Source organism: Doryrhamphus excisus, linkage group LG8 (genome assembly GCF_037039965.1).
Source record: "Doryrhamphus excisus strain RoL-2023G ecotype Guam linkage group LG8, RoL_Dexc_Guam_v1.1, whole genome shotgun sequence".
Classification (NCBI taxonomy): Eukaryota; Metazoa; Chordata; class Actinopteri; order Syngnathiformes; family Syngnathidae; genus Doryrhamphus; species Doryrhamphus excisus.
This window is the reverse complement of record NC_136364.1, coordinates 9,913,140-10,039,221: the sequence shown is the minus strand read 5'-3', so window position 1 is coordinate 10,039,221 and position 126,082 is coordinate 9,913,140. Positions and strand designations below refer to the sequence as shown.

At 43.9% G+C, this 126,082-nt stretch overlaps 12 protein-coding genes and 9 non-coding genes across 30 annotated transcripts; 13 read left to right on the top strand and 8 right to left on the bottom strand.

Moving 5' to 3' along the window:
• Nucleotides 1-2,567: 2,567 nt before the first annotated feature.
• Nucleotides 2,568-19,685, top strand: dlc (deltaC). 2 transcript variants are annotated; one of them, XM_058079592.2, is made up of 10 exons: nucleotides 2,568-2,764; nucleotides 2,915-3,157; nucleotides 3,235-3,295; nucleotides 3,410-3,667; nucleotides 4,142-4,333; nucleotides 4,438-4,607; nucleotides 4,694-4,910; nucleotides 16,394-17,123; nucleotides 18,802-18,916; nucleotides 19,035-19,685. In XM_058079592.2, the coding sequence occupies exons 1-10, from the start codon at nucleotides 2,714-2,716 to the stop codon at nucleotides 19,038-19,040; spliced, it is 2,043 nt and encodes a 680-aa protein (XP_057935575.2). In that variant the 5' UTR covers nucleotides 2,568-2,713; the 3' UTR covers nucleotides 19,041-19,685. The 2 variants fall into 2 exon arrangements, with proteins under 2 accessions (XP_057935575.2, XP_057935574.2); XM_058079591.2 differs by having other exon boundaries at nucleotides 18,799-18,916; nucleotides 19,035-19,683.
• A 7,955-nt stretch (nucleotides 19,686-27,640) lies between these two features.
• Nucleotides 27,641-29,989, bottom strand: cox7a1 (cytochrome c oxidase subunit 7A1). 3 transcript variants are annotated; one of them, XM_078792575.1, is made up of 5 exons: nucleotides 29,971-29,989; nucleotides 28,550-28,606; nucleotides 28,167-28,253; nucleotides 27,994-28,078; nucleotides 27,641-27,865 (listed from the first exon to the last, which is right to left on the bottom strand). In XM_078792575.1, exons 2-5 carry the CDS (start codon nucleotides 28,562-28,564, stop codon nucleotides 27,807-27,809), a joined length of 246 nt encoding a protein of 81 aa, XP_078648701.1. In that variant the 5' UTR covers nucleotides 28,565-28,606; nucleotides 29,971-29,989; the 3' UTR covers nucleotides 27,641-27,806. The 3 variants fall into 3 exon arrangements, with proteins under 3 accessions (XP_078648701.1, XP_057935647.1, XP_078648702.1); XM_058079664.2 differs by lacking the exon at nucleotides 29,971-29,989 and having other exon boundaries at nucleotides 28,550-28,648; XM_078792576.1 differs by lacking the exon at nucleotides 29,971-29,989 and having other exon boundaries at nucleotides 27,994-28,075; nucleotides 28,550-28,648.
• A 968-nt stretch (nucleotides 29,990-30,957) lies between these two features.
• Nucleotides 30,958-33,141, top strand: rnaset2l (ribonuclease T2, like). Of its 2 annotated transcripts, XM_058079643.2 has the most exons (8): nucleotides 30,958-31,140; nucleotides 31,360-31,427; nucleotides 31,505-31,562; nucleotides 31,629-31,696; nucleotides 31,845-31,958; nucleotides 32,031-32,079; nucleotides 32,172-32,246; nucleotides 32,424-33,141. In XM_058079643.2, the coding sequence occupies exons 1-8, from the start codon at nucleotides 30,961-30,963 to the stop codon at nucleotides 32,601-32,603; spliced, it is 792 nt and encodes a 263-aa protein (XP_057935626.2). In that variant the 5' UTR covers nucleotides 30,958-30,960; the 3' UTR covers nucleotides 32,604-33,141. The 2 variants fall into 2 exon arrangements, with proteins under 2 accessions (XP_057935626.2, XP_078648933.1); XM_078792807.1 differs by having other exon boundaries at nucleotides 31,845-32,079.
• supt5h (SPT5 homolog, DSIF elongation factor subunit) lies at nucleotides 32,736-42,088 on the bottom strand. Of its 2 annotated transcripts, XM_058079580.2 has the most exons (30): nucleotides 41,966-42,088; nucleotides 41,689-41,787; nucleotides 40,883-41,036; nucleotides 40,724-40,792; nucleotides 39,536-39,547; nucleotides 39,386-39,455; nucleotides 39,241-39,309; nucleotides 38,877-38,942; nucleotides 38,761-38,791; nucleotides 38,607-38,675; nucleotides 38,273-38,524; nucleotides 37,596-37,685; nucleotides 37,446-37,516; nucleotides 37,237-37,342; nucleotides 37,027-37,117; nucleotides 36,809-36,945; nucleotides 36,582-36,737; nucleotides 36,348-36,494; nucleotides 36,132-36,278; nucleotides 35,923-36,048; nucleotides 35,723-35,807; nucleotides 35,509-35,616; nucleotides 35,333-35,435; nucleotides 35,131-35,237; nucleotides 34,956-35,061; nucleotides 34,708-34,866; nucleotides 34,456-34,624; nucleotides 34,156-34,353; nucleotides 33,156-33,251; nucleotides 32,736-33,062 (listed from the first exon to the last, which is right to left on the bottom strand). In XM_058079580.2, the coding sequence occupies exons 2-30, from the start codon at nucleotides 41,767-41,769 to the stop codon at nucleotides 32,922-32,924; spliced, it is 3,216 nt and encodes a 1,071-aa protein (XP_057935563.2). In that variant the 5' UTR covers nucleotides 41,770-41,787; nucleotides 41,966-42,088; the 3' UTR covers nucleotides 32,736-32,921. The 2 variants fall into 2 exon arrangements, with proteins under 2 accessions (XP_057935563.2, XP_057935564.2); XM_058079581.2 differs by lacking the exon at nucleotides 39,536-39,547.
• Nucleotides 42,089-42,469: 381 nt separating this feature from the next.
• On the top strand, nucleotides 42,470-43,231 carry triap1 (TP53 regulated inhibitor of apoptosis 1). Its single transcript, XM_058079665.2, has one exon. The coding sequence runs from the start codon at nucleotides 42,612-42,614 to the stop codon at nucleotides 42,834-42,836; it is 225 nt and encodes a 74-aa protein (XP_057935648.1). The 5' UTR covers nucleotides 42,470-42,611; the 3' UTR covers nucleotides 42,837-43,231.
• A 679-nt stretch (nucleotides 43,232-43,910) lies between these two features.
• Nucleotides 43,911-47,843, bottom strand: il15l (interleukin 15, like). 3 transcript variants are annotated; one of them, XM_058079660.2, is made up of 5 exons: nucleotides 47,478-47,843; nucleotides 47,357-47,411; nucleotides 47,209-47,253; nucleotides 46,659-46,787; nucleotides 43,911-45,465 (listed from the first exon to the last, which is right to left on the bottom strand). In XM_058079660.2, exons 1-5 carry the CDS (start codon nucleotides 47,489-47,491, stop codon nucleotides 45,358-45,360), a joined length of 351 nt encoding a protein of 116 aa, XP_057935643.2. In that variant the 5' UTR covers nucleotides 47,492-47,843; the 3' UTR covers nucleotides 43,911-45,357. The 3 variants fall into 3 exon arrangements, with proteins under 3 accessions (XP_057935643.2, XP_057935642.2, XP_057935644.2); XM_058079659.2 differs by having other exon boundaries at nucleotides 47,357-47,843; XM_058079661.2 differs by having other exon boundaries at nucleotides 46,659-46,750; nucleotides 47,357-47,843.
• A 2,931-nt stretch (nucleotides 47,844-50,774) lies between these two features.
• On the bottom strand, nucleotides 50,775-60,442 carry LOC131134365 (uncharacterized). 2 transcript variants are annotated; one of them, XM_078792803.1, is made up of 6 exons: nucleotides 60,151-60,442; nucleotides 59,930-60,067; nucleotides 59,709-59,834; nucleotides 57,704-59,498; nucleotides 57,298-57,535; nucleotides 50,775-55,527 (listed from the first exon to the last, which is right to left on the bottom strand). In XM_078792803.1, the coding sequence occupies exons 1-6, from the start codon at nucleotides 60,412-60,414 to the stop codon at nucleotides 52,557-52,559; spliced, it is 5,532 nt and encodes a 1,843-aa protein (XP_078648929.1). In that variant the 5' UTR covers nucleotides 60,415-60,442; the 3' UTR covers nucleotides 50,775-52,556. The 2 variants fall into 2 exon arrangements, with proteins under 2 accessions (XP_078648929.1, XP_057935562.2); XM_058079579.2 differs by having other exon boundaries at nucleotides 59,930-60,442.
• Nucleotides 60,443-61,107: 665 nt separating this feature from the next.
• On the bottom strand, nucleotides 61,108-109,040 carry plekhg2 (pleckstrin homology domain containing, family G (with RhoGef domain) member 2). The gene is made up of 18 exons (XM_078792990.1): nucleotides 108,891-109,040; nucleotides 101,719-101,802; nucleotides 100,392-100,619; nucleotides 91,634-91,717; nucleotides 84,942-85,453; nucleotides 79,791-79,891; nucleotides 72,747-72,813; nucleotides 71,347-71,393; nucleotides 67,421-67,571; nucleotides 65,442-65,573; nucleotides 63,454-63,636; nucleotides 63,289-63,381; nucleotides 63,096-63,182; nucleotides 62,873-62,906; nucleotides 61,617-61,709; nucleotides 61,417-61,518; nucleotides 61,287-61,346; nucleotides 61,108-61,130 (listed from the first exon to the last, which is right to left on the bottom strand). Exons 4-18 carry the CDS (start codon nucleotides 91,680-91,682, stop codon nucleotides 61,108-61,110), a joined length of 1,734 nt encoding a protein of 577 aa, XP_078649116.1. The 5' UTR covers nucleotides 91,683-91,717; nucleotides 100,392-100,619; nucleotides 101,719-101,802; nucleotides 108,891-109,040.
• trnar-ucu (transfer RNA arginine (anticodon UCU)) lies at nucleotides 93,828-93,920 on the top strand. The gene is made up of 2 exons: nucleotides 93,828-93,864; nucleotides 93,885-93,920. It is a non-coding gene; the product is annotated as a tRNA-Arg (tRNA).
• On the top strand, nucleotides 94,484-94,576 carry trnar-ucu (transfer RNA arginine (anticodon UCU)). Its single transcript has 2 exons — nucleotides 94,484-94,520; nucleotides 94,541-94,576. It is a non-coding gene; the product is annotated as a tRNA-Arg (tRNA).
• trnar-ucu (transfer RNA arginine (anticodon UCU)) lies at nucleotides 95,196-95,288 on the top strand. The gene is made up of 2 exons: nucleotides 95,196-95,232; nucleotides 95,253-95,288. It is a non-coding gene; the product is annotated as a tRNA-Arg (tRNA).
• On the top strand, nucleotides 95,602-95,694 carry trnar-ucu (transfer RNA arginine (anticodon UCU)). Its single transcript has 2 exons — nucleotides 95,602-95,638; nucleotides 95,659-95,694. It is a non-coding gene; the product is annotated as a tRNA-Arg (tRNA).
• On the top strand, nucleotides 96,176-96,268 carry trnar-ucu (transfer RNA arginine (anticodon UCU)). Its single transcript has 2 exons — nucleotides 96,176-96,212; nucleotides 96,233-96,268. It is a non-coding gene; the product is annotated as a tRNA-Arg (tRNA).
• trnar-ucu (transfer RNA arginine (anticodon UCU)) lies at nucleotides 96,840-96,932 on the top strand. The gene is made up of 2 exons: nucleotides 96,840-96,876; nucleotides 96,897-96,932. It is a non-coding gene; the product is annotated as a tRNA-Arg (tRNA).
• trnar-ucu (transfer RNA arginine (anticodon UCU)) lies at nucleotides 97,272-97,364 on the top strand. Its single transcript has 2 exons — nucleotides 97,272-97,308; nucleotides 97,329-97,364. It is a non-coding gene; the product is annotated as a tRNA-Arg (tRNA).
• On the top strand, nucleotides 98,004-98,096 carry trnar-ucu (transfer RNA arginine (anticodon UCU)). Its single transcript has 2 exons — nucleotides 98,004-98,040; nucleotides 98,061-98,096. It is a non-coding gene; the product is annotated as a tRNA-Arg (tRNA).
• Nucleotides 98,317-98,409, top strand: trnar-ucu (transfer RNA arginine (anticodon UCU)). Its single transcript has 2 exons — nucleotides 98,317-98,353; nucleotides 98,374-98,409. It is a non-coding gene; the product is annotated as a tRNA-Arg (tRNA).
• On the bottom strand, nucleotides 105,482-107,755 carry LOC131134848 (P2Y purinoceptor 14-like). Of its 2 annotated transcripts, XM_078792802.1 has the most exons (4): nucleotides 107,594-107,755; nucleotides 107,075-107,219; nucleotides 106,757-107,010; nucleotides 105,482-106,689 (listed from the first exon to the last, which is right to left on the bottom strand). In XM_078792802.1, the coding sequence occupies exons 2-4, from the start codon at nucleotides 107,210-107,212 to the stop codon at nucleotides 106,053-106,055; spliced, it is 1,029 nt and encodes a 342-aa protein (XP_078648928.1). In that variant the 5' UTR covers nucleotides 107,213-107,219; nucleotides 107,594-107,755; the 3' UTR covers nucleotides 105,482-106,052. The 2 variants fall into 2 exon arrangements, with proteins under 2 accessions (XP_078648928.1, XP_057936490.2); XM_058080507.2 differs by lacking the exon at nucleotides 107,594-107,755 and having other exon boundaries at nucleotides 107,075-107,586.
• Nucleotides 109,041-109,950: 910 nt separating the features above from the next.
• On the bottom strand, nucleotides 109,951-113,576 carry LOC131134393 (P2Y purinoceptor 14). The gene is made up of 2 exons (XM_078792800.1): nucleotides 112,862-113,576; nucleotides 109,951-111,199 (listed from the first exon to the last, which is right to left on the bottom strand). Exon 2 carries the CDS (start codon nucleotides 111,195-111,197, stop codon nucleotides 110,205-110,207), a length of 993 nt encoding a protein of 330 aa, XP_078648926.1. The 5' UTR covers nucleotides 111,198-111,199; nucleotides 112,862-113,576; the 3' UTR covers nucleotides 109,951-110,204.
• Nucleotides 113,577-113,928: 352 nt separating this feature from the next.
• On the top strand, nucleotides 113,929-119,284 carry shkbp1 (SH3KBP1 binding protein 1). The gene is made up of 17 exons (XM_078792798.1): nucleotides 113,929-114,114; nucleotides 114,564-114,617; nucleotides 115,222-115,267; nucleotides 115,348-115,480; nucleotides 115,548-115,628; nucleotides 115,705-115,869; nucleotides 115,939-116,029; nucleotides 116,113-116,303; nucleotides 116,368-116,483; nucleotides 116,558-116,645; nucleotides 116,722-116,838; nucleotides 116,916-117,086; nucleotides 117,162-117,317; nucleotides 117,377-117,473; nucleotides 117,539-117,723; nucleotides 117,815-117,917; nucleotides 117,991-119,284. The coding sequence occupies exons 1-17, from the start codon at nucleotides 114,059-114,061 to the stop codon at nucleotides 118,688-118,690; spliced, it is 2,550 nt and encodes an 849-aa protein (XP_078648924.1). The 5' UTR covers nucleotides 113,929-114,058; the 3' UTR covers nucleotides 118,691-119,284.
• On the bottom strand, nucleotides 118,184-125,846 carry LOC131134383 (estrogen-related receptor gamma-like). The gene is made up of 8 exons (XM_078792799.1): nucleotides 125,305-125,846; nucleotides 123,711-123,906; nucleotides 123,479-123,623; nucleotides 122,846-122,962; nucleotides 121,847-121,951; nucleotides 121,613-121,774; nucleotides 121,221-121,493; nucleotides 118,184-119,872 (listed from the first exon to the last, which is right to left on the bottom strand). Exons 1-8 carry the CDS (start codon nucleotides 125,346-125,348, stop codon nucleotides 119,634-119,636), a joined length of 1,281 nt encoding a protein of 426 aa, XP_078648925.1. The 5' UTR covers nucleotides 125,349-125,846; the 3' UTR covers nucleotides 118,184-119,633.
• Between the last annotated feature and the right edge of the window lie 236 nt (nucleotides 125,847-126,082).

Here is a 126,082-nt window from a genome sequence, read left to right as displayed (position 1 = left end):
TGTAAAGTTTAGTGTTGAAGCTTGTTAATTCCCCGCAAAACACAAGATTCTAGTTAACATAAATCGGATGCAAATTGTCTGGTGGATATTTCGTATGATGGCTGCATGCGTCTCTTCTTTCAATGTGTGTGTGTGTGTGTGTGCGTGCTAAAGGTTTAAAAATTGAGACGTTTTTCTGAGGAAGGTTCTGCATCACCTTTGACATGCTGATGACAATTTTCGTGACAACCAGCTCTCAAAAGATGTTTATTTGGTTCAAAGTCCATCACAGCTACTGAAGAACTCTGATGCCAATTCACTCTCACAGTGACAATGGCGAGTTCATTTGTCAAGCTCAGGGAAAAGATGGCCGACATTGTCTTGCATGTCTTTAATGTTTGCATTGAGAAATGAATGTGTTCACTATATGTTGCTCATCATTGTGCTTATGCACATGCTCTGTAAGGTTAGTGCTGGGGGTGGAGGGGCTGCTTTATGATGGCTACCATTTGCCCTCCTCCGATCTCAGCAGGGTTGAGCCACCACATGCTAACATGCTAAAGTAACACTTTACATTTTGTTTTTAAACCTTTAACTCATGACAAACATGACATACAAAACGGAACAGCAGGACGCCTGTCAGTTTTACAGGTATGCCCTTATCTCCCACCACCCCTTAAAAAAAAGTTTTAAGATTTTAACGACAAATTGTAAAAAAGTAACGATTGGGTTTTGAATGTGAATCATATTAACAGGTGTGTGTGTTGTTGCTGTATAATTCATATTTGAATGGATTGAGTGAGATGTTATGGTGGAGGAGTGGTTTGCATGTAGGCTAAGTCAGCAGATCGAATCTTTGTCTATACTAAAGTTATGAATGATTGTCTATATATGCCCTGTGATTGGCTGGCCACCAGCCCAGGGTGTACTGCGACAAAAAATAGCTGGAATAGGCGAACCTCGTGAGCATAAAGGCATAAGTAAGATAAAAATACTGTAACTGACATAAGAAGCAATTGTTGATTACAATGGGCGGACTGAGAAGTCTGTTGATTGACAGCGGGTGATGTGCCCACGGCACCTTTTGTCCGTGGGCCTCTCTGCGCACGCGCTTGCAAGTGCTAGTCCTCACGCCTCACATTTATGACCTCACACCTTGGCAGACTTTCCCACGCGCCCCGTTGCTTGTTCCACGCTCCCTCGGACACCTCAAAGCGGCACGCGGCCTCACACCTCAACAAAAGCTCGCGCCGTTTGGGCACGTGTGGGCCGCCGCACGCGCAGAGGGCGCGTGGCGTGCACGTCGTTCACGCGGTGGGGGGGCTGGGGGGTTGTTGGCACGATCAATAGGCAGATGGCGGGCGATCAATATGTGCATATGAGTATGTGCGTGGACGTTTCCTGGTGCGGCGTGCACGCGTACTCCAAGCTCTCTGGGGAGCTGGTCCATGACGTCACAAAGTGTATTGAACGCGAACATCCGAACCGAAAGTGCACTTCTGATCTGATTGTGATCTACTTTGTTCTTGATCTATCTCTCTAGAGCTATCTGTGGAGACCGTGTGTGCGTGCGTGTTGTGGTCATTGTGTCTGGCTAATACACAGACACACACACGCGCATATTAAAGAAGCGTGCCTTGTGTCGCGTGGGGAGTAAAGAGGAGGCACGCGCTGGCCTCATTAAGAATAACAATAGGGGGCGTAGCAGGCGGAGGCGCCAAAAAGGCAGAGGAAAACGTTTTAACATCTGCTGACGTCATGTGGTCGCTTTGACGTCACCAGAAGTTCACTTTTGATGCTGTCCATCCATAATCATGTTACTTTATTGATGCACTACACTGATGCTTCATTCTCTCTCTCACACATACTCCTCCCCGAGACGCTTTATGATGGGGGGGGGGGGGGGGGCAGTAAAAGGAACATTTGGTCCTCTTGTCACCTGACAGTTTGTTCCATTGCTGTGTAGTGTTGGGGGTGGGGGTGGGGGGCAATCAAAGCATCCCCCCTCCTCCCCCCAGGTACCACTCACACACACACTATTAAAAAATATCCCCACTCATCAAAGATCGTTAATTCATTCAGTGAGGCAGCATTTACACTTAGTGATATCCATTTAAATTGCTCTAATGTCAACTTTGATTTGGTTTACATGTAAAGTAACAATAATAGCAAACAGTTGTAATGATAGTAGCAATAATAATGTCATCAATAAGAAATGTTCACCTTTGTAAACTTATTGAGACGTACAATAATATGCATAATGCTGAGTTCACGTGTCAATACGGACAGTATGAACATAATGTGTTGTGAGTTAGTTAGAGCATATGATGATTTTTAACATGTATAAAGCTGACTGAGGGATGAAAATGTTTTTTGATGTAGTTTTTTTTGGACAAACTTCATCGTTTATTAGCATCAGAAACTTTTAAATGTCGATAGAATGGTGTGCCACGCATTATCATTAGCATACCTGCTCTTCAAGGTGGAAATTTCTTACAGCGTGGAGCCTTCCTCCGCCTCCCCACCCCCCTCCCTCCCCTTCCAGCTATAAAACAGGATGTTGAGCGAGGTTGCCCAGTCCAGAGTTCAACCATCGTGACGCTCTTCGCCTCAGGAGACGAACAACAAACACTTTCTCTCTCATCGGAAGCGCGCACGCACGGCACTTGACGCCCCCTTGCCGGTATCGTTTGGACTTAGGTTCTGTTGGGCATCGTTTCAGAGTGGACCCGCCATGACACGCTGCCTGCTGCCGTGTCTGCTGCTGCTGCTCACGACGCGCACGGTGAGTCCTCCGTGCGCCTTTACGCGCGGCATGCCAGCAACCCTTGACCGCTTTTTCCACCCAACCACCGGCTGGTCACGTCTTACCGGACGATGTGGTGAAGGTCATTAAATGTCAACATGTGTCCCCCCCTCCCAAACCTCCCAATAGGCGATGTCTTCCGGCGTGTTCGAGCTGAAGATCGACTCCTTCACCAGTCACCGGGCCGTGTGCCGCCATTCGTCCCGAGACTGTCACATCTTTTTCCGGGTGTGCCTCAAGCACTCACAGGACATCATCAGCCCGGAGCCTCCGTGCACGTACGGGACCGCGCTCACCGAGATCTTCGGCGCAGACCCTGAGTCCATCAGCCGGAGCGCGCCCATCAGGGTGCCCTTCCTCTTCAAGTGGCCGGTAGGTGACGGCAGCTAAGGTTGCTTTAGTGACACCCCTCCCGACTCCCCGCAGTCACTGACCTGTGCCCCCCCCAGGGAATATTCTCTCTGATCATCGAGGCTTGGAATGCTGAGTCTTCAGGACTCGACTCAACAGGTAAATCATTTGCAGTACTCAACTTCACCACCAGGTGGCATCACATAGTACTATATTATGTGTATTGGATGTCACATTATGGCTGCTAACTAAGTGTCCTCCACCTTCTCCCAGAGAACCAAAACAACCTGATCAGCCGCCTGGCGACGCGCCGCAAGCTGAGGGTGGGCGAGGAGTGGTCCCAGGACGTGCACTACGGCGAGCAGAGCGAGCTGCGTTACTCGTACCATGTGGTTTGCAACGAACACTACCATGGAGACGCTTGCTCCGCCTACTGCCGACCTCGCAATGACACCTTTGGACACTACACCTGCGACCAAGATGGCCTTCGCCACTGCCAGGATGGCTGGACGGGCGACTACTGCTCTGACCGTGAGTCTTCACCCTTTTTCTTCTTAGCCCCGCCCCCTGCCGGACTTCCCTCCATTTTTTGGTGTAACGTTCCTTCAAGGGGGAGTGGGGAGGGTCCTTGGTGTTTTTGTCCAGTGCCCATGAAATTGTTAAGTCAAGCAGTTGTCAACGCTGCTCGCAGCCTGGCTGCTTCCCTCGGTGTGTGTTGCTTTCTTTTGTTCTGAGTCCAACAATGCACCCCCCCCCTGGCGGGCCCCTGCAGGCCAGGTCGGCCCCGGCCCGCCCGCCTGAACAGGGACACGCGCTGGAGCTTAATGAGCGCTGCCTTGCGTGAAAAGAGACAGCATGTGTTGCTTTTGTTGGTGGCCCAGCTGCTTGGCTCGCTACTTAACAAGCACTAGTGTGTGTGTGTGTGTGTGTGAGGCCCATAGAAGGGGAGGGGCACGCTGTGTGCTTGAAGTGGACTCATGTTCTGTCTTCCTTGACTCCCATCAGCCATCTGTGCGGCGGGCTGCAGCAACGAGCACGGCTCCTGCGATGCCCCCGGCGAGTGCGCGTGTCATCAGGGCTGGCAGGGCGAGCGCTGCGACGAGTGTGCACGCCACCCGGGATGCCTGCACGGCACCTGCCAGCAGCCATGGCAGTGCAATTGCAAGGAGGGCTGGGGGGGCCTGTACTGTAACCAAGGTGAGTCCCTGTCATTCATCAATAACACGAAGCGTTCCTCAAGGCTCCGCCCTCGGACCGCTGTTCTTTTACTTTTGGTGAAAATTGCCATCTCCCCCCTGCAGACCTCAACTACTGCACCAACCACAAGCCGTGTCAGAACGAGGCAGCGTGCACCAACACGGGCCAGGGTAGCTACACGTGCACGTGCAAGCCTGGATTCTCCGGCAAAAACTGCGAGGTCCAAACCAACGAGTGCGACAGCAACCCCTGCAGGAACGGCGGCAGCTGTAGTGTAAGTCAGCTCTCTGTGAACATCCGCCTTGTCTTCTGTCTTGTCTTCGCCCACCAATGCCGGGAATGTTGTGGTCTCTCCTCCAGGATTTGGTCAACGGCTACTCGTGCGCGTGTCCTCAGGGTTTCCGTGGCAAGAACTGTGAGATCAGCGCCATGCAGTGCGTGGACGAGCCATGTTTTAACGGCGGGACGTGTGTGGAGAGCGCCGGCGGAGGTTACCGTTGTCACTGCCCACCCGGCTACACCGGCTCCAACTGCGAGATGAAGAACAACAAATGCAGCAGCAACCCCTGCGCTAACGGTAACTAGCAGTCGCCATCATTAGCGCTATGCTCAGCTAGCTGTGTGAGTCATCTGCATGTGAAAGGATGTTGTTGACAGAGAACGAACGGACGAAAACAATGACACAGACTGGCTGTCTGCATTCAAAACAAACTTTCAAAATAAGAGTGCCCACGCAGGAGCCAACACGTCTTATCTTTGCGAACGTCTTTGTTGTCGTGGTAAACACGTCTCCTGCTCTTACCTGACTGCCCGGGTTTGAGTTGTGGGCAAGAATGCGGCCTTGGCATTGTCTCCACTCCGATAAAGCCATCAGCGGCGAGCTCCTGCACGGCTCATTTGTGTTGCAAAATGTGCAATTGTGTGCCAAGAACCGCAGGACAAATTCTCTGAAGATGACTTTGCTAAAAAGACACAAGGAACGAGTCGGAAGCCATCTTGAATCTGATGCTCAGACAAGTGATGGCCCCGCTAGAAAAGTAGAAGCGCTGCTTCTGACAGTCATGGCAGCGTTATCACTAGTTCACATCCTCATTAGCGTGCTTATGGTCCATTTGTAAACACTCCCGGCCACGGTTTCCTCTTGCAACACCAGCAGGTCACCAAGGCCAAATATGGGCATGCTCCAAATAAGTGTTTATTCTGGCCTCGTACGTGTTAAACACGCTACTTGACAGTAAATGACTCTTCTCATAAACATAATGTGACTTCCTGAAAACATCCGCCGCTTGATTTCTTTTTCCATCTGCATACTCGCCCACGCACACTTCTCTGGAAGCCAAACAATCTCCGCCAAGTGGCCAACTTTGGTACAAGAAAAAATGATATGACTCAAATTACTTTTTAAGATGATTTAGTCAATTCAAGTAGAGATTAAATTAACGTGATGGTAAAAGATGGCGTATTAAATAAATTTTTTTTCCAAGATAATGAAATGAACATGTTTATAACATTAAACTAACGCGCTTGTAAATGATAACATTAAACCAAGGAGTATTAAAATAACATCTTTTTTCAAAAATAACAAAACAAAACATACATACAGACTGACATTGTAGTGTATTTAACGTGTTTATGAAAGATAACGTATTCAACTAACCTGATTTTAAAAGACGACGTTTTAAACTAACATGAGTATAACAGATTTAACGGGTTTATAAAAGCTAACCTATTAAACTAACGTGATTATAATATATTTAACAAGTTTATAAAAATAACATATCAAACTAATGGGATTGTAAGGTATTTAACGTGTTTATAAACTATAATGTATAAAACTAAGGCCATTATAACGTATTTAATGTGTTAAAATAACGTATTCAATGTATTAAAAGAACGTGACTATAAGGTATTTAACATGTATAAAAGAAAAAGTATTAAACTAACGTGATTTTAACATGCTTAATGTGTTTTTAAACTATAATGTATTAAACTAAGGTGAGCATAATGTATTTATGTTTATAAAAGATAACTAAACTCGCACGAGTATAACGGATTTAACGTGTTTATAAAAGATAACATTAAACTAACGTGACTGTAGCATAGGCTGCACGGAGGTTGAGTGGTTAGTGTGCAGGCCACGCAACATGCACGCATGTTCTCCCCGTGCATGCGTGGGTTTTCTCCGGGTACTCCGGTTTTCCCCCACATTCCAAAAACATGCTAGGTTAATTGGCGACTCCAAATTGTCCATAGGTATGAATGTGAGTGTGAATGGTTGTTTGTCTATATGTGCCCTGTGATTGGCTGGCCACCAGTCCAGGGTGTATCCTGTCTCTTGCCTGAAGACAGCTGGGATAGGCTCCAGCACCCCCACGACCCACGTGAGGATAAGCGGTAGAAAATGAATGAATGACTGTAACATATTTAACTTGTTTATATAACATTATTAAACTAACATGATTACAGCATAATGTATTTAACGTGTTTATAAAAGATAACGTATTAAACTAATGTGACAGTAACCTATTTCACATGTACTATATAAAAGATAATGTATTAAACGTGACGTAAAAGTGATTACAGTACAGCGTAGCGTTTGTTTTATAAAAGATAATGGTTTAAACTAGCGTGCTTCTAAAGAATGTATAAACTAACATTTTACAGTTGTCCCTCGCTACATCACAGGTTGAAACATCGCGCCCTCACTTAGGTTATATATATATTTAAGCAAATTTGACACATTCGTGGTCTAAATGAAATACAATGAAAATGAAATAAAATACAAATACAGTTTAATGCTATACGAAACATTGATGAACTGCCACCAGGTGTCACTAGTAACAGATCTGATCACCAACGACGAGTTTGAGTGATCTCACAACAGGCACAATGATAACCGAATAACAATAATAATCATAACAATAACACGGGCTACTGTTTTGGGCTGTTCTTACTCCAGCTGAAAACCAATCTGAATCCCCAACATCACTTCCTGTCCACACGTCCACATGACATTTACTGAAACACGTCTCATTTGGTTCTCAAATGGCTTATTTACACTTACCATGTGTACCGTATTGGGTAATGTGTGTAAAGATGACTATAGGGGTGTTGTTTCATGTCTTGAGGACTCTAATAATGTTAAAAACCATATGCAGAAGTTTGTAAACAGCTTTTTCTATGCTGTTAATTGCAAGTATTTGGTTTAAAAATAAGAAATCCTATTTAATGGAAATTCACTTATCAAGGTCGGGTCTGAAAACAAACGAGGGATTATTGTCTTAAAATATATTTTTTTAAGATGATGTATTAAATTAACCCATGTGATTTTAAAGGTAACATTAAATTAACATGAATGGTAAAACATGATGAATTAAACGTATTTTATAAAAGATAATGCATTTAACATGTTTATCATGGGTAATTAAATGAACACGCTTTTAAACCGTAAAAACATGCTTATAAAAGATGACGTATTAAACTAACAGGTTTTTTTTTAAGATGACATGTTTAACAAGATGTTTTAAAGATAACATTAAAATAACGTCATGGTAAAAGATGACCTATTCCGATTTTTTTCAAAGATCATATAATAAATTTAAATTTTAAATGATGTCGTATTAAACTGCAATGTTTTTTAAAGATAACGTATTAATGTTGTTTTTAAAGATGAAGTAGATGACGTATGAAACGTGTTCATAAAAGATGACGTACTAACCTAACATCTTTTTTTTAAGATATCGGATGAAATTATGTTTTTAAACGATTGTTGTATTAAACTAAAATGTCTTTAAAAGATAACTTATTAAACTAATGTAATTATAATAGATAACATGTAGGTATAACGTATACCGATATGCCGATATTGTCCAACTTTCAATTTCCGATATCAGCCAATACCAGTATGTGTAACATGGCATATGTTCTGTGGTGGACTGAACACATGTGTGTTGTATACAGCATTTTTAAAAATGATTCGGAAAAAATCCAATATCAACCAATATCGCATTTTTATCCTGAGATGTGTTTTTATAATTTTTTTAAATTTTATCTAAGAGAGCTGCTTTTTGTAATTTATTTTATTATTTTATTTATTTTTAATTGTCGGTAACGCTAATTATCAGACATGCCTAATAACTAATGAAACTTTGATGAAACACGTTTGAAGTAACGTATTGAAGTTTTTTAAAATTATAAAAATAGCATGTTTTGAAAAGATTATGTATTAAACCACCTTGGGAATGTACAGTGGAACCCGCTAAAGTCATGTCACCAACATGTCTGTCAATCAACTCATGAAGTGCCGGTCCACCGAGTTCTGATTATTAGTGATAAAAGTGCCCCAAACATGGCCAGCCACTTTTCCTGACAACAAATTTCCATGTAATTTCCATGTAAATGTGTTTTGGTATTGTTAATGTCCTCATTATCATGAAGCGGCTCGAAAAGACAACATGAGTACTGTCTCGTTACACAATAGTACAACACAGTGACTTCCTGTTCAGTGCGAAAGAAATGTATATATAGGAAATTTTTTACTCTCGTTGTAGTCACGACATACGGGAAATTCAGTGCAGCAGCTCTCTTAGATAAAAGTATCACACTTATCACACACTAAGACACACTTGCTAAAATATCATATCAATACACAAGAATCGAAACAAAAATATGCACAAAAGGACGAAAACCATGTGAAAAAACTGCGGTAGTTGCTAGAATTCTTTATTATCAGCCATGTTTCTGGGCAAAGTCACATTTCCATTTTCCATTTTGGCTATGCCGGCAACCTCGGGTGACAATATTAGCCAGTTCTACTCGATTAAAGTAATTTGTTTTTAAACGATAACGTGTTAAACTGACGGGTTTATAAAATATGGCTTATGAAACCACGGGTGTCCAACGTGATGCATGGCCCACTGTTGTTTTTTTCAACATATAAAAAATACAATTCAACAGCAAAACTTACAAAAACTGTAACAAAAGTGGAAATAAGAGCAGTCATTTTTAATAAATATGACAACAAAGTCATAATGTTTGCAAGAAAAAAAGTTGTTTTACGAGCAATTTTTGGAAAGTGCAGTTGGGAAAAGAAATGTTATTTTATAAAAACAAAAACAACATTTCAGAGGAATTATTGTTACGATAAAAATGCGAGAAAAAAAGTTTAAATGTTTGTAAAACTGAAAAACAACAGCCAAAATGGAAAAAACGATCAGTGGTGGAAAAGTTAATAGAAATAATACACTTTGTATCTTTAACGATATAAAACCTGGTAGCATGCGGAATCTACATAAGTTGGCGGATTTTAACGTATGTGGCCCTCGCTGGGAAACGTTCAGGCACCCCTGTATTAAGCTAACGTGTTTATAAAAGATAGCTAGCGTATTATATTTACAAAAGAAGTCGTATTCAAGTGTTTTGTCAGAAGAAGACGTACTTAAATGACGTGTTTATAACAGATAACATAATAAACTCACTTGTTTTTTATAAGATAACATATTTATAACCCAAGAAATATTAAACTTGTGTTATCAAAAGACGACATATTAAAGTAACATGTTTATAAAAGATAACGTATTAAACTAACGTGTTTTAAAACATGACATTTTAATCTAACGTGTCTATAAAAGATTTGCGTGGACTGAGACAATCTTTGGGAGAGAGATGTCAGGATATTGTTGTAAGCAGACCAATACTGTAAGTGATGGCGTAGTGGTTAGCATGTTGGCCAGGTTTGAATCTCAGTTGGAACATCCGTGTATAGAGTTTGCCTGGGTTTGCATACTGCGGCTTCCTCACACATTCCAAAAGTATGCATGTTAATTGGCTGATTGGAGATTCCCAATTGTGGACTATATATGTAAGTATATATTGCCAGCCAGTGTGGTTGTGCAAGTATACGTTGGTAAAACGTCACTCCCTCGCCATTAAGAGCCGTGCTGAACGCTGGCTTGACCGTGTGGTCTTTTAGCCCAACAATCAGCGCTCTCAACTCCCATTCCTTAGGTCCTGTATTGGAGCTGGCTAAAACAGGCAGTTTACATACGTACATGTGAGCTGCGATTGGCTGCCGACCAATCCAGGGTGTACCTCACCTCTTGCCCAACGTCAAATTGGATATGCATCATCTTAGCCATGACTCTACTGAGGTCTCGCTGTATCGAATATTGAAATTGAAAAGCTATGTCAACCCAGTGGTCCTCCCTAGCCAAGGTCACTTCTTTTTTAGATGCAAATGAACTGATGACTCCAGGCCCAAAGAAACTGCTCTCCTTTGTTGTGCCATACATATATAAGTATATGTATAAGGGTTGTTTGGGTCTCTCCAGTGTAGAGGTCATTGCAGTCAATGCACTCCAAGAATAAGACTGTTGAGTTTGCTTCTCAGGATTTAGTCTATGGGTGAACCAGCCTTGTGTGTGTTGGTAGGTTGGACAAACCAGCCACGTACGGAACCAATTTGATGATGCCCTTTTTCTACTGGTGGATTTGACATAGGCCCAGTTCGGATACCCACAGATAGAAAGAGCCTTCCTGACCAGTGTCTGTTCCTTCTGTTGTCGGTTGTGGGGGTCTTCTCTGTGCTGGATTCAAGGGTTCTGATAACCCCAAGCATGTGTTCTCATGGGTTTTGGAAGTCAAAGAGCAGATATCGGTCTACTGGGTAGGTTTTCTGTATACCCCAGTATTGAGGCTTGGTCTGTTCACACTTTGCAGTCCAAGAACAGCAATGCCTTGTGTTTGATGTCTTCATGAGTGGAACTGATGTGTCTGTCCACAGAGTTAATGTGTTCAGCAATCAAAGCTACCCGCAGGTTGTCATCATCATATCTAAACCAATGGAGTCCTGTGCTTTTCTTTCCGCTTCTTCCATGTAGTACATGTTAGCCACAATGGGGGAAGTCTCAGAACCTTACAGTTATACCTTTACACCTTCACCTGAATCGTCAGCTTCTATAGTGTCTCTTCCCCAAAGATTGTCTCATTCCTCGGAAAAGGGTGGCCATTAGGTTTTACCGCCAGAAAAGCGAACAACCTATGCAGGACGGTCAGTCACCAGCCACGCCAGGCAACAACAACAACAAAAAAAAACTCTATTGTGACAACCACCTGGGGACACACCCACCACAGCTATGTGTTTTTGTTTAAACATAACATTTTAAACATAACGTATTAGAAAAGATGACGTACTACGATAACATGTTTTTAAAGATAATGTATTAAATCAACATATATTTAAGTATGGTGCATTAAGCTAAGGTGTTTTTAACGGATTACATATTATGATGCTAATGGTTTTGATTTATAACTACTCACAAGAAGTTTGGAATATTTCAGATCAATTTTTAAATGTATCGTCTTTTTCTGGTGAATTTAATTTGAGCTTTTCAAATTCGGAATGCACATGTCCAACATGTTGAATACTTCATGCACTTAACGCAACAATATCACAGTCACATATCACAGTTCACGATTCCGCATGTCCAAAAGAGGTAGGAAGAAGTAGAGCTTATTCAATCCTAATCCGTCTTTGTTCCACATCAAGTTGCTAATACATTCTGAATAACACGGGATTGATGAAGTAATATTACAATGTGTTGAGTTAGTATAGTATTTCTTTGTGGTTAGCATAGTATTTCTTTGCGGTTAGCATAGTATTTCTCTGTGGTTCTTTTTCCTTATACTTAAACATCACAACATATACTTAAACAACTTAAACATCAAATACTTGTACTGTTTCTTGAAGTGGCTCATTTTAGTGCATGGTTTGAGTTATTTACTCAATCTGTTCCATAATTTGATTCCACATACTGATATGCTGAAGGAGAATAATAGAAAGCATGGATGGATTTTTGGTCCAGAACGACTTTTGGCTTATTCAGAATAGAAGTATTTCTTGCCACTTAATGCTGTCTATTTTTAATGTTATCACTCCTGGAAATGTAATTTCATTCACTCTATGTCCACACCGTCTATTATTATTTGTGTATAGGTTTCCTTTTCTGCTATTACCAAAGTATTAATCTAAAATTCTATCAATTTTAGGATAGATATTTAATCTGTGATGTTTTTTTTTGTTTTTATTAGCTCAAGCGTGCTTTCTCCAGAACAGAATAGTACTATCATCTGCAAATAATGCCAGCTTTAGGTCTTTTGTGGCTTTACAAATGTAATTTATGTTAAACCGTTGTGGCCCCAGTATTGACCCTTGGGGTACACTTCATATAAAACTAACATGACATATTTAACTGACTGCTTTTAAAAGATAACACATTAAAGTAACATGTTTTTAAAAGATAACGTATTAAATTAACATTCTTAACTATGGTGCATCAAACCAACGTGTTTTTATAATATAACATGTTAAACTAACATAAACAAACCAACATGTTTTTAACAAGTGATGTACGTGTTAAACTAATGTTTATAACATGGTAAACTATACTAACGTGTTTATTAAACTAATATGTCTTTGTGTTCAACTATCGTGTTTTTCAAAGATGATGCCTTGAACAAAGTGTATACAAAAGATGAAATATTAAAGTAACATATTTTTGAAAGATGGCAAATTAAAAAGTGCTTGTCAGCGATAACGGCACATTAAGCTAACTCACTTTTTATTAAATTGTTAATTTTGGTCATACTTTAGCCATAGTTTTAGTCATTTAGTAAGTCATTTAGTAATTGCATTTACCGTAATTGTTTTTCATTGGTTTAATCAATTAATTTCAAGTGTTCTTGAAAGCACCTGCAAAAAAGCTACCTGCAAAGCATCTCAATAAGAAAAAGTAAACCTGCTCTCAATAAGTGAATAATTTCACCCTAATCTTGGAGTTATATTATTTTACCCGAAAATGAAAAAAAAACATTTAAACATATTTTTTCAGTTGTTCATATTTAAAAAATATATATATTATTAACTAGGTTGAGTGGTTAGCACGCAGGCCACACAGCTAGGAGACCCGAGTTCGATTCCACCCTCGGCCATCTCTGTGTGTAGTCTGCATGTTCTCCCTATGCATGCGTGGGTTTTCTCTGGGTACTCCAGTTTCCGGTTAATTAGCGACTCCAAATTGTCCATAGGTATGAATGTGAGTGTGAATGGTTGTTTGTCTATATGTACCCTGTGATTGGCTGGCCACCAGTCCGGGGTGTACCCCGCCTCTAGCCCGAAGTCAGCTGAGATAGGCTCCAGCACCCACGCAACCCTTGTGAGGATAAGCGGTAGAAGATGAATGAATGAATATTATTGACTATTGTATAAAGTAATACATTGAGTTTGCATAACGCAACAGGCATTAATGCAACTCTGCTCTTTCTAAGCAATAAATAACAGCAGTAGACATAACATATGAAAATAATACCAGATTATTCGATAGATAGATTATGCAAATTATGCCAGTGCTAATGGCTCCACATGGTCAAAAATGACATATGTTTATACATTATGTCTATTCTTCGCTTTCTTCACTTTTATCGTCACTGAAGACATGATTGGTTACCAAGGTACGTTGTGGCAGCGTGATCAACAAGTTATTTCTCTAGGTAACCCAAAATGGAGCTGTAAAAACTAGCAAACTCCAGCATTTTGATAAAGAACGCGAGAAATTGAATTTAAGGAATAATTTATGGCAAAACACGAAAGTGGTGGTGATTGATCTCGCTGCCACATCGTGTCTTTGGTAACTGTCACATCGTCAGTGAAGGTAAAAGTAACTGTAAATGTTCATTTATCCCGTTTGTTTGTTATTTACATGCATTTTGGAATTGTTTATGCATGTGTAGCTATAATTGTGAAACTATAAAAACGCGTTTTGTGTTATTATTGAGAGTCAACCTCTGATGACATCATAGATGGGCGTCAGCTTCTTGTTTCCATGTGTTAGCATGTTGATACTTCCATGTGTTAGCGTGTTAATAATAGGATCCTAGCAAGGGCCCTTTATGATAAAAATACATTAAGAACACAGTTGGACTCACGCAGTGTATTAACAACACAACAATATGCACACAATATTGTATGCTAACTGCAGAATGCTCACAAAGCAAGTCAAAATTGTGACATAAATATTCAACGTTAACCAAAAACACGCAAACCGAGGTGTAAGCTATCCACTGTTTTCCGGATGTCCCCACCGCCTATAAAACCAAATTCTATAGGATTAGGAATTTCATTTTTGTTAGTTGTTGAGGAAACACTTACATGTTGACAAAGTGTTTATACAAGATGACGTATTACGACAAAGGTGCTTATAAAAAGACAACATATTAAACTAACGTGTTTATAAAAGGTGACGTATTATGTATATGCTCCAGTTCCAGCCTGCACTGGAACACCTCCATCTCCCCTTTCTCCCCTCCCCTGGTGCAAGTTCCTTTTTTGTAAAGTGTGGTTATTTTTGCCTATGTTGCAGAAGGTTGTTTTTTGTTTTTTTTGCCAATCTTCCCTCCCTTCTCCTCTTGTTCTCCCTTTTCATTGGCCAGTCATCCTGTCCCGTCTACCCCCCATCATATTCTATGGTGTTATTGTACATGTGCAGACATGTAATGGGATGACTTTCATTATTAGTGCAGATCGAACAACATGTATGAATTTGTCTTACTCAGCATGCAATTTGACTCTTGAGTAGACATTTTGTTGCATCTCTTTGATAGATATCTGTTTCTTAATAGTAGTTCACTATTGCACTAAATGAAAGAAAACTATGTATTAAAGTCACATGTTTATAAATTATACCATATTAAACTAATATGAATATGGTGCATGTATAAATATTTTTTATAATTAACTAATTTGGTTTTAAAAGATAATGTATTAAAGTTGTACAAAATAACACTGAGGTTCCCAAAAGGGAGTACCCCTAACGCCAGGGGTCCGCTAATACTAATAGGGGTTACGTGAATAAAAATGAAAAACAATTGGCTCCTAACACTCATAATTCCGATGCCGAAGTTGGTAATTGCTCTGTGTGCATCATATGAACAAATAAGCCAGTGATGATTATTTTGCACATTAAGAGTGTTCAATCTTGAAGGTTTTGTTTACATTGGTGTTCCAATCCTGGCACGAAATACCTGCCACTGTGAGCGCGGAAAATGAGCCTTTCTCGTTGGGTCTATGTCATTTTGTAGTTTGGATACTACTATATCGTGATTGTTAAACCTTCCCTTTTAATTTGGCATTCAATTAATGTGAGTAGACAAAAAAAGTGATGCTTAAAATCAAAACGGAGTTCAAATGAAATGATAACAGATATGTAGGATGATTACTTATCGATTTACCAGTGCTCATGTCAAACTTCAGTAAAATGCGACCATTTTTGAGCCAGAAGTACTATAAAATTAATTAACCACTTAATTATGTTCAGTGTTTCAAGTTAATGAAGATAAAATGTTTTTGAAATGTGGGTGTGAATGGTTGTTTGTCTATATGTGCCCTGTGATTGGCTGGCCACCAGTCCAGGGTGTAGGGGGTACGCCACTGTAAAAAGTTTAGGAACCACTGAGATAACGTCGTAAACTGACGTCTTTTTCAAAGATAACATATAACGTATAACCAGCGCTTTATGTCACCTTCTGCTTGACAGCATGGACTTTTGGTTTTGTTTTTCCGTACTTTTCATGTTGCTTCCAGTTGTGTGTTCTTATTTTGAGCTCGTATTTCCTGTTTGGTGTGAATCACAGCCTGAAAGATGCATGAAGTCGGGCCTGTTCCTCATGAGTCCTCAGAGCTACATTTTAGTTGGAGTGCAAAAGGTGCAAAACACTTTACGCTGATAGCAAATTATGATGATGCATGGACATCGGTGCTGGCCATATTGGTGTATGAATGGGAATGGATGGTGGTCAGAGAGGCCACGTTTTCATCAGACTACCCAAAAGCAGCTGTAGCTACAGATGTAGATGACCACCACTAGTAGGTGACTGAAGAGTTAATGACTAATGGTTCACGTCATTGTGCCTTGAAAAGTACTATATAAAATCAAATACATGATAATGTGTTGATAAAAGATGAAATATGAACTGTTTTAAAATATTAAAGTATTTTTTCCCGTGCAGGCGCGCAGTGTTTGGACGTGGGTCAGCGGGTCGTGTGCCGCTGTCGTCTGGGCTTCAGCGGTCCTCACTGCGAAACCAACGTGGACGACTGTGCGAGCAACCCTTGCCGCAACGCCGGCACCTGCGTGGACAGCATCAACGACTTCACGTGCACGTGCACGCTGGGCTTCAGCGGCAAGGACTGCTCCATGCGATCCAGCCCTTGCGACCACTTCCCCTGTGACAACGGCGGCAAGTGTTACGCCCACTTCTCGGGCCCCGTGTGCCAGTGCCTGCCGGGCTTCATGGGTGCACGCTGCGAGTACGCCGTCAAGACCACACCTGCCCCCGCCTCCCCTCCTCGGGACGGCAGCTTCCCCGCGGCGCTGGCCGCCGCCTGCATCTTTGGAGTGCTGACCCTGACTCTTCTGGCTTGCGGCGCCATTTTCATCTTGCGCCAACTCCGCCGGGGAAGGCAGCTGGCCGCGCTTTCCACGTCGGTCAAGAATGACCTGGAGACGGTCAACAACCGCAACGCCGTCATCGGTGGGGGCGGGGCCAGAAGTTTGGCAGGAGCGCTGCTGAGCGGCCTCAAAGAGAAGGAGACATTCCTCCTTCCCGGAGGACAAGTCAAAGTGTCCAACAAGGATGTCGCCCTGGTGGGCGGAGACGACGCGGCCGTCTTTAAAAACAAAATGGCCGACTTCAACTTAGCCAAGGATGAGCAACACAACAAAAACATGTTTGACCGGTATGGACCCCATTATTATTATTCATTAATTCATTCATTTTCTACCGCTTATCCTCTCGAGGGTACTGGAGCCTATCCCAGCTGTCTTCGAGTGAGAATATTATTATTATTATTATTATTATTGTTATTATTATTATATAGTAGTAGTAGGAGTTCTAGTAGGAGTTGTAGTAATTGTAGGAGTTGTAGTAGCAGTGGAAGTGTTGCCATTATGATGATAATGGTGCTGATGATATTTATTATTATTATTATTATTAGTAGTAGTAGTAGTATTAGTAGTAGTAGTAGTAGTAGTAGTAGTAGTAGTAGTAATAGTAATAGTAGCAATAGTCTTTTCGTCATGATGAGATTATTACTGTTATTATTAGTAGTATTATTGTCATCATTGTTATGATGAAGATCATTTGTATTAGTAGTATTGTCATTATCATGATGGTGACTATTATTAATAGTAGTAGTATTAGTGTTATTATTATTGACCATCATTGTTATGATGATAGTAGTCGTAGTAGTATCCTTCTCATGATGATAATTATTATTCGTGGTAGTAATAGCAGCATATGTGGTATTAGCATTGCCATTGTTATGATGATGGTTATTAGTAGTAGTAGTAGCAGAATTAATATTGTTAATATTGTCATCGTTGTTATGATGATATTAGTATTTTTATTGTATTATTATTAGTAGTAGTAGCAGCATTAGCATTGTTAATATTTAGTAGTATTATTAATAGTCAACATTATTATGATTGGGATTATTATTAGTATCAGAAGACTTCTATTATTAGTATGATGATAGTAATTATTAATATTATATATTTGAAAATAATAATTATTATAGTCATTCATAATATAATAATAATAACCACGATTACTAGTGGTAGAATTTGTATGATTTGTCATTATTGCTGTTATTATTATAATAAGTTGGTCATGGAGGAGTTTACCATGGACCAAACATCACAACGTAATCACATGTTAGCATTTGCATAAGCCATGTGTGCCACGTGTCTGAAATGGAGTAGGAAAAAGCGGAGATGCACGCATCCTACCGCTTCTCCATTTGTCAACAATCAATCATCTCGTAGTTTCTTCACTACACCGTGGTCCACGTGTACCAGTTGACCATTTTTTCTCAGTGAATGAAAAAGACGATGTTTTAAAGAACGTGGATATAGCTTGATCAGTGATATCATTTAAAAAGTCATTAGATCACAAATAAAGTCATATACTGTAAGTACAGTCGTGGTTACATTACAAATAAATACATAAAGAAGTGCTTACCTGCGATGTACTGGCGACCAATCCAGGATTGCCCCTAAGTTAGCTGGGATAGGCTCCGGCATATCTGCGACTGCAATACAGGATAAACACATAGTTGAGCAGTATGTACAGTCGTTAGACAATAAAGTAGTATACAGTCATAGATGAGAATGAAATGGGTAAGTAAAGTAAAACAATAAGAGAGTAAAAGTAATAATAATGAGAAGGTGAGAATATCAGTAATACAGAAGTATCAGAACTGGCATAAAGTAACAACAAGTAACGATTTAGAGCGAATGAGCAGATGTACTGTATGTGATGAACACATAGCACATAATATTCATGCTTCACACACTTGACAAGATGATAAAGATATGATTATTATTCTCTGTAATAACTCTGTGTCTCTCCAGTAGAAACAAGTGTGACTCGTCCGTCATCATTCCTCCTCTCAGTTTTGTCAAAGACGTCTGCTATCAGCCCATCTTCATCATTCCTGATCAGGTGGAGCAGTGTGTCTTTGCCACTGAGGTGAGGACGCATCACGCATCACGCACACGCACAAAGGCGTTGCGCGTTAAAGTCATGTGACATGTGACGGCGCTGTGTGTGCCGACTGAGGACTGAACGCTCTCTCTGTCCTCACCAGGTGTGACCTCCGGCCGAACAAGGTTAAAGACTCGCTGTCCAGGACAGATGGACTTTATTTAATATTTATTGCTGCTCCATGGAGTCAAACGAGTCGTCCCCCGCAAAGACACGAGCAGCACAGACTGAATGTTCTTGCGTTATTTGCACTATTTTTCATTGTTATTTCAACAATATAACGTGTGTGTTTTTATATGTCAACTTTCAACTGTGGATCCCACCAGCAAAGAGACCGGTGCCTTAGTCAAGCTCCTCAATCATCACCACCGCCTCAACTGCTTCCTGTGCCATTTCAAAGTAAGAGCAATCAATCCAGCCTGGCGGGAACAGGAAGCCAGGGGACCGTCGTGTCTCCAAAGTGCCTCTTTTCAGCAGCAACAATCCAACTTTAACAATCGAGCGTTAGCGCTAGCTAGCGCGAATGTCGACAACATTCCTGAGACTTGTGTTGACGCGTTGCCGTAGAAATCTTTTGTGTATGCCGCCTGCCTTCGTCTGTTCGATACCAAAAATACATGTGTGTTTGTCTGTTAATTTATTATTTAATTTGTACATAAACGTGTATTTATAAGAGATCAGTGTGTGTGTATATATATATATATATATATGTATATATATATATGTATATATATATATTCTATTTTCAACAAATATATTTTTCATAAATAAATGTCAAAATCAAAGTTGACCACTGTGTGTGTGTGTGTTACATGAATCTTGTTTTTTCTATGACAAATTTAGATAAAAACGTCATCAGTTAAAAAACATTTTTTTCACAATTTTAGAATGATAATTTTAAAAAATTGTCATCAGTCAACATTATCGTATGTGTGTGTGAAGAATCTACATGAACTTCCTTTAAAAGCTCATTTTGGGCCCTTTGTATAGAGTTGTGGACTCCTATAGCACAGCTACACACGATAACCAGCACAGAAAGCTTTCTAGATCGGCCAGAATCTGCACCTATTCCAACTGTATTACCCAGGATTTCCAAAAAGGTCTGTTTTTATTTCATTTGGCATGGTTTAACACGGGAATACAACTAACTACATTTATAGGTCAGGAAAGTGGAAAGGCATAGTAGGTCTCATTTAATGTGTTTTACAAGACAAGAACAAGTGTTTCTATTTACATGCATTTTCACTTCCCGTATCTTTCAAGTGATATGACCATTTTGGGTAAAAAAAAAAAAAAGTAATAAAAAAAATTAGGAAAAAAATAATTTTATATTTTTAGATGGTCATCAGCAAATTCAAATTAAAAAAAATTAATAGATAATTTAAAAAAATGGTCGCCATTACTGTGATTTAAATATGTGTGTTTGACATGAACTTCTCTTTATGAGAGCATGTGTTTCTATTTACGAGTTTCCGCCTATAAACACAAGCGGTCACTTCCTGCATCCTATAAGTCACATGACCATTTATTGGCTTCATTGATGCACACAAGTTACAGCGGAATACATCACATAATTCCAATCACAGTTCCATATTTTAATACATACAAGTGATAAAGTAATGGGACAATATGGTGATGGAATTATTATTATTTTTTCGTCATAAATAAGTTGACTCTTCTTCCTTATACTTTGCTTGTATTGTTCATCTTTGTGCATTAAGTTCCTTACATCAATCCACATTTGATTCCACATACTGACATGCTGTGAGGTTTTTATGTTGTCCTTTTAAGCCAAAAGGTCGTCAGCAAAAAAAATACAATGAAAAAAGTTTTAAAATGTCATCAGTAAATGTTATTTTAATTGACATAAACATCCAGTGTTTCTATTTATGACTAACTAGTAGTTCTACTTCATAAACACAAATGGCCACTTCCTGCAGCTCACAAGACACATGACCATTTTAGATTTAAAAAAAAGGTCCTAAAATGGTTCTGATTTCAAACCCCTTTTACTTTCTCTTTCTTGTTGCCATGACAACTGTAACTGATTGGCACAGCAGACCTGGGTTTTGTTCATGTTTTTTTGTTCATGTTTACTGTCACAGCGGTGCCGACATGCTAACGCGCTAACTAAGTGAGATAGCGAAACAGGGGCAGACAAAGTCCACATGGAGATGTGACGGGACAAAGAAGATGGACATCTGAGGCGTGAAGAGGAAGCGCACATGAAGAACACACACGCACCTGTCATCACTCCGTCACCCTCTGTAACCTTTGACCCCGCCCCCCTCTGTTTCCCAGCTTGTCTGGGATGATGAGGACCGCGTGTCTGTCCTACAAGAGGAGAAAGGACCAACATGAGAAGGACAACAAGTATGTCCCTCATCATCACAAACCCGCCCACACAACCAGCCACCAGTTCAGAGGTCGTCTGAAGAGGAAGTGCGCACAGGAGAGGTCAAAGGCTAAAGTGTCTTCTGGTCGTCTGCACCGCAACCACGACGACATCACGGCCGGTGGTGGTGTTGGCCACATGCCGCCGTCACTTCAACTGTGTGTGTGTGTGTGGTCACATGACCACATTGTAAATCTTCAACACCCACACGAGAACTTTCCAGTCTAAACGTTGTTGTTGTTGTTGAGTGGCGTCATGTGACCTCAGCAAAAACAAGTCAACGTGAACGTGGAGCTAAAGCGACCCCCCACCGCTGAGCCTGAAATCATCATCATCATCTTCCCTTTCATTTCACTTCCTCCTGACATCCGTTTGCTGGTGACCTTTCACCCCGCCCATCGTGGGAATCCTGTCAGCGGGTGAGTTGGCATGACGGCCATGAGGCCATGATGAGTCTAGCAGAACCACACAGACACACACCTGTCTGAATCCTCTCTCTCACACACACACACATGCAAAGATGATGTTTTGATGGTAAAGGAGGACATCTTTGTTTGAGCAGTTAACATTCCTCCAATGAATCATTCATCATCAAGGATCAATCATTAGCTCTGTGCTCCCAGGCTCTCCCTACATCACCTGTCACCCTTGGTCCACATTTTCACTTCATAGTGATGGGAGATGCAAATACAATACTGATGACTTGTTTTCAATACCAAATACCAATAGCATTTTTTTATGCCAATACCAATGACTTGTATGGCATTCTATGCTGATACAATACCAATGACTTGTTTTGCTTTTCTTTTAAATACAATATTGATACTACAGGGGCCCCGAGGGGACAAAAATTGATGGGTAAAAAAATAATAAATAAATAAATAAATAAATATATAACAATTTTGCAAGCACTCGCAAAGTTTTTGCGAGATACCAGCTAGTGTTGCTGGAAACACATGTCCTTGAGTACTCGTACTTGAAGGGAAATATATTGATTAGCCATACATCGGATTCTGTCCTGCAAACAATCACATCACAAACTCACCCAATGTGCTGCTCTCAATTTGAAATTTCACCACAAACATCTGGTCTGAACACAATGTAAAAAGGTACCTTTTAGAAATATTACCTTCCAGGATGCTAGGTTTTAGGAATAACTTCCCGAATGTTGGCTTTTAGGAATATAAGCAGCCACGCGTGTTAGCTTTTAGGAATAACTTCCAGAATGTTAGCTTTTAGGAATATAAGCAGCCACGAGTGTTAGCTTTTAGGAATATTAGCTTCCAAGATGCTAGCTTTTAGGAATAACTTCCAGGATGTTAGCTTCTAGGATGCTAGATTTTAAGAATAAGTTCCACTATATTTAGGAATATTAGCTTCCAGGATGCTAGGTTTTGGGAATAACTTCCAAAATTTGAGATTTTAGAAATGTCAGCTTCGAGGATGCTAGGTCTTGAGAATTACTTCCAGAATTTGAGCTTTTAGGAATAATGGATTCTAGGATGCTAGGTTTTAGAAATAACTTCCAGGGTGGTACCTTCTAGAAACATTAGCTTCCAGGATGCTAGGTTTTAGGAATAACTTCTAGGATGTTAGCTTTTAGGAATATAAGCTTCTAGGATGATAGGTTTTAAGAATAAGTTCCACAATGTTTAGGAATATAAGCTTCTAGGATGCTATGTTTTAAGAATAATAACCAGGAGTGTTAGCTTTGAAGAATATTAGCCTCCAGGATGCTAGATTTTAGGAATAACTTCCAATATTAGTTTCCAGGATGCTAGCTTTTAGGAATATTACCTTTCAGGATGTTAGCTTTTAGCAATACTATCTTACAGGATGCTAGGTTTTAGGACTGACTTCCAAGATGTTAGCTTTTAGGAACACTAGCTTCCAGGAGTGTTAGCACAGCAGAGGAAGCAGCGACTCCTTTTCCTGTGTGACCTATGATAACCTCTCACCTGCACTCAGCGGACACTGGTCGCCATTAATTGAGCGTGAGGAAAGAGGACGTGGAGGCAGATAAAGATCTTCTAGCAACCATCAGGAATTGTTCCCAACTGGGGAAGAAACCAACAGCTGCTTCCTGCTGCTCCAAATAGTCCATGTCATGTGACAGGAAGTCAGCATGAATAATGTTCTTGCGTCCTGCCTGACCTTAAGTCTTTCTCCATGGAGGAAGGATAGAACGTCATAGCCGCATGATTGGCTACAGCGGCTCATGGAGGTCTCTACAAAGACCCAGAAGTAGCTACAGGCTAGATGCTAATAGCAGGAAGGCGCTAATTAGCGTCTGAGACCAGACATAAAACAAGAAGTCTGCTCGAAAAATAGACCTGAAAGCAGAGGTCTATTTTTCAGTAGGGGACGGAGCCTGATGTCTCGCTCTCCTTGGCGGGAAAAATCAGTCGCGTTCGTCACCATACTTTAGATCAGGGTTCTCAAACTCAATTTACCTGGGGGCCACTGGAGCTAGGGTCTGGGCGAGGCTGGGCCGCATCAGGTTTTCCAAAAAAAAACAAAAACGCATTTATTAAAAACAGAAAAATGAATAAACTTTGCTTTGGTTCCGATTTTCTACAAGAAAAGCTCTGATAAAACATTCCACTGTTCTCAAATATCTTACTTTTTATTTTTCTACACAAAATAAGATCAAGAATAAAGAAAATCAATCAATCAGTAATAAATAAATATAATAATAATAAAACGGCAAATTAAGAAACCACATATAGTTGGTGGGTAGACAAATAATTTTTTTCAGATTAAAATGAACAAAACATTATTAGAGCCCTGTAGACATGACAAAACACGACTATAGTCACATTTATACTCTTTTTATTTACAACATATTGCGCAACTGCAGGGTCTTGAGACACATGCTAACTTGCAAACTAGAGAGCTAGCGACCTTAATGGTAGCCTCCAAGTTATTTCCTTTAAACTTAAAAAGCCAAAAACTTACCACTTCCACACGGATAGGGAGGATAACTATTAACAGTTATTTAACCTTTAACATGAACATTAATCAAACGTAATATTTTTTTCTGGACTAACATTAAACTTTCATATCAAGGCGGGGGCCTCATACTAGTGTCCTGGGGGCCACATTTAGCCCACGGGCTGCGTGTTTGAGACCCCTGCTTTAGATTAAAGTCTGTTGGGAATATTTTTGGTGCACTTCAGGAGACATAATTGCACACACTCAACTTCCTGTGCAGGAAGCCGAAAGAAGACTCAGTACTAAGTGAAATCAGAGGATGAAAAAAAGAAAAAGTTGATCTTTTCATTTTGAAAAGCAAAAACAAAAAACACCAAAAAAGACTTCAATTTCCTGTCCGCTCATGCCCTCTTCCTGTAGCTGAGAGCACCCATCCTGCAGCTAATTAGTGCTCACGCTCACTTGTTTGAATGACTAAATGCTAATTCCTTTGTTTGTCCCAATCTGGAAGTGAAGGTAAACTGGTAGCATTAGCATGTAGCATCAACAGCAAAGAGTCACTTGGTGTCACTTTCACTTTGTAGTGTTCCGTGATTCCTGGAAGAGGTGTCCTCTGCCTGGAAACGATCATGAGGAATGTGTGAACAGGTCTGATTGGTCGTTTTTGAACATGTTTAACAAGTTACATTAAGAAACATCACGTGCTTTACACAATTCAGTGTGTCTGAAAAGGAGCAGAAAGAAGCCAAATTGAATCCTTCATTTTGTCCCTAAGCCTTCTCTGCGTAGAAAGTTGACCGCATCTTCATTTTTTAAAAACTGTACTGTAAATGCATACAGTAAATACAGATATACTGTACATAGTTGCATACATAAATATGTGATAAATATGAGATACACTGATAGATAATGTAGCCATTTGTTTATTTTATACACCATTCCCATCTACAGTATATGAAGTGGAAAGGTTTAGATTTGATGGTGCATATTTGAAGTGGACTATAACCAATTTTTGATCTTGATGAAGTGAAATTGTTGCAGTGTGTGTAGGTGTGCAGAGTGGAGCGTAGCGCCGTGTCACCTCTCATTTGTCTCCACAAACAATGGTGCTTATATAAGAACATTCCAGGCATATTTGCACACAACAAAATCATTTCAAACAGCGTGCAGCAGCGTGTCTGCTCCAGTCCACGCAGGAAGTGTCCACTTGGATTTGTACTTCCTGCTTGGACAACACAAACTTTGCCGTACGGGTTAAAGATTTTGCCTCCTCTGGACAGTCACTAGCTGGGCACACTACAGATGGGTCAAAGGTCACACAACCGGGAGAATCTCATTCCTTTCCTGATGACTGAGACACACACACACACACATTGTGAAATGCTTTCACTTTGACTGGCGCTGACATTGGTGACATGGAGTCATAAAGTATAATCACCCCAAACAGTAGTTACGGCAACACTGTGCATGTGTCAATCATCAAAGTGGGCGGCTCTCTGTCTGCAGGTCGATCAATTAGCATCCCGAATGTCATTATCCCATAACCTAATCCCAACCATAACCCTAACACTATCCATATCTCTCATCCTCACCAAAATCCTAACCTTTATTCTAGTCCTAGTACTATCATAATCCCTCATTCTAGTTCTATAATAAACCCTCATTCTAGTCTGATCATTATCCATCATTCCAGTCCTGTCATAATGCATCATTGTCATCCTATAATAATCCATCATAGTCCTATCATAATGACTAATTGTAGTCCTATAATAATCCCTCATTCTAGTCCTATAATAATTCCTCATTCTCGTCCTAATATAATCCATCATTCCAGTCCTGTCGTAATGCATAATTGTAGTCCTATAATATTACCTCATACTAGTCCTGTCATAATGCATAATTGTAGTCCTATAATATTGCCATTCTAGTCCTGTCATAATGCATAATTGTAGTCCTATAATAATCCCCCGTAGTCCTATCATAATGGCTAATTCTATCTTTATCATAATCCCTCATTCTTGCCCTATGCCTATCATAAACCTTCATTATGGTCCTTTAATAATCTCTTATTTGAGCTCTAGTCCTATAATAATACCTCATTCTAGCCCTAGCTTTATCATAAACCTTCATTCTATTCCTATCATAATCCTCCATTATAGTCGTAGGCCTATCATGATGCATTATTATAGTCCTACTCCTATTATAATCCCTATTTCTAGCCCAATGCCTAATATAAATCCTTATTTTGTCCTAGTCATATCTTAAATGCTCACTCTAGTCCTATAATACTCTCTAATTCTAGCCGTAGACTTATCATAAACCCCCCCCTCTTGCCCTAAACTATCATAAACCTTCATTTTAGTCTAAATCTTAATCTTAATCCCCCATCGTATCCCTAGGCCTGTCATAATCCCCCAATCTAGCCGTAGGCCTGTCATAATCATAAACCCACGTTCTAGTCTTATAATAATTCCTCATTCTCATCTTAGTCCGATTATGAAACCTAAGAAACCTGTAAGAAAACCTGTAAACCTGTAAGAAATGATTCGTTCTAGACCTAGAACAGGGGTCGGCAACCTTTACTATCAAAAGAGCCATTTTACCCCCTCACTCACTGAAGAAAAATAGAATGGAGCCGCGAAACATAATTTAACAGCAGAATATAGGGGCTGCATAGCGGTCGAGTGGGTAGCGCGCAGACCTCACAGCTAGGAGACCTGAGTTCAATCCCACCCTCGGCTATCTCTGTGTGGAGTTTGCATGTTCTCCCCATGCACGCCTTAAGAAATGTGTAGCAACATGCTCACATCCAGAGCAATTTGCTAGTCTCCCAAGATTTTGATTGAGGGAATTTTGGGATATCAAAGTAGAGAAAAAGCGGAGTTGATTAAGTACTCTTGCTAGTATACGGCCTCACAGAAAGTCAGATTTTGTTCAAAAGATGCATATTTTCCTCATTTGGGTGTTAAAACAAATATTTGAGCATTGCAAAGGGAGCCACAACAAAGAGGCTGAAGAGCCACATGCGGCTCTGGAGCCGTAGGTTGCTGACCCCTGACCTAGAAGAATTGTTTTCCCTAACAGGTGAAGTTTTTGTAAATTGACTTGAAGGCAGTGTGTAGTGTTTTATGTGTAAATGGCGCCCTCTCGTGTCCACCAGTGGTGCTGATGCAGTTAAACAATAAAGACACATATTTGAATTATATTTAACTGACAATACTATGCAATAGTGAAGTATAAAGACATCTAATGATGATTAAAATATTTGACTGACATCAATTTAAAAACATCGACGCATCAGTGTGTCACCTTTGGTCTAAAATGGTTAGCTAAGGTTGAGGTTAGCAGGCGAGTGAACACAGGTCCAATTCCTTTTCACATGAGGTCGATGTAGACTTTATTAGTGGTTATTCCACAAGTGAGGATGTGAGCGTTATCAGCAAAGTAAGAAGAATGTGGTCATTTCAGACATTTCTAGGAACACAGAACACTGCCGCTCATCATATAAGTAGTCTTGTGCAGGAAGTAGACGGAGCCCAGGTAGATCTAAGCCTTCTTATGAGGCATGGAGGCCACGAGCAGCCAGTACATGGAGTAACAACATCCTATGGAGAACAACATTGACAGTCAGTGTAAACATATGCTTAAGTATCACTTTGTTATGAGTGTTCTAAATAAACAAAACCATTACCAAAAACAACGAATCGGTGATTTGAATGTTAAAAGTGCTAACCAGCAATAGTCAGTGTCATGGTGGCGCGGTACAGAATGACGTCACCTGCCCCCCCTTTGATGTGGACGGGCAGTCCATTGTCCTGCTGTTACCGTACATAACACAACATAGGGTGTGTTAGAGACAGACGGCCACTAGAGGTCGCAGCGTGTTAAGTCACAACCTGACCAAACCTGGAAGAGTTTCTGGGCTTCTGGAACTTTGTTCCTCAGATGTCTGCTAGACGTACTAAAGGTCCGGCCGAGCAGAGCCGGAAGTCTCTGGAAGCACAAGTTGGAAAGGTTTCACTTGGTAAACAAAGACACGTGCAACAATAATCCTAAACACACAACAGTCAGTGGTGGAATGTAAAAATGAAAGTCATGTTTATTTGATTTGTTGCAATGGAAGCCCTAACCAAGGTGAAGTAAATGGAACTCAACTATGTTATCGTCACAGTCTATTTTAAAGAGCCGCAGAGTAAAGGTCAACTGTATCTTGTGTCCGAAAGTAAAACCTTTTTAGAGAAGTATTCCACATGAAGTGCATGCACAAGGACGAGGAAAAGACCATTTACCACAAACGGATTCATGTCTGCCAGTCAAAAGTCCTCTGTTGCTGACTTTGCTTCACCCTATCAAGGACACACACACACACACACACACACACACACAAAGTGAATGTGTGCCAGTGAACTATGGTCCGCTGGAGGGGACAAATAGAAACACAGCTTCCTCTTATGTCTGCTTCTCTTTCCTCTTTATGATTCAAATTGAATGCAAAATGTTGAACATTTAGGGAAGCAGTAGAACAATACAGTATGTATTGTTATACTGTTATTTACAGTACTGTTATTTACAGTATGTAAATAATATCATTATCCCCAATCCAAGTTATTCATCCGCTATTACACATTTATCTCTTTATTACGCAAAGCCAGTAACGTTCCTTATTTATACATCAAATATGTATGTTTGTAGTTAGAGCATATAAATCTTCTGAATAATGTTTTAACATAATTAGAGCCTTGTAGACATGAAATTGCACCCCTATATTCACGTTTACACTCATATTACCCAATATAGTAGACTTAAAAACAGGTTACAGGGGGACAGAAAGTTGAGTTCATGCAAACCTGCAATAAGTGCTTGCTGTTGCAGCGATCGAGTCTGGTGCTTGTGTGTCTGACCAAACATTACTGTCACCAAATGACCAGTGTAAAATACTCCATATCATGAAATTGTCCGAATTACTTATATTTGTATTTTTGTTCATTTGGTAAAAATATGTGCAATCTGCTTATGTGTGTGATTGTTTTTGTTTGTTTGTTTTTTACTAAAAGGCCGTATTCATTAAAAAAAATACTTACATATACAGTGAAATCACAAAATTCAAAGTTGGTTTGTGTTTACTTTTTCACTTGCAATTCTTTTACTGCCAAAGAAGTACAAACAAACTATAAAATCTTTGACCTTTTTACCCCCAGAGTCCTCCATTGTCCAAAAACGTATTCCCTGAATTTGTACACAATTTGAAGAACACAACAAAAACACACACACACACACAATACAATGGCACAGTGTCGCTCCCCACAGTGTCTGACGCTCTTTCATAACTTTATTCTGACCAAACACATCAACACAGTGCAAGACTATTTATGACTAACTCCAACTCACAAACGCCTCTCAAGTCTTTTCAGCCTTGGAACGACACTCAGCAGTCACTAGATGACCGTGAGATGCATTCAGGGACACTCTTAACATCACAACAATGTCAATGTCTGACAGCCCGAATAGAAACTCAGAAACAGATCCGATACTGATGCAAACAATGTTATCAATACTATCAATATTATATTATATTCTTGCTGCCCACCCTCTGATATATGTATACATATATATGTATATGTCAGTGTAGCCTTATGTATTGTATGTTCCAAATAAACCATTAGCATTTTTGTCTTCATTTGATTGTGAAGCTGTGAGCCAAAGCACTGACCTTTTCTAAGCGTGCTCACTTCTGGCTTATTCACAGGAGAAAGTATAATAGTTTTTGTGTTTATACCCCCCTCCCCCACAACTTCAACTTCCCTTTTTTTCTCGAAAGCGAAGCCGGTGTGAACATGCACAAAGCTCAGTACATCAATGCCATCTTTCTGGTAAGCTTCCTATTTCTTTGTGACTTTATCTGATCTACAGTACATGACGCTTATCTTATTACTTTCTACTCTACTCTAAACGGGATGCTTTAAATGCTCTATACGCATATATATATAATAATGCTAATAATGTTCAAACTCAACGTCGTAAACAGGTTTTCTATGCTCTAACTATACCATATATATATCATATATAACACATAGTATATATATACATATGTATACACACATATATACGTACATACATACATATATACATATGTTTATAGTTAGAGCATAGAAAAACTGTTTACGACCTTGAGTTTGAACATTATTAGCATTATTAGAGCCCTCTAGACATGAAATAACACCCCTATCACTGGGTGTCACATGATGTCATATACGGTTGTTGTAGTCATGGACTCAAAGAGATGGGGGGCAAACGGGCATACAGGTACGCATAAGTAGAAGTCATGTACAACCAAATGCTATTACTAAGATAGTCCATCATAAAAGGGAAAAACGTTGAAGAAACAAGCAAAAAACTGAGAAGGGCAGCTGCCCATCCTGTGTCCAGTCAACTGGAGTCCAGTATGAACAGGTTCGAGTTCGCAGTGAGCAACAACAAGCAACAAACCCAAAGTTAAAATATAGTTAGAACTCAAAAATGAACATGAAAATGTGAAAGCAAAAAGAATTGCCTCAATCAGAGAAGTATAGCTGCTCTTGCATGAAAACACCATGGACCAGAACTGTCTTATGTTTTGAGTTATTATATGGAATTGGAAGATCAATTTTCATCGGAAATGACAATAAAATTGTACTTTTTTCAATCTTCTGAAGAACCGAAGATGTTCTGCTGGCTGCTGCCTCTGGTGGTGTGTCTGAGTCCTGCAGCTTTGCTGTCTGACGGCACTGCTGAACGTGAAGACTACAAACATGGCAGACCATACCAAGAGCTGAGCGATGGTTTGCCTTGTTCTTGGACTTGTCTCACGTTCACGCTGCAGTGGCCTGGAGGCTTCTGTCAGGTGTTTCTCTTCATCCTCACTACTAAACATTCACTCATAACATAAGTCAAGTGTAGTGAAGGAAAGGAGGAGAAAAGTGGTGATGTAAGATATGGAGAAGAAGAAAGAAAACGAAGGAAGCTAGATGCGAGCAAGGATGCATTACAGGAAATTATGGAAGGAAGGAGAGGTTTTTTTGACCATTCAGGAAATGATGTTGGTGTTTCCTTCTGTCTCTAGTCTCTAGACAACATTTCTCTGTGCAGTATTCCTCCCCGTGTCAACAAGTGGTTGATTCACGGCCTGTGGTAAACACCATCAAGTTAGTCAAGGCCCCACCTTTCATCTCTCCTGCTGACGCCGTGCCGTCTGTCTGTGCTTTCAGGCCCATGAAGGTGATGAGATGCTGCAGCTGCTGGCCCATCTTCTTGTCCGACGTTCAGGTGAGACGCCCACAGACGACTGTGCTGAGGTGCTGACAGATGATTGCTTCATGTCGTCCCCCCCAGGAGGTGCAGGAGCTTCTGGAAGAAGAGTGGCCATCTTTAGTCAAAAGCAAATCCAACTTCCAATTCTGGTGCGAACCATCAGACAAGCTGTAGTGGCCATGTTTTTAGGAAGCACGGCACTACAGAGACAGGAAGTCACTTTTTGTGAAGCATCCAATTGAATACAAAAGACCATCAGTGTGTGTGTGTGTGTGTGTGTGTGTGTATGTGCACCAGGAAGGATGAGTGGAAGAAGCATGGCGTGTGTGCGGCGTGTGTGGAGGGACTCAACTCTCCGCTCCAATACTTCCAGAAGTGCCTGAAACTGCGGCAACACTTCAACCTACAAAAGTTAACACACACACACGTTACCATGACACCCCTTGGACATGTTTTATTACAAGCTGCACTTGTATGTTGCAGAGCATTGGAGTATGGTGGGATCAAGCCATCCTGTGAACGGCCCTATAAGGTAACAACTTCCTGTAACGAATGTGATGCCAAAATCATCTCAGTTATCTTTGAAGGACACTCAAATCTGTGTGTGTGTGTGTGTACTGACAGCTGTCTGAGGTGTTGAACGTTCTGGTTCCACTAATCGGTGACAAGTGTGAGATCCAGTGTATCACAGACGACCAGGTAAATCAAATCTATAGGCTAAATGTGATGGCTGCTAGCTCCGCCTCCTCCGTTACATCACCGTTAACATCATTCCATGAGGATGTAAGAGAAACGTTGCTCTTGAGATGCAGTTTTAGCTATGCGACACATGGAAGAAGAAAAAAAACAAACCTTGTCTGTGACCCCCCCCTTCAGGAACGAGAAGTGTGGTTTCAGGTGAAGATTCGTCTGTCTCGCAACATGACTGTGGGCTGTGATCACCATGACGACCACCCGAGGACCACAGCCATTTACAAAGGACACCCTTGCCCGACAGAGGGCTCCTTCTACTACTTCCCCATCGACCATCAGCGGCCGCAGCAACCCTGCGACTGACACCACAGCGCCAGAAGCTGCTTCCACACCTCCGCAACCTTGTACTTACACAAATAACGCCTGTCCTTTTGGTCCCTTTTACAAGCTGAGTAAAAAAAAAAAAAAAAAAAAAAAAAAAAAAGACAATGTGTGTTGGCCTGTTGACAGTTTATTGAAATCATGGTAACTAAAAACTAACCGAATCAAACAAAAAGATGCAAACATAAAATAAAAACAGAAGGATACATAAACATTTATCTGGGCAGTAAAATTCTGATAAGCCACACAAATCCATGTGAAGTGTGAGAGGGAGGACACAGACAGGGCTGTGTGTGGACCTCAGTGGCCCAGACATCCTAGGAACCTCAGGTTGAGGATCATGAGCTGCTTGTCAAGCACTTTGCGTACAATGCCGTCGTCGCCATCGATGCTCAGCAAGGTCCCTGTCGCCTCGCGGTGTTCCCCCAGAATGACTTTCACCTGCAACCACACAAAACATCCCAGACTGCTTTCACATCGCTTTAATGACACGGCAAAAGAGAAGGTCAAAGTAGTTTGTCCGGAAGCACTAACTTTGTCGTTCTTGGTGGGGGTGACTGGCTCCAGGTGGTCGCTGCTGACGCTGACCACCTTCTCAGACTCCTGCATGAACACAGAGCACATCCCACCCTGCAAACAGGAGAAGACAAGTCCTCCTCTTAGTGATGCAAGTATTTAATTATCCCCTTTGGATGTTTCTTTTTCATAGAAAAATGCTCTCAGGATTTGATTATTTTTATTATTATTTATATTATATTATTTTATTATTATTTATTATTATTATTACCATTTGATGAGAACCTGAATTTTAGGGATAAATACATTAACAGAATAAGAAAACAAACAAAACACTGAAGCCATTTGCTGGGATCATCATAGACATACGCCCTCTGCTTTAAAAGGCAGCAGCTGTACAATTACACACAACCAGGGGGAAATGAGAGACGAGCAGGTTCTGCCATGCGTTCTCTGTTTCTCTGTAAATGTTCTCAGGTCAAAACAGTAAAGTGTATTCTTCGTTTCAGCCTTTCATCCACATGGAAACTTGGTTCTGGGCGCCCTGAAATGGTATTTTGTTCAAAACGGCATGCAGAGTAAGAAAATCTGAAGACGTCAGCTTGTCAGTGGCGTGTAGACAATAAAGCTGCTACTTTCTGAAAACGATGACGTCGCCAGCCCGTCGCCACCATGTGACCAGAAGTGAAAAGCCGACACAGCACTATAATATCGGAATATTTCAAGTGCACATGTATTCTTTCTTCTTCTATAGTTTGGTGTGTCACGTGGTTCCGTGTACGTATCTTCTTACAGTGCCTTACATAGGTCTGCCTTGTGTATTACATTATTTTAGCCTCCCAAAAAATCCCAGGTACATTTCCATGTGGACAGGGCCTTATTCTGCTGCGTGATGTCAATCATTGTGTCGTATCTTCTCCTCTCTCCTACCTCGAGCTGACTTGATGCTCCGTGCCTCACAGCAACACATTCACTGATCAGTAACCGATGGCGACAACAAGATATTCATGTTTCTCACCGTGACACTCCTGATGACCCCCGTCTGTCCCATCAGGTCCATAAAGGAGTCCTTGACCCGAACCAGGATATCAGTGGTCACCCAGTCGCTGCCGCCCTGCTCGATGTTTGAACCTGGAGTGTGAGGGTTGTAGCCACCAGGAGAGGGCGCTCCGGGGGTCATGGGGCTGTAGCCGACTGGACTTGGACTGGGACTGGCCTGTGGCAAAGACGAGGGTTACATGTGTACAGTCTTCCTGTTGTTTACAGCGTAGGTAAGCTGCAGTCATGCTGCAATGAAAATGAAAAGGAAGGACGTTACCTGGTAGGCCATGGGTGAAGGGGTTGGATGGTAGCTGGCTGGCGAGTGTGTGTTCTGGTAGCCCACAGGTGAAGGTGCCACCTGGTGGTAGCTCTGAGGACTAGGACTAGGCTGGTAGGAACCTTGAGGGGAGGGGGCGGCGTAGGGGGAATATTGCTCCGTGTTGTACCTGCATGGGCACATGGTGACATTTGGAATGTATTGGAATGGAAGAGGAGAAATAAAAGCCTGTGTCCATCAGACAGTACTCACATAGCAGGTGTGCCAGGCGTCTGAGGGTTGTACTGATTGTTGACCTGTGGGGAAGGGACTTCTGGGTAACCTGGTGTCTGTGGGTTTGGTGTCCCCCCGTAGCCCTGAGGGGAGGGCGAGGGTTCGTCATCATAGCCAAAGTCATACTCCTCATCGTTCCTGAAGAGACAAGACCATTACCATTAAAATCATTTTCAATCAGCTGTGAGAACCCTGATTATGTGTGTGTGTGTGTATGTACACCTCACCTTGAAGGTGTGTTGGGGTTGTTGGGGTCCCATGCTCCGCTCTGGCCGGGCGTTCTGCTCCCATCATGCAGTGGCGTCTGCGAGCCGCTGTGAGGTGTGCGGCTTCCTGGTGAGGAGAAAAGGGTGTGCATGAGAGTGGCATCGCCCTTAGCCAATCACATTGTAAGCATCTCACCGTCATGCAGCGGCGTCTGAGAGCCGCACATGGGCGTCCTAGAGCCTGAGCCATACATGGGGGTGCGCCCGTGGGTGGAGGTCATTCCAGTGTGTTTCTGTGCGCCCCTGATGGACAGGAGGAGTATGGATCCATGTTACAACATTGTGTTGCAAACGGTGGGGAAAAAACAAACCAAAAAAGTTCGATAATTGTGACTCACATGGTGGTTAAGCGCTGTCTGTCTACTGAGATGGTCTGACAGGTGGAGTGAAGCTCCACCCTGGCTGTTGACTCTGTGGCATCCTTCACCACACCAATGTAACCTGGGACATGTCCACAGCTTCCATTGGAGATGAAATACAAACACCCTGGCTTTGTTATTGTGACCTTTGTTACCTTTATAAGGTCCCTGAGAGATGCGAACTGTCTGACCGATCAGCTCGTTGTCTCTTCGACCTCGGCCCCGCCCCATACCGCCTCCTCCTCCCCCTCGTTGCTGTGCACCTGCAGGGTGATGACACTTGCGTCAAACACCCAGAGGCCCGAAGGTGAAAGGAACCTGTCGTTGCCACTGAGGGGCACATTTAATCAGCCAGAAGGAGTCACTTACCGCCACCGCCATGGTGCATGGGGCTACTGATGCGAGGGCTCATGGGAGCGAATCCTGCCACTGTGAAGTTGGTCACGTCTCTGGGCTGAAAGACACAATCAACTGTGTCAAAAATGCGTTTAGCTAGTTGATCAACCGATGGCGGCGTGCATGTGAGCAGAAAATGCAAGTGTATGAACGTCGGGCAACAAGGGGCTGACCTTGGAGCCACCGGCCAACACGAGGTGCCGGGTCTTGCAAACAAACATTCCTCCATTCTCCACGAGTTTCTTACAATGCAGAAAGGCGAATCCTCGGAAAAGATGGCGAATCTCGCCTTCACGGCCCTGGAGGTGGCACAGACTTTGAATTTTAGTGTGAAAGCGTGAAATTTAATGGTAGCCATTGCCGAGTTACATTACATCCTTACCGAGTGCGGGCCGTCAATAACCTTGACGATGTCTTTGACGTGGATATTGTTTTGCTCCGAGTCCAGTGCCACAGCAAAGCGGTTGTCCTTCTTGCGGTTGACCGCCTGGTGACGCACTGTCAGCACTTTCCCGTGCATGTTCAACACCTGTGAAGGGAAGGTCTCGGTGGCATCACTTGATCACATCTCTTCGGCTGCCATGTGTGGACAAATCACCTGAAACGTCTCCCTCTCCAGCCGCACAATGACTCCCACCGTCTGCGGGTCCAGCTGCACCAGCTCCCCCCACTCGTGCTGGCCCCCCGCGTCAACGCCAGACGCCGTTTCTGAGCAGAGTTGCAGATCCCTGGGCAACACCTTCAGCTGCGGGCAGGAAAAGACAAGCAGCTCGGGCTCATGAGGCTGACTCTGGACTCCAATAACTAGTGTGTGATGGAGACAAGCAGGAACCTCGTGCATGGTGAGGTCGGAGAAGAGGATGACAAAGTTTTCCTCCACTCGTACGATGAGCCCCGTGTCACCTTCATAACGCCCGGCGATCACCTTCACGTGGTCGCCCATGCGGAAGTATTTCTTTAACTCGTGAGCCGGGAACTCCAGGGGGTCCTGTAGCGAGGTTGCATTTTTGGGACTGAGGATTGTGGCGAATGTATTGTTCATATGGTGGATGTGTGTACCTTCAGGTCTTCATGCTTGGGCATGATGGTGATCTTGTTGCCGTCCACACTCAGGATCTTTCCCTGCAAGTTGATCAACTCCCCCTCACACACCTCCACGTTGTCACCTGCCTGCAGGTTGTGCTCTCGCTCCTTACCTGCAAAAACACATGCACACTTGTAGCCAGCCGACACTTGCAGGTACAGGTCTTAACATCCTCAGTGGCCGCCTCGCACACCTGACTCTGTGACCACCTCGAGGTCAATTCCCTCCGGCTGGTCTTCAAACTTCTCCAGCTCTGACAGAGTGGGCTTCACACCGTCTGTGATCTGTCTCAAGAGGACGCATATACTGCATTGTATCAAATTATATGTGCACACAGAATGTAATGGGCTTGCGCTGAATTGAAGGATGTTTTAGTGAAGAAAGTGAAGGGCTTCTTGCTCACCACAGCCGACATGGCAAAGCTCTTGAACAGAAATCCCTTGCGGCTGTAACGGTTCCCCTCGAAGATCATGAAGTCTCCATCATGGCTAACCTCCCCTCCCAGAGACCTGCCAATAAAATAGTCAAACAGTCCAACAGACGGCCCTGTTTCTATTTGGCTTCGTCATATTGATTTTAGAAGAAATTAGTAGGCAACCTGTGAGTGCTTACCTGATCTTTTCAGCATCAAACAGCCTCTGAGCAGGTCTCTTGAACTTCTTCCTCTTAGCAAACCAGTCTTTCTGCACACAAACAAAAAGAGGTTTAAGTGACTGACCTGGTGTGTGTGTGTGTGTGTGTGTGTGTGAAACCTCAACCTACCAAGCTCATCTTGGCCTTGATGCGGTCCAGGTCAATGCGAGGGATCATCTTCAGGGAGATGGTGTTCTGGCTCGGCTCGACATAGTCCACCTGCAGATCAAGCAAAAGAAATGCACTGACTTTAAAACAACTTTTTTTCTTCTACTCAAACTAATGTTAGGGATGCCCCGCTCTGATATCGATGTCGGGCCGATATAAGCAAAATAAATAAATAAATAAATACAAATAATTATATCAGCCTGCATCTCAAAACTCCAATATTGGCACTCCAATTCCAGACTCTCACTGTCCGTTTGCTAGCATGCTAACAAAGTAGCAGGAATGTCAGCCGTCAGTGATGTGGCACAAGAAGAACTATACAGCACATGCATAAAGAAGTAAATGGGTAGTTTTCCCTCATACATACTGGCCATTGTTCTCTGCGTAATATCACTCCATCAAGCCTGGTCTAATATCACACATTGCAAAACAAGCCAAAAGTATGGTTGACTTGTGCTTTTCTAATATTCCACGCTGTAAAATAAACAATAGAAATGCACATTAGTCATGTTGATATCGACTCAGTATCGGCCGATATTCAAAGCTACAAAATCAGTATTGGATCAGAAGTGAAAAGGCTGTATCGGGACACGCCTAACTGATGTGTTGCCCAGGTAACCGAGTGTTCCCAGGAGTACCTGTGCGATGTCGTCTTTGTATAGGCCTCGCTTGAGCCTGACCCAGGATTTGGGCTTCAGGTTGGTGACCTCTTTGACCACTTTAAGGACATCTGTCATTTCCTTGATGGGAACCATCTGCTGGTTCCACAAGCCCATGCGAAGGTTTCCAATGCCCTCGATGGCCGCTTTGACGTGCGGCTGCTTGTAGGACTCCACATAGATGTAGCCCTTCACATGGTCCGGGGCCACCACAGACTTGATCTGAAGCGGCTGTGGGAATGACAGTTAAGCTTTAAACTTCACACTGTGTGCACAAAATGGAAAACGGACTCTCTGCCGCAGCATTTCTTACTGTGTCAGTAAACTGATAGGCGATAAATTTCCTCATCAACGCGATGGCCGTGGCCCTCTCCTCCCCAATCTGAGAAGATAGAGTATGACACCCTGAGTTTGCATGTGTTGGGTGTGTGTGTGTGTGATGAAATGAGGAGTTGAAGGCTTCCCACCTTACACTTGACTGTCCACAGATTAGGATCCCTGATGTTGACAAACACAGTTTAAGAGTCAAACAACTTGCTTTGGGTCATCTTGTTTCTGATTGGTGGGTTTGCCGTTTACATACTTGACTCCAGGAAGTAGCTGCTGTTGTGTGATGTCGTCAGAGAGCTCCTCGGACCCTCGAGAGTAGCTACACACCACAGAATAAAAAAACAAACTCCATCTATCTGCATTGGAATAATCGCTTTTAACATAGTCTTGTAAATTAAAAATACAGCACTTTTCTTTGAATAATTAAGACATTAAATATATAATAGTGACTGTCGGCCTGTACCTACACTGGAATAATAGTGGCGAAAGGTTTCACTTACATAGCAAGGGCATGAAAAGTGAGCAAAAAACTTATAATTTTGCTGAGAACTTTAGCTAGGAAAGTGTCAGAAGTTTAAAAAACAGAACAGAAAACATGGAGCCAAAAAAATACTCACCGCTCGCCTCCTGAGGACTTGGCATACTTCCTCATGTAGTATTCCCCGAGCGCCTCCTCTCGTGAGTCTCTGTGCGTCACAAAAAAATATGTTTTTCCAGAGTCAAATAAATAGTCCCCTCTAAATGTAAGTCATGTGATGTCACCTCCAGAGGTTCTGCAGCCTTCTGGAACCAGAATGATCGTCATCGAGGACCACATGGTCGATGTTGGACGCTTAAAGAAGCAGGCAGAGAAGAAGAGCTTGAACACAATGACAATTAAAGTGTTTTGTGAGCGATGAAGACAAGACTTACCTTCAGCCTCCTCTGTGTAGGAGCACGGCCACAGAGGAAGAAGGAAGGAGGATTAGGGTGAGGGCGAGCAGCGGGGAGAGTTACATGAGGGTTGAGGCGTAACACAAGGAAAGGTGGAGGATGAAGTTGGTGAGGAAGAAGATGAGAAGAAAGATATTGACGTGGGAGAATGTCGAGGGAAAGAGAAAATCATCAGGGTGGAGTCGGGCAGAGGCAGCACAAACCATGACGGGAGAAAAACAAAGCAGACATTAATGACTGTAGACACAAGTCCGTGTTGGCACCATGTCAATGCACGGAACTACTAACAATGCTCTTCTAGTGTTCCAGCTTTCACATACATGAGTTGTAGCCATAGTTAGGGTTTGGCTTCTTGCATGGTGTCATGGATGAAGACAATATTGCCAAGGTTGACCACCTGAGCAAAGTCTTCTGTATGGCCTAAATAAAACTTTTACTGACCACATGAGAAACATTTGGGAGAACTTAGACCTTGTTAATATGTTCACCCAGCAGACATACTTTACTTCATCCAACAGAGGTTTATGTGTCCGTCATTTTATTATGAATACACTATATAATGGGGAGGAGTCTGGTTTCACATTTGTGATGGGCATTCAGCAAATATTTCTATCATATTATTCATTCATTCATTTTCTACCGCTTTTTCCTCACGAGGGTCGCCGGGGTGCTGGAGCCTATCCCAGCTGTCTTCGGGCGAGAGGCGAGAGGCGAGGTACACGCTGGACTGGTCGCCAGTCAATCACAGGGCACATATAGACAAACAACCATTCACACTCACATTCATACCTATGGACAATTTAGAGTCGTCAATTAACCTAGCATGTTTTTGGAATGTGGGAGAAAACCGGAGTACCCGGAGAAAACCCACGCATGCATGGGGAGAACATATTAACTGAGCAAAAATAAGAATCACCGAAATGTTATTCTGTAGCTTGGACACTTTTAAACAAATGAACGGAAATTATTATCTTGGCACCAACGACACAAAGAGAGTTCAGGGGTCAGACAACACGCATTCTTCACAGCAGTTTATATTAGTGCCTTCATCAAAACAAAGCCTGTGTTCATTCTTTTCACGACGACACAGCCCTGCTGTGTTTGTGACCGTCATTCAGATATTTAACTCCCACTGGGAAAGCCTATTACATGTATTTAGTTCCTCACCCTTCTCCAGGATGTCCTCTGCTCCAACCTCCCACTGCTCTTCCTCATCCTCATACTCATCGTCCACATCTGGGGGTTAGAAAAAAGGGCAGTGTTTAGAGAGAGACAAAACAGGTTGAAGGTGGGAAAAAAAACAGGAGGAAGATGGGCTGTTCGTACCAGCTTCATCCAAGATGAACCCGCCATGTCGCGGCTTCTTCCTGGGACGGTCCTCGTCGTCTTCTTCCTCCTCTTCATCATACTCATCCTCATCCAAGTCCTCACCCTCCTCCTCAGCTACCTTGTCACTGCCCACTGGACTTGCCGCTTCCTCCTAAATGTCAAGACAAACCCTGTGGTGATTGGAGCTCATTTTGGCTCGGTACTGGCTGCCTTTCCCGAACATCTCTGCACCATTGTCAGCTCTAAAACTCTTCATCAAATCCTGAATATCAGTTTCTAATATGGACTGTCCAAGAGAAAAACAATTTGTGTTTAATACATGTTGCTGTGTCATATTAAACCCATTGAAGGCAAAGTGTGGAGCATTCAGTTCGTCACAGTCGTAAAAATGACCAAATAGCATAGTCTGTTTGCACTCGATCTGGGTTATGGACTGGATTACAAAACAGTGAGGTTGACAATACTCTATTATCTGCTATTTGGTCCTGTGACATGTGAACTAATCCACAGTAGGACTAATAAGCGGCAGTGATGTACCGCATGCAGTTAAATTAATTTTCTAGTCAAAATGTTGAATGTGCGGTGCATATTCCTATTCTTAGAAAAGGTTTGTGCTTTGTGCTAAAACCTCCTTACAATCAGTGTGACATGCTTCTATGAATGCAGCATTTGCAGCACTTTCCCATTGCATATAATGTATGATGTTTGCATGGTTTGGGTTCATTTTGACGTTGCAGCCAGTACGGACAATTGGTCAATGTTATTGTTAGCATACAGCTGAAGCTCTGTTAGCATTAGCATACCTCCTCCACCTCCTCGGCCTCTCCGTCGCTGCTTCGTTCACTCTGGTTGTCAGAGAAGTCGCTATCCTCGCTGTCAGACATATTCCTGGTGCAAAGTGGCTGGAGATACAAAAATAAACAACAATGTAGCTAGCTTGGATTAAACGTAGCCTGTTCGGCTCAAGCTAAGCTAACAACTTCGCGAGGCCGAGCAGGGTGCCACTATATTCTGGTTGGCGCCATTTATTACATTCACGGTAGCTTTAAGAGCGCTTACGAATAATGAAGCGTTACTTACCCGTTTTAATACGCGTATTGGGGGATCTGCTCGTGAAATGTGCGAGATTTGTCAGCTTGTTTCTATCACTCAAAAAAAAAACACTCTCGCGCAACCATCAGACTCGCAAAATTTCCGGGGAACTGGAAGGTCTCGCGTGACTTTGGGTGGCTGATAGATCGAAAGTAAAGACGTCTCACTCGGAGTCGGACCTAAGCTCAATTTGAAAACGAAAAGCAATCTAATAGGACAGAAGCGGACAAGGTGGTGGTGGCTGTGTGTTGGTTTCTGCGAGAAGATAACGGAGAATATGTTTCTTAAATGATGACACGTGGATAACAAAATTGACTATCTAATCAGATTGCTCCCACATTATCTCATATACTTCTCATAGCCAACAGGGGGTATGTTTGTAACTATTCAACCATCACTTTTCTACAGGCTACTGTCCTCATGTTAGTGTGTAAGGATGGCATTCAATTCGTTTTTGATTTGACCATTTATCCAGAGCCTTTTTGAGGGAATTGCAACTGCTGGAAGAGTGAGGGTGAGTAAAAATAAACGATCTTCGTTACGCTTCCGGTCGCCAGCCGTGGCTTGATAAGTCTGCTGAGAAGCGTGCGTGTGTTGGAGGTATTTAGCGTCTCGTTAAAGGGGCTTCAGCATCATGAACAGCGTGGGGGAAGCCTGTACGGACCTGAAGCGGGAATATGATCAGTGTTTTAACCGCTGGTTCGCCGAGAAGTTCCTCAAGGGAGAGAGAAGCGGCGACCCATGCACCGAGAGCTTCCGGTTGTACCAGCGCTGCGTGCAGAAGGCCATAAAGGACAAGGACATCCCGGTCGACGGACTGGACTTCATGGGGCCCAACAAGGACAAGCCTGAGAGCTGATGTCTTCACTGAGGGGCCAAAAAGTCTTTTCTCACAGCATCGAACGGCCGCATCGAGTCTGGGCCTTACTGAGCATGCGCACAGAAAGAGCTCAACAAGAACCGAAGTTGTTTTTTCTGCTGTTGGAACAAACCGTGAATTCTGGATTGAACTGCTGTCAGTTTTTTCTTTAATTGCATTAAAAAGCATTTGGTTGTGCTCGCTGGAGTTCGCAGTACACTTGCTTTTCAAACACGTCATTTGGACCTTGTTTTTTCTTCACCTTAACCCCCCCCCACACACACACATATTTTACTCTTGATGAACAGACTTCTCTGCAGCAAAACGGCGTGTAATTTTTATGATAAGGCTGTGTTAATATTGATGTTCATTGCAAAATAAAATGTCTGCTTTGTTCTGACTTGCGCGTTCCTCAATGTTTTCTTTGCAAGTAAAGTATGAATTGACTAATAGTGTCTGGCAGCTTGTTCTGTGTGTGTTAATGTGATTAATGTGTCACATTTCTTGGAGAGGTGGATCGTGGTTCAGTTACCGCATCATTATCACTGCTGATGCAATGAATGTTTGTTTTTGGGCAACGTTTAAGAACACCAGCAGTAGTTCTGTCTGCTAGGCCTTTAAACTTCAAAACACCGCGTCGAAGTTAGTTTTACGTTGGATATTCATCTCCGTAGGAACAGCGGTAGTCCGCCTCACTGTGCCCGGGCTTTTCGCTTTTGGTGCTGCTTGTTCGTACCAGGGACCGTCAATAAATTTCCATTCATTTCTATTCCATTGAAGACAGTTTGTTAAAAAGAAAATCTAAATGACACCAGAAATTGATCCATAACCATGTCAAATAATTAATCATACCCTAAAAACATTTAGGACGTCCATTTTCAGCAGTTTTATATTTTATTATATTTTATGTGACTTTTTAACATTAAAAAATGCGACTGTGTTATAGCTTGCAGGCCGTCGCCCAGGCACTTTATATTAGTACAATGCACACCTATTTGTTTTTCAAGTATTGTTTAATAGGATTTTATATGAATGTTTGATATTACAAAATCAAGGATAATGTTCAATAGCTTCAAACTCATGTGACCTAGGTGCTTGAAACAACTGTATAAGTAAGTAAGTAATACAAGCCTACTATGATGCACACCTTTTGCGAAACTTTTCAATACTCTTGGTGAACTATAACTGTGCCATTAGCAGAGTGATAACTATATTATCATATTTGAGTGGTTATCTAGCTGTAGTAAGGCTGATCATCAGGCACTCCGCAAAGTGTTGAAAACAGCAGGTATAATCACTCGGACGACACTTCCAGACATGAGAACCATCCACAACACATCACACAGTACCTGAGACAAATGATAACATCTGATGTGACATGCATCATCATGCTCATGACCTATTCCACTTGCTGAATGGGAATAAATACTGCTTTGTAATACTCCAGCAATAATTAGTGCAGAGAGTGATAACAAAGTAACACAATAACACTAGGTCACGTGTGTTTGAAGCTATCGAATATTATCCTTGATTTTGTTATAGCAAACATTCATATAAAATCATATTAAACAATACTTGAAAAACAAATAGGTGTGCATTGTACTACAAGGGGGCGGCACGGTGGTCTAGTGGTTAGCGCACAGACCACGGTTCAATTCCACCCTCGGCCATCTCTGTGTGGAGTTTGCATGTTCTCCCCGTGCATGCGTGGGTTTTCTCTGGGTACTCCGGTTTCCTCCCACATTCCAAAAACATGCTAGGTTAATTGGCGACTCCAAAATTGTCCATAGGTATGAATGTGAGTGTGAATGGTTGTTTGTCTATATGTGCCCTGTGATTGGCTGGCGACCATTCCAGGGTGTACCCCGCCTCTCGCCCGAAGACAGCTGGGATAGGCTCCAGCACCCCCGCGACCTTCGTGAGGATAAGTGGTAGAAAATGAATGAATGAATGAATGTACTACAAGGCTGGGATTGCTAATATAAAGTGATTTGAAGCATGGTCTGCATGGTCTGCAAGTTATATATAAGTTTTTAATGTTAAAATGTCATATAAAAGTCAATAAAATATAAAAATGTTAAAATGGGCATGCGAAATGTTTTTAGATGTTTCTAAATGTTCAATTATTTGACATGGTTTTGGATCAATTTATAGTGTGATTTAGATGTGTTTTTTTATTAGCAAACTGTATTCAATGGAATAGAAAATGGAAATTTATTGACGGTCCCTAGTACGAACAAGCAGCTCCGAGAGCGGCACTTGGGTGAGAGCTCCCCGCAGCAGGAGAGAGCAGCCCGGACACAATGAGGGGGATTCCCGCTGTTCCTACGGAGATGAATATCCAACGTCCAACGTAAATCTAACTTCCCCACGGTCTTCAACCAAATCGTAAAACCTGCTGCGGGATAAGAAGCAAGACATTTTTTTCCGTGGAATATCATGAATGAAAACCTGGATTAAGGTTCATGGCCAGCATGGGCAAAACTCCCATCAAAAGTGTCCCCAGTTGGAATCGGTGTGTTCAGCTGTCGTCCGAGTTGATGGCCTGTAGCATTTTGTTCAGCTGTGAGAGGAAGTCTTTGGCGTCTTCCTCCTTGTGGAGCTCACACTGACATGATTCAGACTCTGTCTGTATGGACAAGACAATCTCAAATCAGTGACTCCGTGTCACATTACTTCAATTTCACAACTTTGATAGGATAGATTTGTTGGCAAGCTGAAACCAGCATCGGGTATGTTTTTCCTGGTCACTTGTTTGGCAGCCGCTTGTTGCTATGCAGATTTCTGGAGTTATGCTGGAGTCTATCCCAGCTGACTTCGGGCGAGAGGCAAGGTAGACCCTGGACTGGTTGCTTTATTTTATTAATTGCATAAAATTTTGGCAGGCGGCACGGCGGTCAAGCGGTTAACCTCACAGCTAGGAGACCAGGGTTCAATTCCACCCTCGGCCATCAGTTTGCATGTTCTCCCCGTGCATGCGTGGGTTTTCTCTGGGTACTCCGGTTTCCTCCCACATTCCAAAAACATGCTAGGTTAATTGGCCACTCCAAATTGTCCATAGGTATGAATGTGAGTGTGAATGGTTGTTTGTCTATATGTGCCCTGTGATTGGCTGGCGACCAGTCCAGGTTTTCCCCCGCCTCTCGCCCGAAGACAGCTGGGATAGGCTCCAGCACCCCCGCGACCCTCGTGAGGAAAAGCGGTAGAAAATGAATGAATGAATGAATGAATAAAATTTTGGCCAAGTGGTTAGCATGTAGGCCACACAGTCAGGGGATTGGGAAGACCTGGGTTTGATTCTCCGCTTGGGCATCTCTATGTGGAGTTTGCAAGTTGTCCCAGTTTCTCCGGGTACTCCAGTTTCCTCCCACATTCCAAAAACATGCTAGGTTAATTGGCGACTCCAAATTGTCCATAGGTATGAATGTGAGTGTGAATGGTTGTTTGTTTATATGTGCCTTGTGATTGGCTGGCCACCAGTCCAGGGTGTACCCCACCTCTTGCCCAAAGACAGCTGGGATAGGCTCCAGCATACCTGCAACCATAGTGAGGATAAGGGGCATAGAAAATGTATGGATGGACATTACATTTGTTAGTGATATTAATGCATGCCCACCAGAGCAAGCCTGCCTCTCTTGTGAATTAAACTCATTAAACACACTAAAAACGGGCAAATGTCAGTCATATTTACTAATTAATCATGATTAACTAATTAAAACTGTGATTAATCTGATTAAATTTGAATCCTTTGACAGTTTTAATAATTCTATAAGTATATAATCCCTGCAGTCTACACTGTGTTGTCTCTTCCTGTCTCCTCACCTGGGGGGGGAGTTCTGCCGCAAGAAACTTGAGGCCCCACTCCAGTGGGGGTTTGGGACGGATTTCCCACTCCAAAAGGAGGACTTTGACCTCTGCAGAAAAACAATTCAGGGTGGTGATGGGGCAGCGCTGCAGGGAGAGAAAGAAGCATGACGCTGTGAAGGCACCAAGAGGAGCCTCAGCAGACATCCGTGACCCTTTTAAGGAAGGCCTTTGAAGAAATAAAACAAAATGTGCTTCAATGGTGTTATTGCTGCTAATTGATTGCTAATAGATTTTCAGTGACACAGTGCTGCACGGCTGATATTGAAGGTCCTGGGCAGGTTAGACTGACATGGCCACACACTGAAGCTGACATGTGATTGGACAAAAAAAAAAATGTAACATAGAAGCAATGCAGCCAAGAAACACGCTATGAAATGAAGATAATAAACTGTTTGCAATAAATGAATTCAATTTCATATGAGAGTTGTAAATGTACGGTCAGTGCTTCTGATAGTATTTAGGCCAGCAGGGAAGGGTTTGCTGGCCCTGATGCCACACCACTCACCTTGTAGTCTCCTAAACTGGGTGTGTAGAGCTTGCAGCCTGCACACTTCACAGAGAGAAAAACAAAGTTAGCATCTTTTCACACCAAACAACAACACATGAGTGCTGCCTAATTGTTACAGTTAGCAATGCAATTTCATTCCTCGTACCATAGTCAAAGAGTCTTTCTCCATCAGGATCTCCACCTGTTTGATGACGTCCCTGCTAAAAACTTTGGCTTGCACGTCAAGCAGACAGGAGACGCATAAAATCATCCCCATAAACACTAACCTTCCTGTCAGCATGGCGCAATCATCTTTAGTGAAGCCCGGTAGAGAGCCACAAAGTGAGGAAGCAAGACATCAGTCATCAGATGGATCTAGTTTCCACAGAGATCTAGGAGCAGCTTAAAAGTCCAGACTGTTGCCTCCTCCTGTATTGTGCAGTCTTGGAGTCATTCGCAAATTGTTGCTGGATGGACAATGAAGGCACCGCCCACATTTCCAGCATCTGCGTTCTGCGCCGCGCCTCTTTTCCCCCACAGCTTTTAGCACACTGAGAGACAAGCACCATGGGTCCAGCACATCTTCATTAGTCACTCAAGTCTTGTGTAACTTTAAAATAATCTTTGCACTTACTGTAAGTTTTTTTTTCATCATTTCATTGTAGACAGATGAGCTTTCCTGCACACCATGCGGTGTGTCCTTGAATAAAATAACTTGTTTGTAAAATATGTATTACTTAGATTTACACAGCCGCTTTGAAGGGATCCAATGACACTTAAGTTGTACAAAGTTGTACAAAGTCCATTATAAAGGTTCCCAAAGCGAAGGTCCCCCGTTTTTTTAAGCTTGTTGAGGGTGAAGCTACTATAAACACACTGCTGTCCACTGACTGGATGACAGAAAATGGTCACTTTGGTGCAACAATACAAAAAGCGCTCCAGTGACTCCCAACATGCTCGGCATTCAGCATTCATTCATTTTCTACCGCTTATCCTCACAAGGGTCGTTGGGGTGCTGGAGCCTATCCCAACTGTCTTTGGGCAAAAGACGGGGTACACCCTGGACTGGTGGCCAGCCAATTCCAGGGCACATATAGACAAACAACCATTCACACTCACATTCATACCTATGGACAATTTGGAGTCGCCAATTAACCTAGCATGTTTTTGGAATGTGGGAGGAAACCGGAGTACCCGGAGAAAACCCACGCATGCACAGGGAGAACATGCAAATTCCACATGGAGATGGCCGAGGGTGGAATCGAACTCGAGTTTCCTAGCTGTGAGGCCTGTGCGCTAACCACTCGAACACCGTGCAGCCTGCATTCAGCATTTTTGCTTAAAAAAAATAATTTTTTCAAAATCCAAAAATATGCTGTTTTTTTTACACAGAGAATACATATAATGAACCCTAAATCAGTAATGTTTATAAATATGGAATAATATAGGTAAAATGTACATCATACACGTAACAGGCCACAATATTAATACACAGTCCTGTCTCTATTGTTGTTAGTCACAAAATACTGAAAGACAAGTCATATCTATGTAGTATTGTGGTCACTAGGTGTCAGTAATGTTACATTGATGAGACATTACCTTAATTTGCATCACATAGTCAGCCATGGATGCAGAGTCCAACATACAAGAATGAAAAAAAGTTGTCCCCTCTTTACATGTGGAAGTGGTACGTTTTTGGCTTCGTACTTTATCCTTCTTCCTCACTCAGTTGGAAACCCATTCTAAAAGGGATTTAAAGGGACAGCGATGCTAAACATATTACTCTTTTGAACACATTGTTTTGAGAAATCAAACTCTTCACTTCAGTCACTGTTGATGCTCTACACTGCAGTTTTGAACTGAACTCGCAGGCCAGCCTGATGTCCTTCCAAGGCTGGATTTGGTCCATGGGCCGTCAGTTGCATAGCCCTGGTCTAACCTCAGTGTGGGTAGACCACACTGTCTGATCAGGATCTATTCACTGAAACTGTGTTGAACAGAGCTTAAGTAAACCCTTAAAGGGGACCTATATTGTTTTTCCACTTTTCTGACTTAGAAATGAATGTTGCCAAAGTCACAGATAATGAGGTTTGCACCTTTGGAAGTGAGTGTTGAAAGAAGTTTGTAATGGCTCAAAAGGCTTCAGAGGGGTGTTGCAAACCTGTTCCTTTTTGATGTCACAATGGAGCAGGGTTCCTAATGGGCATGGCTGTAGGCCAGCTACACTCTCCGCCTCCCCCCAAGGTCTGCTTCTGTGTTTATTTTGCTAGCAATGGCTCATAAAAAGTGTTTTCTTGGGGTGAAAGGGATTTGTTTATAATTTGTTTACAATTCTTAAAGACGCCACCATCAGGCACAAGTGGTTGGAGTTCCTGATTCCCAACCAGCAAAAGAAAAGTATTTTAATTAGGGCTGTCAAAGTTAACATGTTAATGACGCATTACAGAAGTTTCCTTGGAAGGCTGCAAGTTTTTTGACTGAGCGATTAATGTGCATTTGACCCTCGGCCCACACCGTAGTTTGATTGAAGCATGTTAACTCTGCAGCCACAAGCCGGAACAAATATTGAGCAGAAATTGAGAAAGAGATTTCCCCTACTTATAATAGATAAAACTTATGTCTACCTGCAATTAAATGTGACTTAACTATGGACAAAATCTGATTAATCACGATAAAAATATTTTAATCGATTGACAGCCCTAATTTAAATTTGTCAACATTTCACACTGGACTGTTTTGTGAACATAGGCCAGTATGCAGTTGGACCAGCCAACAAACTTACTGAAGCCCTAGTCTTTCTAACATTACCAGGTCGTGTGGAAGAGTCAGAAGGGCAGGTTTTTTTAAACACTGGTGGTCCCACAAAAAAACGTGTAATTGTCAAATTACACATTACCAATGCTGTAGAAAATGCTAAAGCTACTTACCATTGAGAGTCATCTTGTTGTAACCGCTTTTCAAAAAATTTTGGACTGTCCAGTCTCTACTTCTGCATCGGATTAAGGATCCAACACATATGGCTGTAAAAGCGGACATTTTGAAAAGATAAATCGCCGGAAGTCCTTCTAAGGAATGTAACCAACCACAGAGGAGTGGGCGTGCCTCGAGGTGGACCGTGATTGGAATACATGAAAACAGAAATCCAAACAAATACAGCTGAATAGGTACAAATTCTGGAAAAACTAGAAAGCTTTCTGTGCTGGTTATGGTGTGTAGCTGCTCTGTAGGAGTCCACAACTCAATACAAAGGCCCGGAAAATTAGCACAATGGGTCCCCTTTAAGTAGTCTTGGAGTAGGATCAACCAGTCGATGTATTTGGGTTTTGCACGGCACACTTTTATTTGATGTACAGATTGTTCACATAAAAACCTCCCTTTTTTAAACAGCCAATCAAAAAGCTCATATTTCACATCCACACAGTGTATAAAGTACTGCCACAGTACACTTTTTGCCCATTTGATTTGATCTACCTGGCCCAGGCAGGTAGATCTCTATCGTAGTTGCTACTTGCCTGTGCATGCACTACTCCCAATGACATCTCCACTATTTTGATTGATATCATTTCTTTCTCTCTCTTTCTTTCTTTCGACTACTGCCTCACTTTACACTTGAAATACTATTTGTTTTTTAGCACCAAGTACTTTGGAATTTTGCCCATCATCCACAATCTTGATGTGAAAACGCAGTTAATAACACACGTAACGGGACACACCTATTCCGCCTACAAAACACCTCCAAAAACCTGTAATGTGTTTATATGGTTTCACGTAGTAACAGGCACATTCATGATAACATGTAATACTTACAGTATTTTTATTATTTTTAGCACTACTGTAACTTCCTTCTTTGGCGCATTGATTTCACATAGGAACATAGAAAGGAATTTTTCCAAACTCAAAAACAAAAACACAGCAGCGTTACCTCTCGTAGTGGCCTGAGGCATTGTGAGTGAGTGTCCGGTCCTGGTGTGGTGTCACTACGCCTTAAAATTAGTTCTTCGCAGTCAACGCCTACAATAACAATGTCCTGTAGCTTGGTTAATATAAATTGTTGTTGACGGTTTGGGGAGTTCTTTTTCAAAAAGTTCCATAGGCAGAATAGTTGCGCCCCTTTACATGCATTCTTAGCTATGATTTTGTAATTGTTGTTATATCCGTACAACGCACAGAAAAGAAAATGTATGTTCTTACATGAGGATTGTGGCTGAAAAGTACAGTTTTCCTTTTTGCACAGTATCAGTCAATGAGAATAAATCAGTTGCAATAATACGGCTGAGGGGACATGAAGTTCAAAAGCTTGCAAAGATATTGTATTTCAATAATTTTTCATGTAGCCATCCTGCTGGTGTATAGATACATCACAGAATGCACCGGGGACACATAGTCAGTGATGTTTCCTGAGATCATTGGGTGTTTCGACCCATCAGATACCAACCCAGCCAGACAGAGCTGATCAGACCCCAACTGATGCCCCAGCAGCACATCTTGCATCTTTCAATCCACATCCACCTGGAAGCTATCGCTGCAGCTTCCGTGGTAGATTTGATTGCTTGTCTTGTAGCCAAGCAGGGTGTAGGTCTTACAAAGAGAGAAGGTCGCAAAGCCTCGACATTCCTCAGTGAGCTCATGGTGCTTAAACCGCTTGGCTTCCTCCATGTGGTTGTTGTCAGTTCCAGGAAGACGACCCCGCACCACGTCTGGTGTCAAGGGGGTTGGTTTTTTACGTGCTCACAGAACTTGAACTGGTGTTACAAACAAATGGATTAGTCTGAACGTTCCAGACGCGTTATTTCCAACAGAAACGTCACGGCTGACACATGCACCAAACACTGTGCAAATTATCAACTTGACTCAAAAGTTATTAAGTGCCTTTCATAAATAAACAATAAAATAACAGGAATACAATTTGGTTAACTCATTCATAACCCAGAAGCCAAAAATATGCTTTGATTAAATAAAACAAATAATTAAAGCAATATATAAAGTCGCATTTGTTTGACGTTCCGACGTATCCGACTGTAAGGATTTACAGATCTATTTGAAATGTCTTTCACTCAGACCAGGAGTAGCCCCGCACCTATAATGTCCACATCTACTCTAAAAACATTCAAAGTTGTGTGCTTTTCAACACAAACAGAATCTGTCAAAAGGATGTCCACATATTTTCCACACCCAAGAGGATCTTTCCCTCTTGAGTCATTGTGTACAAGAATAGACACCGATTTTGGATCTTGGCAAGTCCTCAAACATTCCAATGTTTTAATGTTGCACTTGGACATTGGGAAAGATCGCTTTGGACCAAGTGGACTCATTTTGGTCTTCTAATTTCGATGCCTTCATCAAGCAATGATGGCTAGAAAGTCTTGTCATCGCTGGCTACAGTTCTGAGGAAGAGGAGATGACGCGTGTGACAGTCCATTAATGCTGACTCTTCTCGCTGTCTGCGGTTCTCCAGATCCAGATCCACCTTGCAATGGTTGGCTCACACTCACATGGGCAGTGCTGAAGGATGTTATTCGACCACTTCCAGCAATCTGGAGGTTGACTGTTGTGGCGTAGCTGGTCTTCTGGTTGGACGCTTTGGTAGGAGATGACCCCAGTGATGGTACAGAAGCTTCCACGCTCCCTACAGGGACTTGAGCTTTGAGTTGGGACCGGTTGAGGGCAGCTGAAGGCGAGGAAAGGACCACACATGAGGAGGAGTAGAGGTTTTGTTCGTGCGGAGGTTCGCCAACATAGGCACAAATCAGTTGACTCCGACAGTTCCCATCTTCCAACTCCGGATCTCCCCAATCTGTCTGGCTGACAGCCGGAGAGGAGTTCAGGGGCTGGGAAAGTGAGGTTAGAGGAGAAGGAATGCAGGAACCACTTGCATAGAGGCCGTCACTTCCGTTGTATGTCTTACAAAGCACTTGTCCGTCCAGCACAGGTTCACTGGCAAAATGTCCACTAAAGTTGCCCCTAATGGGGGTAAATCTTCTGGGGGAGACTGGAGACTGCAGTTCTCTTCGAGGGCTAAGGCCAGATGGTGAACTGCCATAGGAGGACCCTGTGCTCCTTGGACTGGTTGGACCAGACTCCTGCTGGTCAAAAGAATCTTGATAATTAGCAGTAAAGCCAAAAGACCTTTGACTGCTCTCACCCCACGAGTAACGCAGTCCATCAGGTCTACTCTGAGCTGGGCTAGGGGGTCTGTCTGAGAGGTTGGAAAGAGACCTTCGTAGAGTATGGGGCTTTTTCGGGGACCCAAGAACCCAGAGGGCAGAAGGAGATGCAGCTCTTGTAAAGCTGTGCAGAGAGGCAGAAGGAGAAGGGGAAGGGGAGGTATTGGCAAAGGTTGGTTGACCTGAACAAGAAAAAGGCCGAGAAGGAGAGGTGACTCGTGGATTTCTGGGTTGGGGCACTGCCACATCACGAGTCCAAACCGACACCCCGATAGGAGGCGGGGAAAGGATTTGAGGGCTGAAATGTGAGGAAGACTGACTTGCCGAGGAGATCTTAGGTATCTCCAACGTTAGACCTAATGGATTATGGTAACTTGCCCCTCCCATCCGTGAGCCTCTGGGGTGGGGAGGCTTGTTGGCCATGGGGGAGGAGTAATGGAGCTGAGGTGGCGGAGAGCAGAGTCCGCTAAAAGAAGCAGGGCTCACACATGGGGATGGAGATTGGACTCTTGAGTTTGGCTCGGATGCAGAAAAAGGCCGGGCTACACGGTTGTGTGAGCCAAACGACAAACGGTCATTGGTTTGTTGCATGGTGGTGGTAGTTGCGCTTCCATTGGCTAATTGCATCCTCTGTGGACAGGCTGCCCAACGACCGTTGCTAGCATCATAGTTTGTGCTTGTATTGTTGAAGCGTGTTGCAGTCAAAGCAGACAAGTTGGCATTATTGCTGTTGTTGACATTCTGTGAGGAGTCCATTTGGTGATGGGGGGACAGATGAAATGGGGCACAGGTGGTTGACAAAGGTGGATGATGACTTTGCCTCATATGTGAAGGAGAAGAGGAGCGTTGAGAAAGAGAGCGTTGATGAAGAGTTGATGCTTGAGATGACGGGGAAGAACAGGTGGAGCGGAGAGATGATGGAGGATACCGTGGATGTTGATTCCAATCGGTTGTGCACCCCAAATGGGAATAGGCCGGTGTGGTGGAAGCTTCCTGGTTTGGAGGGAGCCGAGGTGATGGGGAGCACCGCCGTAGGTGAGAAGATGGTAGAGATGGTGAGGAGGAGGGATTTAATGTGTTTGAGGTTTGGGCTTGTCTGAAATTATTCTTTTTTGCCAAATTTTGACTGATGGATTGACTGATACAGGAGGCGGCTAAAGACCTTGTGAATGTGGAGGATGATGGAACAGGAGAGGAGCAAGTTGGAGAGCGTAGAGAGGAAGAAATTCTAGGTCCTGCTTCTATGGATGAAGACTTCCCACTGAATGCAGAGGAAGGTGTCATAGAGGAGACAGAAGAAGGTTGCTTGGAGAAGCTCCTTCCAGATGATGGAGGGGCAGAGAAACAGGTAGGAGTTTGCAAGATAGCATCCGTTGAAACAAAGCCTTTGTTAGACAGGAGAGTGGGAGAAGATAATGGAACAGCCCTAGGTGTGAGGTTTGTTGCAGGAGGAGAAGGAGATGTGAGTTTGAAGCTTGGTCTGAAGGCGGGGGGGGATCTTCTGACATCTGTGTCCTGGTCAGACCGGTGGTCCGGTTTCCAGGAACAGACTGAGAAGGGCACTTCCGGTTGTGTTTGGGAAGGCTTTGATTCCAGTGATGGCACTGGACTTGGTCCTTGTCTTGGATGTGCCACAAATTCTGGTACAGTGGCTTTAAATTCTGGGAAAGAATTCCCTGTTTGTGACGAATACGTCTGGGTTGTATTAATCCCTGGGAGATGTTGCTTGCTTGGGGGTCCAGAGGCAGGAAGAACTCCACTTCCTTCTTCCACCATATTTCTTCCACATTCTTTGGGGGGCTCGTCTTTTTGTGAAACCAAAGCGTGGCATTGTGATGGCGTCAGACTGTGTGTTGATGATAACATCAACACAACGTCTGCTGGGCTTGACTCTCCATCCCTGTGTCCAGTGCAGACAAAGCATTCCGGCCCTGTGTGAACACTGTGCATATCTTGGCTTGGCTGTGTTGCACTCTCACTATACTTTGGCAGGACCTGGAATTCTGGAACTTTCTCAGCTGGCAAATCTTGTTTATACTTGTGCTGACCAGTTCCATCTTTGGAAACATTCCCATGTGCAAAGTGAGCAGACAGACTGGAGTGGTCATGAACAATGCTGTTTACAGATGGAGAGACTTCCGTGTAAACATGGATTCTTTCACTCGACTCTGACCTACAGAGACCAGGAAAATATACCATTAGGACACAATAGATTAGATGAAATCTAAGACGGAATATAACTAAATGTTTTGACAAGGGGGCGGCAAGGCGGACGAGTGGTTAGCACGCAGACCTCACAGCTAGGAGACCAGGGTTCAATTCCACCCTCTACCATCTCTGTGTGGAGTTTGCATGTTCTCCCCGTGCATGTGTGGGTTTTCTCCGGGTACTCCGGTTTCCTCCCACATTCCAAAAACATGTTAGGTTAATTGGCCACTCCAAATTGTCCATAGGTATGAATGTGAGTGTGAATGGTTGTTTGTCTGTATGTGCCCTGTGATTGGGTGTCCACCAGTCCAGGGTGTACCCTGCCTCTCGCCCGAAAACAGCTGGGATAGGCTCCAGCACCCCTGCGACCCTCGTGAGGAAAAAGCGGTAGAAAATTAATGAATGAATGAATATTTGACAAGGGGTGGTCCAAACTGCCACTCAGTATCAGTATCGATTCGATACTGACCACATCTACTGGATCAAATATTGGGAAAAAATCTATATAATCCCTCCAACCCTGGACTGGTGGCCAGCCAATCACAGGCCGCACAGCACATATAGACAAACAACCATTCACACTCACATTCATACCTATGGACAATTTGGAGTCGCCAATTAACCTAGCATGTTTCACTTCACACAGAGATGGCCGAGGGTGGGATTGAACTCGGGTCTACTAGCTGTGAGGTCTGAGCGCTAACCACTCGACCGCCGTGCAGCCTCATTTATCATTTTCATTCTTTTTTTTGCATTTCGAATTGTTCAATGCCTGTCAAACTAGAGTTGTACAACCAAAAAAAACAAGTTTTGCATTAACATTTATATGACCTGTGGTGTAACTACATTAGTAGTTTTTTTTAGAACTACACATTATAAGGTTCCTGTTTCCATGTGTTAGAATGCTAACAAGGACTGAATATAAAAAATGCATTAAGTGCAGTTTATGAATTACGCAACAAGATGTGTGCTATACGTATGAGGCAAATTATCGTATAAATTGTCAATGTTAACTGAAAAACAAACTAACCGCCATGCATGCTAACTGAGGTTCCACTGTAGTTTAATTGCATCCATTAAACAAGTTGCTATGCTGACTGCTCGTATAAACTAAGCTGCACTTTGCTGTCGGTTATTCCAGCCGAGTATTTTTTGCTCGAGCAGAATATTATTGCACAGTTTCAACACATGTTTTTCAATGTCTATATTAAGCAAAGTACATGCATACTAATCTTTTACCACAACAATAAAGGGGAACAATATACAATATTGCAGTATCTTCACCGTATTAGACATGAAAAAGTGGTATCAGGACATCCCTGGTATTCATTCATTCATTCATTTTCTACCGCTTTTCCTCACGAGGGTCGCGGGGGGTGCTGGAGCCTATCCCAGCTGTCTTGGGGCGAGAGGCGGGGTACACCCTGGACTGGTCGCCAGCCAATCACAGGGCACATATAGACAAACAACCATTCACACTCACATTCATACCTCTGGACAATTTGGAGTGGCCAATTAAACTAGCAGGTTTTTGGAATGTGGGAGGAAACCGGAGTACCCGGGGAAAACCCACGCATGCACGGGGAGAACATGCAAACTCCACACAGAGATGGCTGAGGGTAGAATTGAACCCTGGTCTCCTAGCTGTGAGGTCTGCGTGTTAACCACTCGACAACCGTGCAGCCTGACATCCCTGGTATATTTAATAAATCCATCTAAAGCAGCAAATGTGTACCTGTGGGTGTTACTGGTATGCTGGTTGACATTGGATGAGGATAGTCTGAGTGAACTGGGTGACACTGCGTCTGGTGTGATGGATGTCTGAGGAGTTTTACGGTCCATGCGATCATCTTGGTCTTTGTTCAGAGTTGAAATGAAGTCCCTGGGCCTGGAGAGGCTGAATCCGCTTGTTATGCTTTGCTGGTCTTTGATTAACACAAGAGGGTCACTGGGCACCGCCGTCTCCTGGGCATCTACAGGAAAATGTTGATGAACAAATGTCAATCCAGCATCACACCTAATAAGAAAGCACTGACAAAGTGACAAAGTGATACTTTAAAAGAAGATGCGTCTCAAAGTCCTAAAGTGAAACTACTAGATGTGGTAGTCAAGACTGTGTAATGTTTGAAGAAAATATTTACCATTTCTTTTGCGCTCTACTTGTGTGGTAATCTTCTCCTCCAAGCTGTTTTTGTCCTCCAGGGTCACCATGTGGTTCTGCTTCTTGCTGTTAGCCTTGGCGTGGTTCTGTCCTTTGGCAGGGACTTCTGATGTGTGTGTATGGACTTTGGTCTTGGAGGGTCTTTGGGCGTCGTATTTGGTGTCCGATTTGGTTTTTGGCTCGGCATCAGTTGGTGTTGGGCTTCTTTTGTTCATTTGTGTTTGACGTTTATTGTGAAAATCCCAATGAGCCTGGCTTGTGGTCTGAGTTGAAACACCAGATATCCCAGTCGGATCACCGACTTTGTTCCGAACAAAAATGGCCCGCTTTTGATGCAATGGGACCTTCATTGTGCTGGCTTTGGCACTGTACATGCGGGCCAGTGTTTGGACTTTGCTGAGGATACGCTCAGAGTTCTCCATCAGAGAAGGGTCTGCCACAGGGTTAGCCTCAAATAAGCCAATTCCTGTGATGTCTGATAGCATGCCCTCAAACAAGGCACGGTTTGTTGTGACAATCCTGGACTGGCGGGAACCTCGTCCAAGTTTAATTTGACTGGGAAGTTCTTCAAGGTTTCTACTGGTCTTGGTTCTAGTCCATGTGGATGCAGATTTCTGACATGGTGGTGTTTCTGAAAGAGTTCTAGAGGATTTTTTCAGATTTCCCTTTGGTTCTTCTGGTTCTTTCAGGTTATATCCGGACTCATTCATCATTACCTGCTCTAAAGAAACACTCAGACTTATTTCATTTTTCTCTGTGCTCTGGCATCCATCTTCTTGCTGTGGTACTTCACCTTTACTGTTCTCTCCTGCTTCATTTAGTTCTTCACCTGACTGATCTTTGCAGGGGGTTCCATTTTCACCCTCAGTCTCTTTCTCAACTTCAGCGGGCCTGATGATGGTGGATTCATTTGGAGTCTCGCTGTCTTCCACCTGGATGGGGGTCGGTAACTCGTCAGTGAGACTTTTGTCTTTGTCTTCCAAATGCAGGGGGTTTATAGGTTTATCAACGTGTTCCTCGTGATCCTCAGTTTTTTCTGGAAGTTGGAGAGAGATACTGGGCTTTACCTCATGAACAGTCTCTGTTTGGACTGGTTCAGTTGTCTCGTTCTTGTCCCTGTTTTGGTGACCACTCAGATCAAAATGTGACACTGATTTTTTTACCAGACCCATGGGGATCTGCGAGAAACTGTTCCTCCTGGAAGACGTCTCACCTTGTCCCTCTCCAGCATCTTCACTTGATTCAACCTCCTCCAGTTCAGCAGCTGCCTCGTAGTAGCTCCTGATTTTTTCAATGATGCTCTTGTCACGTCCAGAAAGAGCAGAGCCTCTTTTTGCCTTCCAACTCTTGGTGGGCTGATGATAGTCTTCTTGATTTGCTGAGCAGTCGATGGCCTCCTCATGCTGGAGGTAACGACACGCCTCGCCGTCCTCCTCGGTTGAGATGGAAGGATGAAGCTGCGTTGGGGAAGAAGGTGTTGGTGTGGAGACCATGTTCTCTTGTTGGCCTTCTTCTGTCATTGTACTAAGATCTATCTCTCTTTCCACCTCTTCCTCCAGATCCACTCTCTGTTGCTCTTCTTCATGGACCGTGGTAGCACTTTCATTTTCAAGTTCATTTTCATAGCCAGCAGTCTGCTTTCCGACACTTGTGTCGTCCTCCTGCTGGGCTTGCAATGTGAGCGTTTGCTCTGGGCTGGAGGCCACTGGAGGCAACGGGCAGGTGAAGTTCCTCTCCTGAGTAGAAGGCTGGCTCTCAGAAGCCTGGTCCAGGACCTGATCCAAAACAAAAATAATGTAGCTGAGTGTTTGATTTCCTTCACTCTGTCAAGCCAAGTTGTGCTCATGTCACAGGTGCCAGCTGGTGCATCAGCGCATCGAGACATCAAGTTGACAACTTGGTATTTTAGCTCGATGACTCTCGACTCTCATTCGACTCTCAACACTAGGCTGGCCGTGACCTGGACTCAGACAGGTTACACTCACCACCGATACCAGTCCCTCCCTTGCTCTGGTCTGGTTGATGAACTCCAGAATCTCCTCTGTGATGGACAAAGTAGGAGGAGCACAGAGGGCGGCTAACTCCTCTTCGTCATCTCCCTCCTTAGCAAACTGAGCATTAAGGAAAAGAAAAGGGATGTTAGGTGACAAATGTTCAGTACATCAGGGTTGTCATGGCTTCTTGTGATTTCAAAGTTTTTGGTTACATTCTCCTCCTCTTCCTCCATGCGGTGCTGCTCGGCCCGCTCAGACTCCACCTCAATGAGGGAGGATGCCAGCGTACCGCTGCTTCCCGCTAAGCCCAAACTGTCGGCCCGGTTCAGCTCGCCCTCGCTGTCAGCCTGCTGCCAATACGTCATTGATGTTTAGTCTGGCTGGATGCCGCTGCTAAAGGTGTAGTATTTAAAAGCAAGTGCTTTGTTCTTACCTTCAAGGCTGGAAGATCAAGAGTTGGTGGAGAGAAGAGAAGAACGTTAGGTGACACCATGGTCATGTGACCTAATATAAAGCCGGTCGGCCAATCTGGAGAACCTAAAACTTTGAAAGGGATCTCAACTAATAAAATACAAACTTCGTTTAAGGCAGGGTTGCCCAAACTTGGCCGACTCGGCAAACTCCACAAAGAATGCAGTGTTTTATATTTTTCTTCTAAAATTTTGACTTTTTTTCTCGAAAGATTACTTTTATCCATTACTACTATTCATTCATTCATTCATTTTCTACCGCTTTTCCTCACAAGGGTCGCGGGGGTGCTGGAGCCTATCACAGCTGTCTTAGGGCGAGAGGCGGGGTACACCCTGGACTGGTCGTCAGCCAATCACAGGGCACATATAGACACACTCACATTCATACCTATGGACAATTTGGAGTCGCCAATTAACCTAGCATGTTTTTGGAATGTGGGAGGAAACCGGAGTACCCGGAGAAAACCCACGCATGCACGGGGAGAACATGCAAACTCCACACAGAGATGGCCGAGGGTGGAATTGAACCCTGGTCTCCTAGCTGTGACCATTACTACTATATAATATACAAATACCATATCATGCTATATATTATGACTATATTATTACAAAACATGAGTTGTGGATACCAGCATTTATTAATGTTCTGGTAAAACAAGCATATTGGCTTTGTTTGGCTTGAAATATTCTATGAAAAAGCAATAAAAAAAGTGGTAGCCATTTTCATTTTGTAAAAGTAGCTCTCACAAAAAAAAACCTTGGTGACCCCTAACATAGCCTGTAGTACATTTAAACATTTACACTGCATGTATGTGATCCGTATTGATTATTACTGTAATAATTATTACATATTATTATTGTTATTATAATTTTCTTTTCATGATATTTTGGCATTATTCTAGTAAAAGCACTGCTTTCGTTCATTTCCACACTGAGATGTTACCTGAGGCACACCCTAATAATTAAAGGTACCTAATAATCATTAGTGCCTCAGACCGAGATGGGTCGTATGAGTCATACATACATATACTATATATATATATATATATATATATATATATATATATATATGTGTGTGTCTGTGTGTGTGTGTTTTGACACATGGTAGGCACTTGCTCACCATGTGGATGAAACGCTGCTTCGATGTCTTTTGCTGGAGCTGCAAAACAAACAGAGAAAGCGGTTTTCCTTTTGAAGTCTACTCTTCTTCTATGTTTTCTAAAGTCTACCTGACTGCCTCCTGCTGCGTCTGTAAGGCAGATTTCCCTCCAGCAACAGCGGCAGGCCCTTCCTGCTTTTTTCAGGTGTGTACATTGGCAGTTCTGGTGGTTCTGGAAGGTCGGGAGGACAAACAATCATACAATTCAGATTTTCTGATTGGGATCAAAGTGTAAAAACTCAGGAGCTCCTTCACACGAGGAAGTCTGACCTGACTGCCTTCTGCCGCGGTGATAGGTGTGGATGTCGTCCAAATGTGGAGAAGCTGAAGATTTCGTCAAATGGTCCTGGCCCAGGTGTGGGGCTGAAAGGAAGCAAGGAAGTAGCATTAAAAAGTGACTTTGCTGTTTACTAATTATACAATACAATTATACTAATTATACAATAAAACTGCATGGTTCATGTGGGTGAGAACTAGGAAGGTCTTTTAAAAAAAGATTAACAAATAACAAATAATGATGGCTTCTCTGTCCTTCTTCCCCACTCCATTTGAGAAAATGTAGTAAGAATAGCAAAAGGTGGCGACACAGGCTGCCATCCAGTGGCCGAGAATGTAATTGCTCTGTCCGTCACTGTACAGATGAATCCCTTGCCACTTTGTGCTTTGAATTTTCCCAAAATATATTTTAAAAATGATGCTTATTTAAACACATTTCTGGCCTTTTCAAGCATAAAGATGTCTACAATACAAACATAAGGTATTCAGAAGACAGATTCATGTGATATGTAGTATTCTCCACAGGTCACTAGGTGTTAGTAATGTTAGAGTGCTGTTCGATGAGACACACAAGCACCGGACTTGATCGCCAGAACAACGACGTTTTTATTGCAGGTTTGAATTATCTGATAACAGAGAAAATAACAAAAACATAGGCCACGCATAGCTGAAACTCAACTCTGAACCCTGAACCCCTTAGGAATCCCTTCCTAGCCGCCCCTCAATCAGCTCCCCTAAGGAACACATTTACAGCAACACACACAAGCACAAGTCTGACTTATGTCTTAAATGGCTTATTTTCTCTTATTATGTCTACTAAATGATGTAACAGAAATGTAAAGGTGACTATAGGGGTGTTATGTCATGTCTTGAGGGCTCTAATAATGTTAAAAAACATATTAGTTAACAGTTTTTTATGTTCTAGGAACAATGAAACTATGAAAAAATTTAATTTATAACTAAGCAATCCTACTTGGAGGAAATTCACTTGGTCATGGTTGGGTCTGGAAACAATTGATCGAATAGACTGAGTAAACAAGGGATTACTGAATGTCACTGGCATAGTGAGATGAACAAAGATAAATTGTTTGTAGTGAGTAAATAATAATTTTTGTGGCCATTAAGCCACAGCACAGTGGTTAGCCATTACAGATTTATTAATTTTCTGCTAAGTAGTGTCTTTATTTTAACATCAAGTAGCGTTAGCATGGCTGAAAAGGAAAAAAAAGTTTTTATGAATGTTCACTCACACTGACAGAAGTTGTCTCCGAGGACCTGTCTGGCCTAAGGAAAATGAAAGTTAATGAACTTGAATCAAGCAGAAACAACACAACATGACTTCATAATGATGCCTTTTTAAAACAATGCAGCCTACTCCTATGGAGACACGCGGTGAGGTGTCATCCACACCAGCAGGAGGCACCAAAGGCCAACAGAAAACCACCGCTGCTACTATGCCATGTTTCTTTTTACCTTGAGAGGGAGAGAAGCCGGATGGTTTTCAACAATGAGTTTCTTGAGGTAGTGCACCCACAGCCTCTTCTCCTCCATGTTCTTAGTCTGCAGTTGCCAAGCAGCCATGAACACAAAGAACACAACTGTTAAATGCCGTCACACTACGCGGCCTTTCCTCGACCAACGCTACAAGAAACCTCCTGGAAGTCACCTGGACCACGTGCTGTTGCTTGGGGATCATCTGGTCGGACACTCGGAAACACAGAGGCTCCTTCAGCGTGTCAACGAGGAGGAGATTGCAACACTGCAGTAGAGGAAGACAACAAAGCTGGGAACGGTTCTCCGTATCAGTCAAGTAGAATTTCCCCGGACTTACAAAAATGTGGGTGCTGTACACAAACTGCTCCACGCGCTTTTTGGCGATCAGCAGCATCTTGTCAAACAAGAAGAATGCTCGCTCCTTCTTCACTCTGTGCACCTTAAAGGAGCCTTCCAGAACCAGCTCACCAAAGCCACTCAGGTCTGGACCGCTCCAGTTCACCAGGAGGGACTCGATTTCCTGTATGGACGACAGAGGTCAATGGTCACAATGGCTGGCTGCAATACTTCTGTCTGTACAATAGTATACATTATATTATAATACACATTACATTATACACATGTATAGTACTGAATGTATCCCCGCCTATTTGTGGATTTCTTTTCTCTGTTTTAATTTGTAAATAGTTTGAATGTTATAAAATAACCACAATGTGGTTTGAATGATTCACTCAAGTTGATTCACTCAACATTTTCCCGCAGGACGATGCTTGGACTAGTCGTGATGTTGTCCAATAATACTGTATGTCTGTAATTGTTTCTTAATAAGTAAAATGGCATTTTAAATGTGTTTAATATCTGTGATTGGCATATGGGCAAATATTTTGGCATTTTTCGAAGCAACTTTTTCCCCACCAAAAATAGCAACAATCTTTTTTATAATAATAAAAAATAAGAATAATTACAGTTTTTCATGCAGAAAACAATGCAAAATTACATTCATTCACATCCAGCTGTACAATACCTCAACTGTCTGTAAACGATAATCCACAACATTACGTACTAGCTGCATTTACTTGTGTAAAGTATATTTACTTGTATTTATTTATATTTATTTCTACATAATATGAATATATTCTAGGCTGCACGGCGGTCGAGTGGTTAGCGCGCAGACCTTACAGAGAGACCGGAGTTAATCCCCCCATCAGCCAACTCTGTTTGGAGTTTGCATGTTCTCCCCGTTCATGCGTGAGTTTTCTCCGGGTACTCCGGTTTCCTCCCACATTCCAAAAACATGCTAGGTTAATTGGCCACTCCAAATTGTCCATAGGTATGAATGTGAGTGTGAATGGTTGTTTGTCTATATGTGCCCTGTGATTGGCTGGCCACCAGGCCTGGGTGTACCCGGCCTCTTGCCCGAAGACAGCTGGGATAGGCTCCAGCACCCGTGCGACTCTGAATGAATGAATATATTCTATATTATATTTCTACACAGTATAAAAATCTTATTTGTCTTATGTTCTTTTTATTTGATTATATTTTAGTCACATTGCACTGTAATGTGTGTTTCCCCTTTTCTTCTGCAACGTTAACCAAGCAATTTCCCTTGTGGATCAATATAGTCTGTCTAATTAAGTCTAAGTCTAATATTTTTACCAGCTTCTTCTTCTGTTCATTACTGTTCACTTTCACAGCTTGCTCCTCAGCCACCATTATTAAGTTAGTCTCTCCCCATTCCACTATTGAGGGTGGTAGGTGTCCAGGCATTGGCATTGCATTCTGCTGTGTGAACGCACTGGTGCACACAAAAGACTAAAGTTTAAGTACGGAAGTGCGGCAATTAAGACACAGCCCATTTGGTGTCAAGTGTTCACCTCTACTCAAGAGGTGAAAGGTCGACACCTGCAGCTACAGCTGAAAATGTGAACTTCACTTTCTAGTAATCAGCTGCATGATGACCTCTGACCTCACACAAGCAGCGATCACAAGGTGAAGACATTTCTATTTGGCATACATTTGTACTAACACGTTCACACTGAGAATTTGGTCCAGCAATACAAAAATTAGGAAAAAAACACGCAGTGTGCACGATACATATGGAAGTGTTCCAATTGAGGCACGGCAAAAGGCGCCTGATGAAGCGGCTAACAGCAACACTGCATGGCGGTCACGCTAACAACACAACAAGTGTGCTGATAATGACGTGACCACTGCAAGGACGGAAAAGGTGGAATGCAGCAGTCGACACCCGGGGGTCACCTAAGCTGACCTCCAGTGCATGTCTGTGTTTTCCACTTATGCGTTCACTTTAGCATGTGGCGCTACCTGCAGGCGAATGGCGTGCTCCTGTTTCCTCTTCATGTCGTTGATGTACCAAGCCACCGCCGTCATGGTGATGATGGCGTCCTCCACCACCTCGTAGCCTGGATCGCTTTTGTCCAAGTGTTTGGAAAGTTCCTGAGATGAGAGGGAACATGCATGTCCATAAATGTCCTTCAAGCTCAGCTGTCCGTTTTGCACCAAAGTACTGGGTCACATCCAGGAGGAGTCTTGGCAGCGAGAAGAGCTTCCACTCGGCCGGGAAGACTTTCTACAAGAATTTAGAGTGCGTCTGTGAGACATTTTCTTTTTTATTTTTGATGTTCTTTCACACAAGACTCATTTTAGAATGCTCTGGAAAGGCTTTGAAAGATGCGGGAAGACAGATGAAAACAATCAAACACAGCTGAGGATTATGGGAAAGTCCAACACAGTTTGACACATGCCTGAGTCGTGTTTAATAACAACAACACAATGTCACACAACAAAGTCTTTCCTTTAATTAGTCCTTCCTTGAATGAGAACCAGACAAATGTGTGTGTGTGTGTGTGTGTGTGTGTGCAGTTGAGTCAGCCCACAGGTCAGCTTGACAAATACGCAACATATGTTGTTTCTGGTTGACATTGCAGTTTTATTCCCTAACACGGGATACTGTTGCGGCCGTAACCCACACCCAGCTAAAACTCAATTCTGAGCCTCGGACATCACTTCCTGTCTGCACATCATGAGTCTTATTTACGTCTTAAATGGCATATATTCTGTTATTATGTCTGTTATATTGGTTAATATGAATGTAAAGTAACTATAGGGGTGTTATGTCATGTCTAGAGTGCTCTAATAATGTTAAAATATAAATTTAGAAGGTCCTAAACAGATTTTCTATGCTGTAATTACATATCAAGCTCAGGTTTATCTTACTGTATATGATGTATATGAAGTATACATGGAATGTACATATGTTGTACATGTAGTACAACCCAAAATACGCCAGCTCGATGGCAATTTACACAGGGAAATCCCAGCATTAGCGATTTACATAGTGATTTCCAACACCTACAATATGAATAGTAATTAGGTATTTAAATGTTCATTCCGGGGCGGCATGGCGGTCGAGCGGTTAGCGCGCAGACCTCACAGCTAGGAGACCAGGGTTCAATTCCACCCTCGGCCATCTCTGTGTGGAGTTTGCATGTTCTCCCCGTGCATGCGTGGTTTTTCTCCGGGTACTCCGGTTTCGTCCCACATTCCAAAAACATGCTAGGTTAATTAGCGACTCCAAATTGTCCATAGGTATGAATGTGAGTGTGAATGGTTGTTTGTCTATGTGCCCTGTGATTGGCTGGCCACCAGTCCTCTCGCCAAGACAGCTGGGATAGGCTCCAGCACCCCCGCGACCCTCGTGAGGAAAAGTGGTTATAAAAACAGAACAGCATTAGGATTTATGTGTGGTGGAACATAATATATACATGTTGTGTTTTTGGTTCACAGACACTGGTTTCATGTGATATCTGGATTGGTTTAAAAAGTGTAAATAAGTTCATAGTTGGTGAATAAATAAGTTAAAAAGCTATGATTAAAAAGTGAGACATCTTCTCCAAAAAGAATCATTTCAGCAACAGCAATAGTGAGTGCTCTCCTCGCTATTCGACAACCTTTGATGTTTTTCCCCTGACTGTGAAGCACAAGCTAGCAAAGGCAGCGATGAAGACTGGAAAATCTCATAAACACACTGATAACTCATAAACACACATAACACAAATCTTTTTGTACAAAGCACTTAAATAGCGACCACAAACGCCGCTGAATTATGACTTTTAATCTGTTTGGAGACTCGATGCTGAACTGTTAGCTGTATCACGTGTTTTGGCTAGCTACTTTGGCTTGGCATATCTAATTTACATTTGTACATAGTAATTGTATTTTTTTTTGTAAGTTACCGTTACCGCAAACATACATACAGTCAGCATACAGTCATAAGGTGTTACCTGTAGTAGGAGGTGGTACTTGAGGATGCGCTGCACAGGTTTGAGTAGGTACGTCTCCAGAGGTAAGGAGTGGTTCAGAGTTGTCTGTCTCTCCTGGAAGAAGCGGACTAGGCTTTGGTTCTTCATGCAGTCCCTCAGAACCGCCACAGAACTGATAAGAGACGGAGAGCCCAGGCAATAACAGCATGATTAATAAGGTCATCTATTATAAAAACAGGGCCGGGGTCATTCATCACAGCATGAATGGGCGGGAAATGTAAAAAAAAAATAAAAATGACGACGAAGCGATTATCCGTCAGGATGAAGGAGGTGACAGATGGGAGAGATTATAGAGGAAGACTCAGCAGCTGCTTGGAACTTTGACAGACTTATTGTTGCCGTTTAGGAGAAGACAGAGAGAGAGAGAGGGTGGTCTAGAAGATGACGGAGAGCACTGTGTCCTCCTCAAAAAGACACTAAAAGAAGCAATATGGTGAGCAGACGATGGACAACGACCACGGAAGAGAATAAAGGACAAGATGAGAAGAAAAAGGAGGACAATGAAGGTGGAGACAGGATACGATTCCTCACTTGTTTCACTGTCTCACCAGCATGCATTAAGAGCCGGCATGGAGTGGAGGATGGGAGGAAGGAGGTCAAGGTAACAATGGAGGCGTTCAACTCGTCATCATTTGTAAAGCAACCAGACTCAAATCTACTTTCATTGTTGAAATTCTATCTTCCGCCACCGTTTCCTGTTTGTGCTTTGTCTTGCAGCAACAGAGCAACGAGGCAAGTGGACACAATCTGAAATTAGGATGATTTATAAACCCTTACTCCTTTCATTTTCCGGCATCTTCTTGGATGGATTACTCCGCTTCCAGCTCAGCTTCTTTCCAGGCCTTAAGCCGCCTCGTAGTTTTCTGCTTATTGGACACTTTGAGTTTATTTGTCATTACATTTTTTGCCAAACTTTTCCACATTCCGTCTACTCAGAGGATTAACTCTGCATATGTTTTGCTACAGCTTTTTGGCAACACAGCAGCCTCTCGGGGATTACGTCATGTGCAGCAGAGTGCCCTAATGCCGGTCAATTCAATAAAAAACAATAAAAACCAGGACGTTTTTATCACTTTCTAAAAAAAAAATGAAAAACAAAAAAACAGGATGGTCAGGACGGGATGTGAAAACAGAACATGCCCTGGCACAACAGAACATCTGGTCACCTTACTTGAGTTGACATGATGTTATTACCAGCAAATACAAACACCCATTCATATCATCACCGGGAACTCAACCCATGCTGCCTGCAACTGAACACGTCAATCGTGATCGACCAGTCAATCTTTGGGTATTTGGTACCAGCGCCCGCCACACCTTGCCCCACAAGCCACAAGTGTTGAACGATAAGCGTGCAGAGGTTAAATATAATAATGATATGGCTCGGAATCTGTCTTTGTTACCTCAAAATACAGCTCCATAGACGTGAACCTCCCAAAAAACGTTGGAGCTGCAGCGACACGGGTAGTTAAGAAGACTGTTGTAACATATTGACCAGCCCCTCTCTCGCCCAACTCAACGTCACGGCTCTGCTGGCAACCGCTATACGTTTGCATCAGGGAAGTCGAAGTTGGGCCGTGAACTCTTCGAAGTAGGCATCGGGCCGAGTTCTGATGAATGTTTGCATCATTTTAGCTGCCATGAACCAAATGTGATTTAGGATGTGACATCACCACAATCCCCAACTTTCATCTGTTCAAACTCAGCCTTGGAGACCCCCCCCCCTCCCCTGAAGCCTCCGCAAGTCAACAAGTCATGGCGGACGTTTTCATGTTCTGAAAGAAAGCTTTTTCCACGCTGCTGTTAGCAATTTCAGATGACAATCAAACTCAACGCTTGGACCGCTTTGCTCATTCAGTCTCTTTCTCCTACGATGAGGGAAAACCAACCAAATCTGCCCCACACCATGCTCAAACCTCCACTCCGGAACATTCACGTTCAAATGTGACTATCTGGACTGACTGTGCTGTCATTCCAAGTGAAGAAAAATCCTCACGTATGCAGCAAATGCAGGTGGAGCATCATAGGTGGCCACACAGATGCGCCCTTTCAACCCCATGTCAAAAGTACAGACATTTGAATTTACGATAGCTCTGATTCTCCGCTGGTGGGTCGTGACCTGAGACATTTTCAATAAATTGTGTAGTGATCCGATGTTCCTGAATGCACCTAGCGCACCTTGTTATGCCACCACGAGGTGTGTGCCATATTTATGGGTGACTTGGCCGAGCTTAAGCATGAAGAGACAAACATCAAGTGTGAACTAAGGTGCTGTCGGTCCCCACCTACATCTACATCGTCTTGATATCTGGCTGTGTGTGAAACAGGACACACCCAGTAAGTGTTCTCATTCAAGGTGACCATGTGGAGGTACTTCACAAATATAAAACGGGACTGGACTGACAACGTGGATGCTCTGTGCAGGAAAGGGCAGAGGTGTCTGTACTTGCGCAGAAGATGCTGCTACAGATATTCTACCAGACTGCGGTAGCTTGCACCCGCCTGTATGCCTCAAGAGGAAGGACGCCACGCACTTCACAAACTTGTGAAGAAGGCTGACTCCGTCATTGGCAATGAGCTGGACACCCTGACATCTGTGGCAGAGCATCGAGGAGTCTCCTTTCCATCATCCAATACACAGCACATTATTATCACTACCCTGCTCCACTGAAAGACTGAGCAGATCATTGCCTAAAGAAAGATGATCATGTGACGGGATAGATGCTGGAGGTGGGGTGTAAATCTTTCCATGGAAAGGGAAGACGACAAAGGCGGTTGATCACTGTCGTGATTTATGAGCAACCACAAAAAAAAAACAAAAAAAAACAACATGACAAGAACCAAGTTGATTATTCTGCTTCAGGCTGTTCCAGTGACAAGGAAGCCGCTTGAAGGATGGAGCGTAACGTATCGTACACGTCTTTGGCTGATTTATGGCTGCCGTGCACTGCAGGAAAAAACTCAAGTCAGCAAGTGTGTTACGATGAGTTCTTTTTGGACCCTGCACTGCTGCACGGGTCCAGTAGAGGAGGAAGTGATGCAGCAGCAAAACACTGGGGACACATCTTTGGTTTGGATGACTAAAAGCATCTGACCTACTTTTAATACTTTTCTGAAAAGAAGCGAGAAGGAGCAAACTTTGTGAGGCGATGGCAAGGTTGATGTGAGTGTTGGCTTGTGAGCCACACACACATCTGTGTGACATGGTCATAGAGGAGAAAGTTCAAACCCACAGAGAAAAATACCCTTCCGTGTGTTTATATTACACACATTGAGAAGAAGGAGCAGGTGTGCACGCGGAAAACCGAGTCGACGTGAAATAAACTTCTTAATGAGTTAAGTGAACAAACTTTGTTTTTTGGGGGCTACATTCCTTGCTGATGTATTTACTGGCCTCGGGATTCTGGAGGACAAGCTGACAGGAAACAGAACTCCGAGCCAAAAGTCTCCCCGAGGAGAGGGGGCGCAGGGAGTCCAAGTAGAGTCAGGTTTAACGTCCCGGTAAAGTCATAAGTCTGTCAAATGTCGACACGTAGACAGTAAAAACATGCTGACATCATCATCATGTCGCTATTAGCTCCTTCAGTGGACATCAGGAAACACAAAGGATACAAATAAGACTTGCGCACAACCTGATTCCACATTGTCACTCAGATTGTTCCGTCTACAAGACCATTGTAGCATTTCCCAGCACATGTGTTACTTAGCAGACTGCATACCGCTTCAGGGAGAAAGACAGATGACAAAATGGCCTCGACCACTTGTATTCTGGGGCTGCTGAAAGTGAATTTAAACAGCTAACCAACCAAATAACCAACAGCAGGAGGTCATGAACATACAGGATACTTGCATTGTACAATGATAGGGAAAAAATAAGGTACACTCACTTGGGGTAGTTCATGCAGTACAGCGTGTAGATGTCAAACGCTTCACTCTGGTCACCAAAGAAGAAGAAGAAATTCTAATCATGTTGTCGTATGATTACGAGCATTTAACAGAGAATGTGTTGTCATTTTAATAATTAATGTCATGAACATTTTCATAGCACTTGTTATTCTACTGCCAAACTCATGGCAAAAAACATTTTCCAGCTTTTCCATGGTGAATGTGGATCCAGGGATTTTTTTTTGTAAAGCCAAGTAAAGCTGCATCTTGGCTGTATGATCCATCCATCCATTTTATATACCCCTTATCCTCACTAGGGTCGTGTGGGTATGCTGGAGCCTATCCCAGCTGACTTTGGGCGAGAGGCGGGGTACACCCCGGACTGGTCGCCAGCCAATCACAGGGCACATATAGACAAACAACCATTCACACTCACATTCATACCTATGGACAATTTGGAGTCGCCAATTAACCTAGCATGTTTTTGGAATGTGGGAGGAAACCGGAGTACCCGGAGAAAACCCACGCCGCCTCCAATTTTCCAAATATTTAAACTTTCTTCTTTTTGGAGGGTAATATTAGGACTTTTTCCCCATCATATTTTGACTTTATTTCCATAATATAACTTTTTCCCCAACCTCATTTTCCAAAAATTACACATTTGTACTGTTTTGTTTGTTTCTCATAATATTACAACTTTAAAAAAAGGTTTTGTTTAATATTAGAATTCTACACTATACTACAATTTTCCATAAGATAATTTTCAAAAAATATTTGTTTTGTTTTCCTTTAATATTTCAACTGGGCTACATGGTGGAAGAGTGGTTAGCACACAGGCTTCACAGCTAGGAGATCAACGTTCAATTCCACCCATCTGCGTGGAGTTTGCATGTTTTCCCCGTGCATGCGTGGGTTTTCTCCAGGTACTCCGGTTTCCTCCCACTCCTCCAAAAACATGCTAGGTTAATTGGTGACTCCAAATTGTCCATAGGTATAAATGTGAGTGTGAATGGTTGTTTGTCTATATGTGCCCTGTGATTGGCTGGCCACCAGTCCAGGGTGTACCCCGCCTCTCACCCAAGACAGCTGGGATAGGCTCCAGTATGCCTGTGACCCTTGTGAGGATAAGCGGCAGAAAATGAATATATGGATGGATGTGATGCAGGCCGTAAATGGCCCTTGGGCCGCACTTTGTATACCCCTGTTCTCCTGCAACAATATTACCACTGTACACACACTTTCATGCGCGCACACGCCCACACACACACACACATTCACTAGGTGTTGGTCTGATCCTCAGCAGCACAAGTTCATAAACAAAGTGACGTGTGTGTATGCGGAGTCAATGACCTACTGCCTGTGACCTGCTTCCTGTCACACACACACACACAATGTTCCTCACCCTTTCCACAAAGCAGTCAGCGATGGCAGCGGCGTGGGGACTCCTTTCCAAGTCCTCCAGAAGTTCGCTGAGGAGAAAGCATGACAGGAAGATGAAATGATGTTTCTTACTTTGTGGCACTCAGTTCTCCTGTAGGGAGTTCCCCTGTCAGTCAGTCCTGTATTGGAATGCATGCTGAAAAATATTCCGGAAGATGCCTTGTAGTATACAAGGTGGTGGTCACAGAAAATAAAACCCATGACATCACTTCCTGTACTATAGTTTGTACAGGAGGTGCTTTCCTCTTTGCTGTAACATGAGAACTCTGAGGAGGACTTCACAAGTTGACTTTTTACTGTGTTGCTAGGCAGAAAAACGCCAGCCTGACACCTGCTGCTCATGGGTGAATGAATGGATGAGTGTACTGTATACCTGCATGAATCAATGAGTAAGCAATGTCATGACTCGGTGCGTCACATTAAAGTAGGTCAGGAAACATGGATGAATCCAGAAGAGAAGACGGGAGAAATGTGATGGCACGCCAACAAGAACCTCCCTGACCACAAGAATCATGTTCCCACTAAACAAAAAACAACCACACACAAAGACTCTCCCCTCCTCTTCCTCCTCTTGTCCCCTCTCTCGCCCTTCTCTGGCGCCAGGCCTCGTTTGTGGGCGGCACACGTGGTTAGAGGGGGCTGGTGGGGGGTGGAGCGGAGGATGGGGGGTGTGGGGTGAGTAAAAGACACGTAGTGCACATAAACACTACACACCTTCACTTCATAACACACTCCATCACCTCTCTTCAAGACAACCCCTGACCCGAGATGACCCCGGCAGCGCCCCCCAGAGATCCCTGTGAGGGGCCAAAGCAAACACTCCCAGAGTAGACTCTCTTTTTCACGGAGGACACTCAATATGGAAGATAAAGTCACCAAAATGTTCCATTTTCCAACAAATGTGAGTGAACTTTTATTTAGCTGTCATTCCTGCGGTACAGCAGCGAAGTCCCAGGAACCTTTTTGGAAACCAATCTGATGGCTCTGCAGAAGCAGCAGGCTTGACTGGGCTGTGCTAACTTTTTTCATTCATTCATTTATTTTCTACTGCTTATCTTCGGGCAAGTGCCTGAAGGCGGGTGTGCGTGGAATGAATTAAAACAGACCGTTCTAGTGGGAACAACAAAATCCAAAGAAATACAGCTGAATAGGTGCATATTCTGGAAGTACTGTAAAGCTTTATGTGCTGGTGGAGCTGCTCTGTAGGAGTCCACAACTCATTCATTCATTTTCTACCGCTTATCCTCACGAGGGTCGCGGGCGTGATGGAGCCTATCCCAGCTGTCTTCGGGCGAGAGGCGGGGTACACCCTGGACTGGTGGCCAGCCAATCACAGGTCACATATAGACAAACAACCATTCACACTCACATTCATACCTATGGACAATTTGGAGTCGCCAATTAACCTAGCATGTTTTTGGAATGTCGGAAGAAACCGGAGTACCCGGAGAAAATCCACGCATGCACAGGGAGAACATGCAAACTCCACACAGAGATGGCAGAGGGTGGAATTGAACACGGGTCTCCTAGCTGTGTGGCCTGCGTGCTAACCATTCGACCGCCATGCAGCCCTGCTGTGCTAACTTGCCAAACATGAAAAAATAGTGAGTTCGTAATTCAGTGCAACCCGCTAGCATCGACGCCCCTTGGACTGGCTGACAGACATCAACATAAGCGGTTGTCAACATAACCCGAATCCACATTGAAAAAAAGCATTGCTTGTGACTTTGTAGTGATAAATAATAAAGGATGCTGTTGACATGGTAATTCCTCCCTTTGTGCGTGTTTTTATTTAGACTGGAGTTGGCAACCAACTTAAGCAGGTTTCACTGTACTACATAAGTACCTAAGGGTCAAAGGTTGGCTGGAATTTGAAAAAATACCTGCCCAAAATGGCCAGGATCATTGTGTTGACCACAGTTCCCACACAGTGCTTCCCAAAGGTCATCTTCGGAGCGCCACCGCCAATCTACTATTGTGCGCTTAGCGCGCTTTTTTGTGTTCCCATCTGCGTGGAAGCGTCAGCGCGGTGCCAGCAGGATAATTCTGGATTGGAAACGTTAAATCTTTATAATTTGCTTGCCTAAAAGTAGTCAAATTGCAACGTAGGAGAAATGAAAATGGCTGCAATGACTTTGTTAAGTATAGCGTGCGTGTCAGGCGGCAGACCACCTCCCTGCAGCCTGGGAGCACAAACAAGATGGCAGCACAACACCCGCCCCCCCCAAACACACACACACACACACAATGCCATTTGTTAAACAAATGCATGAATAGTAGGAAACCGGACTGGAGATGCAGACTTCCTGCAGACTTTTACTCTTTTACTTTGACTTTCTGTGTCAGAGATAAAATGTTTGTGGGCAGTGGAGACGCCATTCTGAACATCTGCTTGTACTTGATTGCGGGCTGCAGCTTTCCTCTTCTAACATTACGACACTCTTGTGGCATATTATGTACAGTGAAGAAAATAAGTATTTGAACACCCTGCTATTTTGCTATTTCTCCCACTTAGAAATCATGGAGGGGTCTGAAATTTTCATCGTAGGTGCATGTCCACTGTGAGAGAGATAAACTAAAAAGAAAAATCCAGAAATCACAATGCATGATTTTTTAACAATTTATTTGTGTGATACAGCTGCAAATAAGTATTTGAACACCTGAGAAAATGAATGTTAATATTTGGTACAGTAGCCTTTGTTTGCTATTACAGAGGTCAAACGTTTCCTGTAGTTTTTCACCAGGTTTGCACACACTGCAGGAGGGATCTTGGCCCACTCCTCCACACAGATCTTCTCTAGATCAGTCAGGTTTCTGGGCTGTCGCTGAGAAACACGGAGTTTGAGCTCCCTCCAAAGATTTTCGATTGGGTTCAGGTCTGGAGACTGGCTGGGCCATGCTAGAACCTTGATATGCTTCTTACGGAGCCACTCCTTGGTTTTCCTGGCTGTGTGCTTCGGGTCGTTGTCGTGTTGGAAGACCCAGCCACGACCCATCTTCAATGCTCTGACAGAGGGAAGGAGGTTGTTCCCCAAAATCTCACAATACACGGCCCCAGTCATCCTCTCTTTAATGCAGTGCACTCGTCCTGTCCCATGTGCAGAAAAACACCCCCAAAGCATGATGCTACCACCCCCATGCTTCACAGTAGGGATGGTGTTCTTCGGATTGTACTCTTCATTCTTCTTCCTCCAAACACGCTTATTGGAATTATGACCAAAAAGTTCTATTTTGGTCTCATCTGACCATAAAACTTTCTCCCATGACTCCTCTGTATCATCCAAATGGTCATATGCAAACTTAAGACGGGCCTTGACATGTGCTGGTTTAAGCAGGGGAACCTTTCGTGCCATGCATGATTTCACATCATGACGTCTTAGTGTATTACCTACAGTAACCTTGGAAACGGTGGTCCCAGCTCTTTTCAGGTCATTGACCAAGTCCTGTCGTGTAGTTCTGGGCTGATTCCTCACCTTTCTTAGAATCATTGAGACCCCACGAGGTGATATCTTGCATGGGGCTCCACTCCGATTGAGATTGACCGTCATGTTTAGCTTCTTCCATTTTCTAATGATAGCTCCAACAGTGGACCTTTTTTCACCAAGCTGCTTGGTAATTGCTCCGTAGCCCTTTCCAGCCTTGTGGAGGTGTACAATTTTGTCTCTGGTGTCTTTGGACAGCTCTTTGGTCTTCGCCATGTTACAAGTTAAAGTCTTACTGATTGTATGGGGTGGACAGGTGTCTTTATGCAGCTAACGACCTCAAACAGGTGCATCTGATTCAGGATGATACATGGAGTGCAGGTGGACTTCTAATGGGCAGACTAACAGGTCTTTCAGGGTCAGAATTCTAGATGATACACAGGTGTTCAAATACTTATTTGCAGCTGTATCACACAAATAAATTGTTAAAAAATCATGCATTGTGATTTCTGGATTTTTCTTTTTAGTTTATCTCTCTCACAGTGGACATGCACCTACGATGAAAATTTCAGACCCCTCCATGATTTCTAAGTGGGAGAAATAGCAAAATAGCAGGGTGTTCAAATACTTATTTTCTTCACTGTATATGAAAATAACATATGAGTACTCTAGTACAATCAATGGATCATAAGTAGCTGGGACATGCACAGCACTAGTGATGCTCGTCAACATACTGATGGATGATAATAATAATAATAACAACAACAATAACAACAACAACAACAATAATAATAATAGGGCTGCACAGCAGTCGAGTGCAGCCCTCACAGCTAGGAGACCAGGTTTCAATTCCACTGTCGGCCATCTCTGTGTGGAGTCTGCATGTTCTCCCCGTGCATGAGTGGGTTTTCTCCGGGTACTCCGGTTTCCTCCCACATTCCAAAAACATGCTAGGTTAATTGGCGACTCCAAATTGTCCATAGGTATGAATGTGAGTGTGAATGGTTGTTTGTCTATATATGTGCCCTGTGATTGGCTGGCGACCAGTCCAGGGTGGACCCGGCAGCCCTTGTGAGGATAAGTGGTAGAAAATGAATGAATGAATGAGACATCGGAAAATACTCAAAAAGTAGAGATCAACATTGGCTGCATGCCCGGTCCAAGTCACTTAAATGCGCCGGCCATCCTGAAGGATAAATGAGGTAAAAGGATCTGATCCTATGAAACAGACAGTAATAACTATGCAGTGTAGGGGTGTCATTATTTGAGGCTTGGCTCTACTTGCAAATTACTTTTTCATTCCTTTTTGTATTGAATCTTGTCACACTTTATGTTCTGTGTCATGTGTGACTTAGGTGTTAATTTAGGCGGCGACTTACACGAGACCAGTGGTTCTTAGTTATTGTCTGTCATGCCCCCGTGGGGGCACAGAAAGATTTTTGTACTGTAAAGACGTGAGAGCAGGGAAGTGTAAAAACGTATTCAGGAGTCAAATTGCATGTTGAGTACCACTAATTCATATATGGCGGCAGGTCTCTGGACACTGGACACTGAAAGTCCTCCATGCGTCTCATGCTCCCCCCTCCCCGACAGTTCACTGCACCACCCCAGGGGCTCCTGCCCCACTATTTATATACTATTTATATGACTGAGTACCTCCTGTAATCATGTTAAAAAGTATATTAAATCAAGTGTATGGAAGAGGAAAACAGCAAAAGTTAATGAGCAAGTGTAAGTAAGTAACCACTAAAATATGCTTGCTGACTGTATTGTTTTAAATAATGGCCCATACTTTTGAAATCGATATCCATTTTATGTAAAAGGATATTACATAAAATTTTATGTAATTATCGTTGTAGTTGCACATCGGATCGTTTACCACAAAGAGATTTCCCCTACCTATGACAGACAAAAACGTATTTGTATCTGTGATTAAAAGTGATTAATTGTGAGTTAACTATGGACAATATGTGATTAATCGTGACCAAATATTTTAATCAATTGACAGCCCTAATAGTAATACGTAAAATCTATATTAATTATCCCTTAAAGTTTAATTGTTGATGTGAATGTGCTGACTGTAGTACCACCATCCACCACTGGGGCAAACGGTCTGACACGTTCAGTACATAGAGTATATTTGGTCAGTAGTTTGAGTATAAAGCGACTTCTTTTTGTGCACACACACACACAGCTTGGTTGCTGGATGATGTCGTCAGTATTGTTTAGTCTGTCCTTTTGGCAGTGTGTGTGCGTGTGTGTGTGTGTGTGTGTGTGTGTGTGTGCGCAGTCTTACAAGAAAAGGAAAAAAGAGAAAGAGGGTCAAGCATTGACGCTGCAGGAAGTCAAGTTGAGGTTTGAGGGGATTTCTGCTTCACTTTGCGGAGCTTCTCCGTATTAGCTTGTTAGGGACTCATTTTCTTCAGCAACTTATACTTCATTAGACAACTCTCTCTCTCTCTCTCTCTCTCTCTCTCACACACACACACACACACACAATATTTCCCATGAGAACCAGGGGCAGGAAGTCTGGAAGGAATGAAAACAGTGTGTGTGCGCACATTTGAGCTTTTGTATGTGACTTATGGGAGTGTTTAATAATGTGTGTGTGTGTGTGAGAGAGAGAGAGAGAGAGAGAGAGAGTATGCTGGAGCAAGCACACTCAAAAAAGGAAGTGTGAAAACAGAATTCTCAGCAGGGTGTGTGTGTGTGTCAGCTGTAATATATTTATGAGGACCAATATGACCGTTAACCCTTTGTCCCTAGCAGGTCTTGGCGGCCTGAGAACATTTTGGCTTTTCCAGTCCAGGTCCGACTGGGTCCAGGAAGAAGGTCATGAAAGTCACATGGCAATAACTGACATGGTGGATGTCTGCTGAGGTTATTGACATTGACTCCTCACAAGGTGACCTGATGGTGACTCCGCATCCCTCTGGAGGTGATGAGTTCTCACTTGGTCTGACCCCATCAGAGCAGCCCTCCTCTATGACAATCACACAGTCTGTCTGCACGTGAGCGTTCTCATACTAGCGTGACACACAAAAGTCAGCGTCCTGTCTCAGTAGAGCCACAAAAATCCGATCCGCTCACATGAGCTCAACAGCTGCCTTCAGCTGCCAAAATCACAAATTTTTTCATCCTTGGATTTTGATCCCGGCGGGAGTCGAACCCACGGCCCTGGCAGCATTCTCGCCTTGCTCGAGCGGCCCAATGTTTCCATCTTATCTCGCTCCATCTTTATGAGACTCTCTGAGCCAAAAAGTGTTGCCACAAGATCTTTTCCAGGATTGCGTCCAACAGAACCCAAAAAAAAGGACTTTCTTGTTTCAACAGTTTTCTACATTTTTGAGGGAAGACGGCAAAGCGACGAGAGAACATCTGCAAGACTGTTTCTCCGTCATCTCTGAGAGAGATCAGCTCAAGCGGAACCAGAGGATTTTAAATTGGACCTGATTGGACTGTCAAAACAAGCCACAAAGCTACGCTGGATCAACTTAGAGCCTGACCAAACTCTCTCTCTCGCTCTCTCTCTCTCTCTCAAGCTCTCTCTACATATGCAAATTCACGTTAAAGAGGCGAAGTACCTGTTGAACTCGTAGATGTCTTCAATGTTGCAGAACAACGTGCTGACCTGCTCCGGTGCCAGAGGAAGACCACCGCAGTCGATGATGCAGCCCAGATAGTCCTGCACACACACACACACACACACACACACACTAGTCAAAAATGACCCAACATGGTTGCAACAACAAGACTGTGAAGTGCTGTATCTTTGTATTTTATTATACAGGTTGTCCCTAAATATACACTACACATATGATATACATTCATTCAACTAAAAAACTAAATAACTCATTCTGTTATCATTCAAAATACAACCCCTTCAGTACCAGCTGTTATAGACCATTTTGACTGATCTTTCAAGGCACACAGATTATTGTGTTTTATATAAACATGGGCCTGCCAACAGGAAGAACAGAGTCTTGTCTTTAATCATAAAAAAAGTTTGTTTCTACCATTTTTTGTTTTAATAAGTAGAGAGCAGTAGAACATAGGTAAGTTTCAGGAAAATTTCAGTTCCCGACTAAAAAAAGAGAGAAAATCAGCCTTTTGTAAAAAGATACATTTCACTTATTTCACATATTTGACCCAAATATGTTTTGCTTTTGTGACAGCTCAAATATCTAAACAACCATACTAACATAAACAACACAAAAAAAATGGGTTGTTTTACATCTAAATAATAATTTATTTACAAATATGACACCATGAAGTATTTACAAGGTTGGCATTTGGAACTGAACTATGTATGTGTGTGCACGCTTGAAAATTTCCCGACAATGCGCAACTCCTCCACGCTCTCTCACCTCCTCCTTCCTGTCATGTCATTGATCCCTGCTCAACTCTTATCAAATGCACGTCTGCTTTTATGGCTTCAAATTGCTGTGGAATACATTAGTGGAGAGTTGTGACAATCTCATTTTGCCTCTCGCGCAAAAAAATGTAAAAGAAGTATAAATATGTTGTTGGGATCTGGTGTTCGTCTTTAGTATTGGATGAGATAATAATAAATCCATACATAAATAAGACATAATAATGAATATAATAATGAAATAAATAAATACATTGAATTTTAAATTTTTAAATTTATTTGATACTATTTATAATATATTACATATTGTGGTGTATCTATCAAAACTAATATATAGAATATATGTATATATAAGTGTACATTAAAGTGTGTCATGATAATACCACCAAGAACGAAGAAAATGTGCGACCTGGTGCTTGCAAGGTGCAGCAAATAAATTAATCACGAACAGGAAGTACACCAGGAGCAGCAGAGTAAATAAACACAGAGATGAGTGAATAATGATAGAGATATAAAAAGGAGGACATGCAAGGTCTCATGCCGAGAGGCCGAGAAGAAAAAACACGATTAGTGCAAAATATGACTTTTGGACAACTATAGCAACACTGTATTAGCGATCAATCAAACAATGAGACCATCAATATGTTACGGGAGGAACACCTCCCCATCGTTAAAGTCCCGCTTGACAACTCCACACTGTGGGAGTGCTATAGCACTAACTAGTGGCCTGGACTGTACACTACACTGCAGTGTCTGCTTTCTAACTAAAGCAAAGTAAAGTAAAGGCAAGGGATGGGAAGGCTGCAGGGTAACGTAACGTAAATGTAATATAGCATAATATCATATCATGTAGCACAAAGCAAAGTGAAGTTAGCCAACACAATACAGAGCAAAATAACACAGTGTAACAGTGTAACGTAAATGTAATGCAGTGTAATGTAACAAAATGTAGCATAAAGTGACGCAACATAATGTGATGTAACATAACATCATGCAACGTGACATAAACGTAATGTAGCGCAATGTGACATTCATTCATTCATTCATTTTCTACCGCTTTTCCTCACACCAATCACAGGGCACATATAGACAAACAACCATTCACACTCACATTCATACCTATGGACAATTTGGAGTGGCCAATTAACCTAGCATGTTTTTGGAATGTGGGGAGAATATGCAAACTCCACACAGAGATGGCCGAGGGTGGGAATTTAACCCTGGTCTCCTAGCTGTGAGGTTAACCACTAGATCGACGTGCCGCCCGCAATGTGACATAACGCAGCATAAAGTGAAGTGATGCAACTCAACGCAACGTGCGTCCATCCAACCATCCATTTCCTATGCCACTTATCCTCATTAGGGTCGCAGCTGGAGTGCAACATAACATAACATACCATAATGTAACATAAATATAATGTAGCACAATATGACATAATATAGCATAAAGGAAAGTGATACAACATAGCATAACAATGTAATGTAATGCTTCTTAATTCCTTTCTTTTTTTTTCTTTTTTTTTTTCTTCTCAATTCCTTTCTGTCATGTTTTCATGTGTACATGTACATGTAATAGTGTAGCATAAAGTCAAGTGAAGTGAATCAATGTAACGCAATGTAAAGCAAAGTAAAAGAATGTGGATCAAAATAGGAAGCACGCTCTCCATTTTGTTCTCCTCCCAGCTGGTCTACTTGTCTTCGTCACATTCCACTTTCAGTCTGTTGTTTGTTTCTCTGCTTTGCCCCCCCCCCCCCCCCCCCCCACTGTTCCCCAAATCTCCCTGCAATCCTCATGTTGATCTCTGCTGGCTTTCCCACAATCCTCCCTTGTCTCCATCTTTGCCCCACCTCTTAATACTCCTCTGGCGTGCCATCAACTTTCACCCCCCCCCCCCCACTTGTCCCACTTGGCCGACGGTCAGCAGCAGCAGAAGAACGTCTCGTGTGGCCGCCATTTTCACCCTCCAGAAGGGACACAACCTGATGGATCAAATCTAATAAGTCCACTTACTTGGACTTATTTGCCAATTTCCCAGAAAGGAGAGGAGCCAGGTGGAAGGACTTTCTCTAACAAAGCGTCCACGTTCTGTGTGACCGCTCTCTGATTCTTACACACACACACACACACACAGAGAGGCCTATTATGGACATTGGTTCAGATTCCCACTAAGCGTGACATCATGTAGCCTCAATCAAATCCAGATTTCAAGCAAACCACAAATAGAGAACGGGGTGGAGGGAGAGGACAGAGGCTTCCATTCCGCATACTTGATCGGAAACAGTTTGTGATATGCTTTATTAACATTGTACGAGTCCTAACTACACATTCATCAGTCACAGTGTCGTCATACGTATGCTGAGGTTGGAATGTTGCAAAGATTTTATGAGAAGCTTCCTGGCCATCTCCTTCTCGTACCCCAACATGGTTGTCCTGGGACTGTTAGAACATGATGTGTGTGTGTGTTCATTGTAGAAAACAAAGACACAACTGAAGAAAGACAATAGCAAGCCGCAATATTGTGTGCATGGAAACGCAGTCAATGATTAACTAGAATAAAGAAGCACATTTCTATAGAACCTGCGTGTGAATGCAGCACAGCGGAAACTGAATTGACATGCTGTACTGATAATGTGTCATTACGGGAAAAGTGGGACTTTCGGGTATGACTGCTGGCCTGACTGTTTTGATGCTGGAATGGTATGAATGGGTTGAGAAAGAAGGAAAAATTCATTTGAAAAGGAATTTTGGCCTGGAAAATGTGTAATGTGGGGAAAATAGCTAATCAGAATGTCTCAAATGAGCTGAAGGTTAGAACATTCAGTTGAGAAATGTGGAACTTTATAAGTTTCCATTCACTATCAAGGGGGATTTTGTTGTGGAAAATGTGCAATCCCGGAAAAAATTGACTTTTTGGAATGTCGAAAATGGATATCCGGAATGTCTCAAGTTGAGCCGAAGGTTTGGATCTTGGACAAAAGTTTCCATTAATTTCCAAACATGAGTCTCATGTGCAAAACAAAACATAATGAATAAGAGGAAGAAGAGGAAACGTGATGAGAAACAACACAGCTGATAAACACCATCACGACCCAGCACTGTGTGTGTGTGTGTGTGTGTGTGTGTGTGTGTTGGCAGACGATGAAAGTTTGTATTGCACTTCAAAAGGATGCTTCTCACTCAGCTCAGACTTTTGGAGTGAAACCAACGTGCATGCGCCTTGTGTCGTTAGAAAAAAACTACGTCGTCAAAAAGTCCAGCCGTATTACCCACAATGCACCAGCCACACCAAGACAACAACACCCCCCCACTGCCTTGTCATCGTCACATGACATTCCAGTTCCCACTTGGACTGAACCACTCCTCAACTGAACAGCACTACTGTTGGTTTGAGACCGGTTGACTTGGTCCACACCAGAGGGGCAATATGGTGGACGCCAACTACACACTACAATGATGCTGGCATGACAGCATCCTGAAAGTTGACACAGCGATGAAGACATGAATGTCTCGGAGATGTTACACATCCTGGTTGAGTGTGTGTGTGTGTGTGAGTGTGTGTTCATGCCAGCTGCAGGTGAACTCGCCTGCAGGCATTCACACCTGGCCAATAAATCTGGTACACACACACATTCAACATGTTGCCTCGCTCACGCATCTGATTGGTTAACAGCGATGATGTCATGATCCCTGCAGGTGTTGCTGCTCTGTGACAGAAGGGCTGTGGCCAACATGTCACTCACAGTGAATAAATGCAAGACAGTAAAGAGAGCTATGTCTCAGTCAGTACACTTCTATACTGTACTGTTATACTATTTACTACGTTCTTACTAAGTGTACTTAATTCCTGATAATAATTAAATAGTGCGCGGCACGGCGGTGGACGAGTGGTTAGCACGCAGACCTCACAGCTAGGAGACCAGGGTTCAATTCTACCCTCGGCCATCTCTGTGTGGAGTTTGCATGTTCTCCGGTTTCCTCCCACATTCCAAAAACATGCTAGGTTAATTGGCGAATTGTCCATAGGTATGAATGTGAGTGTGAATGGTTGTTTGTCTATATGTGCCCTGTGATTGGCTGGCGACCAGTCCAGGGTGTATCCCGCCTCTTGACCGAAGACAGCTGGGATAGGCTCCAGCACCCCCGCAACCCTCGTGAGGATAAGCGGTAGAAAATGAATAATTAAATACTTAATTCCTGCTGTCCTAAATCCATTACGGTAATGTTCTTGTGTACTTCCTGGAAATGACCACTACAGGAAGGCGTGTGTTCATCACTGCACACTCGCCATTTTGAGATGCTCGATGTCAGTACCAAAGTGAGCCAATGGAAAGATAGCATGAGTGAAGTGACTCCGCTCCTCACCTCCACGATGCTCTTCAGATCTCTCACGTACGCTTGCTCCGTCTCCACAATCTCCATCACCACTCGCTCCAGCCGCGACAGCTGCCTGGGCGGGGCCTCTGAGGCCGCTGCCACGGGATTGGCCAGATGTCCGTCAGGGGCGTGGCCTCCGCTCACCTTGGCAACACACCCTCCTCCGCCTGCATCATGCGCCGTGACGAGGGGGGTGAGGTCCAGGCTGATGTCAGAGCCGTTCCTCTTGGGTGTTGATGATGAAGACAAAGATGGGGTGTAGGCGGGCACGGCGCCGTACGGCAGCGAGGAGGAAGACGAGGAGGAAGAGGAGTGCGAGGCATCCTGGAGGGACACCGAGGAGGTGGAGGAGGACAAGGACAGCGAGGCGGGACGCTCACAGTCGGAGCAGACGGTGTTGACGGACGTGCACGAGGAGGACGAGGCTCCTCGCTCGCCCGAGGACATCATCCTACCCACAATCCCACTCAGCGAGGACACCGAGGAGGGACGCTTGGCACCTGTAACAAGAAGACATTTCAGCATCACTACACCTGAAATAATTACCTTAAAACCCAACATAAAGACCTGAAGAGAAAAGACACCCGATCATCAATGTTCTGTCGTTGACATGTGTCTGCAGGAAGTTAGACTGTGTGCAAACAGGAAGTGTCGCTACTTCCTGTTTGTCTTTTCATTGAAAAACAACCAAGAATGCCCTCAGTGCAAAGCGCCATGGTCAATGTATGGACAACATCCAAGCTGATGTCATCTAAGAATGTCCCAGTCTGCTGCAACAACACATTAACGTCTTCGTGTCATCACTTTCACACGTCGGCACATCTGTCCTGTCTGCGAGCACGCTTTTCAGGAAGCACCAAAAAAGCAGTTAGTGTTGAAATTCCAGAACAAACAAAATGAGAGAAAACAGAAAAACAACAAAAGAAACATTCTCAGTGCTTATGACAACAAGAACATTCCGCAGGTGTTGCCTAACGCGTGCTGGTGTGCAACACAAATGTTGACAGTTCATTCTGGACAACCCTAAACCAACATTGTCAATAAACGTGACAATTTAATCATCGGTTACTAATTTCACTACTAAGATGAGTAGGAACTCCTACATGATTCCAAACATAAATTATATTAGAAAGGCAGGAAGTGAACAAATGTAACAGTTACTGATTGTAAAAGTACCAGATGGAGGGGTAAGATTTAATAAGCTTTGCTTCTTCCTACTCCTTTTGGACATGTGGAACTGTGAACTGATTATGTGATGCACTCAATTGTAATCTGATGCATGTTCAAATGAAATAAACCCATTACTATTATCAAGATGAGGCTGCTGCAAGTGCCTGTTCATGACTTCTGCATTGAGTCATTTGTAACCATGTAGTCAGAAACATTCATTATACTGTACATCCTGACTTAATACAGCCTATGTAATGTCTTGTGTGACGTCATTTTTATTGCTAATCGGACAATAAAATGCGAAGAAATGTCACGTCAGTTGCAGTACCCGCTTCATGTGTGTGAGGTGTGGGGGATGTACGTGAGCCGGAAGGTGCTTGTCACTGCCGTCCTTCCATAGAAAGGAAAAGTTAATTTTTTTTGAGCAAGTCAAATGGGAGATATTTGAATGAGTGAATTTGAGGATTATATACCCAAGCTCACCAGGAGCTCACATATTTACAACAAAGTATCAAAGCTATTCTTAGGGAAAGTTAGGGTGCATGAACATCATGTGCAGATAAAACGTAAGACAAAAATTAAATAAATGGGACAAAGACGTATTTGACAACATAATCCTCACGGCACACCACTGGTAAAGGATCTTTGACTTCTGGCAGCATGTTGACATGGTTTTCCTCCATTTGTGCTTATTTTTACTGGGATTCTTCGGTTTTCATGTGAAATTGCAGCAACAGGAGTATTGTGTATGGTTCTGAGTTGTTGGCACGGTATGGTATTTACAGTAGCCTTCATCAGCTCGTATGTGACTTGAAAATGTCGTGTGAAAACATGCTGGTGTGGACGTATCAATCAGCTAACAAACAAAGCATTTATGAGCTTCTCAAAGTGGAACACTGATGGTCTTAATAACTCCCTTGTAGGGTTTTCTTTTTTACTGCCATGACCACATGAAACCACGTGATCCCCTCAGCTGTTCCCGGCTCGGCATGAACGGCCAAGAAGGAAATATCCGCGTTGGAAAAAACTCAAATGTGTCTCATCAGGACCCTGAGGTCCTCATGGTGGTCCTCACGATGGTCCATGCATTCTTAGCCTTGCTTGCTAAAGTGAAGAATGAAGGTTGAGGGACAACTATGGACTCTGCTCCGACCTTTCAGTGATTCATTCAGTGTGTCCATGATGTTTGTACGGTATGATATGGTTTATTTGTTTCAGACATGCTTAACAAGTTACATTAAGTCAGAATGTATGGGGACATCAAGTTATACCAAGTAAAGCAAGTATGCAAATACTGAAGTAAAGATGTACTTACTTTACCTCACTCTGTTGCGGCTTTAAAAAAATGAATGAATTAATAAATGATTGCTGTTTTGTGGCCTTTTATTAGTCAAAAATATTGAAAGATAAGTAATATGTTGTATCCTGGTCACTAGGCAGCAGTAATGTGACATTGATGAGACATCACCTTCGATTACAGTACCCTAACCCTGCATGCGGTCAGCCATGCCATGTCTGACATGATAGAGTGACAAAAGTTCTCCTCCCATTCATTGTGGAAGTGGTATCTTTTTGGCTTCTTATTTGTCCTTCTTCCCCACTCTTTTTGAAACCCTTTTGTCGAAGTCGAACCAATTAGCTCGGTAGCTTGTTATGTCTAAAGCGACGTCTGTCTTTTGTGTCCTTGCAGTGATTCCGTAGCATGTGCATTACAGTTGTGCACTGTGGTGAAAACAAAGAATAATAGGAGTGTAAAGGTAAATATAGGGTTGTTATTTCATGCCTACAGGGCTCTAATAATGGCAAAAAGCGGATTTAGAAAGTAATAAACAGGTTTTCTGTGCTCTTAACTACAAAAATATTAAATTTGCAGAAATTAAATGTGAAAAAGCTGCATGAAATAAACACGTGATAAACAATGGATGGCTGTACATCAGATAATACCTTGCTGGGCATGTTCCATGTATGAAATGTATTGCTTAATATTGTTGAATTTGGCATAATGTCGATTGTTGATGACTTCAAGATGCATCAAGTCTTTGTGAGTAGTTTTCCTTGTCGTGGAGATGATGCTATCTTCAATTATTTGTCCAGTTCCTTGATGTCTTTGACAACAAGTACTTCGGTTTCCTCCTGTCCTTCATTAAACTTGAGGTAGATTTTGCATCCCTTCAAGATGTTGGCATCACTTCAAGTTCTTTAACTGTTCCTCTGACTCGCTTTCCACATGTTTTTTTTTTTTGCCAGGTCAAATTTCTGTGTCTTTAATGACCCAAAATGATTTCTCAGGGACGCTGAAACTTGCGCAAACATGAAATGGGAGACTGAAGTGTGTCTGACAACACTGCCATGTTAGCTTGGAATTTCCCTCTAAGTGCGCGCTGTGAAGCGCTGAGGTGGAGTGGAATCCACGGTGTGATTACAGCCACGATGGTTCCTCGCTGTACGTGCTCCTTACACGCTCATGTCAGACAGGCATCAAACTTTACAGTGTTCTGCCTTGTCATCAGCTGTGCAGCAACATGTCATTACATCATCACATACATTCACGAGCTGCTCACCTCCATCTCCACCGACAAGCTCCAACACTTACCAAAACCATTTGTGGGCCTCACACTGGGAGCAGATGTTTGAATGCACTTTGACCCCCCCCAGTTTTGTTCGAACGTGTCGCAGAACATAGCTGAGGAAACACCGACGACAAAGGAGGTGATGCTTCACAAGATCACTGCTGGAGCCACCAATGAGGAAGCACTTCTCATGTCACCTGACGCCTGCCAACATGGACTCTAATTGACCAAGACTTGCTAAAAAAAAAACGATTTAACTGAACTTCACTAGTCAACTTCTGATTGCGTTTCTTATTTGTAAGCTGTTTTTCCCCTTAGTAATCTGTTCCAGGGTCAAACTGTGGCCGTCATGAAATCCTGTCTCCATGAGTACTACAGGGTCAGAGTGTGTGGAACAGACACACACATCCACACATCCTGATACTTTCCCAGTGTTTACATTGTGTCATCTCGTCCTGAGGAAACTCCCTTCGACAATCGACTAATATGACCTCTCAGCGACCTTGAGAGCTTCAAAGCTTCATCAGTTTCTTCTTCCTGCTTTCGTCCAACGACACAACGATATCATCTCCAAAAGAGCAATATCTGTCATAATTTCTTTTGGGGGGCTTCATGGCGGTCGTGTGGTTAGCACGCAGACCTCACAGCTAGGAGACCAGGGTTCAATTCCACCCTCGGCCATCTCTGTGTGGTGTTTGCATGTTCTCCCTGTGCATGCGTGGGTTTTCTCCGGGTACTCCGGTTTCCTCCCACATTCCAAAAGCATGCTAGGTTAATTAGCGACTCCAAATTGTCCATAGGTATGAATGTGAGTGTGAATGGTTGTTTGTCTATATGTGCCCTGTGATTGGCTGGACACCAGTCCAGGGTGTACCCCGCCTATCGCCCGAAGACAGCTGGGATAGGCTCCAGCACCCCTCGTGAGGATAAGTGGTAGAAAATGAATGAATGAATTTCTTTTGGAAGGCTGTCACATCGTGACACAGTCAACTTTGTTACATTGTGGCCTCAAGACTTGCAGCAAGGTCAACCCAAGTTAATATACACCGTCATTTCCGGACTATTAAGCCACACCCACTAAATTTAAAGAAAAAGAAAATGTGGCCGCTTTTCTCGTGTTTCTTTTCCCAAACAGTAAATGTAATACGGCAACATAAACAGTAGCCTACGAGAAAAGTCATTCTTCCTTGTCAGAACTGAGCAGCCTCACAATACTTTCGTCACACGCTTTGTTGTGTTATTTATTTTCTTGTCGCTCTCAGTTTCACCTTCGTCTTGAGGCCAATTAGCCATTGAGCTTTTGCTTTCCTCTTCACGCAGTAGTCCAGCCTTTCCAAACATGTTTGTGGTGGTGGATTTTATGACACTACTTGATCGATTTTAACTTGAAAGCTGCATCATAAGCATTTCTTTTTGTGTTTTTTTTGTGTACCGATGCTAGCCACAGAAGGCAAGCAGGCTAAAGGCTAGACTGTGACTAATTCCAGCAGTTCTCCAATTGATCTTCTTTCATTATAATTCACTAATCATGAGTACCTGTATATTTTATACTTTAAAATTGCTTTCGTTAATCTGTGAGACATATTATAAAGCTCAGAGTGTCAAAAATAGACGTTTTTTGCTATTTACTGATGGTCTCAGATCGTAAACTCAGCAAATAGCAGGCATCTACTGATTTTACATGTAAGCTAACTCATGCATTTGACTGTTACTGTCTTTCAAGTGGCACACTTACTACCACACATACTTACTAAAAAGTGGCTTATTTTCACCTCCTTCCCTTTAGCCATTTGTTACGTAATCAACTATTGAGGGTGGTAAGCGTCCATCACTGCAACATCCATTAGTATGAGCGCACTTAATGTACATGTGATCTGGGTATCTATTGAGACACAGCAGCATTTCCGACCATTTTGACTATTTTGAACACAAAATCCAGACGACTTGAGGCACAGCCATGCATCTTTGTGTTCCGGTCAGCTGTATGTCCCATACAGGAACATTCCAGCTTCGGTACATTCCGTACACACACTGGTGTATGTTCTCTCTATGTGAAGTTCTGTGGGCTTTTTAATGCAGGGCCATAGCGAGGTACAGCCGCAAGTGTGCGTGTGTGGGGGGTGCTGGCTTTATGGGGTTGGGAGGTGGGGGGTGTTCAGACTGAGCGGTGATAGGCTGAGAAGGGCGGAACTTGACGCTGACCAGATACTTGGTTCACTCCAACAAACAAAAACACAAGTGGAGCTAAAGGGTACTAATACCCCCCCTCCCCTTTGTCCCCCGCCCCTCTTGGTCTCTCTTCCTGAAGGCTTATCTCGGGCGTTGCTTTATTTTCTGCTTGATTCTTTTCTATGGTTACCATCAACACAAGGAAAGTTTACTTATTCTGTGTGTGTGTTTCTATTCTCCAGTTCCACAAACCATGCAACTTCCTGTGTGTGTGTGTGTGTGTGTGTGTGTGTGTGTGTGTGTGTGTGAGTGTACATGTGTGTGTGTGCATGTGTGTGTGTACATGTGTGTGTCAGGAAGTGAAAGCATTGGGACTAATAAGAAGACTGAAGTCCAGCCATCCATTCTTTTTCTATTCCGATTATCCTCACTAGGGTCTTTGGGGTATGCTGGAGTCTATCCCAGCTGTCTTCAGGTGAGAGGCGGGGAATACCCTGGACTGGTCGCCAGCCAATCACAGGGCACATACAGAGATGACAATTAACCTAGCATGTTTTTGGAATGCACACATACACAGGGAGAACATGCAAACTCCACACAGCAGCGATTCGAAGCAGAAATTTGAACCCAGATCTTCCAGATTCCCTGACTGTGTGGCCTATATGCTAACCACTTGTCTACCATGCAGCGGGACTGACCATCAAGAGTGTCGTTTGGTAGCTCAGGTGCACCTCATCAAAGATTCAATAACATTAGTTGAGTGAAGCTGACCTGCGTTGCTGGATGATCTGGGACTCCCCCGCCGTGACCCCTCAGGCATGATGCGATGATGTCACAGCGCGAGGAAGAAACCTGCTGGAGAGGAGAGACAGAGAACATGCTCAGCTTTCTATTGCTTCTTGTCTCCATAGGAGAAGAACTCAATAAAAAGCGAGAGGATGCGTTTGGCTGGACAACAAAAATGTGTGTTCACTGAAGGATGATGACCCCCTGCAACGTCATTGATACACAGTGACCCAATTTTGTCCATTGTATTAAAAGAAGCAGAAGAAGAAGGAGCAGCTGTCTGCATGCAGAAGAAGTGGGTCAAGCCAACAGGGAGTGGCAATGCAGGTTGATGGTTAAAATTCTGGCAAACCAAAAATATACATACATATATATTCATTCATTTTCTACTGCTTTTTCCTCACAAGGGACGCGGGGGTGCTGGAGCCTATCCCAGCTATCTTCGGGCGAGAGGAGGGGTACACCCTGGACTGGTGGCCAGCCAATCACAGGGCACATATACACAAACAACCATTCACACTCACATTCATACCTATGGACAATTTGGAGTCGCCAATTAACCTAGCATGTTTTCGGAATGTGGGAGGAAACCGGAGTACCCGGAGAAAACCCACGCATGCACAGGGAGAACATGCAAACTACACACAGAGATGGACGAGGGTGGAATCCAACTCTCCCAGCTGTGTGGCCTGCATGCTAACCACTCTGCGCCATGCAGCCCAGTTGAAATATTAAAGGAAAACAACCATATATAACAATGCATAATTTGATCATAGAAAACCTCTTTATAACCTTCTAAATATAGACATTTAATATTATTAGAGCTCTCTATTAAAAAAATAACACCCCCATGATCACCTTTCCGTTCATATTGCCCTATATACTAGACATAATAAGGGAAAATAAAACATTAAGGCATTAATAAGACTCATGCTCATGTCTGTAAAGGAGTTCCCGTGCTCGGGGGAGCTGAGTGGCGGATGCCAAACAACAAGTGAAGTTGTGGTTCAAGGTGGAGTTTTAGCTTGGCGTGGGTTACATCCACAACAGTAGCGCATTATTGTGCCTGCTGTGAGATAATTCAAAACAGCAAAAAAGGCATGATGTTCCGCGGATCAAGTCTGGTGCTTGTGTGTCTCACTGACACCTAGTGACCGGTGCAGAATACTACCTATCATGATAACATCTTTGAATTGCACAGCATGTGTACTGTATTATTGACTCTTACTGGAAATTCTTCTCCTGCCTTTTTCATAGTGAAGTGCAACCACCTGCTGTCGATCGCCTGATAAAATATGCGCCATTGCACCATTTTTCAGTCTGTCAGTTCTTGTCATGTCAACAAGACATGACAGCGCACAAACACATGTTGTGTTGTTATACTGTTGATTTGTTCACACTGCAGAAAAAGTATTTTGTTTCTCAGCTTGACATGAGAAAATGGAAGGTTTTTGAACATGTCCATGGCAGGAACATAGCCACAACCTCACTTTCTAACTGAAAAAATAATGAAAATAACAACGATGTGCTGAAACAAAAGCATGTAAAGTTGCAGGAGGAAGTCCAGTAATAAAAATAAAATGCAGCAGTACTTAAAAAAAGAAGACTGGTAATGAAAGGCAGCAGGATTGGCCATAAAACAAAAACAACACAATAGAAGAACAAGTTAGTAATGGCCTAAAATGATGTGACAAGCTTCATTAAACCGTCTAAAAACACTATACCAAGCTCTCTACGTGTGTGCTAATGTTTACATGACATCACTCAAGCAGGGAGGCCTCCCAGGAACCGTGCGCCCCCCCTTCCAAATCCCAAATCTCTTAGCCAGACTGCTTTGCTCGATGTCCACTTTAAGACAACATTGTCAGAGAAAACTGCTAAATGTCAATGTGATGGTACGCTGACTCCTAACCATCTGTAACACAGTGCAGGGTGTCACATGACTCTTGCTACATAAGACAAGTGGAGCAAGACCATGTTCAGACAATGGTGGAGGTTTGTCAGGGACCACTCTGGCTGTAGTTGTGTGAAGACCAGATAGCCCAAAACCAGTACTCTCATTGCATCCTCTTTGTCAGAACCATCTTCCCCGTTCAGGTCCACAAACTATAAACAGGCCAACAACGCCCACAGACTCCTGGTGATTGTAGTCTACTGGACCTAAACCCCTGAAGAACAGGACTCTGTGGCGCAATGGACAGCGCGTTGGACTTCTAGAACGGGTGAGAAGTGAGACATTCAAAGGTTGTGGGTTCGAGTCCCATCAGAGTTGAGTTTTTCAGCAAAGCTCTTCATCGTGACTGAACCTACTCAGGTTTTGGACAATACTGTGAAAGATGACTGGTGAATGTCCACAGGATGGTAAACTGACTGTCAATGGACAGCGCGTTCAATGTCGTGTTCCATATGATACAAAGTCCAAGAGACCATGTTGGAGTTCCTTCAGGGACCTCTCTGTCTGCAAACTATAAACAAGCCAAAGACTCCTATAGTTAAACTACCCCAGAACAAGACTCTGTGGTGCAATGGACATCGCGTTGGACTTCTAGAATTGGTGAGATGGACAGAATGTTCTTCTCAAAGACATGGGAAGCAGGACCATGTTGGAGGTACTTCAAGGACCTCTCTGGCTATTGTTGTTGAAGACCAGTACTTTTGCTGCATTCCCTCCAGGACACACTAGAGGACTGAAACTGACTTCCAATGGATAGAATGTTCTTCTCAAAGACCTGGGAAACATCTGGCCCGTTCAGGTCCACAAACTATAAACAGGCCAACAACGCCAAGAGACTCCTACGGATTGTAGTCTACTGGACCTAAACCGCTGAGGAACATGACTCTGTGGCGCAATGGACAGCGCATTGGACTTCTAGCAGGGGTGAGAAGTGAGACATTCAAAGGTTGTGGGTTCGAGTCCCATCAGAGTTGAGTTTTTCAGCAAAGCTCTTCATCGTGACTGAACCTACTCAGGTTTTGGACAACATTGTAAAAGAAGACTACTAAATGCCCACATGACGGTAAACTGACAGAATGGACAGAATGTTCTTCTCGAAAACATGTGAAGCAAGACCATGTTGGAGGTCCTTCAAGGACCTATCTGGCTATTGTTGAAAACCAGTACTTTTGCTGCATTCCCTCCAGGACACACTAGAGGACAGAACCATCAGCATTGTCCTTGTCCAAGTCCACAAACTATAAACAAACAAAGACTCCTACAGATAAACAACCACCAGAAAATTACTCTGTGGCGCAATGGACAGCGCGTTGGACTTCTAGAATTGGTGAGATGGACAGAATGTTCTTCTCAAAGACATGGGAAGCAGGACCATGTTAGAGGTACTTCAAGGACCTCTCTGGCTATTGTTGTTGAAGACCAGTACTTTTGCTGCATTCCCTCCAGGACACACTAGAGGACAGAAACTGACTTCCAATGGATAGAATGTTCTTCTCAAAGACCTGGGAACCATCTGGCCCGTTCAGGTCCACAAACTATAAACAGGCCAGCAACGCCAAGAGACTCCTACGGACCTAAACCCCTGAAGAACATGACTCTGTGGCGCAATGGACAGCGCATTGGACTTCTAGCAGTGGTGAGAAGTGAGACATTCAAAGGTTGTGGGTTCGAGTCCCATCAGAGTTGAGCTTTTCAGCAAAGCTCTTCATCGTGACTGAACCTACTCAGGTTTTGGACAACATTGTGAAAGAAGACTGCTAAATGCCCACATGACGGTAAACTGACAGAATGGACAGAATGTTCTTCTCGAAAACATGTGAAGCAAGACCATGTTGGAGGTCCTTCAAGGACCTATCTGGCTATTGTTGTTGAAGACCAGTACTTTTGCTGCATTCCCTCCAGGACACACTAGAGGACAGAACCATCAGCATTGTCCTTGTCCAAGTCCACAAACTATAAACAAACAAAGACTCCTACAGATAAACAACCACCAGAAAATGACTCTGTGGCGCAATGGACAGCGCATTGGACTTCTAGAATTGGTGTGAAGTAAGACATTCAAAGGTTGTGGGTTCGAGTCCCACCGGAGTTGGTCTTTTCAACAAAACTCTTCATCCTGACTTTTCAAAGTTTTCGACATTCAAAAAAGATTGTCCAAAAGACTCATGTCGTTTCACAAAGGCAAAGAAGGACACTTGGAGCAGGGACTCATTCTCTATCCAGTTGGAGTGGTCCACCCTATTCCTGCAGACCAGCTCAGTTTTGGAAGTGATGACCTGTGAACCCCTCACACAATGCACATTGTCCCAGTGTCTTGTGGTGGACCAGCAAATCCTAAAGTCTTTAAAATGACTCTCCAAACTGCACCCAGGGAATCCAAAACCGGTTCAGACCATGGTGGAGGTTTGTCAGGGACCACTCTGGCTGTAGTTGTGTGAAGACCAGATAGACCAAAACCAGTACTCTCCTTGCATCCTCTTTGTCAGAACCATCTTCCCCGTTCAGGTCCACAAACTATAAACTGGCCAACAACGCCAAGAGACTCCTAGGGATATTAAAACCCTAAAGAACATGACTCTGTGGCGCAATGGACAGCGCGTTGGACTTCTAGAAGGGGTGAGAAGTGAGACATTCAAAGGTTGTGGGTTCGAGTCCCATCAGAGTTGAGTTTTTCAGCAAAGCTCTTCATCGTGACTGAACCTACTCAGGTTTTGGACAATATTGTGAAAGATGACTGGTGAATGTCCACAGGATGGTAAACTGACTGTCAATGGACAGCGCGTTCAATGTCGCGTTCCATATGATACAAAGTCCAAGAGACCATGTTGGAGTTCCTTCAGGGACCTCTCTGTCTGCAAACTATAAACAAGCCAAAAACTCCAAGACTCCTATAGTTAAACTACCCCAGAACAAGACTCTGTGGTGCAATGGACATCGCGTTGGACTTCTAGAATTGGTGAGATGGACAGAATGTTCTTCTCAAAGACATGGGAAGCAGGACCATGTTGGAGGTACTTCAAGGACCTCTCTGGCTATTGTTGTTGAAGACCAGTACTTTTGCTGCATTCCCTCCAGGACACACTAGAGGACAGAAACTGACTTCCAATGGATAGAATGTTCTTCTCAAAGACCTGGGAAACATCTGGCCCGTTCAGGTCCACAAACTATAAACAGGCCAACAACGCCAAGAGACTCCTACGGATTGTAGTCTACTGGACCTAAACCGCTGAGGAACATGACTCTGTGGCGCAATGGACAGCGCATTGGACTTCTAGCAGTGGTGAGAAGTGAGACATTCAAAGGTTGTGGGTTCGAGTCCCATCAGAGTTGAGTTTTTCAGCAAAGCTCTTCATCGTGACTGAACCTACTCAGGTTTTGGACAACATTGTGAAAGAAGACTGCTAAATGCCCACATGACGGTAAACTGACAGAATGTTCTTCTCGAAGACATGTGAAGCAAGACCATGTTGGAGGCCCTTGAAGGACCTCTCTGGCAATTGTGGTTGAAGACCAGTACCAAGACCAGCGCGTTCAATGTCCTGTTGCATATGATACAGAGCCCAACAGACCATGTTGGAGGTCCTTCAGGGACCTCTCTGTCTGCAAGTCTGCAAACTATAAACAAGCCCAAAACTCCAAGACTCCTATAGCTAAACCACACCAGAACAAGACTCTGTGGCGCAATGGAGAGCGCGTTGGACTTCTAGAATTGGTGAGAAGTAAGACATTCAAAGGTTGTGGGTTCGAGTCCCGCCAGAGTTGGTCTTTTCAACAAAACTCTTCATCCTGACTTCATCAAAGTTTTCGACATTCAAAAAAGATTGTCCAAAAGACTCATGTCGTTTCACAAAGGCAAAGAAGGACACTTGGAGCAGGGACTCATTCTCTATCCAGTTGGAGTGGTCCACCCTATTCCTGCAGACCAGCTCAGTTTTCGAAGTGATGACCTGTGAACCCCTCACACAATGCACATTGTCCCAGTGTCTTGTGGTGGACCAGCAAATCCTAAAGTCTTTAAAATGACTCTCCAAACTGCACCCAGGGAATCCCAAACCTGTTCCTGTTCAGACCATGGTGGAGGTTTGTCAGGGACCACTCTGGCTGTAGTTGTGTGAAGACCAGATAGACCAAAACCAGTACTCTCCTTGCACCAGTCTGCAAGGTATAAACAAGCCAAAGACTCCATGACAACAACACCAGAACAAGACTCTGGACAGACTCTCTGGCAATTGTGGTTGAAGACCAGTACCAAGACCAGCGCGTTCAATGTCCTGTTGCATATGATACAGAGCCCAACAGACCATGTTGGAGGTCCTTCAGGGACCTCTCTGTCTGCAAGTCTGCAAACTATAAACAAGCCCAAAACTCCAAGACTCCTATAGCTAAACCACACCAGAACAAGACTCTGTGGCGCAATGGACAGCGCGTTGGACTTCTAGAATTGATGAGAAGTAAGACATTCAAAGGTTGTGGGTTCGAGTCCCATCAGAGTTGAGTTTTTCAGCAAAGCTCTTCATCGTAACTGAACCTACTCAGTTTTTGAATGTCCACAGGATGGTAATCTGACTGTCAATGGACAGCGCATTCAATGTCCTGTTGCATATGTCCAACAGACCATGTTGGAGGTCCTTCATGACCTCTCTGTCTACCAGTCTGCAAGGTATAAACAAGCCAAAGACTCCATGACTTCTATAGCTAAACCACACCAGAACAAGACTCTGTGGCGCAATGGACAGCGCGTTGGACTTCTAGAATTGATGAGAAGTAAGACATTCAAAGGTTGTGGGTTCAAGTCCCATCAGAGTTGAGCTTTTGAGCAAAGCTCTTCATCGTGACTAAACCTTTTCAGGTTTTTTGACAACATTGTGAAAAAAGACTGCTAAACGTCCACATGACGGGAAACTGACTTTCAATGGACAGCATGTTCTTCTCAAAACATAGGAAGCAAGACCGTGCTGGAGGTCCTTCAAGGACCTCTCTGGCTATAGTTGTTGAAGACCAGATAGCATAAAACCAGTACTTTTGCTGCGTTCCCTACAGGACACACTACAGGACAGAACCATCTGCCTTGTCCTTGTCCAAGTCCACAAACTATAAACAAGCCAAAGACTCCAAGACTACTACAGCTAAACCACTATAGAACACGACTCTGTGGTGCAATGGACAGTGCAAACTATAAACAGGCCAAAAACACGAGATGCAAAGAAACAGACTTGGAACAGAGACTCATTCCCAATCCAGTTAGAATGTTCCACTATTTTAGAGCTGCTCGGCTCAGAACCCGACACACCTGGACATTGTTTTCAAAATGGACACTGAGGGGGTCCAAACTACTCTCTCTGGTATCTGGTCCATCCGCGTCATTTAATGACAGGGCCCAAAACCAAGTTTCTGGCTGTAGTTATTGAAGACCAGTACTACCAGAGAAGTAACCACTAGAGAAAAGCACCATCTACCCTGTCCGAGTCCACAAGGTATGTACAAGACTCCTACAGCTTGTGGTTTCCAACACTTAAACCAGGACAGAACATCCATTGTTCGTCTTGGAGCAGATGTTAAACAGCAAAGCCAAACAGAACCTTTTATTAATGTCCTCCTACCCACACCCCTGAAAGTTCTGAATGTGGTCCATTCCCAATCCATATGGCTCTACCTCTTTCAGGATGTAGGTAAAGTTCTTGCAGGGTGTCAACATTCATGTCCAAGCAGTCCCGACCACATTGTCTGAGCTGCTTTGTCCAAGGTGGTCCAAGTCCACACATGAAAGACCTTCAGCTGGGACCTTGTGTTTATTTTGATGGTGATGTGCGGCAAAGGCGGCAAAAATCATATAAACATCAACATGCACTTGCTCACATGATTTGGAAGAGGCAGAACATGTATTCATGGATGTGTTTGATCCTAATGTGTGTGTGGTCTCAGTGAGCGGGTCATGGTGAGCCAACACAAGCGCGCTACAGACGGAAGCACAATAGCGCCACAATGCCATCGCCTGCTGTTTCCATTGTATTCACACACTCACGCTCACAAGTCATTTAGCAAAAACAAACTCAAACATTGTAAAAAAAAAAGTCCCTGAAGTCGTACACGTTGGAATTTAATGCCAGCGTAGCGTGTCAACAAGAGGAAAGGAAGTTACATTCAACACAGTAAGACACCATATGCTAACCCGCTTGTTAGCAAAGTTAGCATTTTCTACTTTTGACAAAGCTTCACTTCTTTTCACACTTGCATGTCACTTATTAATGTTCTTATGTGACACAATGATAGCCGCAGCTTGACCCTGGAACAGACTATTTCTATTTTCATCGTCTCTATGATGTCTCTCAGTGTGTTGTGTGTCTTTCAGGAGTGATGTTGTAACTTAAGCTGACACTCGAGTGTGTGTGGTCGTGATGTCACGTCTGACCTTTCCCAGCATCAATCCGGTGGAGATGTTCCCACTAAATGGAACGTCCAGTTTTCACACTTGTTTTACGTAATCACAATTATTGCTTCACAGACGATTTGATCTTCATTGCTGCAGTGGAATCATTCACTTGGTTGCATTAGAAAGGTGTTGCTCAGTGCTGCCCCTTAGAGGCCTATATGTTAACTGCAGCTGGACAATCACAGTGTCCGCGATAAAGATCATGATTCCAATACAATTATTGTCACAAAAAAACAATAAAACCGAACTTTTAGGCAACAGGAAAAACACAACCCACTTAATGCGCGTGTAATTCCCATGTTATTTGTCATTCATCAACAAAAGTTGGACATTTTAAAAAGACGCGTTCGATGCCGTACCTTGACTTCAGCTGCTCTTTGGCCGCCAAGCACACGCGCTCAGTATTCCGGACGATGCGTGCACGGTGCTCCTTATGCCGCGAAAGTCATCAGAAGAGGATGAAGATGAAGAGTCCATCGCCTCTGTGACGTCATGTCTGCGTGTCCGTCGCGTCCACAGAGTGAAATGTCCACGATCACGCTCCTCGAGACGGGATCTGACGATCTGGAGACCACAGCCTGACCCGTCTGCTGCGGGAGATAGTGGAGGGGGAGGGATGGAGGAGGAGGAGGAGGAGGTCCAGAAGGGAGAGAGAGGAGAACAAAGTCATGTGGAGAAAAAGTCTGGAATGTTTCTCATCTTTTCTTGCTGACATCTTCACCGTAGATGGCCTTTGCCTTTCAGCTGACTCAACACGCGCGCGCGCGCACACACACACACACACACACACACACGCACAAAACTAAACAGAAACCAGCACGCCCGGCCGGCCCACTGTCTGAGTGAGTCCAACATCTGGTGCAAGTCGCAAAGAGAATGTGTGTGTGACGGTGGACGAGAAAATCAATAAATAATAATTAATTATTACTTTAGTATTATTACCGATTTTGTTACAGTTGTTCATCATATATCATTATTATTTTATTATTAGTATTATAATATTGTCTTATATTATTGTGAATTAGAATGCTGTTTTAAGTCAAACATGAATAAAAGTAAAAAAAATACAGTATGTACTGTATGTGTACACAAGTACTGGTCAACTATTAGTGTGTATATATACGATTATGTAACTACATGAAATAAAACACAACATCAGACATCACAAATAGACATCAGTAGATACGCTTCCATCCAATAAACATTCAAATGTAAACAGGTAAAAAAAATCCTAACTAATCATGATAAACACACTGTGTGTATTTAGGTACAGTGCTGTGTACTGCGGTGGACGAGTGGTTAGCAGGCCTCACAGCTAGGAGACCCTCCCTTGGCCATCTCTGTGTGGAGTTTGCATGTTCTCCCCGTGCACGCGTGGGTTTTCTCCAGGTACTCCGGTTTCCTCCCACATTCCAAAAACATGCTAAGTTAATTGGCGACTCCAAATTGTCTATAGGGATGAATGTGAGTGTGAATGGTTGTTTGTCTATATGTGCCCTGGGATTGGCTGGTGACCAATCCAGGGTGTACCCCGCCTCTCGCCTGAAAACAGCTGGGATAGGCTCCAGCACCCCCGCGACCCTCGTGAGGATAAGCGGTAGAAAATGAATGAATGTTGTGTACTGTTGTCTGCTGCGCTCACAGACAACACAGACGGTCGTCATGGAAACCTCAAGTGACACTCACCTTTTAAGAGACGGCTGTGTCACCATGACACATCATCATCATCCTCATCAAACCTGGATCAGAAACTTTTGCTTCATTTCTCGACTGCAAGACAAGAAGATGGAAAAACATAAGCATAGCATATGAACACTTATGTACTCGATTTCTACATGCAGTATGGACTTACCAAACTGCTTACCTAAGGAAGCAGATGTTACATAAACGTAGGATACACACATACACGTAATGTATACACTTCCCATGCATCACTACATACTACATACTATAAAACATACTTAGAATTTTAGAACTTTAAAACTTTCGGGCTTGAAAGTTTGACACACGCACGCACACACATACACCCTTAGTGTGCCTCACTACCTCACATACCAGACTTTTACATAAGTTACTTACAATTTCAGAACTTTAGAGCGCTTACAGTAACACTTTACAGATACATACAAGGTACATACAATTACAGTAGTTAATGAGGAACCTACCTGACCCTAAACACTACTCATTAGTTCTTCAGTAACCACTCATTAGTTCTTTATTAGTTCCTCAGTAGCTACTGTATTTTTGTGTACTTTATTGCATTTCCTTCCCATCACTACAGCATATTCTTTGAATATTACATCAGTTACTTAGAATTGTAGAACTTTTGGAACTTTGGCCTAAAAGTTTGTATCAAACACACACACACACACTGTACATCACTACAGCACATACTTTGAATTATTGTGTGAATGATATATCACTTATTTACAATTTTAAAACATCAACACACAACAACACACTGATGTAAACACTTCATGGAAATATTTACTATATGAATTACATCACTTACTTCAAATTTTAGAATGTTTTACAATTCTGCCCTGAAACACAAAAGGGTTAAAGAGACACATTCTTGCACACATCTGTGCACCTATCGGACTGTTATAGTGGTCAAACACACACACACACAGAATGCATACGCAAACAGAAGCAGATGCTGTGAAAAGTAGACAAACACACACAGGGAGTGTAAACAGGCTTTTCCTAGTGTGTTATTCCAAAGTCGGACATTCCACTTTCTTCTGTGCTGCCTCCTCAACGGGAGTTCAAAGGTCAGGGGCAAACAAAGGGCCAACATGACCACCTTGAAACCTCCAGCAGCCAGGAGGTTCTTAACGGTTCTGATGAAGAGTAAAGCCCAAACAGGCGCTGATGTTGCATGTTATTCATCCTGTTGATATTCCAGCTCTGACACTGCACCACATTTCCACTGTTAACGACATGTCGCCGGCCATTTTGGCTCCGTCTTGTCAACACATCTTTACCGTAAATTGACTGCTGTGTGTGCGTGTGTGTCAGTGACGATGGAATTCTTTGTGGTTCTGGCAGCCATTTTGTTTAATATCAATCAAAAGACCTGCCAAAGACACAACAGGAAGTGGCATCCCCCTGCCGTGTTAACAGGAAGTCACATACCTTCTCAGAAATGTCGGTCAAAGTGTCTTCTTTTTTTCACACTATAAACCTTTCCACGTGTCAATCACACAGTATTCATGCTACTGCGCACAGGCCCCCTAGTGGCAGTCCCAGTCATAACAGCGCAAGGATGGAAATCAGGTGGTTTCCACCAATGTGTAAATCCTCATCCTCAGCAATAAGCAAGCCCCTACGTCTCTGACTGAGAAAGAGTTCCCCTCAGACATAAAGGTGACTGATGATGAGGCCATGACGGCGCTTTCACACCTGCTCACTTTTCTCTTCGCTGGAACCCAAAGTGGTTCTCAGATGCCAAGTCTGGACCGCAGCCTAACGCATGCAGCATGGAAATATGTAGATCATGTAGTCACATGATGTTGTAATCACATGACTAATAGATGCTTATATCTGACACCAATAATCCCACCTAGTGTGTGTGTGTGCTGACATTCCTTCCAGACATGTCAGCACAACATCTGCTTTCTGGCAATGCTCTTAGAACATTGGCATGCTAACTGTGTGTGTGTGTGTGTGTGTGTGTGTGTGTGTGTGTGAAAGACACTATAGCTGCGGTTGAATCATAGCTGTGTAATCATTTTGAAAGTTAAAGCCCATTTTATTGTACAGTATGACAGCTTTACGCTAAGAAAGAAATAAAAGTGATAAGTAACAGGAAAACCATAGGTAGCAAGTATGACATCATCACTCCCACTCACACACAGCACTTTGTTACCATGGATACACTAATGACAGAGTCAGGTGAGCTGAGAGCTGATTGGCTGAGACACAGACAAGTAATAAATGTTATCTTGTCATCTCACCTGACTTGATGACACAGCAGGGTGTGTGTGTGTGTGTAATGATCCGGGATGATGTCATGTGACAAAATAACTTGTTTCCTGCCAATTAAAAAACAAAGTGATCCTCTATTCATGCGTGTGACCTGTGGCATCGTGTAAAAATCAAATGAAATAAAAAAAATTAGGGGCTGTCCATATGAATGTGAGTGTGAATGGTTGTTTGTCTATTTGTGCCCTGTGATTGGCTGGCGACCAGTCCAGGGTGTACCGCGCCTCTCACCCGACGACAAATGCAAATGACCCTTAATCCTGACATGCCTGTCAAACGTCTGCCAATGAAAGCTCCAGCTGCTGACTATGCAGACGGAGTAATGACTAAGCATTCATTTGTCATCAGAAGATCACATGACTGGCTGCTTCTTTCTCACACATGCCCGCACACAAAACATGAGGAACATGCAAACATGAGGACTTGCAGGTTGAATGATGTGCAAGAGCACTGACCGTCCATCACGTGTCGTCAACTTCCTCATTGGAAGTCACTGGTCATGACGAGGCAGGTTAAAACCTCTCTATCCTCCCAAGACCCAAAAGCTGCTGCTATCATTGAAATAGCTGGCTGAGAATAATATGCCAAAATATTTATGTTTTACACACGTCCCAGGACTCTACATTAAAAACCAAAATGACTTGCCCATAGGGAATCCTTAAGCTGAGAACTACTTGCCCGAACTTGCCCCATGTAAAATGAAAAGACTGTCATAATGATATCATGTAATCTTTTGTGGCATCACATGAGAATCTCAAATAAATAAAATAATAAAACAAATAATACTGTAGCGTTGCGTGTGTGTTGTATTCCGGGCTGTAGTTTCATGCATGGACGCTGGGGGCAGTCATGTTCAGCTCGCGGTCTTGGAGCGGGTGTTTTGGGACCAAAGAATAGGAACGATAGGGAAAAAAGGAGAAGTTCGGTTGCCGTGCGCCCAGCTAATTAGTTAAGTCTGCAACAGGCCAGTAAGTTGTTTTTCATGCTGCCTTGGAAATAAAAACCATGCAACGATAGAGGTTCATCATTTTTTGCTGTTTCCTTCAGATTTAGACGATGTTGGCAGCGACGCCATGATGGATGTTTTCGTAGTCAAACGATCGCTGATTGGTTGATCGCGAACAACGGGTGTGGGTAAAACGCGGACTGTGGCTTACGAACCGCGGTCTAAATAAACGATTCTGATTGGTCCATTGCAAGGATAGCTTTGCAAATTGCCACCGGAATTCCGCAGTCCATGTTTTACCAACACCCAACAAGAACCGCTTTAAAAAAAACTCTTGGCAGTATGGCATGCCAAAGTGCACTTGCCCGACGGGAATATCACTGATTAGATTTACTTGCCCGAATTTTGTTTTAACTTGCCCCGGGCCATCGGTACATCGTTATTGTCGAGCCCTGCGTCCTATGCAACAGTATTTTCAAAGCTGTAATAAAAATGCATTCACGGACACACCCCCCAATACCTTAAAAAACTCCTCACCCACAAGACTTCCTTATGCACCCTTCAAGTCCACAGAACCAAGCTCTGCACCATGCGCCTTCTCCTCTGTGGCTCCAAGGCTGTAGAATTCCCTCCCTGAGCCAGGATTTTTTCATTAGGGTGGCCAAGGTGAGACCATTACTCACATAGGAGTGGCAATAAGTTCATAAGTAACGACATGCCAACAGGGGGCGCCTCTGACAAACAGTGGAGGAATAAAAACATTCCAATCAATCAATCAATCAATCAGTCTGTGAAGGAAGTCATAGTTGACTCAGTGTGTTCAAAGTGAGGACGAAAGAAGACGTGAAGATGTAAGAAGAGGAGGAGGAGGAAAGCTGATGTCAGCTCAAATTGAAAGCACTTGTGTTTCTCTGTGTGTGTTTATGTTAGAACCGTTCCCACGACACTAAACGACCCGGTCTCCCTTCCTCGCTCTGCTCCAAAAATGTCCCGTCTGCTGCCTGCTGGCCTAAAAAGGACAAGAAGCAACAAAAGAAATGACAGGAGAAGAAAAAGTGTTTGATGGACGCTTGTCACGTTTTTTCAGTCAAGACTTGGAAGTACTCGAAGGACAAGTGGACGTCTTCTTCCAAGTGTCCACGTCCGTGGCGTGCTGTTTCTGTCTCAGCTGAGCACGGAAGGCCTTGCAGAAGAGGAAGTAGATGAGCGGGTCGAGACAGACGTTGAGGGCGGACAAGGCGACAGTCAAGTCCTTCAAGTGTTTGATGTTACTGCAGTCATGTTGCGGCACAAGCGCGTAGGGGAGGCGGACCAGGTGGTAAGGAAGGAAGCAGATGCAGAAGACGCTGACCAGCAGCAGAATGTTCCGGCGGGCCTTGGCCAGCCTCCTGGCGTCACAGGATGAAGCTCGCCGCTGCTGTGCTGCTGCCAGTCTGCGGGAGGTGCTGTAGTATAAGAAGAGCAGGGCGAGGAAGACCAGCAGGAATATGGTGGCGGAGATGACGTGGACGACCTTGTAGAGAAGAATGAGCTGCTTGCTGCGAAGGTTGATGCAGATGGCCGTGCCACCAGAAGGAGGTAGAACCGGCTGCGTGACCAGTGAAAGGATGATGTAAGAGCCTGTCAAGGTGAGGAGGACGAGCCAGGTCACCAAGGAGACGACACAAGCCGCCCTCACCGACTTCAGAAGGTGACTTCCTGAAGGGTGGACGATCTTAAAGTACCTGGTGGGTGGAGCCTGTTCAGCATCAGAAGTCATTTTCAGGACGAGATGTCGGCCCGAGGGCCTACCTGACGGCGGCGATGTAGCCCATGAAGAGGATGCTGGCGTACATGTTCAGGTAGAAGGTTGCTGTTCCAAAGTTGCAGTACACCAGGCGGACCCAGGCAGAATCTGTGGCGTTAAAGGCGATGCGGATGGGAAGACAAAGGCACAGCAGGAAGTCCGCAGCCGCCAGGTTCTTTAGGCAGACGCCGATGCTACTGGACGTACCAGCGCCACACAGGTAGACCCTCAGCGTCACACCATTAAGCAGCAAGCCTACCTGAAGACAAAACTAATCAGCCCTCTTGTGGACTGACACGATAAAGAAGCTGTCAGAGTCTCACCATGAAGACCAGACTGTAAACCACCACCAAGAGGACGCGGGACCAGGTGGGTTGGCTGCACAAAGGCGTCCCGCCAAATGTCTGGTTGTCGGGGGCAGACTGATTGGTGGGCGCAGTTGCATCGAAAAGGACGTTCATGATGTTTCTGTAGGAATAGATACTAATGTACGAGGTCCAACAAAGATCAAACATCTCCAGTGGTAGAGCTGGTAGAGGAGAATGCCTGATAATAAAGGACTTTTCAACCTGTGGCGGTTTGTTGACATGATATTGAAGCAACGGGAGTACTGTATTGTGTGATTAAGAGTTATGTTTTACGTTTTAACACTGTGTAACTATACAGTAGTTTCGTTGGTTTAGTAATAATGAGGAAGCTAATAATACAACACATGTTGACATAAACCATTTTCATCCCAATGACTCCTTTGGTCCCCAAGACAAAAGCTTAAGTGGGAATCCTGTAATAGTAATGGGGACAAAATGGTGACAAAAAGCAGTAGTAGTAGAAACAATACTTACATTTGTCACAAAGTCACAAAAGATGTACCAGCCGACAGAAGGCTTAAAGGAGAGGAGGACTATCTACCCTCCCAAAACACGTGCAAAAGAAAGACTGGTATGAATGTCAAACATCAACAAACAACAACAATCAGTCGAAGAGTCACAACTGACCAAAGTATGGAAGACTGGAATCAGCTCCTCAACTGACCTAAAAACACCACAAATGGACACACAACACTGGCTCTCCTCACCTGTGTGCGCTACTGACTGCGCTTGCCACTTCCTCTGATGCCACCAGTTCTGCTGCTGCGGCATGTCATTTGAATGTCACACACACACACACACGCAGGCTGCTTCCAGTAAAAGAAGACACAATAATTGAATAAATAAATGACTGTGGTCAGACCCTGTGAAGTTTGCAATTGTTCCTCTGAGCAGGAAGTTGACATGTGGAAGAACTTCAAGTGACAATAAGTCAAATGAGATGAAGTGGCTTTCTGTAAGGTCTGATTTAGAGGCGGGCCAGTCAACACAAATATCATTATTATCAATACCTTGGAAGTATCGGTATTGGGTCCTTACTAGTATGATCAGATCGATATTTTTCAGTTCTATGTTTATTCTCACAAATGTCACAAAATGTACAAACTCAGATAGAGGAAATTATTTTTGCTTTTGTTGTCTTACTTTACATAAATCATCTCGCTCAAACAAATAATAAAAGGGAATTGATATACAGTTGCCCCTCGCTGCAGCGCAGCTTTTCAAAATCATGGTGAACTATGATCTATTAATAGTCAAAACTAGCGCTGTAAAAGTTAACGTGTTAATGATCTGATAAGATAAGTTTTGACCCTCGGCCCACACGTAGTTAACTACGTATGTAGCCACAAGCTGGAACAAATATTGATGGGAAATGGAGAAAGAAAATAGTATTTAGATTGGTAAAGTTAGCTTCAAAGTCCTGGCAGATGGCTCTTGTAGCAAGAACAAAGTTATTTCTATCAACTGTTGCTGTGTTTGACTTATTACGGATTACATGGCCTGCCAGACTGGAGCAGTGCAGGTATTGTTTTTATTGTCATATACATTGCTACCTCGGCATAAGAGTGTCCCAACTAACTAGTTGTTTTTACATTTTTACATCTCTTGCTGATTTCTGCATTGAACTGCCAGCTAAAATTGGAGTTAAAGGTGCTATTGACGGTGTCCATGTGATGACCGTGACTGAAGTCCAGTGTTTTGCTAGCATTAGCCATTTATCATTGAACTGCCACAATGATGCACATTAGCACTCAAAGTCATCAAATCTTACCTTTATGCATTCCCACATAGTATCAGAATTTGGGAGCAAATATGAGGTGATAGAAAAAGGGGGAAATACATCCAAATACATCTATACAGCCATCTTTGCGTCGGAGAACGTTGATGGTGAGTTCAATACCCGTCAACAAAGTAGGACAAATCGCAGCTCACATTAAACGTGCAAAAACGGTGGGATTTCTAATTAATTGTTCTTGTTAGTATTGTTATAAAATAATATTTACTGTAATGTAATGATTAATTTCTATGTATTTTAATGTGTTTTAAAAGAGAAATTAAATGACATTGTGTTTACAATTTGGATGAAATGTTTTATGACTATTGGCCTATGTTTTAGGTATTTTCATTTGTACATTTCATGAAGGAATGGTGCATTGTGGCAAATCTTTAATAATAATCCTTTCTGAGTGTTCCTAAATAGGCTTCCTTATACACAAACATTTAGAATTTAAAACCAGTATCATCATTTTGAGCTGACACAAATAAACAAAGACGTGTAAGTGTGAGAGGTCTCACTCACTCACATTTTGTATTTGCTGAACGTTTGTGGGCGTGTTTAAGAGCTAATATGCTAATAATAAAGACAAATAGTAATACAAAAATATGCTTGCTGGCTGTATTGTTTTAAATATTTTTTTAAATAAAACATCTGAGAAGAGGTAGCAGACAATTAAGCATCCCGTTTATTTGGCCCAGCATACAGCATGTCTACCGAGGGACGTTTGTGGAGCAGTAGTTGCATCTGTTGCATCTTTGCTCAAAGGTTCAAAGAGGTGACTTTCATTATCCTCCCTACGCTGCTCCCTTGTGGTCACACTGCAGTATTTTTACCTACATGCATACGGACGCCACTAGAGGGCAGTGTAATTACACACTACTGTATAAGTGCAGTATAGTCTAAGTGAGGATGATACACTTTGAATGAAAATGTAAATGATGTAAATCTTTGGTCCAGGTGGTGTTAGTTCTCACTACATAACACAACACAATCTAAAACACAATCATGCAAGGATACACACACACACACACACATACACAGCTTCAAGGCAATACTCAAGTCAACTTTTTAATAGTAAAAAATAAAATGCTGACTTGTGCTTTCACATTCGTGAGCAAGCCGCAACCAAAGACAACATGAGCGTGACTTTTGTCAGCAGTCTGGCATCACGGCACTCCACTTCCTCATCACAGGTCAACAAACTGTCCCACTTTACTTTGATTCACCTGTCCAATTACGTTGTTACTGTTGTATTGAATATCTTCTACTACCATGTGCAGTGCCGCCCCCCGCATGGTCCGTGGTGTCCTAAATGTTGCTGAGACTGGGGGCGGTGGTGAGAGACGCGGGCCTTCGTCTTGTAGACAGCTTCCTGAGAAGGGACTCTCTGAATGTTTGGCACATGAGGAAGTAGATGATGGGGTCGAGACAGACGTTAAGGGCGGACAGGAAGAGTGTTCCCTCCTTGAACTGGAAGAGCAGGAAGCGTGAAGCCCGACTGAAGCCAGAGGAGGGCATCTGGCTCAGCGTGTAGGGGATACGGCAGACGTGATAGGGTATGAAGCACACAAAGAAGACAGCCAGGATGCAGAAGATGCTGCGGTTGGACTTGCGGCGCACGTCGGAGCTGTCGCGGTGCACCCTGCGGTACGACTGGTAGACCCGGCGGGCGATGGAGGCGTAGCAGAAGGCCAGAACCAGCAGTGTGATCCAGAACAGTGCCACACTGAAGAGGGTGGACACCTGGTGCCACTGGACCCCTAGCGGGCTCTTCAGGAGCATGCAGTGCCGAGAGCTCTCCTCGTCGGCCGGCTGGCTGGTCAGCACCGCATTGGGTAAGACGCAAAGGAGGAGAAGGCTCCAGGTGAGCAGCGCCAGAACCCGTGCCACGCTCACACTCTGCAGGAAGAAATAGGCCGAGGCATGTCGCACGATCTTGACGTAGCGCTCCAGGCTGATGAGGCCCATGAAGAGGATACCCACGTACATGGACGAGTAGAAGAGCACCGAGGTGTAGCGGCACACCACCACATGGAGGCGCCACCCGCCCAGCCCCAGCTGGACCGCCACCCTGAAGGGGAAGGTGGCCAGCATGAGCAGGTCGGCCACCACCATGTTCTTCAGGTAGACCACCAGTGCCGAGTCGCTGGGGACCCGGAAGAATATCCAGGCGGCCACGCCGTTGAGGGGCACGCCAACCAGGCAGATGACAAAATACAGCGATGGAAGCACCTGATGTGTGAAAACGCTGCTGATGTCTGATTGGTTGGCGGGGAGGAGGGTGGAATTAATGCCATCCATGCCTGAAAAAAACATTAAAAAAAGTGAAAAGTATGTCTTAAGTAACTCTTCTGCACTCTGTGTATGCTGGCGACCCCGCTTCCACCCACCGAGACAGAGAGAATGTATGACTGACAAAAGGACTCACTCCATTCATGCCGTTGTTCAATGGAACAAACACAGCAAGGTTCTGAAACCACTGCACAAAGTGAACCCTCTTCCTGCCATGCATGCACATGCCAATATTTGGGGGGCCAGCAAAACTAGAAAGTTCATTTTCAGTTACTGTGTGATGAATTTATTTATTTATCATCGTCCCAGGCTTACTCACCAGGAGATGTTTCTGAATGCAAAATATTGTAAATTTTTAATCTCGCAAGCTCTTGTTACACAGCCACTAAAATAACAATTTTGATGAAATTATTATTATCAAATGAAATATTGCGGGTTGCACGGCGGACGAGTGGTTAGCGCGCAGACCTCACAGCTAGGAGACCGGAGTGAAATTCCACCCTCGGCCATCTCTGTGTGGAGTTTGCATGTTCTCCCCGTGCATGCATGGGTTTTCTCCGGGTACTCCGGTTTCCTCCCACATTCCAAAAACATGCTAGGTTAATTGGCAACTCCAAATTGTCCATAGGTATGAATGTGAGTGTGAATGGTTGTTTGTGTATATGTGCCCTGTGATTGGCTGGTGACCAGTCCAGGGTGTACCCTGCCTCTCGCCCGAAGACAGCTGGGATAGGCTCCAGCACCCCCGCGACCTTCGTGAGGATAAGCGGTAGAAAATGAATGAATGAAATGTTGTTAAAAATGGCCCCAGTGCCGTATGTTGGACAATGTAAGACATGAATAAAAACTGCATTACTTTTGGAAATGACAACACTCAACACAACCGACCTGCTCTACATCCCCAGTACACATTCACAGGTCATTGTGTGCACATGTGATTCATCTTCATCCAACATATACTTCCTTCTTCCATCATGCACAGGAGGACAAACAAGACCCCCGAGGGGGACGACGCGTGTAGTTCCTCCCCGCTGCCAAGTGACCACTTCACTGACCCAACATGAACGCATGATAAATAGCAGCAATTATGGAATGTTGTCTTCATCTTGGGTCTATTTTTGACCACTTTATTTGACATGACACAGCTGTACGACTCCCACTCGGAATATTTCACTTCAAGAGATTCCATCCATCCTAGAACTGAGTCTCTCCTTCAGCAGCCTTTTTTTTTTTTTGCATAATGACCCAATCCATGTCGCTGACCGGAAAGCACACAGTTCGGACGTCAGTTGTCCTTAGCCCGACTCCACGTCCTTAAGTTTGTGTGCTGCTAAAAGCCTAACTGAAAGCGTACATGTGGGGTCCTTCAACCATTTTAGAGTAACTTTTGTTACTTTTGTATGTGAGGTACCACATGGGTTAGTCTTGTGACCTTTTCTCATCAGACTTTACACCTTCTGACGTTGGACATGTTATAAACATTTTCTTTCTCCCATAGCTGAGCAAACAGTGTATATGTGTGTGTGTGTGTGTGCGTCTTGACTAACACTGAGTTTATCAACATTATAAATAAAAATCACTTCCTCAGTTTTAACGTCACTCTCACAATAAGAGGTCGTCCAAAGAGCGTAAAATAGAGCATTAAAAACTGCTTTGTAAAGTTTGGTACTTACCTCACAAGCATTTGACGAAGCTTAGCTGTGAGCTGCTGACTTGTTGTGTTTGCTTGTGGTTGCACTTTTCTTTCCGTCTGATGATGTCCCTCCGCCCACTGTCTCCCTCTCTCTCTTTCCTCATCACCGTTCCTCTGAGTCTTGTCCACCAGTCAGGCATCCCAGCGGAGATGCATCACCGCCTGCCAACATGGCTGGAGGCTGACTTAGGAATGAGATCATTTTTGGCTCTCCTCAAAGAGCAAATTGGACACTAATTTGTCCCCTTGATAGTCCAGTTTTCCTCAATGACTTAGAAGCAAAAGGTTGAAAAATCACTTTTGTGTCCAAGTCTCACAGCCACAACTGAAGACTTCATCATTGGAATAAAGGTTTATTTGTGTACCTGTTGCACTCACCTTCATTCCGTCCCTCTGGACACATCAGGAAACGGTCCAGACTTAAGCTCGACTCTTGTTCTCACTTGATCCCATCTCTTTGGTCCACAACCTCTTTCCTGCCGCGGTGTCATCTTTGGACGAGGCTGAAAGGTCCACCCACCCCCAGCTGAGAGTCCAAACAAGCTCTACCCACGCTGCTTTGCTCTTTTGAATGACAGGAAGCACACCAGCAGGATGTGGAGCATCTCTGCTCAAACACCATCTGCAGATAGAGGCATCAATGCAAACAGAAACACTTCTTTGTCGGCCACAGTGCTTCATAGTCACATACATACTTAAAGAGACAAATAATGAGTTGCGTCCAGCACAAGCGCCATATTTATTCCCTTACTGGTAATTCAGCGCAGTGACACTTACTGGTGTGGTGGAGACATGGCAAGTACATTAAAAGAACCATGATAACCTATTAAAACAACTTGTTATAATATTTTGAATTTTAAAAACACTTTTCAACTAGCCTTTTTCTGACCTTCAACATAATGAAGGCAATAGAGCAATGTGCTCAATGGTCACTTACTTGTCTGCGACTTATCATTGCAGCAGAAAGTGACACTTAAACGCAATGAAACCAGAAGAAGACGACTGAGTCCTGATCCAGTTCAAAAATCCGCCACAGCTTTTCTCTCCATCCACAACTCTCTGCACTCTCCGACCGGAAGTGGATTTAACAACACGAAGAGCACCTGAATCGATCCCAAACATGGATTAAAATTGGAGTTTGTTTCCCGGGTCGCTGCTGCGTCAGACTGTCGAGACGATGTCCAACACGGCAAGAAGCGGAGATTTAATCCACTTAAACGTGGGCGGGAAAAGGTGAGGAAGCGTCGACATCTTTGATAACCAAGTGCAGCTCAGCTAGCTTAGCGCTATGGGAAGCTTCCATTGTCGGACACATTGAGGTCCCAGCAACTCCGTCACTAAGGTCCATCCCTCTACTTGGTTCTACAGTGTACTAAAACACTCAGCCTGGCTCTTGTTATACTAAAGTTCAATATTCAACGAGCTGAGGCTAAATGTTATCTTAAACTTTGACCGCTAAACGTTGGCTACTGTCCGACAATGGAACTAATTGTGACATGCTATCTTAACTCCTGACACACAAATGGCTGATTTGAAAACAACTGGTGGGACAAAGCTTGACGAGAAGTTTCTGCCTTAGCTTCTAAGTCTTCATGTTTTGTCACACTTTCACCTTTTAGCTTCTTACATTTGTTTCTAAAAACACACTGGAGTGCTTTCTGAAGGGTGTGTTTGTTTTGAAGGTTCAGCACTTCCCGACAGACGCTTACTTGGGTTCCTGACTCCTTTTTCTCCAGGTGGGTGAATAAAACAAACGTATACCGACCTGTTCACGTACTAATGGTGTATAATATGTCACATGTAATAATAATATTTAGAAGGCGGCACGGCGGTCTAGTGGTTAGTGCGCAGACCTCACAGCTAGGAGACCAGGGTTCAATTCCACCCTTGGGCATCTCTGTGTGGAGTTTGCATGTTCTCCCCGTGCATGCGTGGGTTTCCTCCCACATTCCAAAAACATGCTAGGTTAATTAGCGACTCCAAATTGTCCATAGGTATGAATGTGAGTGTGAATGGTTGTTTGTCTATATGTGCCCTGTGATTGGCTGGCGACCAGTCCAGGGTGTACCCCGCCTCTTGCCCGAAGACAGCTGGGATAGGCTCCAGCACCCCCTGCGACCCTCGTGAGGAAAAAGCGGTAGAAAATGAATGAATGAATAATATTTAGAATATGGTAATTATTTTAGAAATAATCACATTCAAACAAGAGGCAAGTGAATCTTGTAGTGTTAAATCTTACTTGTTTGGTGATATTATGACTCAAAGGGATGTTTATATGACTTAAATGTAACAATTGTATAAATATAGTTACTATTATAACTGCTGAGTGTATCTTTTCAGTCTGTTGAGCGGCCGGATCTCCACTTTGAAGGATGAAACCGGTGCCGTGAGTGAATTAGCAGCAGCCAGCATCAGCTAGCATGGTTGTTTTTGTGATGAGTGGTTTCACACCCTTGTTTGCCGTAGATCTTCATTGACAGGGATCCCTCTCTGTTTGCACCCATCCTCAACTTCTTGCGGACCAAAGAGCTCCACCCACGCTCCATCAGCGTGCACATGCTCATGCACGAGGCTGAGTTCTACGGCATCACGCCGCTCGGTGAGCTAGTCCGCCGCACAGGATGGTGGATGTTTCCCGTGTGATGACATCATTGTTGTGTGTCCAGTGCGTAAGCTGCAGCTGTGTGACGAGTTGGACCGCTCCTCCTGTGGAAACGTCCTCTTTAACGGCTACCTGCCACCGCCGGGTAATCCCAAAACACACCCGATGGTCTCGTGGCATCCTCACCCGATGGCGATCATGACTTCCTGTCTGTGTCCCAGTGTATCCAGCCAAGCGTCGCAATCGTCACAGCGTGGCGGGGTCACAGTTTATGACGGGTCGAGTCATGCCTGGGGAAAGAGCGCCCGTCAGACGCAGCAACACCATGCCCCCTAACCTGGGTAACTCGGGGATGCTGGCCAGAGGGGATGACAGGATATCTGGAGGTTAGGACACAGCCCATCAATGTTGCCATGGTTCTGCATCAAAACTTACAACACAGAACGTTTGTGTAGGTCCGTCATCAGATCCGGGCCTGGTTCGGATCATCTGTGGCCATCACAACTGGATAGCGGTGGCGTACTCTCAGTTTGTGGTGTGTTACAGGTACACGCCATTGCCAACAAAGCTTTCATTCAACTGTGACAATAAGAACTTTTACAAAATGTTCCCTGTGTTCCGTCTGCCAGGGTGAAGGAGTCCACCGGGTGGCAGCAGGTCTTCACGTCTCCTCGACTGGACTGGGTCATCGACCGGGTTGCGCTCAACGCCAAAGTGATGGGCGGATCGCTCGGGGACAATGACAAGATGGTGGCCGTCGCCTCGGGAACGGAGATCATCCTGTGGTCCATCTGCTCAGACGGCAACGGGAACGAGATAGGTGAGACTTTGGCGGTCCTTCCCTACGTGTCCAGCGGGTGGCCTCACGGTGTGTTGCCATGCAGGCGTCTTCAGCCTCAACGTGCCTGTGGAGGCGCTCTTCTTCGTTGGAAACCAGCTGATTGCCACCAGCCACACTGGGAAGGTTGGAGTGTGGAACGCCGTCACCAAACACTGGCAGGTGGGCTTGAGACGCCCACTCATCGACGTACACCTGAAGAACGGCCATCAATGTGTGTTTCTTTGTCTGAGCAGAACCAAGATGTTGTTCCCATCAGCAGCTATGACACTGCGGGATCATTCCTCATCCTCGGATGCAACAATGGATCCATCTACTACATTGGTAACAACCACGCGCACACACACACACACACACACACACAGACAGCTGTTATATCGGCATTTGGTTGTTGTTCCAGATGTCCAGAAGTTTCCTTTGAGGATGAAAGACAACGACCTGCTGGTGACAGAACTTTACCGTGACCCGACTGAGGACGCTATCACTGCGCTGAGCGTGTACCTCACACCGAAAACCAGTACGGACCCTCAGAGCTGACCGGTGGTGCGACTCGTTAACTGTCATCTTCGTCACACTTGTTTCTGTACCGCTCAGGCGACAGCGGCAACTGGATCGAGATCGCTTACGGCACCAGCTCCGGCTCAGTTCGGGTCATCGTGCAGCACCCGGAGACGGTGGGCTCGGGTCCCCAGCTCTTTCAGACCTTCTCAGTCCACCGCAGCCCCGTCACTAAGATCATGTTGTCTGAGAAACACCTCATCTCAGGTACCAGACTGGGACCATGTGACCTCTTTGCGTGTTGTCCCGTTTGATAACGTTGATTTGTTTGTGGGCCACCAGTGTGCGCGGACAACAACCACGTACGCACCTGGACCGTGACCCGCTTCAGAGGGATGATCTCCACCCAGCCGGGCTCTACGCCGCTCACCTCCTTCAAGATCCTCAGCCTGGACGAAGCCGACGCTCACGCGGGCTGCAGCGCTGGCACCGAGATAGGTAGCATACCAGCTGTTAGCGGTCAAGCGTTGCATGCTGACCTTGTGTTGTGGTGTCAGGACCATATGGCGAGCGAGACGACCAGCAGGTGTTCATCCAGAGAGTCGTACCGGACACCGACAAACTCTACGTTAGGTTGTCATCCAATGGCAAGAGGTGTGTGTGCGTTAGTGTGTGTCTCCTTGATAGTTCTGGTCCTAATGACACTGACTGTTATTTAGGGTGTGTGAGGTGCGCTCCGTGGATGGCACGTCAATCACAGCCTTCATGGTCCACGAGTGCGAAGGATCCAGTCGGATTGGCTCACGTCCACGCCGCTACCTGTTCAGTGGCCATGGCAACGGCAGCATCCAGATGTGGGACCTGACCACCGCCATGGAGATCGCTGGCAAAGTAGACATCCGAGGTCAGACCTGTACGGTCCCCACCCTCGCATTATTATGGCGAGCTCTGTGATTGGTTGGCGCTGAAGTAGGCTCTGATTGGATGTCTTGCAGCACTGGGAGGGCCGACAGAGGAGGAGCTGCTGGAGCTTTTGGACCAGTGTGACCTGGCTCTTACCAGAACACCTGACAGCACACCGAGAGCCTCCACATGCAGGTACACACACACACACACATTCATACACACACACAGATGATGATGCTCATTGTGCGACTTCCTGTTGCTCCAGTCTTTACTCACAGCTCAGCGACGGCTTCAGACCAGAGCGTCTTCATTCTGCAGGAGGAGGAAGAGCTCCCGGAACGTCGGGTTCATCTGGGTCGCTGTACGGTAGCCTTCCTCGCCAAGCTCCGCCCCCAGTCCCCCTCACCAGGCCCGCCCGTGACCCACCCTCCTTCGCCTTCTCTGCCTGTGGACCGCAGTCCCTCTCCGGCTCCAGCCCCCGCCCCCATCGCCATATGGATCGAGACAGGGAATGGGGGTCCGCTCGCAGGGGAAGTTTCGTGGAGCGCTGCCAGGAGCTCGCCAAGGGTTCTGAGGTGGTTGCTGGGTCTGAGGGCATCAGGCGGAGTTTGGCCGTATGCAGCGAGTTAGAAGCTCGCTTCGGCCTCAGGACTCCGGCCACCTTCTCCGTGTCGCCAGGCCCACGCCCCTCCCCCGGGGGAGGACCTTCTTCTGTGACATCGTCACCATCATCGCCACAATGCAGGGCCACGCCCACTTCCCCCACAAACCCCGCCTCAGCATCTGCAAGCCCGACACGATCTCAGACACCCGGGTCCGTTCGACGCAGCTCTGCTACTTCTCCGTCAGACCTCCAGACGTCACCTGAAAGCCTGAACAGTCCAGACAGCCCAGCTAGTGGCACCGGCAGCGCCAGCGGCCCGAGTCCCAGCCCCAAACCTCAGATGAACGAAACAAGCTTCTGACCAGCTATGTGACAGGAAGTGCCGCCCGGTGGCCACTTCCTCTCCACTTGTTCCCACGGTTACCACAACTTGTCGCCAAAGTTGCCTAACATTCTGACTTCCGCCAATTCAGTCAAAGGTTTGCTAAGCTCCTCACCCTTGTGAGCACTGCCACTAGCTTGTTTGGTTAGCTGTCTCAAGTGCCCCGAAACAACATGAAATGTAGCTTCAAGTTCTGGAAACATGAGCATCTTTTCCATCCTTGGCCTTGGACCTTGCGGCTTTGGTGTATTTTTAACAGCTATCAGGAAATATCTGCATCATCACGCTTCCAAACAATTTGTATTCAGCATTACATCATTTGTATATACCATGTGAGTGAATGTACTCCACTTGGTCATCTTTCTAGAAACTGTGTGTGTGAGTGAGAGTTGACAGATTGACAGAAGTCATTTGCGGTAAAAGAATATAAAATTGAAAGTCTGACAAAATATCTAAAATAAGTTATTTTAATGCAATTGAATTAATTTGCACGAGGGTTAATTCAAGTAAATTCCTCACCTTGGTGAATAAAACTAATGATTGATCGAGAAGTGATCAAAGAGCTGTCAAGCAGCAACTTTGTTTCTTTCGGCTTTTTCCTTTTTCCTGATTTTCGTCACACAAAAAGTTTCAAATCATCAAAAATGAACACGAGAGCCCCTACTGGATAAACATGTAACTGAAGTTTGCTAAGCCCCGCCCACAAAGCAGCAGTCGCATCCGTGTCCGCCATCTTGCTAACCAAGCTAGCATCTAATTAGTGCTAACACACCAAATATTCAATTTGGCGTAAAGTATCCACAAAGCAAAAGGTGTGGTGGTCTACTTGTGACAAAAGTTCTGAAGAGACAGTTCAGTGTTTCCGAGCCAGTGTCTTTCATTGGTCTGCTGTCCCTGCGTATGGATGATGGACAGAAAACGCTCAGACCTTGGCGTCCAGCATCTCCAGCAATAGTCTGTGAAGAGGGAGGCGGCGGTGGCGGTGAGTCTTCAGCAGGACTTCCACGGCCCGCTCGGCCGTCTCGCGTAGCAGCGGGAGGCTCATCAGCAGGCGGCCAGCTCGGTGCTGCTCCCTGCAGGATGACTCGTACTCCAGCAAAGCCTCGTGCAGACAGTCCTGGAAGCGCTGCACCGAGTCAGGACAGTCCACTGGGTCCACATCTAGTGGGGGCGGAGACATACAAATGAAGTGGATGAGTACAATTATCATATTGTACAACCATGTCCTCCAGTAGTCATTGTTTTGTATTTCTGTTGTTTATCCATGGTTGGACATTATTAATAACATTGCTTATGATAGACAGTGTCTGCGTGCGTCCATGCGTGCACGGTCACAGCTGGAGGGACACACATCAGACGTTGCTTTGTTTTGTGCACACTATTGACGTGCACGCTCTGCTAATGGGCCTCATGTCCTCCAGCAGACGGCTCAAGAGTGGAGACCTCCACCAGGGAGTCTCTCACGGGCTCTTATTGATCGCGGCCTCAGACGGCTACCGTCTAACAAACGGCTGCTTGTCTCATCAAGTCAGCAATTAAAACATCACAATGCTTGCGACGTCACCAAAAATGACACACTTCAAAAAGAAGATACACACATGAAGGTAGTGACTAATCAATACTACTACAATGCCCCCCCTCCCGCCCACAGCCAACCAGGGATCAATACCAATAACCACTCCTCAGGGATCAATACGCTCACACCAAACCTCCCGACGTCTCCCCTCTCATCCAAGCTGTACTACTTAGTCTATTCATTCAGCAATGAACTTGCCCACAATGCATCAATACATCCATAACACTATTATTATACGCATACGCAGAGGGATGGGGGAGCCCTTATAGTTTTTAACTTAATTACATGCAAAAAAACAATGCAGTGTACGTTTAAGTATGCAATGTACTTGAACGCAGGGCGTCATGGTATCATATACAATTAATAATGAACAATTTAGAAATAAACATTTTCAATAAATTAGAGAATTCACACAACCACATAGAATATTGCAAATAAAAATATATTCAAATGTTTTTGTGCATTATTTTATTTGTATTATTTATTCATTCATTTATTCATTTTCTACCGCTTTTCCTCACGAGGGTCGCGGGGGTGCTGCAGCCTATCCCAGCTGTCTTCGGGCGAGAGGCGGGGTACACCCTGGACTGGTGGCCAGCCAATCACAGGGCACATATAGACAAACAACCATTCACACTCACATTCATACCGATGGACAATTTGGAATCGCCAATTAACCTAGCATGTTTTTGGAATGTGGGAGGAAACCGGAGTACCCGAAGAAAACCCACGCATGCACGGAGAGAACATGCAAACTCCACACAGAGATGGACGAGGGTGGAATTGAACCCTGGTCTCCTAGCTGTGAGGTCTGCACGCTAACCACTAGACCGCCGTGCCGCCCTATAAATGTATTTATTTGATTTATTTATTTTAATATGCCACGGGCCGCAACATCAGTACTTTGGACACCATCTGTGTGTGCGTGCGCACCTGCGTTAGCGAGGGCCAGGGCCTTGAGGGTGACCACCTCCTCGGGGCTCAGCTCCATGAGACGGTAGCGTGAGGTCAGTTGACGTAAGGCGTCGTACAGCTCGCTCAAGCCGGCGAGGCGACACTGGCTCTCGCCTAAGCGAAGGTTCTTGGCGAATACCAGTTCCCCACCCGCCGCACCCTGCGAGCGCCAGGCCACGCCCACCAGAAGAGCCTCCATCCAGCCGCTCTGCAGCAGCGACATCTGGTCAACCAATGAAAGCGCAGAGAAGCCTGGAATGTCCAAATATAAAGAAAGTCATGTTAATACTCTCATTAATACATACATCACAGCATATCATAGCAACATCCTTTAGCCTGCATGCTAGAAAGTAGCTAGCATTAGCGTGTACCTGGGATCTGCTTGGCCCAGCCAATCAGAACTAGGAGCTGGCGGTTTAGGAGGTCACACAGGGTAAGCAGGGTGCAAAGGCTGCCGTCATTGGTCGAGTCATCCTGATTGGCAGCCAAAGGGGCGGGCTCTGTCAGCAGCAAATGGGAAATGACCTTGTTTCCTACGAGACGTGATAACAGAGTCACATGATGTTCAGAATGGCGTTCACCGGCGGCATGATGTTTTCACTCACGGATGCTGCAGGCTGCATGCGGCACTTTGGCATGCGACGGCATTCCAGCCTCCACTCGTTTTTTGTACTTCTGGCGTCCTCCTCTCACTCGATCCTTACGAACGCCTGCAGAAAAAACACCGTGTTGACCTTCAGACAACGCCGCTTCCAATATGGAATATAATGGAAGACAAGACGGAATAATATGGAATAACACCCAAGTTAATGAGAGATCACATGGTAACTATTGGGGAAGTCAACATGGAATAACATAGAAGCTAACTTGAGAGATAGCGTGGATGCTAACAGGAACGCCAGCGTGGAATAACATGGAAGTAAACAGGGAAGTAAGCTAACATGGAAGCCAGCATGGAGTAACACGAACGCCTACAGGGAAACTAAAATAGGACCAGTATGGACTAACAAAGACGCTAACATGGAAACCATCATTGAATAAAACAAAAAAACAACATGGAATATCATGGAAGTCAACATGGAATACCATGGAGGTCAACATGGAATATTATGGAAGCTAACAGGAAAGCGAACATGAGATATTATGGCAGCCTCAGTGGAAGCCACCATGGAATAAGTGGGAAGCCAACAATAACACAGAAGTCTACTTGGAAGCTAACATGGAAGCCATCATGGAATACTATGGACGTCAACAATTATGGAAGCTAACATGGCATAACACAGAAGCCAAAGATGCTAACATGGAAGCCATCATAGAATAAAACAAAAAAAACAACATTAAATACCATGGACGTCAACATGGAATACAATGGAAATCAACATGGAATACTATGGAAGCTAAAAGGAAAGCCAAAATGAGATATCATGGCAGCCAAAGTGGAAGCCATCATGGAATACCATGGACGAGAACATGGCAAATTATGGACGCTAACATGGCATAACACAGAAGCCTACCCTGAAGCTAAAATGGAAGTCAACATGGAATATTATGGAAGCTAACATGGAATAACATGGAAGGTAGCGTGTGGAAGAACCACCACTGACCTTCCTTCATCATTCCGGCCTGGAGACACTTCTGGAAGCGACAAGCTTGACACGCTTTCCTCCTTCGTTTGTTGATCTCACACTCGTTCATGACAGGGCAGCTGTACTCCATGTTGCCTAGGAACCACAGATACTTTGTATTCAAAAACATCCATGATGGGTCACATGACAGGAAGCGCAAAAAAAAAGCAACTTCCAAACTGATCAGGAATAAAGTTAAAGCTTTAAAAGTGTCATCATGAGGATTTTTCATACATTTCAGATCAATGGTGTGGGATTATTGACGCCGCCATCCGATGCTCATGCCGCCATCATGCTGTGTGCTCTCACAGCAATCAATAGAAAGACTACAAGTGTTTGTTGGGGCTCAGCCTAGCGACACTTATTGAGATTGGGATTGATGAGCAACCCCCCTCAACCCTCCCACCCCCGCGCCCATCCCTCACCCCTGCAGACATGATTTAACCCAAATAAACATCAGATGTCGTCCATTCAAACATGCAATACAAGGATTTTATCCAGCAGGATTTAAGTCATGATTTAAGTCTTTATGAATAGTGATGGTTGGAGTTGAATAGTGGTGCCTTCAGGGTCACATGATTGTCTATGAAGCATGAGTGCTGTATGTATCACCTTGGATGGTGCGCTTGAAGAAGGCCTTGCATGCCTCGCAGGATGCCACGCCATAGTGGAAGCCTGACGCCATGTCGCCACACACCAGACACAGCCGCTTGGGCGCCACAGTCGGCAGGAAGTCGCCTACAAAAAGGCCCTCCACCTGTGGGGGCCAAGCCACACTGTTACAACTTAAAGGTGTAAAAAAACCAACAAAAACAACATCCTAATGTTTTCTGAAGTTTGCCACCTCGTATGTAAAGTGATCCGACGTGGAAAAACATGAGGAAGTGTCAGACGGCGCAGTGGAACCCGACCCTGACGGGGAGTGGAGATGCGGGGGTCCAGACAGGATGCTCAGGGGGGAGGACGAAGACGAGGAGGATGACGGTCGAGGAAGGAGGAAGCCTGGAGGGGAGGAGGGTGAGGAGGCGACCAGGTGGCTGCTGAGGAGGACAAGATTGTGATGAAAACGATAAACAAATCACCGTCTCAAATACGTCTCTCCTTTTTGGTCAGAGTAAGACATCTAGGTTAAAATTACTGTTATGTTATTACAATGAATCTCTCCTTTTTGGATCAGAGTGAGACTTCTAGGTTAACATCACTGTTATGTTAATAAAATGAATCTCTCCTTTTTGGATCAGAGTGAGACATCCCAGTCAACATCACTATTCTGTTACTGGAATAAAATTATAATTTTTGCATTGGCGTGAGACATCTTGGTCAACAATATCTTTCCTTTTTGGATCAGAGTCGAACATCTTGGTGAAAATAATTTATGATATAAAATAATATCTTTCTCTGTTGGGTCAGAGTGAGACATCTAGGTCAACATCACTGCTGTGTTATTACATTAAAAACAGCTTTCCTTTTCCAATCAGAGTGAGACGCCTTGGTCATCAATAGCTTTCCCGTTTGGGCCAGAGTGAGACATCTTGGTCAACATCACTGTTTTGTTTATGAAATAAAACAAATATTTACTTTTTGATCACAGTGAGACATCCCGGTCATCATCACTGCTATGTTATTGAAATAAATACAGCTTTCCTTTTCCAATCAGAGTGAGACATCTCAGTCATCAATATCTTTCCCTTTTGAATCACAGTGAGATGTCTCTGTCAACATCACTGTTAAGTTATTGTAATAATAATAGATTAACTTTTTGGATCAGAGTGGATCATCCCAGTCAACATCACTGTTATGTGATTGAAAAAAAAAACATTATTTTTGATTAGAGTGAGACCCCTAAGTTAACAATATCTTTCCTTCTTGGATCAGAGTGAGACATCTTGGTCAAACACACTTGGCTGGGTGGCTAATATGAAGGATAAATTTAAGTCCAAATACAATAACAATAAAATAATAATGCTATAATTCATTCATTCATTTTCTACCGTTTATCCTCACGAGGGTTGCGGGGGTGCTGGAGCCTATCCCAGCTGTCTTGGGGCGAGAGGTGGGGTACACGTTACATCACAGAGATGGCCGAGGGTGGAATCAAACTCGGGTCTCCTGGCTGTGTGGTGCTAACCACTCATCCGCCATGCAGCCCCACACTTATGATATAATTTATAATATCTTTCCCTTTTTCTGGGTCAGAGTGAGACATCTTGGTCAACATCCCAGTTACGTTATTGAAATAAAAACAGCTTTTCTTTTCCAATCAGAGTGAGAAGTCTTGGTCATTTACATCTTTCCTTTTTGGATCAGAGTGAGCCATCTCGGTGTAACTGTTCTGTTATGGATTAATGGCCAAATAGGTCACATAGCACCATCATGTGACTGATGCAAGCAGCACTTGAAGAGAAAGTTAAGCAATAAATCATCTTGTTGAGTCTCACCACTCTGTGCTGACCAAGTGATAGTCCAGATCCTCCACATCCATCCTGGTCTTGAGCCGGTCCACTTTAGAACCTGGTCAGGATGAACGTTGACAGAAGGTGCGTTCAGGTGCAGTGGTGAAAGACAATGCAATAATGCAGTACAGATGACAGAAAGATTGATGAGAGCTCATCTGAGGTGTCTCTTATTTATCCGCGGCCCATCATGGCAGGGAGGGGGTGGGGCCAGGCGGCTCAACCAATCACCAGGGACGGATTGGTTCTTCAATCATCTCTATTGATTTGGACAGTGACAGATGCAGGCCGAGCCGTGGCTCGTCTGCACCGTTATGAAACATCACAACACCGTCCGCAACCCTGAGGCGTTCAACCGTCGCCAGAAGTGGACCGTTTGGTTCCGACCCGCTGCGGGGTGCAGATCAGATCGGGGTCACACGGCAGCTCTGAGTCGACGCCGATTCCCTGCAGCTCAGCTCCCTGTAGGGATCTAGGTCAGGTTCCCTGGAGCAGCAGTTCTAGACTCACTTGCCATTTCTAGAGAACTGTTTCCAGACCGGACAGAACCAAGAAAAACTGAGCACCAGCTGATGTTCACAAAAAGTCACAGAAAAAACAAATAAAACATATGAATATGTTGATTATTGCCATTACTGACAAGACATTGTACCACACAATCAGTGTTTCTTGTACCCCTTGCCAAGTGTTTTTTTGCTTTTTCTTTGGCTTTCTAGCCAAATATTTTGTTTTTTCTTTGGCTTTTTGACACACATTTGTTTTT

Excerpts from the sequence above, each read along its gene's own strand:
- LOC131134383 (XM_078792799.1), bottom strand. The coding sequence starts at position 125,348 with ATGGATGTGGAGGATCTGGACTATCACTTGGTCAGCACAGAGTG. Across the intron at positions 123,907-125,304 it reads CACTTGGTCAGCACAGAGTG|CAGCCACCTGGTCGCCTCCT; the intron begins GTGAGACTCAAC and ends TGTCCTCCTCAG. Across the intron at positions 123,624-123,710 it reads CGGATCACTTTACATACGAG|GTGGAGGGCCTTTTTGTAGG; the intron begins GTGGCAAACTTC and ends TGGCCCCCACAG.
- il15l (XM_058079659.2), bottom strand. The coding sequence starts at position 47,491 with ATGCTGACAGGAAGGTTAGTGTTTATGGGGATGATTTTATGCGTCTCC. Across the intron at positions 47,254-47,356 it reads AGAAAGACTCTTTGACTATG|TGTGCAGGCTGCAAGCTCTA; the intron begins GTACGAGGAATG and ends CTCTCTGTGAAG. Across the intron at positions 45,466-46,658 it reads CGGCAGAACTCCCCCCCCAG|ACAGAGTCTGAATCATGTCA; the intron begins GTGAGGAGACAG and ends TTGTCCATACAG.
- LOC131134365 (XM_078792803.1), bottom strand. The coding sequence starts at position 60,414 with ATGGATAAAAGTAATCTTTCGAGAAAAAAAGTCAAAATTTTAGAAGAA. Across the intron at positions 60,068-60,150 it reads TTGATCTTCCAGCCTTGAAG|CAGGCTGACAGCGAGGGCGA; the intron begins GTAAGAACAAAG and ends ACGTATTGGCAG. Across the intron at positions 57,536-57,703 it reads AGTAGAGCGCAAAAGAAATG|ATGCCCAGGAGACGGCGGTG; the intron begins GTAAATATTTTC and ends ATTTTCCTGTAG.
- plekhg2 (XM_078792990.1), bottom strand. The coding sequence starts at position 91,682 with ATGCCTGAGGGGTCACGGCGGGGGAGTCCCAGATCATCCAGCAACGCA. Across the intron at positions 71,394-72,746 it reads CTGACTGCTTTGTGGAAAGG|AGTGAAGCGTTTGACATCTA; the intron begins GTGAGGAACATT and ends TTTGGTGACCAG. Across the intron at positions 67,572-71,346 it reads TACTGCATGAACTACCCCAA|TTCTGTGGCGGTTCTGAGGG; the intron begins GTGAGTGTACCT and ends GTCTCTTATCAG.
- cox7a1 (XM_078792575.1), bottom strand. Across the intron at positions 28,079-28,166 it reads AAGCCCAGAAACTCTTCCAG|CAGGACAATGGACTGCCCGT; the intron begins GTTTGGTCAGGT and ends GTACGGTAACAG. Across the intron at positions 27,866-27,993 it reads CATGACACTGACTATTGCTG|GATGTTGTTACTCCATGTAC; the intron begins GTTAGCACTTTT and ends TGTTCTCCATAG.
- rnaset2l (XM_078792807.1), top strand. The coding sequence starts at position 30,961 with ATGTTCTGCTGGCTGCTGCCTCTGGTGGTGTGTCTGAGTCCTGCAGCT. Across the intron at positions 31,563-31,628 it reads TCTTCTTGTCCGACGTTCAG|GAGGTGCAGGAGCTTCTGGA; the intron begins GTGAGACGCCCA and ends CGTCCCCCCCAG. Across the intron at positions 32,247-32,423 it reads AGTGTATCACAGACGACCAG|GAACGAGAAGTGTGGTTTCA; the intron begins GTAAATCAAATC and ends CCCCCCCTTCAG.
- shkbp1 (XM_078792798.1), top strand. The coding sequence starts at position 114,059 with ATGTCCAACACGGCAAGAAGCGGAGATTTAATCCACTTAAACGTGGGC. Across the intron at positions 114,115-114,563 it reads TTAAACGTGGGCGGGAAAAG|GTTCAGCACTTCCCGACAGA; the intron begins GTGAGGAAGCGT and ends TTTGTTTTGAAG. Across the intron at positions 117,918-117,990 it reads CCGAGAGCCTCCACATGCAG|TCTTTACTCACAGCTCAGCG; the intron begins GTACACACACAC and ends CTGTTGCTCCAG.
- dlc (XM_058079591.2), top strand. The coding sequence starts at position 2,714 with ATGACACGCTGCCTGCTGCCGTGTCTGCTGCTGCTGCTCACGACGCGC. Across the intron at positions 4,911-16,393 it reads CAGCAACCCCTGCGCTAACG|GCGCGCAGTGTTTGGACGTG; the intron begins GTAACTAGCAGT and ends TTTCCCGTGCAG. Across the intron at positions 17,124-18,798 it reads AACAAAAACATGTTTGACCG|TAGAAACAAGTGTGACTCGT; the intron begins GTATGGACCCCA and ends GTGTCTCTCCAG.
- supt5h (XM_058079580.2), bottom strand. The coding sequence starts at position 41,769 with ATGTCTGACAGCGAGGATAGCGACTTCTCTGACAACCAGAGTGAACGA. Across the intron at positions 38,525-38,606 it reads CCTATCAGTTTACTGACACA|CCGCTTCAGATCAAGTCTGT; the intron begins GTAAGAAATGCT and ends TCATTCCCACAG. Across the intron at positions 36,495-36,581 it reads CCGACCTCACCATGCACGAG|CTGAAGGTGTTGCCCAGGGA; the intron begins GTTCCTGCTTGT and ends TCCTGCCCGCAG.
- LOC131134393 (XM_078792800.1), bottom strand. The coding sequence starts at position 111,197 with ATGGATGGCATTAATTCCACCCTCCTCCCCGCCAACCAATCAGACATC.
- LOC131134848 (XM_058080507.2), bottom strand. The coding sequence starts at position 107,266 with ATGTTTGATCTTTGTTGGACCTCGTACATTAGTATCTATTCCTACAGA. Across the intron at positions 107,011-107,074 it reads TTTACAGTCTGGTCTTCATG|GTAGGCTTGCTGCTTAATGG; the intron begins GTGAGACTCTGA and ends TTTTGTCTTCAG. Across the intron at positions 106,690-106,756 it reads GGCTACATCGCCGCCGTCAG|GTACTTTAAGATCGTCCACC; the intron begins GTAGGCCCTCGG and ends TCCACCCACCAG.
- triap1 (XM_058079665.2), top strand. The coding sequence starts at position 42,612 with ATGAACAGCGTGGGGGAAGCCTGTACGGACCTGAAGCGGGAATATGAT.